The sequence below is a fragment of the Diplotaxodon limnothrissa genome, linkage group LG14 (assembly GCF_057381915.1).
Source record: "Diplotaxodon limnothrissa isolate DT_005_m linkage group LG14, D_limnothrissa_male_GT1.1, whole genome shotgun sequence".
Taxonomy (NCBI): domain Eukaryota; kingdom Metazoa; phylum Chordata; class Actinopteri; order Cichliformes; family Cichlidae; genus Diplotaxodon; species Diplotaxodon limnothrissa.
This window is the reverse complement of record NC_140609.1, coordinates 19011364-19131313: the sequence shown is the minus strand read 5'-3', so window position 1 is coordinate 19131313 and position 119950 is coordinate 19011364. Positions and strand designations below refer to the sequence as shown.

General features: G+C 39.6%; 8 protein-coding genes and 1 pseudogene across 11 annotated transcripts in view; 2 read left to right on the top strand and 7 right to left on the bottom strand.

Moving 5' to 3' along the window:
- Positions 1–18941: 18941 nt before the first annotated feature.
- LOC146618725 (CLOCK-interacting pacemaker) lies at positions 18942–26428 on the bottom strand. Its single transcript, XM_085370973.1, has 5 exons — positions 26172–26428; positions 25039–25177; positions 21700–21882; positions 20909–21090; positions 18942–20784 (listed from the first exon to the last, which is right to left on the bottom strand). Exons 3-5 carry the CDS (start codon positions 21872–21874, stop codon positions 19747–19749), a joined length of 1395 nt encoding a protein of 464 aa, XP_085227099.1. The 5' UTR covers positions 21875–21882; positions 25039–25177; positions 26172–26428; the 3' UTR covers positions 18942–19746.
- A 1168-nt stretch (positions 26429–27596) lies between these two features.
- ccnp (cyclin P) lies at positions 27597–31784 on the bottom strand. 3 transcript variants are annotated; one of them, XM_085371369.1, is made up of 9 exons: positions 31695–31784; positions 31047–31172; positions 30726–30813; positions 30393–30565; positions 30131–30229; positions 29027–29182; positions 28166–28324; positions 27899–28077; positions 27597–27756 (listed from the first exon to the last, which is right to left on the bottom strand). In XM_085371369.1, the coding sequence occupies exons 1-9, from the start codon at positions 31782–31784 to the stop codon at positions 27597–27599; spliced, it is 1230 nt and encodes a 409-aa protein (XP_085227495.1). The 3 variants fall into 3 exon arrangements, with proteins under 3 accessions (XP_085227495.1, XP_085227496.1, XP_085227497.1); XM_085371370.1 differs by having other exon boundaries at positions 30738–30813; positions 31704–31757; XM_085371371.1 differs by having other exon boundaries at positions 30393–30562; positions 30738–30813; positions 31704–31757.
- A 782-nt stretch (positions 31785–32566) lies between these two features.
- akt2 (AKT serine/threonine kinase 2) lies at positions 32567–43230 on the bottom strand. The gene is made up of 14 exons (XM_085371644.1): positions 42824–43230; positions 41078–41252; positions 40707–40838; positions 40497–40608; positions 39471–39624; positions 38519–38650; positions 38356–38421; positions 38183–38251; positions 37808–37930; positions 37390–37518; positions 36885–37099; positions 36140–36227; positions 35963–36065; positions 32567–35838 (listed from the first exon to the last, which is right to left on the bottom strand). The coding sequence occupies exons 2-14, from the start codon at positions 41121–41123 to the stop codon at positions 35759–35761; spliced, it is 1449 nt and encodes a 482-aa protein (XP_085227770.1). The 5' UTR covers positions 41124–41252; positions 42824–43230; the 3' UTR covers positions 32567–35758.
- Positions 43231–43502: 272 nt separating this feature from the next.
- On the bottom strand, positions 43503–50557 carry dhx40 (DEAH (Asp-Glu-Ala-His) box polypeptide 40). Its single transcript, XM_085370374.1, has 17 exons — positions 50218–50557; positions 49904–50049; positions 49625–49744; positions 48904–49140; positions 48704–48770; positions 48470–48601; positions 48271–48370; positions 48095–48181; positions 47832–48014; positions 47642–47722; positions 45430–45587; positions 45104–45218; positions 44873–44981; positions 44691–44785; positions 44516–44585; positions 44196–44424; positions 43503–43698 (listed from the first exon to the last, which is right to left on the bottom strand). Exons 1-17 carry the CDS (start codon positions 50387–50389, stop codon positions 43577–43579), a joined length of 2223 nt encoding a protein of 740 aa, XP_085226500.1. The 5' UTR covers positions 50390–50557; the 3' UTR covers positions 43503–43576.
- A 9586-nt stretch (positions 50558–60143) lies between these two features.
- On the bottom strand, positions 60144–73735 carry LOC146618721 (uncharacterized; annotated as a pseudogene).
- Positions 73736–74589: 854 nt separating this feature from the next.
- LOC146618720 (uncharacterized) lies at positions 74590–77962 on the bottom strand. The gene is made up of 10 exons (XM_085370603.1): positions 77890–77962; positions 76584–76913; positions 76310–76408; positions 76136–76207; positions 75487–75585; positions 75183–75368; positions 75038–75085; positions 74880–74942; positions 74740–74769; positions 74590–74648 (listed from the first exon to the last, which is right to left on the bottom strand). Exons 1-10 carry the CDS (start codon positions 77960–77962, stop codon positions 74590–74592), a joined length of 1059 nt encoding a protein of 352 aa, XP_085226729.1.
- A 2332-nt stretch (positions 77963–80294) lies between these two features.
- On the top strand, positions 80295–94694 carry LOC146618719 (uncharacterized). 2 transcript variants are annotated; one of them, XM_085370602.1, is made up of 24 exons: positions 80295–80344; positions 80456–80541; positions 80847–80920; positions 81554–81642; positions 81730–81804; positions 81928–82021; positions 82138–82297; positions 82482–82621; positions 82802–82913; positions 83439–83556; positions 83884–84024; positions 84306–84419; positions 85439–88750; positions 89099–89836; positions 90033–90242; positions 90376–90566; positions 91199–91336; positions 91715–91814; positions 92249–92444; positions 92964–93100; positions 93541–93834; positions 93976–94077; positions 94162–94479; positions 94671–94694. In XM_085370602.1, exons 1-24 carry the CDS (start codon positions 80306–80308, stop codon positions 94692–94694), a joined length of 7002 nt encoding a protein of 2333 aa, XP_085226728.1. In that variant the 5' UTR covers positions 80295–80305. The 2 variants fall into 2 exon arrangements, with proteins under 2 accessions (XP_085226728.1, XP_085226727.1); XM_085370601.1 differs by having other exon boundaries at positions 85439–89836; positions 92246–92444.
- Positions 94695–101161: 6467 nt separating this feature from the next.
- LOC146618718 (uncharacterized) lies at positions 101162–105517 on the bottom strand. Its single transcript, XM_085370604.1, has 10 exons — positions 105445–105517; positions 102880–103206; positions 102601–102705; positions 102479–102529; positions 102011–102109; positions 101703–101894; positions 101567–101614; positions 101416–101478; positions 101299–101328; positions 101162–101220 (listed from the first exon to the last, which is right to left on the bottom strand). The coding sequence occupies exons 1-10, from the start codon at positions 105515–105517 to the stop codon at positions 101162–101164; spliced, it is 1047 nt and encodes a 348-aa protein (XP_085226730.1).
- Positions 105518–110699: 5182 nt separating this feature from the next.
- The window catches only part of LOC146618717 (P2X purinoceptor 5-like), an 18319-nt gene continuing 9068 nt past the window's right edge, over positions 110700–119950 (top strand). Inside the window, exons 1-5 of the mRNA XM_085370107.1 lie at positions 110700–111005; positions 113981–114001; positions 116845–116948; positions 119277–119427; positions 119522–119593. Of these exons, the coding sequence (XP_085226233.1) occupies positions 110700–111005; positions 113981–114001; positions 116845–116948; positions 119277–119427; positions 119522–119593 (654 nt within the window). The remainder of the gene's footprint in view (positions 111006–113980; positions 114002–116844; positions 116949–119276; positions 119428–119521; positions 119594–119950) is intronic.

Below are 119950 nucleotides of genomic sequence, written 5' to 3'. Positions count from 1 at the left end.
ACAATAAACACCCTGCATCTTCACCGTGAGTCCTGCGTTTGAGTCCTTTTCTCCACATCCACTCAGCAACCCCTGACACTGTATAGCAGCTTTAATATAGGGAGGACACAACTTCCAGATTGTATGAGTAAAATTAGTTGTTGTTTTTTCTTTGCCAGTTTCTGTTTTGCCTGTTAGTATTTCCTGTCTCTTTCCTCTCTCCATCTTTGGACTGACAATCATACACAAATAGATTGTATTCAATTAGATTAAAAAAATACTATTAAGAACACTAATAAAAAAGTCCTCTTTCAGTGTACTTTCAACCAAAAGGCAAATAACTAAACCACATGTACATCTAATAAAAGATATAAATATTGAAACACTGATCCAACATTATTCGTTATTGACGGATCATTTGATTTTACACTTTTACCTGAATGTGGCTCTTGTTTTTGAAAAAACTTCCTCATATCCATTATGAGATGTGTGTGTGTCTCTCTGTACACACACACACAACAGAAGTTATAAGGTTAATGGGCATCCAGTCAGTTAGCTAGTTAGTACCTTGGGTTCAATATCGGCACATGCACATATGACAAAATAACCAGCTTCTCTCATTACATTTCAAACAGGACAGTGGTAACAACAGTAGGCTACGGACAATGTTAAGTTTTAGATTTTAAATAGGCTGTATAAATTTCAATGGGAGCAACAGGACGGTCAAATATCGCTGATTTTACTACAGAGCAGGACGGATTGTAGGGTAGCAAACATAGTTGAGAAACACGTTTTCAACACAGCCGGTTACCTGGGTGTAATGTTTTTCAGTTAAAAAGAAACATGGTCTGACTCTTACCTAACTATATAAAGAGTAACTGAAGGTTAAATGCAGCTAATATGTCCTGTTTTAAGCCAGGCACTTACACATCCTCTCCGCTGCATGTCAGCCACCATTGTTCTGGCAGCAACGGCGCTAGAGCCAGAGCAGGGGAGAGGCGAACTGGAACAAACCATTTTGGGGGGAGGGGTATCTATACTTTTGTTGTTAAAATGTTAAGTCCCAAACAAGTACTGAATGCTTTTTATATTTTTAGTAGTGTGTCACACAAACAACAAATATTCTCAAAAAAAAGTAAGAGATCTTTGAGGGGTGCTTTGATTCATTCATTTGATTCCGAAATGGGCTAAAATCACCCCTGGTTAAAGGACTGAATAATGTTGTAAAAAGGCAAAAAAAAAAAAAAAAAAACTAAAAACCCTCTTTCAATCCGGAAAGAGGAAAAAACCTAAATTGCTTTACTATCAGAAACCAATCTAAATGATTTGGAACACTCAAAATTAAAGAGAAGTTGGGTTGGCTAAGTTCTTTACTCATCTTATAATACAAAAAGTAGAGGATGGCCATCCCCATCCATCGTAATCTGCCTTTAACTATAGAAAAAGTTGTAAAAGAAAATGAAGGATGCTACATTCTTTTCTCTGGATATCTATTTGGAGAATCTATTTCTATAGGATGCATTTATGGTCCAAATTCAGAAGATATCTCTTCCCCCCCCCCAAAAAAAATCTCTTAACCCTTGTTTCAGCCATAGCCTCTCCATATATGGTATTGGGAAGTGACTTTAATTGTGTATCTGATCCAAGGGTTGATGAATGTAAAACAGAGGGTGACTTATCACTAGGGATGGGTATCGTTTAGGTTTTATCCGATACCAGTACCAAACCGGTACTTTTGAAACGGTGCCGGTGCTTAAACGGTGCTCAAACCGGTGCTTAAAGAATCAAGAACACAAACTTTGTCCAAAAACCTCTCATGTTCAGCTGTTTTTTGTAAAAAGATAACAATGTTAGCCTTTTCTGCAGCTATAGGGCATGGCATCACTCTTGGCTAGAAGCAGTGCTTAATCAATGGAAAAAAAACACCAACTTTGTCCAAAAACCTCTCATGTTTAGCTGTTTTCCACTTTTTCTTTGGTCATTTTAGCCTTTTTGGCCAGGGTGAAGGGAGTATCTGCCATCAAACAAGAAGGCAGCCGCATGTAACTACGACGGTGTTTGCTAGTTCACCTTACTTGCATTAATTTAATAACATGGTTAGCCTACTCAACGTAAATTACACACGGACAACATTAAGCTACTCACGCAGAGAAGAACGGCTGCTGCTGCATCATCCTCCGTCATCATTTCTGCTACACTGGCAGGGCTAGGGGCCAGGACTCTCCTCTTCGGGTTTTTGGGGGATGTTGCTAACTCCGGGTCCGATAACAGGCAACCCACCTGCAGTAGATGTGCACGGTGTGAGGTCTCGCAGCAAGCTATCAAATACGGCGCATTTCTCGGCTTTTAACAAAACGCTACATGCCACCATGTGTTTCATCAGATTCGAGGTGTTACCTCCTTTGCACAGTATCAGCTTAAAGCACTTGTTGCAGGCTGCTGAGTTTGCATCTTTTGCTGTGACGTACAGCCAGACTTTGACCGCTTTGCTTTGGGCATTTTTAATCTGTAGCTCTGCTCTAAAAGAACGTACGTACCTGGGCCCGCCTACTACGCTCGCAAAGGTAAAATGATTGGCTAGTATCCAAAGTGTATGACATCTCAGGGGAAAAAAGCACCGAAATAAAGCACCGAAATGTGCGCTGCTTTTCGGTCTGGTTACTACCGTTTATGTCAGAACCAGATACCGGTACCCATCCCTACTTATCACCAAAAAGCCTTAGACTGAAAGAGTTCTGCTGTGATCTAGAAATTTATGATGCCTGGAGAGTAGCTCACCCAACCGATAGGGATTTCACTGTTTGTTTGTTTTTTGCCCTCATCAGAGTTTCTCAAGAATAGATTTGCTACTGTCATCCAGGACGGTGCTGGATAGGATGGAAGAGTGCTCAATAAGTACTTGTCCATTATCCGATCATTCATTAGTAAGTATAACTATTCACCCAAATTATTTTGACCCTTATTCATGCTAATGGAGGAAGAATCCATACTTAATGAGCAGTGTTGGTCAAGTTACTTGAAAAATGTAATCAGTAACTAATTATTGATTACTTCCCCCGAAAAGTAATCCCGTTACTTTACTGATTACTTATTTTCAAAAGTAATTAATTACTTAGTTACTTAGTTACTATTTAAAAACACGATTTACAACCTGCATAGGTGATAAATCAAAAGATCTTTCAGCTCAATTCTGCTTTTTCTGCATAATGCATCATACAAAATGTAATCAAATGGAAAAAGTCTCTTTTTAAAACTTGTTTTATTAGTTTTAATCTTTTAAAAAATTTAATTATATGCAACATTCTCTGACTGGAAGAAATTTGTTTAACATTTAAACCTATTTTCTGCACATTCCAGCACATAAAATAAAATAGATTTTTGTGTTTACACTCACTCTTTCAAATAGATGCAAGTAAAACACAGCAGAAAATAAATAAAATCAAAGACTAGCGGTCCTGTTGCTCTATTTTCACCTGTATAGCAGGAGTGGGGCAGGTGGAGGTTTGCCCTGGTACAGATGTGCCGCAGCGGTCAGTTGAAGAATCCGCGAGTTTCTCTGTGAATTTCCCATTACGTGGTAGCGCACTCGGTGCTTGCTTGGAAGTTTAGGGGGGGTTTTCGCTGTAAAAAGAAGTTTTCTTCCCACGCAGTGAAGAGCGGACACTAATGTTTTTGTCACTTTTTATGGAATCAAACTCAAAGTAAGGTCAGTACTTCCACATGTTAAACGCTGCACGGTCATACTCTCTCCCGCACTCGATTTCTCTAAATCAGAAACCCATCTAAACAGTGGAATGTTTTTATGGCCACTAACAAAACAGAAGATATTAGCCCATCGTTACTGTGGGAAACTGTCAAAGCCTATTTTAGGGGTAGTATTATTTCATATATCACAGCACAGAAAAAGACATCAATGAAAGTACAACTCGATTTAGAGAACACAATACAAAAACTGGAACTACAGTTTAAAATCACTAGGTCCAAAACTATATTGAAGGACTTAGAAGCAGCCGGCTCAGCTTTAAACCAATTACTGACTAAAAAAGCAGAGTCAGCATTTTTCCTTTGCTAAGCATAGGCTATATGAATCTGGGTACAAACCTGACCTCTTTTAAAACTGGAAAAAAGGCAGAACAGAGGCAAACATAGAATAGAATAGAATAGAATAGAATAGAATAGAATAGAATAATCCTTTAATTGTCCCACAAGGGGAAATTTGGTTGTAACAGCAGCCAAAAAGACACATATACAAACAAACAGTACACAGGACACGGAACAGAAAAATACACAATTTTTCTTACATAGGCTAAGGACAGTGGTTACTATATACAGAGAGTACTGTACAGTTATTAAATTAAATAAAAATAACTTCAGATAAGAGGCAAACCTGGTTGTAGTGCAAATTGGTTAATTAACTTATTGCAGTTACAGCACAGATGTAAACATCTATGTTTGTTGGGAGCAGTTCTGATTGTACAGTCTGACAGCTGTAGGGAGGAAGGACCCGCGGAAACGCTCCTTCATGCATCTAGGATGCAGCAGTCTGTCACTGAAGGAGCTCTGCAGTTCAGCAACATTTACATGCATGGGGTGGGAGACTCTGTCCATCAGAGATGTTATTTTGGCCAGAGTCCTTCTATCTCCCACCACCTGCACTGGGTCCAGGTTGCATCCCAGAACAGAGCTGGCCTTCCTGATGAGTTTATCCAACCTCTTCCTCTCAGCTGCCGATAAACTGCTGCTCCAACATACTACACTGTAAAAAATGACAGATGCCACCACAGAGTCATAGAAGGTCTTTAAAAGCGCTCCCTGTACTCCAAATGACCTCAGCCGCCTCAGCAGGTAGAGTCTGCTCTGACCCTTCCTGTAAAGGGCGTCAGTGTTGTGGCTCCAGTCCAGTTTATTATTCAGTTTATACCATCACTGTTTGATAGTAAACAGGTTAAGCATTAAAAAAAGAACAGATATCAAACAAATTATGAAGCAGTTCTATATGAACTTGTCAGAGTGTAGTAACACAGAACGGAAGATGGGGGAACTTTTATATAACGGTACCTTTTGTATCGTTATCAGAGGGAAATTTGAAATATCCCAATGACAGAAGAGGAAGTTCGAATTGTTATCAATCTTCTTAAAGCAGTGGTGCCCAACCTTTTTTGCGCTACGGACCATTTTAAAAACCCTGAAAACCATAAATTTCACACCCGAGCCTCAACTCTCGTGGCCCGGTACCAAACCGCTGGGGACCGCTGTCTTAAAGGGGGAAAAGCATTAGGACCCGATGGTTCTGACTTTTTTTTTTTTTTTTTTTTTTTTTTTTTGTGTCCCGTTTGGATCTTTAGCCATCAGAATTGTTGTCTTAAGGCCAAGAAAGATGCCAAGCGGATTTATTTTACCAAGTGGATCATCATGGCCTTGCCATATTGGTCCATTTGATTGACCTTTATTATAATAATGAATTTATTTTATTTTCAGTTGCTACAAACGGGACAGGACAGGGATTTTTTTTTTTAAATAAGTCACCTTCTTACCGGACCATTGACCGATATGTTTTTAGATTCTTTCAAAAATTGATATCTTCCCCCAACACTTAGACAGGTTAATATTTTGTTAATTTTAAAGAAAAATAAATCACCAGATAGATGTGGATCTTACAGGCCGATCAGCCTCATCAATGTCGATTCTAAATTACTTTTTAAGCTATTAACGATGAGACTGGAGGGCACTCTCCCATTGCTTATAGACCCTGATCAAACAGACTTTATCCAAAATCGTTTCTCATTTACAAATATTTGACGATTATTAAATATTATACAATATTCAAATCAGAGAAATTCTAAAGTTTACATTATATATTTAGATGCAGAAAAGGTATTTGACAGAATAGAGTGGACATACTTATTTAAGAAGATTTGGCTTAGGAGAGGATTTTATTGCATGGATTAAAACTATCTACAAACTTCCAGAAGCCTGTGTTATAACAAATGATGTACAATCATCAGCTTTCCCACTGCAAAGAGGTACAAGGCAAGGCTGTCCTTTCCTCCCTCTCCTCCTCTGCATTAGCACTTGAACTTCTACCTGAGGCCATTTGACAGCACCTGGATTTGCATTGTATAACAGTGGGTGGAACAAATCATAAAATAGCATTGTATGCTGATAATATTTTGTTGTTTTTTTATCAAAACCAGAACTATCAACCCATATGGAAAAGATAGATATAAATCTTATAAAGTTTGTATCTGTCTTGTGTGAAACTTGTATGAAAAGCATATAAGAGTGAAAACAGATATAAGATCCCTTGAAAAATTATATAATGAAACTTGTATGTTTTGGATACTTACTAAAACAATGTATGAAAGTAATGAGAAAGTGGCCACTTTCATGAGTAAATCATGTAAGCCTTATATGATTTACTCATGAAAGTGGCCACTTTCATGAGTAATCACATATAAGTTTTTACTATTTCTTTTCCATATGGGAATGTCAGCCATTGTGTCTATTATATGTGAGTTTTGCTCATTCTCTGGTTACAGAATTAATTTTGGGAAATCACCCACATAGCCGACAGGTCTAGCCCTGATCTGGTGTCTAGCCAGCACTGCTGGCTAACTTCTGGCATGATAAGGTGTATGTCATCCAGATATGGGCCAGGCCCAGGCCTGGCATGGACGGGACTGTCTATGTGATGGCATGCCATATCTGGCGCAATTGTAGTTTGGGGTTATGTGGCCTAGGGTCATAGAAAAGAGGTATGGCCCAGATCTGGCATCAAGCTAGCACTTCTGACTGACTGGTGTCATGGCAGTGTGTATGTCAACAAGGTGTGGGCCAGATCTGGCAATGATGGCACCATTTATGTTCCTATTTTCCTATTTTAGTTAGAAGACCCAAATGCCATGTTGCAATATTATACTGCTGTGGTAGCCAACGTTTCAAATGCTGGTTTGACAGGTTTTTGAGTGTACACTTTATCCCAATCCTAGTCACCTACTCTTTTGATCACTGGGTGGCTGTAGCTCAGGAGATAGAGCAGGTCACATACTGATCAGAAGGCTAGTGGTTTGATTCCCGGTTCCTCCAGTCTGTAAGAGTGTAAATGTGTATGAATGTAGTTAGGAAGCACTCAGTTTAGACAAAGTGTGTGATTGGGTGAATGTGGCATGTTGTGTAGAGTACTTTGAGTAATCCGGGAGAGTAGAAAAGCGCTATATAAGAATCATTCAAATCACTGTCTGAACAGAGTTTTGTCATGTTACTTTTGCACTATTATGTTCCAGCACATGTTGTTATTACATGGCTTGATTCAGGTACACATTAGGCTGACATCTGGGGCCAGAGCTGAAACTGTTCTGGGTCAGCAGTGTGTCTGCAACTGGCCTTGTGCTGGTCCATGTGTGGGCGAACCAGATTTGGGCCACCAAAGGGCTGTCATTCTTTGCGGTATAAGGGCCATGTGTAAGCACACTGTGTGGGCCAGATCTGGGCCATACCAAGTTTGCAATGTGGGCAGAGGTTTTGCCGATGGGTGACCAGGTTAACTATGGAAACTGAACATTTCCCCAGTTCTAATAAAAATTTTCAAAAGATTTGGATAGATGGCAAAAATTTCCACTTTCTGTTTTGGGGCATGTGAGCCTAATTAAAATGAATATTCTGCCTCATTTACAATATCCCCTACAAATGCAACCTCTATGCCTTTCACCTTTGTAACTGAACAGATACAGATGTACTTGCCATACCATATATCAGAAAGAGAAGATACAACCACTCTTATGACCTTAGGATGTATATATGCAAGTCCCAGCTTCATTCAGTGGCCGGTCTCCACTATTTTGTTTAGTTATTCTTTTATCATGCTGTGATTGTTTTAGGGTAGCATCGTGGTAGGGAGTCTGGTCATTTTAATCATCGTTTGTTAATAAAGTGTTTTAATGAACTATTTTGCCGTCTCAACCCTGCTACCCTAGGTGCCTTCCTGATTTTATAGTTATGTTTTTAGTAGTTCCTCTTAATAAATTTTGATTTGTAAACTTCCTTTGTCTCACCTCTGCCGTTAATAACGAGTCTGTGGGCTTTGGTAGCCAGTGCAATACGTACATTGGCTAGAGAAATCTTTCCTGGGGTGTAACGCCCTCCCCCAGGTGGCGTTGTCAATATCTTAGTTGCCATCCCCGGTTATTCCTCATCGCGACATCACATAAGGAAGCAGCATAAAGTCTCCTTACAATTATTTCCCATAAAACTATTTTCAGCTGCTCTAACCATCTACAGCTTTTCACAGGGTAATGACTTGGTTAGCGATCTAATTTGCATAACTATAGTGCATTTCAGAAGCTATGTCCTAATTCATAGGCCGCATTCTTCCGAGGACCCAGGCTTTTTGGCCTATGTGGGCCGGGTCCTTTGAAGACTGAGAAGGCCGGAAGTGCGAGGCTGTGAAATGGGACGGTCTAGCCTTCAGATTTGCATCACCAACTGTCTCGATGGAGTTTAGCAAACTCGTCTGGTCTTCGCTCGCTAATATATAACAGGACATTGGAGTAAATTCTCGACCATCTCACACTTCTATTTAATCAGTTTTCTGTTTGACGTTTATTCAGCTGTGTGAAAACTTGAACTTTAATCACAGCCAAACCGATTTACTCACGAACACATAAAACACTGAAAAAAGCCACTGCTTTGAAATTCATATGAGCTGTTCGCACTAAAGTAAAAAGCACCATCACTTCATGCGGATAGCCCCTTTGGCGCCAGCTGCGGTCTCAAGGCTGGAGCTGAACAACAACACCCTGATAACGACTGTGTTTAGTCTGTTCCTTCCCATTCCATGCAAGGCCACCTGGGTTGGCTGGAAGACTGTTTACTTAGCCTAGCAGGGCGAAGGACACTGTCTCAGCTGAACTCTGGACACGTACACACTCATCCCCCCCTCCCTTTCCAAACCCCTTTCTACACTTATTCCCTTCTGATGCTGCACCCTTTACCCACCCCTGTTGCTTGTCATGTGTTTCTTTGGTGTATTAAGAGTTTTTTCATGTGCTATGTGCAGAGGTGGGGTTTTTTTGTTTTTTTTTTCTGTTCTCAAACTGATCTCCCTGTTGGAGCTCAGTCTGGGGGGAGTTATTTTTCTTTCTCCTTATCTTTCCTCATGTGATGCATTTTCCATTGTTATACCTCTCTGACCTGTCTTCCCCATGTGATGGTTTGTGAAATGTATGTATGGTCGGAGGGTAAGATGGCGCCGCCATTGCATGCAATAGGTCGACAGCCTTATGAAATTTCCCCTTGTGGGACTAATAAAGGTATATCAATTCAATTTAACCACTCATGTGTCTAATTAGCCACATTTAGCTTACCGCTGTTGAGAGGGATGCTCAGTGTTTACGTGACGCCATGGCTCAGTAAACTCCCCGTTTTCACTCCGTACTCTACAACAACCAATGCAAACCATACTTGGTGAACAATATCAATTTAAATGGTATTTCACTCGTTAGAGGTTATTTTCTCCAGCTTACCAATAAAAAAAGTTTTAGGCCGTCTGCTGTGCTCGGATGTAGAAAGCAAGAGACTGAAAATATGGGAGCAGGCACTGAGGGAGAAGAACTGCCTAGAGCTTAAACAAGAGGAGTGGAATAAAACAATAGGCTCTCATCAGAGCTCATCAACACTTGGAAAAACGTAACTCTTGTTTAGCCAAAACACACATCACATATAAATCTGTGTCCCTTTCATGTTTAAATAAATATATTTTGTTTCACTGTCATTGAAGAAGGACAGTAAGAGCAGAAACAATGAACATGACATGTTTACTTTTTTCTTTTTTTAAAGATGATTTTAGGAACTGGTTAATGGTGTTCTTGTTTTCTTCCCCCTCAATGGTGAAAACAAAATTCCATACAAATCAAATCTCAGCCTCTTGCACCATCTTGTGGACAGTCAAACATGAGTAGCAAAGTAATATTTGTTAATATAAGCAGGCACAGGTGGCTGTTCAATTTACTGCATTCCTGCTGTCATATTTATGCCATTACACACCACAAACTGTCCAAACTAAAACACAAACATTCAACACTGGCTGGCATGTTTTATATAGAAGGAGCTCAGTTTTCTGGCATCATGCTGTTGTGTTTCAGGTCCAGGCCTGGCGTTCATACCAGGATACCCTCAGGCTGTAGCCATGATGCCCCTGCCTCAACTGTGGTCCATCTGTTTCTTTGTTATGCTCATTCTCTTGCGTCTTGATTCACAAGTAAGACACACACAACTTTGAAACTTTGCATTTATGCGTTGCTATTTACTAAGTGTTTTGTCCATTTTCTGCACAGTTTGTTGCCATGGAAGTAGTGATGACGTCCTTTGTCGATATGTTTCCCAAAGTGTTGCGCAGAGCTGGCCGAAGGGAGATTTTTCTCCTTCTCTACTGCCTGATATGTTTCTTCTCTCAGCTTGTCATGGTTACTGAGGTCTCAATGTAATGTATCACTGCCAAAAAATGTTTTAGAAATGTGTGTAGGGGTCTGAAAGAAAATATTTAAAAATTATATATCCTAAGTTTCTGATTTTAGATTTTAAAACTAAACACATATGAAATATCTGTGTCATTGTGTCTAGGGAGGAATGTTTGTGTTCCAGTTGTTGGACTACTATGCTTGTAATGGAGCCTGCATCCTCTTCCTATGTGTGTTTTGAACTCTGGCACTGGGTTGGATATTTGGTAGGTGTGCTCTTCCATATCGTTCCCTAGTGATGTCGTGGTGATGACATGATCAGGGAAATTTTCTCAGATTTATCTTTTGGACACTATAGACATTATAGTGCCGTTTAACACCAAGTGTGATCAATATATGTTGTTTATCTTGTTTGTTTTCCTATTAAGGAGTAGATCGGCTGTATGACATAATAAAGGACATGACAGGAAAACACAAGCCAACTACTTCTTTAAACTCTGCTGGCTCTACCTCACACCACTGGTCTCACTAGTGAGTTGAGCTGTAAGTGTTAGGATGTCAGCACTCAATTCGCCACCAGCTAAACCATCTCCTTTTGATTTCTCAGGCTATTCTTTCACTGAGTACAAGCCTCTGACCTTTAATCGGTGGTACATCTATCCATCCTGGGCATATGTGCTGGGGTGGATACTGGCCCTCTCCTCCATCCTGCTTGTTCCAGGATGGGCCCTGTATAAGCTGGGCACTGAGACTGGGACTCTAAGTCAGGTGGGATGATTGTGGTATAAGATTAAATACAGTGTGGGAAATAATTATTTTATCCCCTTCTGAATTTGAAAGTTTGTTCACTTAGAAAGAAATGAACAGCCTTTATTTTTTATGGTTGTTTCATTTTAATAAAGACACAATATCAACCCCAAAATTAATAAAATAACACATTACGTGAAAGTTATAAATGATTTGTATGTCACTGTTTTAAATACAGTGGGGCAAAAAAGTATTTAGTCAGCCACCGATTGTGCAAGTTCCCCCACCTAAAATGATGACAGAGGTCAGTAATTTGCACCAGAGGTACACTTCAACTGTGAGAGACAGAATGTGGAAAAATAAAATAAAAAATAAAATAAAAATCCATGAATCCACATGGTAGGATTTGTAAAGAATTTATTCGTAAATCAGGGTGGAAAATAAGTATTTGGTCAATAACAAAAATACAACTCAATACTTTGTAACGTAACCTTTGTTGGCAATAACAGAGGTCAAACGTTTACTATAGGTCTTTACCAGGTTTGCACACACAGTAGCTGGTATTTTGGCCCATTCCTCCATGCAGATCTTCTCGAGAGCAGTGATGTTTTGGGGCTGTCGCCGAGCAACACGGACTTTCAACTCCCGCCACAGATTTTCTATGGGGTTGAGGTCTGGAGACTGGCTAGGCCACTCCAGGACTTTCAAATGCTTCTTACGGAGCCACTCCTTTGTTGCCCGGGCGGTGTGTTTTAGATCATTGTCATGTTGGAAGACCCAGCCTCGTTTCATCTTCAAAGTTCTGACTGATGGAAGGAGGTTTTGGCTCAAAATCTCACGATACATGGCCCCATTCATTCTGTCCTTAACACGGATCAGTCGTCCTGTCCCCTTGGCAGAAAAACAGCCCCATAGCATGATGGTTTCATCTGACCACATGACATTCTCCCAATCCTCTGCTGCATCATCCATGTGCTCTCTGGCAAACTTCAGACGGGCCTGGACATGCACTGGCTTCAGCAACGGAACACGTCTGGCACTGCGGGATTTGATTCCCTGCCGTTGTAGTGTGTTACTGATGGTGACCTTTGTTACTTTGGTCCCAGCTCTCTGCAGGTCATTCACCAGGTCCCCCCGTGTGGTTCTGGGATCTTTGCTCACCGTTCTCATGATCATTTTGACCCCACGGGATGAGATCTTGTGTGGAGCCCCAGATCGAGGGAGATTATCAGTGGTCTTGTATGTCTTCCATTTTCTGATGATTGCTCCCACAGTTGATTTTTTCACACCAAGCTGCTTGCCTATTGTAGATTCACTCTTCCCAGTCTGGTGCAGGTCTACAATACTTTTCCTGGTGTCCTTCGAAAGCTCTTTGGTCTTGGCCATGGCGGAGTTTGGAGTCTGACTGTTTGAGGCTGTGGACAGGTGTCTTTTAAACAGATGATGAGTTCAAACAGGTGCCATTCATACAGGTAACGAGTGGGGGACAGAAAAGCTTCTTACAGAAGACGTTACAGGTCTGTGAGAGCCAGAGATTTTCCTTGTTTGAGGTGACCAAATACTTATTTTCCACCCTAATTTACGAATAAATTCTTTACAAATCCTACCATGTGAATTCATGGATTTGTTTTTCACATTCTGTCTCTCACAGTTGAAGTGTACCTCTGGTGCAAATTACTGACCTCTGTCATCATTTTAAGTGGGGGAACTTGCACAATCGGTGGCTGACTAAATACTTTTTTCCCCCACTGTAAGGCTTTGATCCCAAAGCAAAAATGGGAGTATATTGTTCGTGGCAAGCAAGGTGATTGAACATTTCTTGTTGGTAGTCACCAGATTTGCACACTTGCTAGGAAGGATTTTGATCCACTCTTCTTTACAGAAACTTCCAAATTCGTTTAGATTTAAAATGTGCTTATTTAGGTGCTGCTTTCTTACCTTGGAAGTATGTTTTGAGTGACTGTCATGTTGAAAGGACCCATCTTCAGTGTTCTGACTGAACGAAGGAGGTTGCCGTCCATGATTTTATGATACATGGCTCCAGCCATTGTCCCCTCAATACTATGAAGTCATCCTGTAACCTACCTTACTGTTTATTTCTTTGTGAGCAAATTTTTAAAATTCAAATAATTATGCACCCCACTGTATATTGTTAAACAAAAATGTATAGCTTACGTGCCTACACTGTAATTTTTAATCACAATATGCAGCCATCCAGCTAACTAAATGTAGCTGCCTATGACAAGATTTTAATGACTCACATCGCAGCTTGTTATGTTGTAGCCTTTCAGAATTGTTATTAAACTTTGTCACAAACCTGTTTATGTATACTTCCTACATTTTGTAGCGTTTCCATCATCTTTGCCAGCCAAATCTTGAAAACTCAGCGAACCAAAGGATAGAAACTGGGGAGCAGAGCATCAGAGAAGAACTTCTGCTGTAGTTCAAACTCAACAGAGAGAAAAAGGTCATCAGGTCCTTTGGTTTTTGCTACAATTTGGAGCTGAATGTGATGTGGCTTTCCCTGTTTACCTTTATACAACTGATTGTATAAAAGATAAAATGTTAAAATTTAAATTGCAAATGAGATTGATTTAATGGTATCCACCAAGAAAAGTGTAAAAAATACAAAGAGCTGATTGAGTTACAACTTTAGTTTTGTCTGAAGCACTTAGAGCAAGAAATCAACAAAACATAAAGGCCCAGATGTGGACCGTATAAAGAAATTTAAGTTTTCATTTTTATATATCAGTCCTTTTTCATGTATGCCTTGTTCCAGTATAGTATCCAATTTATCTTCAATGAGAGATATTGACATGGACCTTGTTAAGCCAGGTGATGTCTGTAAATATCACACTCATGATCCTCACTCATAGGTTTGGGCAGCACGGGGGGCACAACCTGGGGACCCTTACTGGATCCATGCTCTGGCCAAAACCCCTGACCAACTGTTCGAAAGACTGTGGTGTTGCCACTACACTATCGAGCTGCTATTTTTAATTCCAAAGTGGTTGCAATGGTAAGAAGAGCATTAGGAGTTGTAACCCCAGAACTGGAAGACTGACTCCAACACATTCCAGGCACGAAATCAAAGGTCTCTGTGGACAACAAATTCCCAAGCCTCTGGTAGAGGACCCAAACTCGTGAAGATGTCTCACACATCTCACACGCACAAAATGGAGGACATGCAAATCAATTTAGGTTACTTATACTTTATCTTTTAGTAGGGTTAAGTTAACTGGTGATTCTAAATAGCTCCTACATGTCTCTCTGTGTTAGCCCAGCAACAGACTGGTGACTTGTTCAGGATGTAGCCTGCCTCTCGTCAAATGGTGGTTTCGATAGGATCCAGCCTATATTTTCTCCCCATTACAATAAAACTACCATAAAAACCATATTTAGTATGATGCCTAGCAACCACCCATTTAATATAGATAAGAACCTTAAGAAGTCTAAGCCATTCCTGTGTGCCAAGTATGATCGCTGAACTCCAGACTGTGTAGGAGCTGGCAGTCCAAAAAAAAAAAAAAAAAAATCATCACACACAGACAGACTTCATGTGTTATGATAAGATGGTAAATATCGTTTTCATATAATTTGTAAATGATTAAGTAACTAAAACATTCAGGCCACATAGAGGCCATTGTCATTGGCCTCATTCAAGATGGTGATGAGTCTGCATACTGGCAGGAAGTTGAGCGGCTGGTACTCTGGTGCAGTCAGCACAATCTGGAGCTGAACACTCTTAAGACTGTAGAGATGACAGTGGACTTCAGGAGACATCCCTCAACTCTGCTCCCCCTCACCATATCAGACAGCCCTGTGTCAACTGTGAAGACCTTCAAGTTCCTGGGTACAACCATCTCCCAGGACCTGAAGTGGGAGACCAACATCAACTCCATCCTCAAAAAGACCCAGCAGAGGATGTACTTCCTGAGACAACTGGGGAAGTACAGTCTTCCACAGGAGCTGCTGATCCAGTTCTACACTGCGGTCATTGAGTCTGTCCTGTGCTCCTCCATCACAGTCTGGTATGGAGCAGCCACTAAACAGGACAGGAGCAGACTGCAGCGGACTGTACGGGCAGCAGAAAGGATCATCGGCACCCCCCTGCCCTCCATCCAGGATCTGTACCTCTCAAGAACCAGGAAACGGGCAGGGAAAATCATCGCAGACCCCTCACACCCTGCACACAGACTTTTTGATCTGCTGCCCTCTGGCAGATGGTACAGAAGCCTGCAGACCAGGACCACCCGACACAGGAACAGTTTCTTTCCCCTCGCCATCTCCCTTCTTAACAGTTGACCTGTCACACTGCTCCCACTGCCAGACTGCAACTGCACCTTATGTACATTTTGTAGTATTCATTCCACCTCATTCATTTCTGTATTTTATGTATATACGTTTAGATTCGTTATTTATAGTTGGTTTACATAGCTTTGTATATGTATGTGTAATGTGTATATATAGACACGTGTGTGTGTGTGTGTGTGAGATTTACATTGCTGTGCTTGAGAGCCACCATCTACCGGAACCAAATTCCCTGTATGTGTCTGCACATATACTTGGCCAATAAACACGATTCTGATTCTGATTTTAAGCTTTATGAAAGCGCCATGCATATGCCTAAAATCCCATTCTGGTACAGTGCTTAGACCCTAGAGGGGGTGCCACATCTGGTCTATACTTTGATTAAATATCAAGGACCAATGGTATAAATTGCTCACTCTTTGCTCACTCTTTCCAACGGCCTCTGCACATACAGTGGGGCAAAAAAGTATTTAGTCAGCCACCGATTGTGCAAGTTCCCCCACTTAAAATGATGACAGAGGTCAGTAATTTGCACCAGAGGTACACTTCAACTGTGAGAGACAGAATGTGAAAAAAAAAAATCCATGAATCCACATGGTAGGATTTGTAAAGAATTTATTCGTAAATCAGGGTGGAAAATAAGTATTTGGTCACCTCAAACAAGGAAAATCTCTGGCTCTCACAGACCTGTAACGTCTTCTGTAAGAAGCTTTTCTGTCCCCCACTCGTTACCTGTATGAATGGCACATGTTTGAACTCATTGTTAGATTTGTATTGTTGATTGTCATTTATGCTTAGAAATATTTACTTATATATGCTTAGAGTTTTGTAATTAGTTGTAGATTGGTAGAGGTTTTGATCCTTGATAGTCTGCAAACTTTGTGTGTATTAGACAGCACTTTGGGAGCATGAGAGGTCATACCGTGTCTTATTGTTTTATGGTAGGATTAACGTAGTTGCGTCTGTTCTAGTCTAAGTGCTCTTTGTTTAGATGAACTGCAGGACTTCCTCACCGTGTTATCTAGGATGAACCATCTAGGGGGAGGGGGAGGCTACCCTCTTCCTGACCAAGGATGTTTGACCCTTTGATCAGCAGTCCACACACACACACACACACACACACACACACACACACACACAGGCAAGGTACTCTTTGTGTGTATGTAGACGTCATATGTTAATGAACTTATGCATATTCATGTAACCTCAATAAAAGAACAGTGGTACGGGAGAACGGACGAGAGCAACTGGGGTCAAGCGAAGGAACGGTGCCTGTCCGGTTCTCTCCCGTGCACGAGAAACATGAAGAAGCTTGCCTACTTGTGTCTTGCTTTGCAGTGTAATTATATTGCCTTCAACGTTCCAGCGGATGGGTTCAAGCTACAAACCTATCACTCATCATCTGTATAAAAGACACCTGTCCACAGCCTCAAACAGTCAGACTCCAAACTCCGCCATGGCCAAGACCAAAGAGCTTTCGAAGGACACCAGGAAAAGTATTGTAGACCTGCACCAGACTGGGAAGAGTGAATCTACAATAGGCAAGCAGCTTGGTGTGAAAAAATCAACTGTGGGAGCAATCATCAGAAAATGGAAGACATACAAGACCACTGATAATCTCCCTCGATCTGGGGCTCCACACAAGATCTCATCCCATGGGGTCAAAATGATCATGAGAACGGTGAGCAAAGATCCCAGAACCACACGGGGGGACCTGGTGAATGACCTGCAGAGAGCTGGGACCAAAGTAACAAAGGTCACCATCAGTAACACACTACAACGGCAGGGAATCAAATCCCGCAGTGCCAGACGTGTTCCGCTGCTGAAGCCACTGCATGTCCAGGACCGTCTGAAGTTTGCCAGAGAGCACATGGATGATACAGCAGAGGATTGGGAGAATGTCATGTGGTCAGATGAAACCAAAGTAGAACTTTTTGGTATAAACTCAACTCGTAGTGTTTGGAGGAAGAAGAATACTGAGTTGCATCCCAAGAACACCATACCTACTGTGAAGCATGGGGGTGGAAACATCATGCTATGGGGCTGTTTTTCTGCCAAGGGGACAGGACGACTGATCCGTGTTAAGGACAGAATGAATGGGGCCATGTATCGTGAGATTTTGAGCCAAAACCTCCTTCCATCAGTGAGAACTTTGAAGATGAAACGAGGCTGGGTCTTCCAACATGACAATGATCTAAAACACACCGCCCGGGCAACAAAGGAGTGGCTCCGTAAGAAGCATTTGAAAGTCCTGGAGTGGCCTAGCCAGTCTCCAGACCTCAACCCCATAGAAAATCTGTGGCGGGAGTTGAAAGTCCGTGTTGCTCGGCGACAGCCCCAAAACATCACTGCTCTCGAGAAGATCTGCATGGAGGAATGGGCCAAAATACCAGCTACTGTGTGTGCAAACCTGGTAAAGACCTATAGTAAACGTTTGACCTCTGTTATTGCCAACAAAGGTTATGTTACAAAGTATTGAGTTGTATTTTTGTTATTGACCAAATACTTATTTTCCACCCTGATTTACGAATAAATTCTTTACAAATCCTACCATGTGGATTCATGGATTTTTTTTTTTTTCACATTCTGTCTCTCACAGTTGAAGTGTACCTCTGGTGCAAATAACTGAACTCTGTCATCATTTTAGGTGGGGGAACTTGCACAATCGGTGGCTGACTAAATACTTTTTTGCCCCACTGTAGTGTACTTTTCATATGTCAGAAACTCTGGCTGATTGGGACCCACACCCAGTTTCACACCTTGGCTCAGGCGATTATAGGATCATCAGGGGGTCCTCTTGTCCCTCTTTGGGGGGGTTACTCCCACTAGGTTTATATCTGGGACTCCCCACCATTTGACCTTAGAACTGAAGAAGCTTCTCGGATGAGAGGTGAAACGTCTTCAAGTAACTTAAAGAATTCCAGATGCTTTTCTTTCCAAGCTCCTTTGACTACGATGACCTGGATGACTGAGAACCTTCACAGACATATGTCAGCATGTTATTTCATTAGGAAAAGAACACAGTGTAGACAAGAGTTACAATCCACACAATCCAGCAAATGGAAAGGAAACTATTTCCATGGCTTTCAGGAACCAGAGACAGTGCTGCACTTCTACCACATGAAGCACCCTGTCAGTTTCCATAGCAGCAGCTAGAATAACTCAAGGTTAAGTAAACATGTGGCACAAAAACACAACAATAATATGAGACTCACCTTGAAAAGCTCCACATTGAAATAAAGACCATTTTCCCATATTGTTTTATTTAAATAGCTTAATTATGAAAACTTAGCATTAAAAACCACCTTAAGTTTCACAAATGTGTTCATATGCAGAAAGAGAGAATAATCTTGCACATACCCTATGCATTAAAAAAACAAAACAAAAACAACAGCGTTTATACTCAAATTTTTACATTTATAAACCAAAGTGTGGTTTTCTACGAGCAAAAACAAATGACCATACAAAAGCAACAATTAGTGGCTTGATCAAAAAAAAAGAAAAAAAAGAAAAAAATAAAGCGGCTACATGAGAGGATGTGGTATGACTGGATACATAGAGCTTGTTGCAGAATTGCTTCCATTATCATGAGATGTGTGCTGTGTTTGTAAAAGAAAGAAAGTTGTTATAACCAACAACAACAGCATGATAGCCTGTGATGTAAATGTGCCCCTGTTTAAAAAAAAGAAAAAAAGCTTTAAGGCTTTGTGGAAAAGAGACTGGACAGAAATCCACATGTCCAGTGTAGTGTTGAACAGTTTATATTTTGAGTCTTTAGCTTCAGCTGTGCTATCAAAGGCACAGAATAATCACACCGATGTTGGTGATACAGGTATAAAAGAACTGTTTCTATTCATCTTTCCCTGAATGTGGTTGGTTTGAAACAACAGCAAAACAACCAAACTTGATAATATATACTGCAGATGTCACCACTGCATGAAGTGCCACTCCCCTTCCCTTCTCCCAGGGAAACACGTTTTTTTCCTCTTCTTTAAGTGCATCTCAAGCACACATTGTACCATCATCTGTCATCAGATGGTGAATCTGGTCTTTGATTGCACTCAAGTGCATTAAGCCATTAGTTAAGTCCGAAAACTGTGACACGCACAGTAAGGACTAAAGCTACGTCTGTGTTTGATTTCCATGGACCTACAGAGATTTTCTGCATGACTCCTGTAACGCTGGGTTTAAAATATTCATAAAACTAAATGTCCACAACTAAAACTCACCCTTCAAAAAGGCACTGCCAACTGGGCTAACCAGTAGAACTGTCAGGAGGTGTAAAGCTGGCTTTGTCTAAGGATGTCTCATTGGCCTTGAGCTTCCTGTCTTGTTTTGACTGTTGTTGTACACCACAGTGTTGCTCTGGCATGGTGCTGAGAAGGCACATTGGCAGGGCTTGTGTGGTCTCAGCAGCTTGTGGCCTGTTGGTGTCTCCTTTGGAAATCCTTTCTGATGGACCGGCAGAACCTGGCACAGTTGAGATTTGGATATTCTGCAGGATTTTAAGGTTGGGATAATTTCCTGACTCAGCCATAGCTTGATGGAGGTGCTCCCAAACAGTGATACCATTTAGATTGAGGCTGGGGTTTCTGGCAGCCTGGCACAGCAGCTCTGTGTGCTGCCGCAGCTGGGAGAGGTCCCTCTCTGTGGCGTTGCTCTGACGCATCAACTCCTTTGTGCGCAATGTAATGTCCAGCAGACCAGACTGTCTGAGGATTTTTACTGTGTTGAGAAAACGTCGGTGGCGAATACTGGTGGTGGCATCTCTGTTAAGTCCAGCCGAACTGGTTGTGAATAACGAGTAGCTGGTGTCCTGACTGGATACAGATGGGGATCTCTGGCTCATGGAAGTAGGGGTGGGACTTGAGGCAGACAGTTGATCTTGGGGTGGAGAAGAACACGGCATGCCAGTCGCTGAGAGTGCCAACTTAGGTTGTTTATGAAGGTGCTGCTCTGGCAGATTTCGGGTCACAGACGGGCCATCACCCTTTTGTTCTGAGCACACCCTCTTGCTGAGACTCTGGCATTCGTGGATTGAATATTTATCCGGTGGTTTCTTGCTGGGATGTGGCGCTATGCGTGGGTAGGAGTTCAGTATGGGTAAGTAGGAACCAGGTATTTTCCTTTCTGAGACATTAAACTTTCGGGACAAGGACTTTGATAGCTGGAAGGTAGCAGGCAACAATCCTGGCTGCTGGAGAAGGATTATTTGACGAGAACCCGAATGGTTGATGTCAGTGACGCTGTTTCCCCAGAGAAGCTGGCCTCTTTTCTGGGTCACATCTGACTGCTGGAACAAAACAGGAAGAGAAAAGTCAATATGACACACTGGTGAGGAGCTCCACCGTACATCTGATGTGAACATTATTTTTCTTTCTGAAAGACTATCCTGTGTTGGTTGTATCCTTCTTTACCTGGTTAAGCATCGTGTTCTTGATCATGTAAACAGGTGGCTGGTCATGACCATCAGGCATCACAGAATGCTTTCCAAGATTCCTTTGCATACGTTCTTGGTTTTGTGACGTTTCTGCATGTTCACTGGCTCTGAACTGACTTTTGTTTCTCTTCTGGTCCTCCAGTTGCCAGTCTGAACCATCTGCAGAAAAGTTATTACAGGAAGAAATGCTAACAGCTGAACGCCACATTCAAGAGGATAGTTGAACTTTTTGTGACACAATGCAGCAGAAAGATGTTTTTTCTTCCCCTCACTACCTTATCAGGCAGTACCAAATCAAACTAGGCAAACATTTGCTTTATTCTCACAAAAGGGAAGACAGGAGCGACATGCATGCTTTCCTACAGTCAACACTTCTTTTGTGGTATCAGTAACACAGTGTTCGTATTTCTGTTTTATTTATTTTCTTATTTGTATTTAAAATTTAAAAAAAGTGCATTAGATGCTCTTAAATGACTCAAGCCACACAAGAACGTCCAACAATACTCATTGCATTATGATTTTCTTCTAATCAACTTTCACCGTGTCCCTTAGGAATGTCGCATAGATGAAAATCTAACCCCAAAAGCTAAAACTATATATTTGTAATAACCTTTTCACTTTGAATTCAAGGAGATGCTTTAGATATTATTCCAGCAAAGTTGAAGTGAAGGTATCAATGCTTGCACTGGCTTGTATATAAATCTAAAAAGCATGGTGAATAGCTATGAAATTAAATATGAAACGTTCGTTATATCGACTTGGACTCACCAGAGAAGCCAGAGTCCTTCTCGGAGCTGCAGTGGGAGCCCCTCCTGCTTGAGTCATCTTTGTCTTTAATGTCACGTATAGCCAGTAGAGCTGTATTGTTGCTCTTATCTTTAACTTTCTTGCTGGGTGCAGCACAAAGGCTGTGCTGATCCAATGGAGGCTGTTCCTTTGGCATACTGGACCCTATCAAGAAAATCAGAGAAATTTAAATAGCTCCTCTGTGCTAAGATGTAGGAAATAGTAACCCTAAACAGGTTTACCATATATATAATCCACAAATAAACAGCAATATCCTCATACTTCATACTATAGGAGGGTAACTGTTTCAGTTTAATTTGTAAAATGGAATACTCTGTTTCAGTTGATGTGTGGTTAAAATTCCTTAGACAGCAACATTAACCACAGTGTTGAACAGATGGTCCTAACATCACTCACTAAGACACAGTTAGACAGATACTTTTTAAGTCCTAACCATAAACCAGATCTTGACATACATTTAGGACTCTATTAAGCCATGTACATGCCCATATGTTTTTTTAATTAATTAATTAATCAATTTACAAAAAAATCACAAAACTGGATTTTAAACAATCAAAGTGTGATTGAAGCACATACTCTCAACTTTAACAAAAATGTTGCACAAATTCAGATTCAGAGGCTCAGAAGCAATTGGACAAATCCCTGATGCCAGGTGCGTCCCAGCCCTGTGTTTTATTTCCTTGAGAAATTAAACAGATAAACAGATCCATGGTTAATTGCAAGAGCTGTTTTTCACAGGGTGTCCTTTCACTGGAATGAAGGTCCAAAGAGAGAGTGTTGCAAGTGAGGCTGGAAAAAATGAAATCAAATTAAAAAAAAACAAAAAACTATTAGAAGGATAGCATACAATGTTTACCAACAATTTGGTAGATTCTTGCACGGGTCAGTGTTTCCTGAAAACCCTCTCCTGTCTGATCATTTCCTGATAACATTTACATTTACAATAATTGATTACACAGCAGTGGAGAGTAGACTTTATCAAAGCAGATGTCTTTCTGAAAGCGCTGTAACTAAGTTTCTAAAGTTAGAAATATCCTGTCTCAGAGTGATGCTGAAAAACTAGTTCATGCATTTATTACTTCCAGGCTGGACTACTGTAATTCATTATTATCAGGATGTCCAAAAAACTCGCTGAAAAGCCTTCAGCTAATCCAAAATGCTGCAGCAAGAGTCCTGACAGGGACTAGAAAGAGAGAGCATATTTCTCCTGTTTTGGCTTCCCTTCATTGGCTTCCTGTTAAATCCAGAATTGAATTCAAAATCCTGCTCCTCACATACAAGGTCTTAAATAATCAGGCCCCATCTTATCTTAATGACCTTGTAGTACCATATCACCCTATTAGAGCACTTCGCTCTCGCTCTGCAGGCCTACTTGTTGTTCCTAGAGTATTTAAAAGTAGAATGGGAGGGAGAGCCTTCAGTTTTCAGGCCCCTCTTCTGTGGAACCAGCTTCCAGTTTGGATTCGGGAGACAGACACTATCTCTACTTTCAAGATTAGGCTTAAAACTTTCCTTTTTGCTAAAGCATATAGTTAGGGCTGGACCAGGTGACCCTGAATCCTCCCTTAGTTATGCTGCCGGGGATTCCCATGATGCATTGAGTTTTTCCTTTCCAGTCACCTTTCTCACTCACTATGTATTAACAGACCCCTCTGCATTGAATCATATCTGTTATTAACCTCTGTCTCTCTTCCACAGCATGTCTTTTATCCTGTCTTCCTTCTCTCACCCCAACCGGTCGCAGCAGATGGCCGCCCCTCCCTGAGCCTGGTTCTGCCGGAGGTTTCTTCCTGTTAAAAGGGAGTTTTTCCTTCCCACTGTCACCAAAGTGCTTGCTCATAGGGGGTCATATGATTGTTGGGTTTTTCTCTGTATCTATGAAGCGCCTTGAGGCGACTTTTGTTGTGATTTGGCGCTATATAAATAAAATTGAATTGAATTGAATTGAAGACGACTAAGGCTAAAAGAAGATGACTAAAGACCATGATGACATTATTTCCTTGGTTGATAGGAACTTGACAACAGCTAACCAGGTGAAGAACAGAGGAAATAGGTGAGGCAATCATTGTCAAGGTAACAATCAAAAGACACATTTAAGAATGGAAATACAGAGCTGATTACACTCAAGAACAGGAAAACCAGATAAGACTTTACAAGAATATACCAAAGTTAGTCTGCACCACAATGTTGAGAAAAGTATTCTCAAAGACAAAAACAGTCCATGAACCAAAGCATACTACATCATCTGTCAAATATGGTGGAGGGAGTATTATTCCAGTGGAACTAGGTCACTAGGATTTCTTGATGAGATGTTTGCTGATAGAAGAGGCAAGAGGAAACGTCTGTCCAGATTCTGCACCTCACAATGCAAATGGATACGTACCCAAAGCCTACTGCAAAAGCAACTCAACAGTTTCTAATGGCAAAGAAATATTTTCTTCAATAGCCAAGTCTGTCGCTTGAGCTCAGCTCAACAAAGCAATGTTCGATCATTTAACGCAATGTTCGATCATTTAATGCAAAACTAAATACAGAAAGGCCCCCAAACAAGCAGTGGCTGAAAATGGCCGCAGTAAAGGCCTGGAAGAGCATCTCAATGAAGGAAAAACAGCATTTGGTGATGTCCACGGGTTCTAGACTTCAGGTAGTCATTTAGTGTGAAGGACTTTGGTAAATAAATAACACAAATAACAATTCTTATATTTAAAATTGTTTGTTAAATTATTTGTAAGTCTCTTGTAATAGTTGTAATTCCTAAATAGTAAATGCAAATTGCATTTAATTTTTGCATGCCTTCAGCTTACTCCAACCACATATTGACAGTTTGATTTATAACAAACTTCTACAGAGGGAAAATTACAAAAAATTCTTTACCCAGTAAATTGCTGACCTAATTGTATAAAGCCCAATGCCTTTGGAGTTAGTCTACAAAAAAAGTACTGTTGTTTGCACCACAGTACTCCATGGTGCAAACAACCAAGATTTCTGCCAAAGGCCTGTGAGAAATACCATCAAACAGACATAAATGTTAGTTGATGGATCTTTGCTAAATAAATAAAAATAAGTTTGTTTGCAAGACACTTACTGACAGGGCAGTATATGTGTAAACAATAGTTCAAGATTATAGGAAAGACAACAGAATTACATACCAGCATCATCTGATCTTGTTATTCAATTAGGACTCAACTGTACCATGTATCAGCATACAAATACATATAATTATATTAGGAAGTTAAAGAAAAATGGGTTTCTGGTTTTCTAACTTTCCAACAACACATTTCACACACGTTTGCAGCTTACCTGCTTGACCCCACACCACTGTCTGCTCAGCTGTGATGTGCACTCTGCTTCATGTGCTGAAGACAGTCACTCAGCTGGGAAAAACTATCTGCCAGCACCATTTCTAAATTGCCCCAAGCATGTCACCCTGCATTATGTTCTGTAAAACAAAACGTAAAGGACGAAACAAGTAATCATATCAATTCATACTGTACAACGCAGGCACCGATATAAATAAACTGACATGATAAAGCTCGGCTTTAATGAAGATACTAAAATGACTTACAATTAGGCTGTAATACACAGAACTCCTCATGTTGCCCACAAACTGTAGCTACAATCTGATATTATCCCTCTGTGCTCTCTACTGTGATTTCTCTGTCTCAAAGATGAGTTGAGATGATAACGATTTAACTACAGCAGCATGCATGGCTGTGCAGTTGAAGGACTTTTAACTTTAATGGCTGCTCTTTAAGAATTTAAAGATATTATCCTACCAATCGGGTGGGCTTGACTGATGACATCATCACAGCATTTATGATATTATCGGGCTGGTTCCATGAAGGCACCACAGCCCGCTGTCAGCTGAACAACACCACTCTTCCCCCCACCCCCCGTGTTATGTAATACCCAACTTTAAGTCCGGCCCTCTTCTTACATACACTTCCTCTCACACAAACAAAAACATAAAAAATACATTTAGTATCCACGGTGGTGGCAATATAAACGCTGTGTGTAGATTATCTGTTGACATAAGCTAAACGTAAAACCTCTACGTAAAACAGCCAATTATACCATTCTAAGGCTTGTTTTCTAGATTCTCTGCTTTTTTTAAAAAAAAAAAAATGCTGTCCATAAACGCTCAAATGTTATAGCTGTTGTATATCCAGTATGTATATTTTATATGTGCTTTGTCAAATTTGCTGTTTTAAAAAAACTAGGGTTAAAACTGTTTGAAATTAGGCAACGTCCATCAAACTGTTTAAGTTGAACGCCATATGTGATAAATTTCAAAATAAAACGCACAGCTTAAAAAAAAAAAAAAAAAGAAAAGTAAAAAGACGCGGTTCTGTGAATAGTATCATATATTTTATACACTACTCAGTGCAATATATAGTTGTTTGTTGAGTTTAGGTTCTTCCGTCACTACTTACCTGTACTTTTATCCAACCGGACAAACTGCGACGATTTTGTTTTGAAATTACAGTGGCTAAATTTTTCCTAGCTTGACGTCGCCGATCCCAGAAACGATCCGAAAAAGTGAAAACAAAACATAACCAGTGTCCGCACGCTGTCACTCGATCCTGTAAGTATGAACAACACTGTGGGAGGACAGCCCAGCGGCGACACAATTAAACGTGTGTTCGTCCTGTTTTACCTTAACTGAACCCACAGCTGCCTGTTGTACCACCTACCACACACACACACGAAACGAGCTCTCTCCGCCAGCTAAGCTCCCATTGGTCCGTGACAGAACTCCAAGAGCCAATCATAGGAAACACGTGCGCAGGAAGGCAGCGCTTGTGCAGGAAACCAAGAGGGTCAAAAGACACATTTGCGAAAGGACAGTTTTCCAATTTCATTGTACTACTGTACTATATATATATATATATATATATATGACTGTGCAATGACAATAAAGAGTTCTCTTATATATACACACAGATGTAGTCAGGATGATTCAACAGTAAGTGTTTAATTCATGGAATAATGAACCTAGAGTACCTAGGTCAGATGAGCCCAAACACTCTGCTAATGCAGTGAAAGCATTGATAGTGTTCCATTGTGTGCGTTGGTTTTTTTTAGTCTTCCTAGAGTTTGGGGATCATCTTGACAGAACAGAACAGAACAAAAAGACAAGCAATATCCAAAGATCGCTGCATATCCGTCAATAAACCATTCCTGAAGACTCAAAGAAATTAAGAGTGTTCAAGTTGTGTTTAAGAATAAATGTGGTCAAAGCAAATATTGACAGACAAGTTCCAGTTTCCTGTACATTGGCACAATACGTCTCTGCACCCATTTCCACTTTTTCTAGCAAAATATAAAGAAATTAGAGGTGGCTTCAGACTTTTATACTTTTTTTATTAAACATTCCTGTGCCATTGAAAAGAAACACTTTCCAGGTGCCACTGGACTTAAATGTATTCCACATTTATACAAAAATGAATAAGCCGGATGTCAATACTCAGCAACAGACACTTTATTTTTTTACATTAAAACTTTCTCAAATAACTTGGCATTCAGACATCCTCTCCACAAAATGGCAAGACAAGGACACATCAATACAGTTCAAATATATATTTCTTAAATCAGCTACAAGATAAGTTCATAAAACAGGTGTGCTGCAAAGTTGGTCAGTACATATGTCTGGCAACAAATCTTACTTGTTTCTTTACCCAATTACATGTCAACACTTCATGATCCATAGTCAAGATGATACTGCTTTGGTTGGAAGTTTTTTGTCAAAGGAATGACATTCTTGAGTTATACTAGTGTAGTATAACTAGTTTAAACTAGTTTGTACAAGTTTAGCACCAAGCTCAACAATGTAATCAAGTTGTTTCAAATCAGGTATGTCAACTGCATACACCCAGTAGACTGGAGGCATTTTTCAGTCCTGGGTGTCTACTGACATGCATGGTTTCTGGAGATGAAAATTTAAGAAAAGTAGCACAGGTCTGAGCCTTGGCAGCAGCACTGGCTAGAATATGCATGATCTTCATAAGAGTAGCTTCACTGAAAAGAAAGAAAGAAAGAAAAAAAAAAAAAAAAAAAAAGCAGCACAGACATTAAACTAACCACTACGAAAGTAACAAAGCTTTGTATAGATGTAAATGTGGTAACTAATTAATTTGTGATGAATAAATGTGTTGCTGACCTGCCAACATGAATGCTGGAGACTAAACACCAGGCAGCCTCTCCCTCTGGTGTTGTAGGCTCCTGCACAACTTGGCGGGCCAAACAGAGTGCGGCTCCAGCGAGCTGAGCGGGCAGAAACACCACACACTGGCCCTCCAGGAGCGACAGCTCCAGCAGATAACGAGCCATCCACACCACCTAGTGCCACAAATAACAGGATGGGGTGACACTGGATCTTTCTGATCAATATGTACAAAACATCTTGACAAAAATGTTGTCCATCTACCATGGCACTGCAGTGAGCAACGGAGGCAAAAATAAGCAGGAAATGAAGAGGTTGAGAATAGGATAGCTCAAACTTGAGGCCGGAGAGGACTTTGCGTTCCATTCGCAGAAACTGATGCTTAGTATAGGTGAGATCCATCAGGGAGCAGAGTCCAGACACCTGGAGCAATCACCACAAGATAGAACAGCTTTAGAAAAGAAGTTTGTCGTCTTAACTTGCAAGATTAAAAATAGTAGTGAATCTCAAAAGATCATAAGGTGAATGGGTTTTTTTTGTATTAACTGAAAAGGTAAAACTTTCATATATTCATTACAAAATGTGAAATATTTCATACACTTCATTTTTATTGTTATAGCATATAGCTCGTGAAATTCCAGAAATTCAGAATTCCAGTATCTCAAAATAATATTTCTTAAGATGAATACCAAAAAAAGAATTAAAAAGTTGAGCTTCTGAAGAGTATGTTTATACACTCAGCACTTCGATAAGGATTATTTAGCACAAACTAATGCATCAGTGCTGGATGGCATGTGGGTGATCAGCTTGTGACACTCCTGAAATGTTACTGAAGCCAAGCTGCTTTGATAGCTGCTTTCAGGCCATCTATGTTTTTGGGTAGGGTATCATCTTTAGGTAGTTTGTTTTCACCTTTCTCTTAACAAAAAAAAAAAAAAAAAAAAAAATTCCATGTGAGCTTCAGGCCAGATGAATAGGCTGACCAATTAATCACAAAAAAACAAGAGGACATAAAATATATTTATGAAGGCATGCCAAATTACACTGTATTGAACATGCTCACGGCTTATTTAGAGATCCAAGGATGCTGTATCTGTTCAGACATGGAGTGCTGAGGCAGCATACCTCAGGGAGAAGACACTCTTCTTTCTTGGCAGCAATGAAGAGACAAACCATGCCAAGGAGCTGCAGATTGGCTGTGGTCACCTTGATTAGTCGCAGTGAGCGGTTGAGGAGGTGTATAGCCAGATAAAGGGTCTCATCTTGAAAGTGCATAATTTCCTGGGAAAAAACAAAACAGGACCTTCATACTCTATATCAGGGGTGTCAAACTCAAATACACAGTGGGCCAAAATTCAAAACTGGAACAAAGTCGCAGGCTAACGTTAATATTTATTGAAATATATTTATTCCTCCAGATATAAGAATGAATCTTTTCTTATGGACTCAAACACGTTTTGCTGAAAAACTGAATATGGAACAAGCAAAGCTTAATACTAAACAATATATATATTCGCTGTATAATACCAGTAGGCCAGCTCTAATAATAATAATTTGGTATGGCTTCGCGGGCCAAATGTAATTAGGCTGCGGGCCAAATTTGGCCCGCGGGCCAGAGTTTGACATCTATGCTCTATATGGAAGATGTACATACATAACCACAGTGATGCCATCCATTAATTTGTACACTACCATTTTAAAAGCATTGCTGTTTAGCTTTTCACATATTTCCATCTTGGCTTTTTTGGAGTTGAACATGAAGTGCAGGCTTATCAGCTAATACGAGCAAGCTGTATGAAGCCTGCTTCCCTTGGGGAAAATGCTAAAGATGCATCAGCACAAAGGCCCACAGACTCAAACCCCCCCCCCAAAAAAAAACAAAAAACAAACAGTTTTCTTCAACTTCTACACGCACCGATAACACAGTCCCACCCCCGCCCCCCAACTTTCCCCATTTCCCTCTATAAACCACCACTGTGCAATACCAAATTCTATGTGCAATAACCTGAACTGTATATAAATAACATCATTTACATATTTACAAACTTACAATATGTATGCTCATAGTTTTTTTTAGATAGATTAACCCAACATTATCCACTTACTTTGATGGTGTGTTTTCATGCGTGTCCTGTGTGCCCAGTACCCGTTTTACTTTTTACAAACAACCCAACAAAGGGATACAGTCTTTGATTAGCTAAAAATTAATCTACTTTAAATGGGACTTACATGAACCTGAATGAGCCAATCCACCAGAATACCTCGAGTGGCATTAGTAAAATACCTGGGGAGGTCAGCACTGGGAAGAGAGTTCTGTGTTTGGGTTCGCTAAAGGATGAAAATAGAAGACAGAAGGCACATTAAAAAAAATAAAGGATGAGAGTGCAATAATAAGTGTGTGAAGTCACATTACAAGTGACCTGTGCACACAGCCCACTTGAAAGACAAGGTTAACTCAGATAAGACATGAAGGGGTTTAATTGTGTCTCACCATCATGTCTAGAAACATCTCCCAGGCATATGTCCGGTCCCATATGACATCTAATTTCTCCAATGCCTTCTCTATTTCATGGCGCAACAAACTAGGAACCAGCACTTGTAGGCTAGGAAGACCCTGCAGGCCACAAGGATAAAGCAGCACAGGATCTTCTACACACCCTTCTGCTATACAGGACAGCAAGAGAAGCACAAGTTTATAAACGTTGAGCAGATTTAAAACGATATTCCCTCTTATGAGCACTGACAATTCAATTTTATTAACCATTCATCCTATATGTTGGCACCACGTGGTTTTATGGCTCTGATCTTTCAAAACAAAACATACCAATTAATTTACCAGGTGACCATGCCCTACTGTCCTCATGAAACCCCATGATGATGCCATCACTGGTTTGCAAGGACAGCCTCCTTTCCTGCAGAGAACACATTTGATCATTGCAAAATGATGCTCAATTTGCAACTCTTATGATCATGGCAAGGAAAAAATAAAAGCACCAATTCTAACCCAGACTTTTTTCTCCAAAGGAGAGGAACTTTACATCCACACAGAATTCCTGCAACTATTCTACACTTAGCTGGCAAAAGAATACATTAAGTCACTTTAAGTACATGAAGTCATGTTAGTGTTGGGAGACAAAAAGCATACCCATCTGCGTTCTGGTTCCATTTTAAGCAAGTTCATCCTGGACTCGTCTGCTTCTACAGGCAGCCAGCGATCTATAGGCCCAGAGGCATTAGCCCAGGTTCTTAGTGGGGCTCGCCTTTCATCCGCCTGGAGAGATCACAGATGGTAACTGACTGACACTTTCTGATTCTGACATTAAAATTGAATGGCTATGCATTTCTCCCCCCAGTACAGTTTGTGAGACAATCTGCTGACAGTATATCTCTGCAATGATTTGTTCAAAAAGCGTGCCTCACATCAAGGTCCTGTTACAGCCACATGGACTCATGGCAGGTGAACACAATCAGTCTAATAACAGAAACTTGTAGACTTTGAGAAAGGTGACTGCAGTGCAGTAAAAAAAAAGTTTCAGACTCATCTAATTATGTTGCTGTGAGATGATAACGGGGTGCAATAACAAAGGAATGTGATTAATGAGGTAAAGGTTACTTTTCCTCATTCACTTCTCCACCAGCTTGCCCAAATTCTCACCGCATTTGAGCAAGCACACCAAGGTTTAAGGCAGAAAAGAAATGAAGCATGGAAACTGAAGAAATTTCCATGCTTCATTCTAACAGTTGATTTTAGAAGTATATCACATATGTTTAAGACTGGGTCTCTGGAGCACACCGAGCAAACCTTCTTGTGTAAGTCCAGCAGAGGCTTGGTGTCGCAGAACCCAGTCCTGGCCATGGTCACAGCCGAAGACAGAGGTCTCATGCACGGCCGCTGCAGCTACTTATCCACGGGTGTCGACGGAGGCCTGGAGCAGAGTCGTGCAGCCAGAACAGCCATTAATAAAGACAGGTGAGCCCACTGATTGGGGCGGGGTCAATGGTGTGATGGACAGGTTAGAACTTCCGGTGGATAGCCAGATAGATGGCTAAATAAACAAATGGAGATTGCGCAAAAATGCATATTGTAGCGAAAACGTCAAACCGTGAGACATTCATGGGTCCTTAAAAGCTCATAAAATTCATCTGCGTAGTTCAAGGAAAAAGATGAACTTTAAGTCTTAAATGAAATGTTTTGTCCACCGCGACTTACGTTTTAGTGAGATCGAACAATGCTAACGGTTATATTATACTCTCATAATTGGGGCATTTTATGCAACCCCACGAAGGTCAACGCGAGGCCATGTTCCTTCACTAGTTTTATAATACAAACAAAGCTATCATAGTGCAATCGTCGAATTACAAAATGATGTAATAATTGAGTTGCTAGAATTGGCTTGTAGGAAATGTCCTTTCTCAAATAATTGCACAAATGGTATTTCAAAGCATCTCATGGCTTCAACTAGGTCTGGGTTGAATTTATTTCTGGCCTAATATGCATCTATATTTAAATTCTAACACTCATTGTGTAACATTAATCTAAACGTACAGTCCCTTTAGTTGACAACCTTATCCAGGAAAAGGAGTGCATGTATATGTAGCTTACACTGACCAAGTTCATGAAAGAAAAACACACACAGATTTCTTCAGTAAAAATGTTTACTGGCACATTATAGTTGCAAATGTTATAAGCTACCATACTGTAGCAGGTATCACCCGTTACATTGTAAAGTCTTGCAAAAGGGGGCTGGAAATGCCTTCCAGGACAAAGTCCTCCCCTTAGAGATTGCTTTTTTTCATTGCCCTCTGAGCCTTAACTAACAGCAACAAGCAAAAAAAAATCTATATTAAAAAAAAAAAGGGGAGGAAAAAAATCTTTTATACCGGCATCAGGTGTGACATTCCTGACTGCTGATCACATTCAAATATACAAAGAAGCAAGATAACCATAGTAAAGCTGCAAATCAAACACTACGAAGCTGCAGGCCTCCCCTTCTACTAATGCTGCATTCCCCATCTAGCTGCTTCTTTTTTTTTTTTTTTTTTGGTATTTACAAAATAATAAAGAGGCACTTGTTGTGCCCGTGTACGCCTACAGGAGAGGTCAGGGGTATTAACTTGCATGTTTAGCATTGAAGCATTGCTTAAAGCGTGGCCAGCAGCGAGGTTCAGTGTATGGCTTCACAACCAATATCAAAAGAAGTCCAGCAGCACCCCCTTATGGCCGTGATAGCAATGAAGGCAAGTCCACAGTGGAGTCCATCAGTGCAATGGTTCTGATATCTGATCCTGCTGTTTCCAAAACGCAGGACGCTAGGCTAGAGTATGATGGCTGTGCCTGAGCCAGTGAGAAGAGGTGCTGGAGTTGTGAACTGTAAATCAAAGCCATTTGATCACCACATAATCATCATCATTTGAGGAGCAGGGGCCTTTAGATTCTCGTGTCTATTTCACCACTTTCACTCACAGGCACACTCTGTCACACCACAACATTCACACAAACTTAAAATTGAAGAAATAAAGATGTGACATGACACGAGGGATGTCCCAGAGAATGCTGATTTGTTGCAGAAAATATTTATATACACAGTAAGTTCAGTCAAGTGCTGCTCTTGGCTTGCTCACAATTAACCCATTTTGGGGCAAATGTCTCTTTAAGTAAAAAGTGACAAACTTCCATTTTTCCCTCCCTTCAAAGCTATTCCAATATCAGCTTATTATTATTATTATTATTATTAATAAAACCATTAAATTCATTTTTGATGTGTCTGATGTGACAATGCAAGTCAAATTGCTACATAAGCAATCCTCACGTGGAATCCCCTTGAAATGAAGAACTTAAAAGAAAGTGGTTTAAAAAAAGTTTAATATATATCTTATATAACGTATACTCAAACAAGACAATGTGTCTTCAAAGGTTTGAGAAATAGATGGGGGGGGGGGGGAGAGAGAATGGAAAAAAAACCAAACAAAAAATGATGACATACAAAAAAAAAAAAAAAAAAAGTTTTGATGTTCCTTTAGTTAAGTTCAAAGAGCAACCAGCATCCTCTTCCAGCATTATGGAATACACGTTCATCAATTTGAGTACTCTTTCAATATCATGTTCAGGGCTTTTATTATTTCAACATCAGCGCTCGCGTTTCCATCAGTTCCTCCTCTTTCGCAGGCTGAAGGTCGGTCAAACAGCTCACGCAGCTTTTAGTCTGATTGTAAACCTGCAGACTGTTGCTCCAGATGTACAGCTACACAGATTTAAGTGCTTCAACACAGAATTTAAGAAAAAAAACCAAAAAAAAAAAAACAAACCCTAAAAACACAAAGACTAAACATCAAAGGTGGAATCATGTGAAGTGTTTAACAACTCAGTCAAATTTTGGCCTCTTACCAATGATTGAACTCTCATTCTCTAAATACAGGGGAGACACCCACGGGCTAAATTAAAAAAAACAGCACACACACAAAAAAAAAAAAAAAATTGGTAATACAGATTGAAAATAAACGACTGGTGCCAAATTCTCCAGTGAGAGCAGTAGATGTCTGTTCTCCTCTAGATTGGTCTCTGTAGACAGGTTGGGGGGGGGGGGGGGGGGGGGATTTCTTTCTATTCCTACTGCTTCAACATGGAAGTTCGGCTAGCCTGAAGGAAAACTTGCTTAGACTTTCAACTGGCTACAAGTTAGTCGCACACTTTGGATGCTAGGAGCTTGTCTGTTGCATCAAGATAAATTTAATGCAGTATTTTAAAGCAAATGTGAGCCATACACACGATCCCAGTTTATAATCCAGACTGATTCAACTTAGCAATAAGCCAGCCAATCATAAATGACATGCCTGTTCCCTTAAGAAAAAACAAACAAAAACAAAACACCCAGCGTGTTTAGTGTGCTCGGTGGCGTCCTCTCTTGTCCATATTCCAGCAAAAGTTCAGAGTTAAAAAAAAAAACCCAAAACATCGTGCATAAAAACAGACACGAATGGATGGCTGAGACTCAAAATGGTTGTTCATACATTCTCTTGCACCCTATATGCACATACACATCTGCTCGACCATTTGCATACACACGCGCGCACACACACACACACACACACACACACACACAAGCAGTGCAAACAGTAATGGCAACCCCTCCTTACCCTTCTCCTCTTCCTTATTGCCCCCCTTTAACCCAACTGTAGGGAAAAATCCCACTCTTGATTTGTAACAGCAAGTTCCAGAAAGAGCACTTGTTAAAAAAAAATGTAAAAAAAAAAATGCAGAAATATGGCTTTACATTTAAAACCGTAACAAGTGATGAAATCAAACTTTGTCTCCCCCATCATCAAATTGCTGTGATTTTCCCAATCTTGATTATACTGGTTTTGTAAAACTCTATCAAGTACATTTATGCAGTCTGTGCATGAGTTGGTAGATTTTGGTGTGTGTTTATTTGTGTGTGTGAAGCATGGAACAGCTGGTAAAGAGGTGTTACTTGCTGGCATAACCTGGTTTTCAAAGTGTCAAGGCTCTGATGTGTTGCAGCAGAGGTCCCGCAGGGAAGCCTAACGCAAGCCCTGAGAGGACTTACAGAGACAAAGCTGCCAGTCTATCCACACCAACCTGCTGAGGTCAGTCATTCAGGGTCTGTGTGTGTTCATTCCCTACTACTATGATCTGTGTCTTGTCTGATTTGCCAGTATGTGTGCGTTAAAAACAGAATGAAAATGTGTCTTGTGCCACTTTCTTTTTCCTTTATTTTTTTTGTTGTTTTTTTTTTGTTTTAAATTGTTGGTGTCGTTCAAATTTCCTCAGCAGTGCAAGTGTGTATGTGGGATTGTGATCGTGTGTCAGCCTGCCTGCTCATTCAAAAGTCTGAGGGATCATTCCCGTATGCTGGCAGAGTAGGAGAACTGAGGGAAGTGAGTACGCTGATCTGAATCCTCTACGTCTAAACTGTCATCTGGAGGGGAGAGAAGAAGATGATACAAAGATGAAACTAGACGTTAAAAAAACAACAACAACTTAGAGCTGCTTAGAAAAATAAATCCAAGCACAAAGAAAAGCAGCCACTTAAGTGCACTTACACTTGTCTGGAGGAGTTATTGTAATAGATTGTGCTGTGAACTCGTCGTCAAAGTAGCGCGTGTCCGTCTCGGATGTTACGTGTGGCTTGAAGGGTGGAATAAGCTGAGGAGAGGAAGGAAATCAGTCAGTTCGCATGCCGGTCATCCAGTTTCCCCCATCGTTTGTTTTCATCTCACCTTTTTGTCAATGACATCCTGCCAGTTAATGGAGGTGAAGAACTTGTGGCTCATCACTTCTTTGGCATCGTCTGGACCACCTCCGAGCCTGTAAACACAACAAAAACACCATCATCGTCACCACCACCCACACACTCACCAGCTACAAATAAATGTACAAAACACAGTCATTAGATGGGCACAACAAGCACTTGTTGTGTTGGTCTCCACTGACTTATATTTACCAATTTGTAGACAAATTTATTTTTCATTTCCTTACCATATGCAATGTGTTAGTAAGCCTGCAGGCAGTCCTTAATGTGCTAATATTAGCAGTTCTCCAACTATTACCAGAAACGCAGTGCTTGGTCAAAACAACAACTAATTACATTCCTGTTTATGGCCATTATCCTGAGCCAAAACAAATCAAGAAAGAACATGGGCTTAAATAACATGGTTACTCCTTTTATAGCTGAATACATGGTGCCCCTGAGCACAGTGGAAGATTCAGAAAACTAACAGAGTGCAACAAGTGCAGCTGAACTGCTGCCATGTATCCATTATGCTGCAGATAAAGTTCAAAACAATGAATAAATATTCATGTATTCAAGGATTTTAAGCTTTAATCAAAAACATATTTTAGGCGGTTTATTTTTGGTTAAGTGGCTGTAAAAATCTTTAAGGTTCAACTTAGCCATTTAATTCTCTCTCTAATTATTCTTCATAATATTCATAAAGTAGTGCTTATTGTGATGGGACAACTTGCCTCTGTTTGGGATCTTTTTTAAGCAGGCCTGCCAGCAGGGCCTTGGCCTCAGGAGCCAGGTTCTTGGGGAAGCGGATCTCCTCCATTAGGATAAGCTCAAAGAGGCGCTCATGGTCCTGGTTGTAAAAAGGCAATCGGCCACACATCATCTCATACATCACTACACCCAATCCCCACCAGTCCACTGCTCGACCATAATCGTTGTCCTCCAGCACCTGACAGGGTAGAAATGAAAAGTGTTGAGAAAGAAACCAAACAATGAAAATAGCGGTGCAGGAATATCAGTAAACATTTTTTCCATCACAAAAGAAAATTGGGAACAAGGTGGCAACAGACATCCTCTGATAAAATGGCCACTTTGAATACTGTGACTGGTCCTTTTATCAAGGTAATATTGTTTATCATCTATCCCACTTGTCTCATCCAGCTCTGTGTCACTGGTGCCTTTTTACATCATACTGTCCACAAACCACCCTCATGACAATAAAAGCAACCACTGAATTACCTCTGGTGCCAAGTACTCCGGGGTTCCACAGAAGGTTTTCATGGTGGCGCCGTCTGTGATCCCTTCTTTACACAAGCCGAAGTCTGTTATCTTTATGTGGCCGTCCTTGTCTAACATGAGGTTCTCCAGCTGTGCGGGGAGAAATTCAAATTAGAGTCAAATCAGCCCACAGCCATGCTGGGAAAATAATTTAAAATCGCATACTTATTGTACATATTAAAAGTGCTTATTTGTTGTCCTGTTGCAGTGTGACTGCAAAACTTGGATGCTTTGATGTGTTGCATCAGAGATGCTGCATGGAGTAATGATGCTATCAAGTCATTACTCCCTTACTAGCTAATCCCTATATATCCCTCCCATCCCTCCTTAATATATGTATACATTACTGTTATACAGTCAAAGCCAGAAATCCTCCTACCTTCAGGTCCCTGTAAACTACATTGCGTGAATGAAGATACTCCAGTGCTGACACTATTTCTGCACCGTAGAATCGAGCCCTGTCTTCTGTGAATACTCTGTCCCGGGATAAGTGAAAGAAGAGCTGCAAGAGAATTAAAAACAGGAAAGAGCTCAAAAAAATATTCGTAAATCCTCTCAAGACATTGGATTTCCTGAAAAGAAAAAAGCACATTGGAATACATTTCTCAAATCAAACCTATTCTTTTTTATTCATTAATGTGACCCAATACTGCAGTGTCCTCTATGTTTTTGCCCTTCTGCAACTAGCCATTTTCCAAAAGGTCACGCAAAGAAATGACACAACAGTAAGAGAAAGAGGAAGAGGAAGACTTACTTCTCCTCCATTTGCATACTCCATCACAAAGCATAGCCGGTCGTGTGTTTGAAATGCATATTTTAGTGTCTGTAAAAGAGGGAAGATGAATTACTGACTGTTTTATACTGATGAAAGTCCAGTCATTGTAGGAAAGCAGAAACTGAAACAACAATAGATGCACCGTTACCCACCGTTAGAAAAGGATGCCGTGTGTTTTGGAGAACTCGGCTTTCTGTAACTGTGTGTGCCACCTCATCCTAAATATAAACACACATTCAGTACTTGGAGTGTAAACAACACCTAACTAACTGCTCAGAATTCTGCTACTACACATATTGATGTGACAGGACTCACTTTAGCAATGATAACTTCTTTGCGCAGGATTTTCATGGCATAGTACATCCCTGTGGCCTTCTCCTTCACCAGGATCACTTTACCAAATGTCCCTTTGCCCAGAAGCTTCAGGTAGTCAAAGTCACTCATAGTCTGAGAAAACAGAGGTCAAAGATCAGCCGAGACAAATTAATGGGTCTACGAGTGCTCTTGAACGAAACTCAACTCTCAAAGATGCCACCAATGTTTCATCTTCGAACTCTGATTGGACTGAAGGATGTGTTGTTATGTATAAATACATCGGAACTACCTCTATCTAAAATGTAAAGTAACAGCTACTGGACACTGCTGATGTATCCTAGCATGTTGATTTCTCGTGTTAATGACAGGCAACATGTTATGCCATGATGTAGTTCAAAATATTGCTAATTTTTCATATTGCATGAGAAACAAAAGCAACAAGATGGACTGATATTCATTTCAAAGAATTACTTCAAAGACTTGTGCAGGCCTCTGGTGTACAGAATGTAAGGGAGGTGACAAGGAGGCAGATCACAATTTGAATTATATCGCACAAACACAAAGTAAAGCAGAACACTTCAACTGGGATAAGATGTGATAGGAACACTTTTACCCCATAAATTAAGACTTCTTTACAGAACAACAAACTTGTATTTGATCAGTACACATTAACAGCTATACATGTTATATGTTTTTAATACTCAATAACAACCTCACTGGTTGTTATTTTCAACAATCTTCAAAATCAATTGAAGTGACTTAGCAATTGATAAAATATATAATGAAATGTTACCCTGAACTCCTTTAAAGATTGCTTCATCAAAACCAAGGGGAAAAAAAAAGCTTTGAGAAAGAGGCTTAAAGTTTGAACAACTTGCTCAATAAAGATGAGCTTAGCTGGACAAACACAGCATACACTCAGCTGCCAGGCACTGCTTGTGCAAATACTGACCACTTTTGTGTGGGATTTGGACACAGCAATCTCCATGTCCTCCATGCCACTGCTGTCACTCGGGGAGCCAAATTTGATCTCCATGGGCTCCTCATCCTGCTGCTGACTCTTCAGGCTGTTTGCTACCGCCTGGATCGATCGCATCCATTCCTCCCTGATTGGAGCAACACACATGCATCAAAGTAGTCAAAATTTAAATAAATCTCAGTGGGAAAATCTGTAGTCTAGCATGCTAAGTTTAGAAGGTAGAGGATAATCCGTGTACTAGTCATCTAGGGGCTGCTGGGATTTGCTACTTGGCAGAGACGATGTAAACAAAGCCCAATGACGAATGCTTGGGTTAGAGGTGAATAATCAGGCCTAATCTGGCCCTGAATTCTCTTTAGATTATGATGGCTGCTCATACTTGGAAACTAAATGGCTTTCAGTGAGTGTGGTTAACAATGACCCATTTATCGACTCTGGATTAATTCTGGTCCATTCTGTGTCTTTCCGTTTTTATTCTTTTAAAGCTGTTTTAAGATGTGATCAAAACTACATACTAAAATCAACTTGGTTACACAAAGGATTTTGTATCATATAAATTAAAAAACATATTGCCAACATTTGGATACCATGGCAACGCTATATAAAACTCTGCTGTTGTTTTAAATCTGTAATCTCCAAGACCGCACATGTATGATCAGTTCACTTATTTAAACTTGTTATGTATCTGAAACAAAAGAAAGGGCAAAATCCACTTCAGAGCAATTAAATAATAACTGGATATAAATAATAAATAACTGGAGTCTGGTTCTAGTGAAACAGCGCTCTGCAAATGATGATAAAGAAAACAAGGTTTATTGAGCTCAAGCAGAGTTTATGTCATCTCTGAACAATATTTAAGTTCATTTTTAGGATATTTATGTAGTATGGAGAGACAAATTACAGACAAAAGCCATTTTCACAAGTAAACAGAATTTTAAGATGCACCAGCCTAAAGCCACTGTGATCGACACTTTTCCCACAGAGAGTGGGAAGTCTTACCTCTCCTCATTGCTGTCTACATGGAAAGTCCGCTCAATAACGGAGGTCCACTGCAGACACCGAATGACAAACGTGTTGGGCTTGGGGCGCTCCGTCTTCATCAGCTGGCACTCTGCAAAAGCACAGACACTTCAGCTGAAGGCACCAACAATAAAACAGAGTTTAGATATTGCACTGACTCAAGTTTGTCAGCCAGAAGGGAAAGTTGACCTGCGACAGAGAAGTTGTTGAGTGGTGGGAGGTTGTGGTCACTGGACACCTCAGGCTTCTCTTTGTAGCCAATGAAGGAGCCATTGCTCTTTAAGATGAAGTAACGAGGACGCCATGTTTTAATATATTCACCTGAAAAACAGATTATTTATTTATTAATTTTTTTTAAAGAGAGGCCAGTGATGTCTGACTTTCCTATACATGTACTCGAACATCATTACACTGGGAATCCAATAAGGCTGTCACAGCTGTTCTCTGTCAATAAAGGAACCCCTGACAAGCTCACGAGAAGTAGCTAATACTTAAAATATAAAATTATGTCATTTAATGCAGACTCAGGTGATGGATATTGAACACAAAGGTCCCCTTACCTCTCTTGTGGAGCCATCCCTCTCTCACAACACTGACTTCATTCATGCTGGGGCAGAAGACTGTCTGGGTAGGGAGGGGGCTGCAGACAGGTTGGTGGAAATTGTGCAAGCTGTTCTTATTGGTCAAGTGCCTCACTGTGGCTCAGATAACAACAACAAAAAAAGAAAGAAATACCTGGAGGAAAGAACCAAGCACGCCAGTTAAATTGAGAATAACCAAGAAGAGTATGAAAGGTAAAATACAACAAAGCCAGTTAAAAAGCCAAGTTAAATAGGTTATCTACATTCATTTAAATAAGAAACACGCAGAGCTGCACAGGATTATCGGAAAAGTGTAATGTTAGTTGTCGATAACTACTAAAAACGTTCCCTGAATGGACAATTCGGTTCCTCACTTTGAATAGGAACACATAGCCTCAAGTAATTGTTTTTAATGTTCACTAAGGTGCAGGGGAACGAAAATGAATACGAGAAGACACGATGCCTAAAGGAAGCAAAACGGTGAAGACAAACTGAAACTGACACACATGCACAAAGAAAAAAAAGTGTTGCTCTTGATGCCTATCTGACTGCTGTCATTGCAGCAATGTGCCTGAGTAAACTCTCCACCTTCTGCCACTTTGAAAAGCAACTCCACAACAAAAGAAAACTGCTGCAATTTGCACATCATTATCATGACCACTCCAGGTGCCGTCATCATTATCTCATGCAAATCTCTCTGACAAATCTTTACCACCCCCCGGTGTTTTTTTTTTTGTTTGTTTGTTTTTTTTACTGTCACGTTATAGCCAAACGTAGTAGATCCTCGTATTCGAGCAATAGCCAAGTGAAAGTGATCAGGAAATCAATGCCGCTCATCTAACAGTGAAATGGCTGAAACGCTGTGTAATGTCAAAAAGCAACAACGGCTCTTGTTAAATGTTTGTGGAGAGGCCTTGGTGATCCAGGGTCAGTCCTGAATCAACAGCTTATGTTAGATAATAGGTTTACCGGAATTTCGCAGCGTTTCGGTGAAAATGAAGGGGTTGAATATTACAGTGCGTACAGTCACAAAGACTGTTTGAACTGCCTTGTTTACAAAGATGAAACAGATAAGGCTCCCCTCGACTTCAGACTTTCTTTTTTTTTATGACTATCCTTAGTTATCACAGCTTGGCCAGAATAATAGGTAATTGCTCTCTGAGATAATAAACAAGGAGGACATTTCCTTGTAAACTTACACCCCTTTGTTTTTACAGACGTGACCTCTCCTCCCAACACTACCAGCCAAGCGTTAAGGTTGTTTTTTGCCCTAAAATGCAGCAACTCTTAAAGAAACGGAGGCAAGCCGACATATATGCTGCTACTCTGTCGGAAAATATAATTTAATTCAAATTTAAAACTAAGCACCGTACTCAGCGCGACCACAATCTGCCAAACGTAAACATTACCGTAAAGTTAACACGTCCACATCCTCCAGTGGTGTAGCTAGCTAACTGAAACAAAGTCAACAAATGCTACTCCTCCAAGTCCAAAGCGGGCTCAAAGCTTCTCTAGCTTATGAGTAGAGTAGTTACAACACTCCCAGCTAACATTATAGCCGATGTGCAGCTAGGCCAAGTGGCGCGTCAGGTAGCAGCGAGGACACTGACCGTGACCGCATTACGACCAAACAAGGCAGCTAGCCAAAATATCCTTCAAGCTAGCAGCTAGTTAGCATGTTAGTTAGCCGTTTGCGGTATTTCTCGTTACTCTGGTTGTTCTTACCTCGGCTTCAGTGACAACGAAGAAGTCCCAGCCGTCGCTTCTTTGAAAAGGCTCGGAGCTACGCTATCGCAGAGCTACCCTCAGATATCACTGGAAGCGTGTGTGTATTGAACTCTGTCAATGATCACACAGCTTAGCGGACTGCTCGCCGAGCTTGTTTTCTTCTCTGACAACAACAGCGGTAGCGGCGGCGTGCTTGCTCAAGTCGCTGCTGCAGTTCTCTGTTGAAACGTGTGTGAACAGACCAGGGAACAGATTCCACTAAGGTGCGAAGTGCCGGGCAGGTAAATGCGATGACAAGTAATTAAAAAGAACAATCCAGGAGAAAAGAAAACGCCTCTTTGGAGTTTAATAAGGTTAGCACTGAAGCCCTCCGTCCCAGCCAGACAGTACAGCGGCCCCGCAGACTCACACTAAAAGGAAGTGACGTACGAGACCAGAGAGGGGTCCACTGCACCTGAACGGTCAGTGTGAAAGTACATCAAGTGCTTTGCTGTAACCTTAGCCTGAAAGAGCTGGACTGAGTGACAGGGAGGCAGTCGTGTGAAACAAGCCAAATTAATGTTAATGGATCTCAAGTCAGTCAGCTAGGAGTTTTAAAAGCAAACAGAGTCACAGCTGCAGTGTAGCATGTAAAGTGGAGGGATTAAAGAAGACAGAGGCGATTTTATTACCACTACATATTTTATTATTTAAATGTCTTCTAAAACTGCTCCTTTGTATTATAGCGTATGAATCACTTCCTTAAAAACATCAGAGAGGTTTACTCTGCTGCCTTTGCTGCTTTCGCTGCAGGTAGCGAGCACGAGCTTCGCTCACTGTGGTTTCGTCGTTTCGCTTCTCCAGCTTCTTCATTGCATCCTCATCAGAAACCTCTGGAAGATTAAAAAAAACAAACAGAAAAGCACCGCACAGGTTAACCCTTTTAAATTCACCCTCTTTGAGCTATTTTTGATGGTATCTCTCAGTAATGTGAGTACAGACCAAGAACCACAATATTATATAACAATAAATAAATACATACATCATAAATACATATTCTGACAAGTCAGTTTTATCCTCTTCCATTTAATATAGTACCAAATCACACCAACAGTTGCCCCAAAGTGCTTTATAGTGTAAGGTAAGGACCCTACACAAATACAGAGAAAATCCCACGACCCCTTATAAGCAAGCACTTGGTCATAGTGGAAAGAAAAAACTCCCTTTTAAGAGGAATAAATCTCTTGCAGAACCAGAATGATTACATTTAGAGTGGTGTATAACACATGGTGAAAAGAGGTGAGAGAAGTCAAATCCAAACTGGGAGTTGGTTTCACAGAAGAGGGGCCTGAAAGCTGAAGGCTCTGCCTCAGATTCTACTTTTAACAACCTGATTGTCTTTTGGCGGCTTCCCTGGACTCCCATTTTGTCATTTCCTCAGCTGTAACTTCTTCTCTCGCCACACTGCTCAGTTCATAGGCGTCCACTTCATGGAGTTTGGGTAATAAATCTTTCACCCACTCATATCGAATAGGACAAACAGTCCGGATGTACACCCGTGATGTCGCCAGCACATCATGGAAGATGACCCAGTTCAGCTCTCCCTCCTGGTCAAATAGCTTGAAGCCACAAGAAAAACTCAGTAAGTTTATGTTGCAGTTTGAATACAGAGAATTATTTAAAGCAAAAACATTTTTAAAAATCATTTACAGATGAGGATGGATGAATGTGAACCATTGATCCATGGCCATCCATTGTACAAAACACCTTTCCAATAGACCTATGTGGGATGGGATAAAGCAATACATCAACAACCACCGTGAATTTATAATCTTTTATATATAATGAATCCCCAAATGAGGCCGTATAGCATCATTTCAGATACCTTCTTGCAACGTTAGTGAAGTATCCTGTGCAGAGGCATCGCCTAAAGAGTTCACTCTTGTTGCCATCAAATGTTTCTACAGGGAAATCTTTTTTCTAGAAAGCAAGCAGGCAGATCCACAAACAATGAGAAGCAATATGAACAAATTAGCAGAGCGTCGCAGTGATGTCAAAAAGCTTTACCTGCTGGAGTCGGTGGAGGATGTCTCGTAGCTGAGTCTCCACACTAAAGGCTGACTTCAGCGCCCTCCAGTGGATCCAGTTCTCTTTACACCACGCTGAAGGTCGATCACTATAGAGCAAATAAGAGGCTCACACAGCGGCTCACAGATAAAGTCATGCAATGTGAAGTTCTAGAGGAAGAAGTGGAAAATAGAAATGCATCTTGTAGTACTAATCGATTATTTTCTTCACCTGGATTTGCAGGACTGAAAGACACTGAGAAGTGTGGCAAAGTCGTTCATACTGCCAGTCTTTGCAGCCAGCGCTCGGTGCTTCTTATCTGCCTCTTTCTGCTTATCAGGGTGGCCTGAGGGGAACAAGAGATCAGCCAACACTTTGTGAGCCGAAAGCTTTATTTCATACCATGTCACCTGCCTTCCCCATTTGGTAGAATGTGAAATACATACACAAATAAACCAGCATATCAGTAAATAAATGGACTGTATTGTATGTATAGCTTATTGTCCCTGTTAGAAGACATTTCCTTTAAATTATCAACATTAAAATTTACTGCGGACCTGGCCTGATGAAGATGTTCTCCACCGACAGCATGGCCGCCACAGCAAGCAACAGGTCTTGGCAGCCGAGGGAGGCAGCCTTGAGCAGGGCCCTGGTGAGGCCTGGGTGTAGGGGGAACTCCACCATCAGCTCCCCAAGCTTTGTCACATTTCCTCTTCTACAGCCCAAACATCAAAGAGATAAGAGGATAAGAGCTCATGAAATTTACACAAGATATTGTGTAAATTTCATGCCCCTGAAAAAACAACAATACACTGGATTTAAAAAGTCTACACATCCTTGATAAAATGCCATGGTTTTGTGATGTAAAAAAAATCACAAGACCAAGATAAATGATTTCAGAATCGTTTCCACGGTTATTGTGATCTAGAATAGTGGTCTCCAAACCCCGGACGTCGGACTGGTACTGGTCCGTGAGTCGTTTGGTACCGGGCCGCGAGAGTTGAGGCTCAGGTGTGAAATGTATGGTTTTCAGGGGTTTTATCGGTTTTCAGCGTTATTTTGTTATCATTTTTATCGTTAACTCTGTTTTCCTGGGTCTTTTCACGTGTGTTATGAATAAATCTTTTTTTTGGTACCGGTACTAGTTTTATTTTGTTGTATTTATCCGCGACACCTTAAAGGCCGGTCCGTGAAAAATATTGTCGGGCATAAACCGGTCCGTGGCGCAAAAAAGGTTGGGGACCGCTGATCTAGAACACATATAATTCAACTGGTAAACAATATAAACTTAGATAAAATCAATTTTAAAGTACAATAATCTAGTTGCATAAATATGAACACTAACACTTTGTTGACATTTTTGATTTTAATACAAAATTGAGTCCTTTTTGGGTAGGAGTCAGCACAGCAATTGTTAACTTGGTAACTTGCCCACTCTTCCTTGCAAAAGCGCTCCAAAGCTGTCCGATTGCAAGAGCGTATCCTGTGCACAGCCCTCTTCGGGTCACTTCAAAGATTTTCCATTGAATTTAGGTCTGGGCTCGTGCTGGGCCATTCTAAAACTTCAATCTTCTACTGGTGAAGCCATTACTTTGATGATTTGGGTGTATACTTTGGATTGTTGTGGTGAAAGGGGAAATTCCTCTTCATCTTTCTAGCAGACACCTGAAGACTTTATGACAAAAATGACTGATATTTGGAACTGTTTGTAATTTCCTCCCACTTGACTAAAATTCCAGTCTCAGCTTAAGAAAAACAGCCTCTAAAGCATGTTCTTGCCACCACCATGGTTCACCATGGGTATGGTGCTCGTTTGGTGATGTGCAATGCTGTTTTTTCTGCCAAACAAACCTTTTGGAATTATGACCAAAACGTTCAGCCTTGGCCACATCACACTATAACATATTTTCCAACACACTTTTGGAAGACTTCATGTTTGTTCAATGTATGCAAAATTTAGCTGGGATCAGATGTTTTTCTCTATAAGAAAAGGCTTCCATCTTGCCATCCTTAACCACAGGGACTGCTGTCACATGTAGTGCACAACCAGTTCTTGCCAGAAGTTCAGGCAGCTCCTTTAATGTAGTCCTTTTCACAGTAATGTCACTATGGCTCAGGCAGTAGAGTGGGTTATCTACCAATCAGATGGTTGGTGGATTGCTCCGACTCCTCCAGTCCTGATGTCGAAGTATCCTTGGGCAAGATGCCTAACCCTCAGTTGCCCTCAGTGCATCCGTAAAGTGTATGTGAGTGTTATAAAGCACTTAAGTAATACATAAAATCACTGTATGAGTGCGTGTGACTGGATGAATAAAACCTGTGGTAGAAAGCACTTTGAGTGCTCATTGAGTGGATATTTACAGAAGTAACATTTGCACAATATTTTCTCCACTTGTTGATGATAATCTTTGCTGTGTCTTGTGGTGTATTTAATGACCTAAAGTTTTGTCCTTCCAACGATGATGCTTTGTAGGCTCTTTGTGGACCAGCTTGTAAGATGCAACTAAAGTAAATGTAAGAAAAATCCTACAAGAACAGCTGAACTTTAACTGATGGCAGATTGGTGATTGGTGTGTTTTGACCATAGTCATATCACTTATTATAAAAGAGTGTACACACTTACGCATTCATGTTTGTTTTTTAATTGGGTGGCACATCTTATAGTTAACATTAAAGTTTGGAAGTGATTTATCTTGCTGTCATTATTTTACATTGCAAAAAATTTAACTTTTATAGAGGTGTGTAGACTTTTAAATCCACTGTACTCACCTGTCGATGGCATCAAACTGGTAGAGCTGCTTTAGTGCTTCTAGTATGAATCTTTCCTCTGGACAGTCCAGATAAGGAAACCTTAAAAACAAATCAACCTTGTTAATGAATAAATCGGTGACAACAGGAAGGCAAAGTTAGTTAAACTACACTGAATAAGAAACTGAGACAGAATGAGGTAAAAATATACCTGATGACATCATGAATTCCCAGGCACTTCAGCGTGAGTATCACAGCGGTCAGACTCGTCCTCTGGATCTCTGGAATTGTGTATTCAGGCATACACTTCTCCCAGAATTCCTTGGTATAGATTCTGAAACATTTCCCAGCTGAAGTTCTTCCAGCTCGACCCGCTCTCTGCTGCGCCTCACTCCTGATTACAAAAAAGATACATCAAGTCTCTGTTAAAGCTGTACGCAGGTCTAAAATGACTTAATTTTTTCAGAAACTCACTTTGAAATAGGCACAACCTCCAAGAGATCCATGCCCACCCTCGAATTGTGGTTGAGCTGCTTCACGAAGCCACTGTCCACAATGTACCTAAATGTGGACAAGAATAGTATGACGATGTGTTTGCCAAAAGGTGTGAGAGAGACTGTTAAACCACTGGACCGACAGTCTTTACTCACTTTATGCCATTGATGGTGAGAGAGGTTGCAGCAATGTTTGTGGCCACGACACACTTTCTTATTCTTGGAGGTGGTGGCTGAAAGATCTGCCGTTGTTGATCTAAGACAGAAAAAAAAAAGAAAGAAAAGAAGATGACATCACAGTAACACCACACAAAGCTGACACTGGCTTCAATCTGACACAACTGTGTGTGTTTACCAGTAGGCATGGATCCATAAAGGGGCAAAATGAGAAGGCCATCCACTGATTGGTCTGTTACATCATAGCGATAGTCTATGCACTCGGCTTTCTCGAACAGCATGTCACAGGCGTGTTCAATCTCAGACTGACCTGTCAAAAAAAAAAAAAGGAAATAATGTGGCTGACTATCAATATTATTTTTAATGAGTATGTTGCAGTCTTGATATTTGATGAAGACTAATCATTATTTGCCTGTCAAAAACACCAGAATATCCCCAGCCATTTCACTAGTGTGAATGTCCAGAGCCACTTTCACAACCTGTGGAGCAGAAGGTGTAAAATCTGATAAACGCAAGCCAAACACATCAATCTACAACATATCTAAGCTTACCTAATCACTAATAATTATTATTGGCTAAAGCAGTGCCTGATTTCCAGATGACCCTGAGTACCTCTTTTACATAACCAGTGCTTTCCAGATCTTTAGGTCCAACAGCCGACCCAAACGTGCAGGTTACAGGAAACGTCCTCCCAGGAATAGCGAAGACGGGGCAGTTACTAAGAAAAGCTGATAGTTTGTCCGTTTCCAAAGTGGCCGACATCACCACCACCTTCAGAGGGAAGGATCGGCCCTTGGTGGCCTTGGCTGGGTCAGTGAAGACTTTCTTTATTAAACCCAAGAGAATGTCCTTGTAATAAAACACACAGAGAAACAAACTTAAAAGGGGGAGAAAAAAAAAAACTTTCACCAAAAGGTGGCAGTGTTTGAATGGATAACTTTAGTGCAGTTGTTTACCCCATTCAGTGTTTCAATCTCCTATGTTGTTTTGAAATCATTTTGTATATTTGCTATCTTGAAAGATGAGTTCTAACTAATCTAATGTTTCTATGTTGTTTTAAAGACTACACAGTGCCTGCTCCTCTAACTACCAAAACATTTGAGTACGATTGTAGCAGGAGCTACCCATGATGGGTGCATGTAAACCTTGGCCCACCACAGATATGACGTCACAGAATTTGTTTTTTTTAAAGGCTGTAATTCAGTTTTTTGTTCATTTGTTTGTTTGTGTTTGAGGGCTGGAGGTTTTGGTTTAAGGTAGTTGATAAGCTTTGTTATGTGTCAGTGTCCTAACAACATGATGTTAATTACTCTGGGTGAGGAGGGTGACTCACTGTGTTAAGGCTGCGTTCATGGACTTCATCCAAGATTATAACACTGTACTGAGAGAGTGCAGGGTCTGCCAGCACCTCCCTCAGCAAACAGCCGTCTGTCATGTACTTCACCACCGTGTCCTGGCTCAGGCACAAACAAGTGTGTGTCAAAAAAAAAAAATACTGAAAACACGTATTTTCTGCAGGGGATAAATTATTATTATTATTATTATTATTATTATTATTATTATTATTATTATAGGTAGTAGTAGTATTATAATTATTAGATTTTTTTTTTACCTGTGACGTGCAGTCATCAAAGCGGACCTGATAGCCAACTTCCTTTCCCAGAGTGCACTGCATCTCCTGGGCTACCCTCTGGGCCACAGTGATGGCAGCGACCCTGCGCGGCTGAGTGATGCCAATTTTGCCATCTTTACAAAAACCTGAAAAAAAAACAAACAGACAAAAGTTGGCCATCGTTTTCATTTAATGGTCGCCACACTAACTTCGCACTATTCAGACGGTTCAGTTCAGGTACACTGCATGTATATGGTGACTTTACGTGCAGAATTAGAGTATGTCTGTGTGTTTGACAATAAAAGTCAGCTTACCTGCTTCACGCAGGTACTGTGGGAGTTGTGTGGTTTTCCCGCTGCCAGTCTCACCGGTGACCACCAGGAAGCTGCAGTCTCTGACAGCTTGAATTAGTTTGCTTTTGTGCTGATAGATGGGCAGACGTTTTGACCCGTCTTCTTTTGGGCTCCATTTCGCTGATTTTGACATAACCGACAAAACTGAATGTGTTGAGCCGTGCGAGGATTTAAACACGTGAAACACTGACCTTAACAGTGCCGAGCACACTTAAATTAATCTTTGCGGCCAGAGTCTTTATAAAACTTTACAGAGGATCGGCTTATTTAAAAATTTGGTCCTCTCGTTTCGAAGGCGACACGCTACTTCCTCGGCTTCCGCAAACTAAACTCATTCTCCATTTTTATTGGTCCTTTTTTGGACACATGACCTAGGCACCTTCACAATAAAAGTATATGGATTTTTTTTTTCTATTTTTACTTTTATTGAAATCAAAACTTACTGAGAGGGAAAGTTGCCAATCCAACCATAAATCTATATAAAACCTTAACCCCACCATGTATTAAAATATTTTCTCTTTACATTGCTCTTTATAAAAGCAGTAACGGGATCTCTTACATACCACATTATTATAACAACCTCTTATTAAATGTAAGCAATATACATTTTTACCGCAGTGCTCTAAGGATCCATTTCTGGATATGATCACGACGTAACTAATTTCTATCTAAGACAATGATGATTTGATGAACTTCAATAAAACCAATCCCATATGTGCAGTGCATTTTACTTCCTTTGGGGAGTAAAATTTATACAGTTAGTATGCACTATGTATCACTTTAAAGAAGTCAAAAACAAACAAACAAAAATCCAGAATTATTCCGTCTCTAATATATCTACAGATCAAGTCGGGACTTCTCTTGGGCTTTTACTCTTCTCGTGACCTGTTGGAGTGGAAAACGGAATTGTTGTTTTGTGTTGTTTGTCACATAGTGATAAATAATTCTGAATATTTAGGATAAAACCTTGGCATTAGTCTGCTACCGTGCTGATTATCTTTAAGGTGGGGATACCATGACTGTGACTTTGACATGAATGTTCCAAAATGGGGTATCAGAATCAGGCACAGCAGCTTCCTTTGACAAAAGCATGACTGCAAGGACCTGATGCAGCTTGCTTTCTCTCCCTATTCATCTCCTGAACCTGAAGGTATTTCAGATGTATTATTGGCTAAACACAGATATGAGTTAGTCTTAAGGAAAAGCGTACCTCCACTGATTATCGCCGCTAGATTTTTTATTTAATATGATAATAGCCTAAAACAGTATCAGGAAGTCATTAATGGTATAAAATCAGTGTGTGATGTTCATCATGTGACAAATGATGACTAACAGCATACTGCAGCAGCAGGATTTTATGTCCGTCTGCGTTCATAAGCAGCTGAACCTTTTGCTTTAAAATGAAGCCTGTAAACTGGCTTTTGTATTATCTGCTAACATTTTACTGAGTATATAATTACATATATGCTCCTCCAATTTCCAAGCTGCAGCTGAGGTCTTTAAAACTAAAAGTGAAAAGATGACACTAGACTACAAATTTGAATAGGTCTTTTTGGGAATGAATAGTGAAGTTAATAAGGTCTGTGTATGTTTTAATTGAATGTAACATATACAGTGTCAACTATGATTGCTGTATTTTTACACACACACACACACACACACACACACACACACACACACACACACACACACTGTTAATAGGAAAATTGTACTTAGTAGTCAGTATAATCTTTTAATGATATAAGTTTGCATATGGTAGAATGCTGCATGTAATTATTTGTGTGTAGAAGTATATAGTTGGTGGCATATTGAAAGAATGTCTCATCCTAGGAGGTCTGTAACATTCTAGCGTGTTCACCCCCACATCCTAGGAGCATGGCAGAGGTCATACCTTGTCTTATTGTTTTACGGTAGGATTAACGTAGCTATGTCAGTTTTAGTTTAAGTGCTTCTTTACATATAGATGAACTGTTGGATTTTCCAGACCAGCAGGTTAAGGGAAGTCGTTTATGGGGCCACACACACACACACACACACACACACACACACACACACACACACACACACACACACACACACACACACACACACACCTCCACATTCCAATTTAAGGAACAAACGCTCACTGAAGTATAAATAAAGACCGGGGCAGTTTCTCAGTGCGAGTCTCTCAGTCTGGAGGCTGCCCTTGCTAGCAAGAAGTTCTGTGTGTTTCTCTTCTCTGAGTCTTTACTGAAGAAGTGTTTTAGAATATATTTCTTAACACACACACACACACACACACACACACACACACACACACACACACACACACACACACACACACTGTGCAAGAAAGTTGGGTCTCAATATAATATTAAAGAGTTAGAGCTATGCATAAACCACAGTTAGGTGTGAAAGCAACTATATCTCATTCCAGAGGTGAAGAGTACTAGATGTTACTTGTTACACATGTATAGAAAAAAATGACATTAAATGCTGTTCACCTTTACTTTATAATTATACAGGGAAACAGGAAGACATACAGGGAGTGCAGAATTATTAGGCAAATGAGTATTTTGTCCACATCATCCTCTTCATGCATGTTGTCTTACTCCAAGCTGTATAGGCTCGAAAGCCTACTACCAATTAAGCATATTAGGTGATGTGCATCTCTGTAATGAGAAGGGGTGTGGTCTAATGACATCAACACCCTATATCAGGTGTGCATAATTATTAGGCAACGTCCTTTCCTTTGGCAAAATGGGTCAAAAGAAGGACTTGACAGGCTCAGAAAAGTCAAAAATAGTGAGATATCTTGCAGAGGGATGCAGCAGTCTCAAAATTGCAAAGCTTCTGAAGCGTGATCATCGAACAATCAAGCGTTTCATTCAAAATAGTCAACAGGGTCGCAAGAAGCGTGTGGAAAAACCAAGGTGCAAAATAACTGCCCATGAACTGAGAAAAGTCAAGCGTGCAGCTGCCAAGATGCCACTTGCCACCAGTTTGGCCATATTTCAGAGCTGCAACATCACTGGAGTGCCCAAAAGCACAAGGTGTGCAATACTCAGAGACATGGCCAAGGTAAGAAAGGCTGAAAGACGACCACCACTGAACAAGACACACAAGCTGAAACGTCAAGACTGGGCCAAGAAATATCTCAAGACTGGTTTTTCTAAGGTTTTATGGACTGATGAAATGAGAGTGAGTCTTGATGGGCCAGATGGATGGGCCCGTGGCTGGATTGGTAAAGGGCAGAGAGCTCCAGTCCGACTCAGACGCCAGCAAGGTGGAGGTGGAGTACTGGTTTGGGCTGGTATCATCAAAGATGAGCTTGTGGGGCCTTTTCGGGTTGAGGATGGAGTCAAGCTCAACTCCCAGTCCTACTGCCAGTTTCTGGAAGACACCTTCTTCAAGCAGTGGTACAGGAAGAAGTCTGCATCCTTCAAGAAAAACATGATTTTCATGCAGGACAATGCTCCATCACACGCGTCCAAGTACTCCACAGCATGGCTGGCAAGAAAGGGTATAAAAGAAGAAAAACTAATGACATGGCCACCTTGTTCACCTGATCTGAACCCCATTGAGAACCTGTGGTCCATCATCAAATGTGAGATTTACAAGGAGGGAAAACAGTACACCTCTCTGAACAGTGTCTGGGAGGCTGTGGTTGCTGCTGCACGCAATGTTGATGGTGAACAGATCAAAACACTGACAGAATCCATGGATGGCAGGCTTTTGAGTGTCCTTGCAAAGAAAGGTGGCTATATTGGTCGCTGATTTGTTTTTGTTTTGTTTTTGAATGTCAGAAATGTATATTTGTGAATGTGGAGATGTTATATTGGTTTCACTGGTAAAAATAAATAATTGAAATGGGTATATATTTGTTTTTGTTAAGTTGCCTAATAATTATGCACAGTAATAGTCACCTGCACACACAGATATCCCCCTAAAATAGCTAAAACTAAAAACAAACTAAAAACTACTTCCAAAAACATTCAGCTTTGATATTAATGAGTTTTTTGGGTTCATTGAGAACATGGTTGTTGTTCAATAATAAAATTATTCCTCAAAAATACAACTTGCCTAATAATTCTGCACTCCCTGTATGCCTGTGCAAATTTACGCTGATTTGTTTTCTATTTCTTTTATAAACATAACGACGTTTGCTGATGACACCACCATCATAGGACTGATCGACAACAACGATGATTCAACCTACAGAGCGGAGGTTCAGCATCTGAAGCAATAGTGTGACAACAACAGTCAAGACCAAGGAAATGGTAATCGACTTCAGGAGAACAAGGCGATCTGAGCACTCTAGCCTCTACATTAATGGTGAGGAGGTAGAAAGCTTTAAGTTTCTCGGAGTCCACATCTCGGCCAACCTTACCTGGTCCACAAACATTTCCCACTAGGTAGGGAAAGCACAATAAAGGCTGTACTTTCTGAGGAAGTTTTGTCAGGCCCAATTACCCCAGAGACTGCTAGTAAACCTCTACCGCTCCACCATCGAGAGCCTTCTGACCTACTGCTGCACACTCTGGTTCAACCGCTGCACTGTAGAAGACAAGATGAAACTGCAGCAGGTGGTGAGGGCAGCAGAGCGAGCAATTAGCACTTCACTAACCCCCCTCAGAGACATTTGGCAGACTTCAGTGGAAAGCCAGTATCATCATCAAGGACCCCTTGCACCCTGGACACTCACTTTCCCCCCCCTTCTCTCAGGCAAAGGCTTCAGGTCCATCAGGTCAAAGACACCTTTGAGACTTTTTACTCTTCAAAAAACAGCAGTTTGAATCATCCACAGTGCAGGTTATAGGGATCATACAAACTCACTATTTTTGCAGTCTGAAGTATTGAAATTTGCTGATCTAGTGAAATTCCAAACAGCACAAATTCTATTCAAAGCAAAAAAGCAAAAAAAAAAAAAAAAAAAAAAAAGGAACTGCCAGGTAATATTCAGAGTATGTTTTTTTTTTTAAAAGAAGTTATAATGTAAGGGGTTTTTGTAATTTCAAAATAGGGAAGGTACGTACTACAAGAAAAAGCTTTTGTGTTTCTGTGCATGGAGTGAAACTGGAACAATTTGAATATGGAATCGAAGCAATGTTGAAACAGTTCAAAGAGAGTTAAAAAGATATGATCTTCTTGAACCTATAAAGAAAGAGAAAATGTTGAAATTAAGTAAATGTCTCTATCTAGAAAATTTCATGATGTGATATTATAGTATATATTATAACAAAAATCTGTTCGGTATTTTTATTACAGATTATATCAGTAAGGAAGCTGACTAAATATTGACTGATAACTTATGGCAAAGAGGTCAGATTATATATGTGTGTACTTCTTCCCACTTCCTTTCGACATGTAACTGAATCAGAAGCAATATTGAAATATATTAATATTATTCTGTATAGTATTTTTTTCTCTCTTGTTTTATTTGCTATGTACCTGTATATTGTTTAAATGATCGAAATAAATGAACAAACAAACGAACAGACTCAACAGAAGCTTCTACTCGCAGGCTGTCAAACATGCACCACCTCCACCCTGATTGGAGGATAACTGCACTGCCAACACTCATGGACATTACACTTTATTTATGAACTATAATCTTTAAACTGTATTTATTATAACCGTACTTATAGTAGCCCCCCCCCCCCCACACACACACACACTCAATGTGCAATCTCACTGATCATACTGCACCTGCTCCTCACATGGCATTTATGTGTAAGCATGTATGTGGAAATATATGCGTATATATATGTGCGTGTGTATATATATATATACACACACACATATATGATGTATATGTGTGTATGTATGTACGTATGCATGTGTATGTATAACTTGTATATATCTTTCTTTACTTAAATTCTAAATATATGTTAGACATGTTAGACAATGCTATGAAGCTCGTGAAAAATATAACCAAAAATATGCAATCAAAAGAATAATGTGCAATATATAGTTAAAAAGGTAATGTTGTTGTTGTTGTAGTAGTATGTTTTTTCCTTTCATTTTTGAGCAAAACTGATTTTTGTGACATGAATGTTTATTAGCATGTATTCACACTTTTTTCTTTGACAAAAGCACTTACTATTTGGAGACACACAGATGAAACACAGGGCAAAAACGAAACTCCACTCGGCAGCGTGCATCTTCATCAGCTTCTCTAACAATGTAAGCTGCTACCTGCAATGCTTTAGTAAACCCTTTAAGCTTCACAGAAGAAAACCACAAAACCAACAGTTTCATGCATTTAACAGAATGCTTTGCTCTATTAAGCTTCACACAACAGCTGCCAAATGTCTAAGTAAGTTCAGGCAGTACTTTTAAAAAAAAAGTTTTTACAACACGTACAGAGAGAAAATAAAAAATAAAATAGCTTTTGATTGGTTCTATCATTGATGTTTGGACTGTGTTTGCCTGCCAAAACCCCATTTTAATCCTTGAATAAAGAAAAACCTGAAGCCAGTCCAAAGTGACAGACTAGAAAGTAGAGTGGGATCTCAAAATGCTGTGTAACAAAAGAGGTGTGTTGTTGTTGTTGTGTATCCCGTTAACCAGCGAGTACAGGTGATATATGGAAATAATTCTGATGCATGTTTTGTTCAACAGCGTGTCCTCATTCACTTTCCTCCTGAGCTCGAGGGTGTCAAAGCTACACTGTAGGCTATATACAAATATGATTAAAGTTTAATAGATGTTGCAACTTCATTGATCATCATCCTGCAAATTTCTTCTTTGATTTATTTGATAGTACAAAACAGTTCAGTGAACATAATAATGATACAACCAGAACGTAAGGCACAATGATGGTACACAGACTGATTCAATTATTTCTTTTTGATTTTTCTTCATAAACACAGTTCACCAAGAAACTTTCAAGGACAAAACAACCACAAAAAATTAAATTAAGTTGGATTATTTACAAAACTAAAAAGTAACAGAGCAGAATTAACAATGATTTTTTTATTTTTAGATGTGAATAATTTATTTATTTGTAGAATTTATTCATTATTATTTCTTTGCTAGTTCTTTTTAGGCTTTTTTGCTCCTCTTTTACATTTTTTTAAGTTTTTGTTTGTTTCCCCCCCTCTGCTGAAGAACATGAGTGAAATTCCGTGGCACTTTACTGTTTTGTTCCTGTACACAGTCAAAGAACAGAGTTTATTTTACACTTCCCAAACAAAATCATTATCATTATGTTTCTGCCTGAGTCACACAGATTATTTAAAATACACATAAAAATATTGACAGTCACATCATTATATACAGGAAGCTTACAATGTTGCTTTATAATCAACGTTGTAGGTAACTTTGACCCACTTTGCAATTCAACCACCCAGATTCTTTTACCATGAATGAGAATGTCAGACATGTCAGGTTCTCACCTATGCATTTCTTGCAGGTGTAGCCGCCAACACACAGCAGAAGGAGAGCAACCACACAAGTAACAATAGAAATCAGTGGCTGGAAGCCTTTGCTTGAACCTGCATGATGAATTGTGGTTTAATAAAATGTCTTCAACAGGCCCCGGCTGTTGCTTCATGTTGAATAAAGTTAAAAACAAAAACAAAAAACAAACAGACACCAACTTACTTAGGCCTGTTTCTGGCAATTGCACGTGTAGAAAGTGCCGCCCACAGCGGTAACATCCTAGGTCTGATATTTCAAGCTCATCAATTCTGATGGAGTAGTTCCCGTCTGAATGCTGGTTTGGAAAGACTTTGACTCGGCCATTTCTGGGATCCAGGAACTTAACATGCCCTTCAGATGAAAACTGGACCATCTCTGCCTGCCCTGTGGTTGCGTGGCTCCATGTCACCCAATTGGAGCCAGTTGGTTGAAGATGACACAGTAGGAGCACAGACGAGCCAAGTGAAACGCTCAAACTGAGCTTCTCACAGAAGTCTTCTGTATCCCCACAACATTTTTCATCTTAAAGAGAAAAATGAAATACAGTCAAGTTTTGGTCATTTCATATTAAAATGACCAAAAAGCCATGACTAGATCCTCTTTTTCATCCCCACAGCAGGTATTCACAACTCTTATGTTTTCAAATAAACTTTAAAAGAGTACATTTTTAAAATGTAATTTAATTATTATGACTGAAAAGAATTCAACAGGTGAGCTAAAATAAAATGTTTCAATGATAAAGCTGATTTAGGTCATTTATATGACCTGCCTACATAACAACAAAAAAAAGCCCTGTGATACTATATTAAAAAAAATGCATTTTTTGTTTGTTAATTTTTTTTATTGAGGAAAAATGTTGAAATATGTATACAGTTTAAAATATTTTCTAATAATTTCTGCACACCTCAGAGCTCACACTAATAAAGACAGCCGTTGCACCGAATAAAGAATTTTTAATCACTTATTTACACAAATGACTTTAAGTTTAATTTCAGACTAATTGTAAATGCTGGTCTCGCTACATATTTATTCTTCCTATAAAGTTTAGACAATTTTGAAATTATATCAACTGGGAATACAAGATGAAGGTGAAGATCAGATTAAAAACCAGACAAAGCAGATGCGGTTCTCTTTTTTGCTATTGCTTTGAACTACAATTTGAACGGATTTTGTTTGTCTTCAGGAATTTTGACAACATATATTCAAATTCTAAATATATGTTAGACATGTTAGACAATGCTATGAAGCTCGTGAAACATATAACCAAAAATGTGCAATCAAAAGAATAATGTACAATATATATTTTTTAAAAAGCTGATGTTTTTGTTGTTGCTGGTGTTGTAGTATTTTTTTTCCTTTTCATTTTTTAGCAAAACTGATTTTTGTGACATGAATTTTTATTAGCATGTATTCACACTTTTTAAAGGCTTGAAAAAAGCACTTACTATTTGGAGACACACAGATGAAACACAGGGCAAAAACGAAACTCCACTCGGCAGCGTGCATCTTCATCAGCTTCTCTAACAATGTAAGCTGCTACCTGCAATGCTTTAGTAAACCCTTTAAGCTTCACAGAAGAAAACCACAAAACCAACAGTTTCATGCATTTAACAGAATGCTTTGCTCTATTAAGCTTCACACAACAGCTGCCAAATGTCTAAGTAAGTTCAGGCAGTACTTTAAAAAAAAAGTTTTTACAACACGTACAGAGAGAAAATAAAAAATAAAATAGCTTTTGATTGGTTCTATCATTGATGTTTGGACTGTGTTTGCCTGCCAAAACCCCATTTTAATCCTTGAATAAAGAAAAACCTGAAGCCAGTCCAAAGTGACAGACTAGAAAGTAGAGTGGGATCTCAAAATGCTGTGTAACAAAAGAGGTGTGTTGTTGTTGTTGTGTATCCCGTTAACCAGCGAGTACAGGTGATATATGGAAATAATTCTGATGCATGTTTTGTTCAACAGCGTGTCCTCATTCACTTTCCTCCTGAGCTCGAGGGTGTCAAAGCTACACTGTAGGCTATATACAAATATGATTAAAGTTTAATAGATGTTGCAACTTCATTGATCATCATCCTGCAAATTTCTTCTTTGATTTATTTGATAGTACAAAACAGTTCAGAGAACATAATAATGATACAACCAGAACGTAAGGCACAATGATGGTACACAGACTGATTCAATTATTTCTTTTTGATTTTTCTTCATAAACACAGTTCACCAAGAAACTTTCAAGGACAAAACAACCACAAAAAATTAAATTAAGTTGGATTATTTACAAAACTAAAAGTAACAGAGCAGAATTAACAATTTTTTTTAGATGTGAATAATTTATTTATTTGTAGAATTTATTCATTATTATTTCTTTGCTAGTTCTTTTTAGGCTTTTTTGCTCCTCTTTTACATTTTTTTAAGTTTTTGTTTGTTTGTTTCCCCTCTGCTGAAGATGAACATGACGAAGAGGAAAATTCTGTGGTCCATTACCTTTTAGTTCCTGTAGTGTACACAAACAAAGAACAGATTTTATTTTACACTTCCCAAGAAAAATCATTATCATTATGTTTCTGCCTGACACACAGATTATTTAAAATACACATAAAAATATTGACAGTCACATCATTATATCCAGGAAGCTTACAATATTGCTTTATAATCAATGTTGTAAGGTAACTTTGACCCACTTAGCAATTCAACCACCCAGATTCTTTTACCATCTCTACTGAATGAGAATGTCAGACATGTCAGGTTCTCACCTATGCATTTCTTGCAGGTGTAGCCGCCAACACACAGCAGAAGGAGAGCAACCACACTAACACAGATGTAAATCATCTGCATGTCCCTCCTTGTACCTGCACGTGATTCCACAACATATTAATAATAGGAAACAGTAGCTTATTCATTTGTCTTTTTGTGTATGTTGAGCCTGAGGTTTGTGACCATAAAAAGGAAGAAACTGCAGGGTGCTGCTCAACTTAACTTAAACAAATAAAAATCCACTTACCTACTTCAACCATCACCACTTGAAAACAGTGGTGATGGATGTTATCCTGTATACAGGAGTAACATCCAAGGTCTGTTAACTCAAGATCATCAATTCTGATGGAGTAGTTTCCCTCCAAGCCCTGAAATGGAAAGGTTTTAACTCTGCCATTTCTGGGGTCCTGGTACTTAACATGTCCTAAAGGTGACAGGTTGACCACCTCCCCTTTGGGAATGTGGCTCCATGTCACCCAGTTGGAACTGGCTGGCCGAGCAGTGCACGGTAGGAACACAGATGAGCCAAGTGAAATGCTCAGTCTGCTCATGCTGCAAAATTCTCCTAAATCTTCACATGATTCTTCATCTGAAAGGGAAAATTAAATATGAGAATAAGTTCAGGTTACCCGTTTCATATTCAAATGAATAAAGAGCAAGCAGAAGAACCTATTTCTCCTCCTTACAGTAGATCTCCAGACTTTATTTCTTCAAGTAAGCATTAAAGGATGTGAATCTATTAAATATAAATCTTATTTCTCTGTATTGCTCAATATTAAAAAAAAATCTTGAAAGATAGTACGGATATATAGTTAAAAATGCAGAGAAAATATTTGTATTATTATTAGTTTGGTATGAGCAGTGATAAAAGTTTCTCCTGTATTTTCTTCAAGCTTCGTGACTAATCTGTAAGATTTCGGTTTGATTCTCCAGGATATCATGACTATAGTCACGATTTTGAGTTCGCTTTCTAAATGCTTCTTCATACTTCAGAGTGCAAACTTCCTCCTACAATAAACAAGATCACACAACATTGGACAAAAAAGTTTCTATTTATTTTGTCTGTTCACATTCTATTCACGTTTAGACATGTTTGAAAGCAAAACTGCGGAAGACGCAAGATAAACAGGTTGCAAAAATCCTGGAAATTCATCCGCTTCGAATGTTATCAGTGACAACATCTGAAGCGGGTGGAAAATTCTCACTGAGTTTATGTTATGTGCTTTATTTCAATGAAAGCTATGGTCTGAGAGTTCTGCTCTGAGGTTTTTTTTTAATCAAATGGTAGAGAATTTAATGCGTTATGAAATGTCTCATGAATGTTAGTTGATAGTTTAACGATGTAAATACATTAAGAGTAACTTTCATCAACAGATTTCTGAATTTAGTCAATCAAAAGAACTTTAAAAAGCGTGTTTTGATCAAAAACGTTTACTGATTAGACCTTTCTTTTTTTTTTTTTTTTTTTTTTTTTTACACTTTTCACAGAAGCACTTACCATTTGAAGACACACAGACGACCCACAGGGCGAAAAGAAAGATCCACCTTCCAGCGTGCATCTTCATCTGCGTCTCGTTATATAAAATCATCCCGCTGGTGATGGTACGTCTTTAGACAACAAAGCTACGAAGTTTGGGTTTGGACCGCCTCCTTACTTCAGATTTCTTCTTAAGGCCCTTTCACGTGGGACGCGGCATGCGCAGCGCTGCGCTCCGAAACCCATTCTTTTTTAATGCTTGCGCCGCGCAATAGCGACCCAAGTGACCAATAGAAACGAAGCTTTGAACCGCGCTAAGTTCAACCACACAACGAACAAAAACATTCTGTGCGTACCCGAGGCTTAGAGTGGCATGGGAAACAGATGGGGTGGCAAAATCAGAGGCATTTCTTTACAAATCCAGGTGTTAAGTGTTATGTGATATGTATGGTTAAAATACAATAAATGCAGCAAGTAGGCTATACACGTTTCATATATGGAAAGTTTGTAACTTTCTTATTGACTTTAGCTCAAATAATTAAACACTTCAGTTAAAAAATGTGAATGTTGATTCTGTGTACTATATATGTAATAAACAAGCATGTAGCCCAATAAGTATAAAATTCAGAAGGCTACACAACATGAGGTGGATCTGTCAAAAAGTTTCTCTTCTTATGTCATTGTTCTGGGTCAGCTGACCCGGCATTTTGAGTTTATGCTGTTTTGTGATTTCTTTGTGTTAATGTTTTAGTTTTCTGTCATTTAGTATTGAGTTTAGTCCTAGTTTTGCTTCTATGTTTAATTATATTTCTGTTTCCATGTTTTTTTGCATATATGTCACTCCCTGTTTCCTATTTGAGTCTGTCATGTCGCATCATGTCCATATCGTGTCTCCCATTTCTGTTCCCGTGTTCCCCACGTGATGTGTGTTCTCCCCAACCCATCATGCTGCTCGCTCTCCCTAATTTTTTATTTTTTGACACCTTAACCTTCATTACAAAGAGTATAACAATCAACACCTTTTGAAAAGCTCTTTTCAAAATTATAAGAGCGATATAGATACCCTTTGTCCCTTTGGTAAAATCGTCCCAGAGACTTGCTAGTTTTTGTTTTCATCCTGTACCTTTACACAGACTTTATGTAAATCTGTGTAGGAATTTTTTTTTAAAGATGTGCCGATTGCCAAATTGGCCAGCAGGTGTCACTGTGAAGATGTGTTTTACACTGTTTCAAAATCTCTATACAACAGGTGTTGTGCCAGAAAGTGAATTCCAGTATTTAAACTGCTGTAAATGATTTGTTGGCCCATAATATGCGAAACATATGTCAAATGCATGAATGATAACGAGTCATCATGAGCCACAAACAACATTCCTGTGACAAGATGGAAGCTGCAATCAGTTTTTGCCAGAGTGACTTTTGTATAAACTTTATCTATCAAGTTAAAAAGTGTCCCTGACAAATGTGCATTTGAAACTCAAATGCACAGTAATAAAGAGATATTGCGCAAAATAGGAAAGTGGCTATTTGATGTCAAAAACCAGTACAAAGCCTATGATAATCATGATAGTGATAACAATGGATGTTATGATAATAAGGTTGCCAACTATAAATGCGGGTAATGATGATGTTGGACCAAATGACAGCATTTCCATAGTTGTTGTTAAAACATGTTTGTCAGCTTGTCGTTACAGTCTTGGGTTTTCATAAGCATGCCTTTGCCTATACAGCCAAATGTTGATCAAAGCAATTTTAATGAATGAAATGAATGAACATCATGAAAATGAATAAGACTGAAACACAGTTTCAAAATGGTCTGAACAGCAGGAAGGGCCAGTCTCCTCAAAACTTAATTCAGACAATGGCAACCATCAATCCATCTTCTTCCGCTTTATCCGGGGCCGGGTCGCGTGGGCAGCAGCCTAAGCAGAGAAGCCCAGGTGAGGGTAGGGACGTAGATCAACCGGTAAATTGAGAGCTACGCTTTTACACTCAACTCCCTCTTCACCACGACGGAGCGGTGCAGCACCAATCCGTCTGTCGATCTCCGGCTCCCTTCTCCAATGACAACCTTCTCCCAGAAATCACAACCACATCAGCTCACCACTGGATGTCTTTTAAATTCCCAATCCGGCACACAGGGAGAAACTGGTTTTACTCATAAACCTTCTACTTCACAACTTCTATGGAAGCGATGACCCTTAGTGACTGCTGTTAGGGTAATGATCCCACGTATTCACTGCTGCTTCCTTATAAAGCTGCCCGACGAGATCATCAATGTAAGAAGATTTTTTACATAATACAATATAATCAAGTGTGCCTTATATTCAAGTGTTCATATATTTCAACATAACCAAGCTTATTGTTAAAGAGAACATGATGTATTCCTTACTTCAGTGTGTGAGATGTCAGATAAGCATGATATACTTCTGTATTCGTTATTTCAGAGTGTGTGTGTGTGGGTGTGAGGTCAGATAAGCGCTGAGCTAACGTCTAACCTCTCCCCGACTCCTCACAGAAGAGGAAGTACTATGTAACCTGCTTTGCCCTATAAATAAAGCAAGCAAGCCTGCAATCGGTGTGTGTGTCTTCTCAGGGACATTCACCCGTGCGCACGTTCTTAAAACTCTCTGAGTTGGTCTGCAGTGTCTTATTTCTCTTACTTGTGATAGAACAAATGTCTACCCCTGACAATCAATGTAGGTGTCTGATTTCCATCAGGTGTTTGCATCAGAAGGCATGAAACTCCTTTGCTACTTCTGTGGCTATTGTTAATTCTAGAGCTGCAACTCAAATAAAAACAAAGTGAAATCTGCCTGAGAAGCAAATTAAAGTATCTTCTATACTGTGTGAAGACAATTATAAATTGGAGGCCACCCCCCACTTAACAGCAACACTTATAAGGAATTGTCTGAACTGTAGGATGCCAGTGACTCATGATAACATCCCACGACAGGAAGAATTACATTCTTGGCCACACTTAAACTCTGTGGAAATTCTGACGCTAATGTGGAGCTGATAATTAGAGCAAATGATTCAAAGGTAATGGAACCAAAGAGGTGGCACGTAACAAGGGTGAGGGTCCTTATGGTATTAAAACCTTTTTGGGCTGAGTTGTTCATGGACCACTAATAGAAGGCTATGAATGGGGGGAGCAGTGACCCCACCGTTAGTTAACTGAATCTCCATTGATCACAGAGGGGAACTGCTGGTGAAGCAACACAATCATGACTTCAATGAGAAATCGACAGAGAAAAAACCTGAAATGTCCACTGAAGATCTTGATTTATGAAAATCAAAATCAAGAAAACTAAGAACAAAAAAACAACTCAAAACTCTCCTTTTTAAAATTGCTTTTGGTTAATTTTTGCCTGTATTATATTGTCTGTTTTACCTTTTATGAATTGTTATCTTATGTGCTGCACTTGATTCTGTCTAGAAAGGTGCTACATAAATAAAATTTTATTTACTATTTACTTAAAACTTTACACCCATGGCTGGAGTGGTAATCTGGCATACTGTCACGGTCCCCGTGTCTCTCTGGTTGGCCCACGCTGGCTACAGGTTTTGTTGTTGTTAGTTTTAGTTTTTTGTCTCTCCTCCTCCTCTCTGCCTGGGTGGAGCTCATTACGGGCTCTCACTCTTGGCCCACGCACCCCTGTGGATGGTGTCCACCTGCGGCTGATCTGGCTGATTTCCCCAGCTGCTATTTAAGGCAGTGGCACAGAGCAGCTCACTGCTGGAACGTCGAACCACCTGAGTTCGTGCTCGCGGCATATTCAAAGAAGAATCGCTTACACGTGTTTTATGTTGTGGAACTAACCTTGACCTTCTGTCTGTAGATTCTGGACCGAATCACCGGACCTGTCCAAGTGGGGCAGTGTGTGGAGTGTTGGGGCGAGTGCGGCTGAAGAGGAGTGCGTGTGTGCGGAGGAGCGGTGGCGGTGACTGAGTGGAAGAGGAAGCGTGTGTGTGGATTCCCCCCCCCCTTCTCTCCCTGGAGCCCTGGACCCCCTCCCAACTCACTGTACATATATTTTGCACTAAGGTGATCCCTATTGTAAATAAATCCCCTTTTTGTTTCCTTGAAAGAACTGTCTGCGCGTGGGTCCGTTCAGTAGCCATGACACATACCATCTAGTATAAGTCAATATACTTATACGGGCTACAAGTCAGCTTCTGGGCCACTGCCCACTGGCCCTACAAGCACTATTGGTTCATTTTCATTACTGACAATGGATTGCCCAATCTAATCTCTTAAAACAATCAGCACTTCCCCTTCCCTGCATGTCTGTGCACACTGGGAAGGTAGTGGTTGATAAAAATGGACCAACAAAAGCAAAACAAGAGAGACCTAAAAAGCTGACAGAGAAAAAGAAATAGTAAATAGTAATCAAGGCAAAATGTGTCAAATTAAGTCACATGTTAGCAGCTCCACCTTTAACAGAGAGTTTTTTTTACAGCAACAGCTAGTAAGAAGCCCTCTCGGTCGCAGACGGTGGTTGTTGCTAGCACTAATGCCTCAGGGCCAAGAGAATGGAAACCACTGTCCTCATTATGGTAAAAAACAGTGTATAAATAAAAACTGGTGGTTTGCACGAAGCTGCTGAAACTCACACACAGAAACATCACCTGTAACTTTAACGTACCCAGCTGACTTATACAGTTCTCACTTTTTTCTAAATATTTCATAGTAATAGAGCAATGAGAAAAAGGAGCGAGAAATATGGTAATTCAACACGGTTAAAAGCAGCAGCTAAGGAATGTCTCAGATTAAACTCTTCTGGTATATGTCAGCTTCCCCTACAAAACTGATAGATGGTTTGCAAATATGTGTGTACAAAACTTATTTTTCCTTTTTTGAAGGATCTTGACAGAACCCAGTAAACTTTGTTCTGGATAATCTGTTGTAAAAAAACAAACAAAAAAAAAAACATGCATATTGAGTGTATAATCATGTGTCAAATAAAGTTAATATGTTTGAAATATATATAACTTGCATATTTCTTTTCTTTGCTTGCTTTATTTGGTGGTTGCTGTCACTTTCTATATTTTAGTAAACAACAGATAAGCAAACCTTCTCTTTTAGAAGCCAATGCAATTTACACGTGGATGCACACACTGCATAAATGTCAGGTTTCTGTAAGAGTTAAAATTAGAACCATAAGCCACAGTGGGTTGTGTCAAAAATAAAATAAAATAAAAAATAAATCAGCATATATACATCCAGTGCTGTGAAGAAGTGTTTTTCCCTCTTCTTGATTTCTTTTTCTTTTTGAATGTTTGTCAAACTGTTTCAGATCAAACACTTCAATATCACACAAAGGTAGCCTGAGTAAGTATAAAATGTAGTCGTTAAATGATGATTTCATTTATTAAAGGAAAAAAATGATCCAAACCTAACTGGCCCTGTGTGAAAAAAATAATTGCTTCCTAAACCTAATAACTGGTTGTGCGGCAGCAGCAAAACTTTCAAACAGTTGTGATAAGGAGCAAAATCTCTTATTATTGAATCATGACCTCTGACATTAACTGAGACAAGTGAGGCCTGCAGTTCATGAGATGATGTTCTGTTTTCTTTTTCACTTCCTAGATGAGGTCAATGTGATCTTGGAGTCTTCTTGTTAGGTGGTCACTCCTGGGAAGGCTCACCACTTTTCCAAGTTTTCTCCGTCTGTGGATAATGGCTTTCACTGTGGTTCTCTGAAATCCTGAAGCTTTAGAAATGGCTTTGCAACCTTAGATGTCGTTAATTGCAGTTAGTTCATGAATAATTTTATTTATAGAATTTTGTAATTTAGTAACTTTTCAGTATTTTCATTTTTGCTCTTCTTTTTCTCTTTTCCCTCTTCTGAGGATTAATTATAGAAGGAAGATTCTGTGGCCTCTCACCTGTTTTCTCCTGTACGAAAACAAACAATACATTTTATTTTAGATTTCACATTTGTTATTCCAGTAGTCTGACATTTATTGTTTTATTTGTTTGTGTTAAAAGTGCTCTTAGCATTATGCTGTCCGACAACAGATTATTTATTTTGGAATCCTTAGCTAATTTATTACGGTTTGAAACAACTTTTTTTTTTTTTAACTAAAAATAGGTTAATTTAAAAAAAAAAATTTTTTTCTCTGTGATACAAATTCTACAGGACTATAAACATGGGATATCTTGCAGTTTGGCAGTTTAATTATTTTTTGTCTGGTACAATGGTTCTGTGACCAATCCACCCTCCAAAACAATCACTTGACAATCCAGTCAGACACAGCAAGTTCTCACCTTTGCATTTTTGGTAGCCATAGTGGCCACCAACACCCACCACAAATAGAGCAGTCACACCAGCGGAGATGTAAATCACCAGCCACGGGATTCTTTGTGTACCTGCATGAAGAGCAGCTGTTTTACTAGATATGTATCAGAGTACATCATTGTAATAGATTATTGATTTGTCCTTTTGCCTGTCAGGCTTTGAGATTTGTTATTCAAAATGAAGAAACTCTACAGCTCAAAATTAAATTAATTTAAAATCTACAAATAAAAATCCACTTACCTATTTCATCCAGCACCACTCGAACACATTTTCCCTCCTGTATACAGTGGTAAAATCCTATGTCAGCCTTTTCAAGATCATCAATTCTGATAGAGTAGTTCCCCTCTGAGCCCTGGTTTGGAAAGGCTTTCACTCGGCCATTTCTGGGGTCAAAAAATGTAACGTGCCCTTCAGATGAGAGATTGAGCAATTGCCCTGAGCCACTGTAGTTCCACGTCACCCATTTGAACTTGCTTGTTTGAATGTTGCATGGTAGAAGCACAGATGAACCAAATGGAGCCTTCAGTCTGTGCTCTTCACCGATTTCTCCTAAATGTTCACAGGATTCTTCATCATAAAGGGAAAAATGAAACAAAATAGAAAGTTTAGTTTACTCATCTCGTGGTCAGATGATCAAAGAGCCAACAGAACAACCTCTTACCCCTCCATACTGCAGGTATTCAGAGCTCATGATGTGTTCATTTCTTCAATAAAAGTGAATAATTATGACAGGGAAGAAGAAGCAGAAGTGTTTGGTTCATGTTCTGTTTTCCGGCCTCAATAAAAGGCGCAACTTTTGTTATAATCCAATTTCATTTCCACGTTTTGTTAATCTGCATTTGGGTCCATTACTTTCCACTCATCATGGTCTGCCTGCACAGACCTTGACACTAACAATCTTTACAACCCAGCTACACAGTGATAAAAATAAAGTTTTAAACATATTTAAACAGTATAACAATCATATCTAGGTAATTAAAGACCTAAAGTGCAATTAAACATATGTCTGTTTCAGTGCATTAAACAAGAAAGTGTCAAAGGAAGTAGTAGGTATTTTAAAGGTATTTTAAAGATACAAACATTGTATTTTACAAGAAAGATCTCTGGTTACGTTTCAGTAAAACATATCACAGAAGTTTCCTTTGTATTTCCTTTAGGTTTCGTGACTGTTGGATTTAGGTTTGATTGCCTTTTATCAGTTGGATGGTAAACTGTGAGTTAGACTTGCTTTCTAAATACTTTTGCATATGAAATTCACATTTCCTTTAATAAATGCAATTATAAATAATAAATGCAAAAAAAATCAACCTCATGAATTTTAGTTGATTAGTTTAATTAATATATCTTAAATCTGATTAAAAATATTTTTCTGAAACCATCCACTGGGTCAGAAGTCCAAATATTCAGCCAAAATATTTCAATCCGCATTTTGTTTTTATTTTTTTTTAATTGATTAGAGTAGTTTCATACTTTTTAGACTTCCACCGAGTCACTTACCAATTGAAGACGCACAGTTGAAGCACAGACACAAAACAAAAGTCCACCCAGCTGCGTGCATCTTCCTCAGCATGTAGTACAATGTGAGCAGCACCCTGGTGATGGTGTATTAACCTGTTTGAGCATCAGGGTACACGCAAGACCACAGGTTCTATTTAAAGGGTCCATCCGGAAGTATATTTGGCACTGACAAAAAAAAAACGGGTGGGTGGGCCTAATTCAAACACAACTTTCAAAATAAAGGTATTTTTTCATTGGTGCAGTGTGTACAGAGAAAACAGCCAAACAGAGACGTACTTGTTGTGCAGTGTAGCCTTTAGTGGACGATTTTAACTTCTTTTTTTAACTTAACTTTGTCTTGTGTATCCTGTTATGATCTCATTATGCATCATATCCAAGCTTGCTTTTGCAAAACAAAAAGCAGAAGAAACACATTAATCAGTAAATTACTTTTTGCTAGCAGGACAGAAAAGACCATCAGTTTGTCATTTTGTTCAGTGTGCGATGTGTGGTGTTAAATTTAAGGTGAGGGAGCTCTTAACAATTAGTGTTATCATAATAATCTACACCAGTGTCTGCATTATGGACGGGCTCCAGGGGTCCAGGCTGTCCAAAAAGGTCACTTTTCCCCATCAGCTGAATTCTACTGACCTACTTTGACAGTTATAAGTAAAATTGAGTAGATTTGGTAATAAAATGTGTTTTTATTTATGCATTTTTTAGGTGTGCTGAATCTAATTTCCCCTGTTCAAGCAAGTTACCCATCCAGTCCATCTGCTCTGGCGCTGACCATGCACAATACAATTAAAACTATTGTTTAAAATAACACATCATCATTCTGCATGATATGGCTGATTAATGAGTCTGTATCAATGGTGTCAAACCAACATAACTTTTTAAAGTTTTTTCGAAGTTGTTTTTTTTCCCCGTTTTTTTTTTTTTTTTTTATGTTGGTTTTGCGCTTCATTTTTTTTTTTTTTTTTTTTTTTTTTTGTGCTATGCGAGGTATGTAGTTTGGACTCTTGCTTTATTTGTGTTCTGGTTACCATTTGTTGTTTAGGGATTTTGAATGCTTGTGAATACGATTAAGTGTCTCATCTTAAACCCTTAAATTCTAAATTTGAAGCTCTTGAGTGGGATCCATGTTTATGATTTTTGAGGTCGATTCCTGTTGTACTTTGAAAGATGTTATCTCTGGTATCTTGCTGTGACTTTTACTTCCTGCCCACCTCCCTCACTCACTCTCTCTCCATGAGCAGCACTTGATCCATTATAAAAAAAAAACATGCTTGTTTGTTTAAACCCATGCACAAATGTGAAGATTTGCAATTTTAATTGAATTTGAATGGATATTTTCAAATTGTACTTTTTCATTTGCTTCCACATGACGTCAGCTGTTAGCGAATGTAGTTCATTAGAGATCGATTCTAGTACAATTTGAATGAGTCAAACAGATTTACAGAACAAAAGCTGACACTGTTTTGTAGTTGCATAAACAGCCATTTGTTTGCAGTAGATCTATATTTATATCAGATCTATATCCGACACTGAAAAATGTTAATGTGCTAGCTGACATAGGGCGACATCTACTGGTCTTTTATCATAACTACTCGTAACAACAACACTGCTGTTCACACAACATCTGCATCTGCTCCTTGCGTGCATCTGAACAGACAACCTGTTGACCACAGCTGGACTGACCATCGGGCATACAGGGCATATATCGGTTTGGATATCTGGTGAGAGGGAAATATGAAGATGAAAACGGGAGATGTCCTTACTGAATGAGAGCTGAACAGGTGATGGAGAAACAGGTTTACCTTTTAGGTGACGAATGAGTTGAAGGGAAGTTACGAACCGTTTCTGACAGTTGCTGACAGCTGGTAACTGTACTGGGACGGGTCTAAAGGTTTGCCTTGGGTCAGGTAGGGCATTAACAGGGAAAGGGGGGCACAAAGAAATAGTTCTTTCTTATTCTCATTTAGAATGTCTAGCTTTTAATAAATAATTATCAGAATCTTACAATCAAAGTGGTCATCTGATGCAAAATATATAGAAATCATACATATATACCAACAGGACAGTGTACACCACTGTCACAAAAGCGTTTTTGTTCATTTAAAGGCTTTATGGCTTTTCCTATATTACCTAGTACGCTGGTTTTTAGTCAAAATGCCCAGGCTGATTTTTTGTCGCAGTCCAGCCCTGCTGCTGACACAAACAACCCAAAGTGACAATAAAGCTGTGCAGTGACTGGAGGATTATAGAATTAAATATGTGATCAAATATTATAAGGAAAACGTCTTTTGGGAGCCAAGGTACAATTTAATATCCATTACAAATTGTACAGTTCTTGGTTGATTTGATTGTCATATAGTGATCCAGGAGGTCTTCCTGATTTATGCACTCCCCCAAAACAAAGAAAAACAATCTTTTGTTCACAGTGTTACATGTTAATGTGTGGGATCAGTGTTATTTTTAGATTTATAAGACAAAAGATGAACAGTTTAAAAGTCGATTTCCCACTACTGCAAGGCTGCAGGCTCCCTGGCCCCTTAGAGATCTCTACATTTCAGTAGAAATGCACCTGTAGGAGAAAAGGTACTGTAGCAAAGCTCAGCGATAAAATGATACAAATTCTCTACAAATTCTCTTTAACATACCAGGTTTTCAGCTGTTGGGGATTTCACAAAAGAGAAAAGTCTAACCACAAACCACTTGTGAATGGAGGATTATCCTAGTTCTGTATTGGAAACTTGCAGCATAACTGTTTTGTGGCTGTCACTAGCAGCAGTTTCCATCTTTGTTGGCCATCTGAGTCCTCAGTCGGTGTAGCCCAGCTGTCCTCCGGCAAGTCCCTGTCCTCACGTTTGACTACAAACAGCTCCACATACACGGGCTGGCCACGCTCAGCTACTATTGGATGGTAAAAATGGGAATAGAAAGACCTATATGAGAAATCTGCAGATAAACATGTCTGAGTAAGACCCACCACATTTTAATCATATTAACAAATACAAAAAATATTTTTTAAAACAAAAATAGGAATGAAACTTTGACTTTTGGCAATTCTCAGTTCAGTTCTTGTTCCTTTGCTCCTCAGTTTAAGTGGGCGCTCTGACTTTTTTTTTGCTGAACCCTGATGCCTAGTTGAGTCATTTGAGTTAGTGCAAAGCTGCACTGCACAGTGAGACAAAAGGAAAAGGAAACTAGAATGAGTGACAACTATCTTTAAAAAAAAGTGTGAAGTGTGTCATCGTCCACTGTGCAGTACTTAATTTACATGCAATAACTCACACTGTAAATATATAACATTATTTATATTCTAAAGGCTGATGGTTACCATAGACCGAGTGCCACAGTCACTGAACAGAAAGATGAAAGTGATGGCATCAGCTCATCTTTTCTTGGGTTTACAGTTGGGATTTTGGCCAGAATGAATCCAGACTGTATCCAGATTCAGAGGGAGCATTCTTGCATGCTTGTGTATGGTAATGTTGAAGCCATCTTTGCTGCAGAGAAACTGCTTTGATGACACTTCTGTGGAAAACATGCTTGAATTATTTGATAAACAGAAACTAAAATATATTGTGATATTTCTGTGCATTACCTTTCATCTTCCTTTCACAGATTAGAGGCAAAGACTCAACACTTTTCTGACTCAACTCTGCCACTGCTGGCACGTGCTTCAATGAAAATGGTTATATTTGTGTTATATTTGTGTTGAGTTAAAGAAAAGTTTTGAAAATAAAAGTCCTTTTAGAAGAATACACAATGGGTTTATCTTACTTTTCTTTCTCACAAAACATCCCCAGGATGCAACTGTTAAGATAACCAAGCTGTTACTTTCTTGCAGGAAGTAGTGGCGCTGCTTTGCTATAGCAGTGACTTGGTAATATCCGCTGTGGTCATCTGAGTGTGAATCAATAGAAATAGAAGCACAGACACAACAAACATTTCAAAGCTCCACGCACTTTGAAAGCTACATACCTGTACATATATTGACAGCGCATGACTTACCGTAAACGTAAATGGCCATTAAAAAGATCTGTGAATTTAATCTTTGATATATAGAGAGACATGAACTCCTCACAGCAAATCAAAGTGGCCTTTTTGATTTTTGCAGTGTTTCTAAATAGTTTGAAACAGCCAGGGTTTCACATTTCAGAATAGGCAGTGAAAAGAAAGTAAATGTCACCAGAATAAACTTGGTCTTCACTCGTGGTTGCTGAGTCTGAGTGCGAGGGCGCCGCTGGTTGTTGTTAGCTTTAATTGCCACCTCTCCCACCAGGAGGGTAAAAGCAACCCAGCAGATCAGAAAGTGATCTGCAAACTGATGCAGCCAGTAGACAGTGAGGTGTCTGCCCACACAACATGAGCATCGTGTGGTCACCCTCTGGTGTTATCAGTTTTTCAAGATGGGTTTCCCCCCAACTTGTTAAAGTTACAGTCACTGCGTGCGTGTGTGTGGGGGGGCGGGGGATTTTGTTTCTAAGAAAAAACATCTTGAATTTTTCTCTTTAAAATAATAGAAAGGCAATAAAACTGTTTTTATTTTTTAGAAAGTCTTATTTCAATGTCATACACACAGGCTCAATACAACAATCTGTAAGTTTAAACAGCACACATCTCTACAGTCACACAACTCTGTACATAGTGGTAAACATATCAATAGAAGACATTTTTAGTATATTCATCATGCAATCAGTTTATATGTGAAGACACTGATGAACTTTATTCTAACAGCATTCAAGAGAATAGTGGAATGCAGCGCACTTACAGTACAAACAAATACAAAAGACATGGATCACCTTAAAGGAGTAAAATAGAAAAGAATTCGTAGCCCTCATTCTCAAATGAGATTTAAACTCCTTCATTCGTGCCCTTCATTCTCTACAGCTGGCTGAGCTGTTCGGTGCTCATGTTGTAAATCGGGTTTTTGTATTCACAGTCTGAGAGGGAAAGAGTGGAAAATTGGGAGAGCAGTTCAGTGCACAGTATTATTCCATCTCTAACATGCCCACAGATGAAGTCAGCACTCACTGTCTTTGTTTTTCTTCTTCTCGCGGCCTGCTGGTAAAGAAACAGGTGAGGAAAGAACAGAAGTCAGTGTTTTGTGCTTATTCTCCAACAGTGACAAATAATTCTGATCATTTGGAGAAAACTCAGCGAACACTAACTACCTCTCTTTTGATTCTCCACCTGCTTCGACTTGACGTGTTGCTTGCGGAGATCATGTTGGTTTACTGTGAAATAAAATGGATGAGTCAAAATCAGACAGAACTGAAATGATGATAGCATCATTATAAAAATAAAAGATGACTAGAATTGCTCATTCTACCGTAATAATGCTGACTGAAACTTGGTGGCCGTAATCTGCTGAAAAGCTCTAATGGGGTAAGAGAAGATGGTTACTTCACACTATTACAATTTAGAAGTCACCAACAATGCAAACTGCAGTAAGCATATTGACTTTTTCTAAGCACCTAAATGAAATCTATGTTTGGTTCTCTGACTTTCCACCCTTTCAAAGCGAAACTGATCCAAATTTGGATAAATTCCACCGCTGCTTTGACCAGACTGTTGAGGCTGGGTCCTGTCCAGATACTGCACAGCTCCGTGTGGATTACTTCTGGTGGGGTCAGCACTGGTTGGGAACTGGTCATCATTTTCTATTGTTTGAGAACATTATATACTGAACTTTTTTTTTTCATTTTTCAGTTGATATACAATGACTTCAAAATGTTTGTTTAATAGTGAGGAAGAGAAGAAAAAGATGAGTAAACTCACCATAAACAAGATCATGAGTGTAGGGTCTTACTGCCTGTGGTACATGTACATGCACACCTACTGGTATGTTGATTGTTGTCACGGGTGGGGCACTGGGACCTGCAGTGAAACATTAGCAGAGTAACTGAAAGAGCTCTTCTGTTTGGTTCTGCTAAACATGAAGACAGCTTCACAAACAAAAAAGGGATGAATTAAATATGCAATTAACTGTCAAAGAGTGAATAAATGGTTGAAATAGCACCTTTAAAGTACGTTGGTTAACAATTGACCTAACAGTTACTTAATGATATTGATTAAAAACATCAAATTATTTTGTAAAACTATAAATGAACAGCTGAAAGGTAGTACACAGTCTATGATTTGATAGATAAAGACATGTTTTGTAGTTTTACCTCTGTATAGTGTGTTATGTATATTGTTGATATTATAATGCAAATTCACATGAACATTAAACATAATGGATAGCCATGAAAGTGATACTTGTATATGTATTTTATGCATCTGTCATACAATTTTAAACAGTAAGAAAGTAGTTAAATGATTTTAAAGCAAACGTTATTCTCTGTGAATACAAATTTCAAATGTCTTCTAGTTTACATCGAACAAATGAACATTACTGGAGTGACACAGAGTTGAAATTGTTGCTTACCCGGAGCAGCTGCACTACTGGGAATGACCGTACTCTTCTCTACTTTGCTGTTGCTTTTGTTGTTACGGATATCTACATCAGAATCAAAAAGTGAGTTCAATATACAATGAGCCTCCTAAACAATCACTAAAACACTCAGCTTTGACTTTAAATTTCAGACAGAACAATTCTCACCTTTGCATTTTTTGTAAGTGTAGTAGCCACCAGTACCCAGCAGAAATAGAGCAGTCACACCAGCACAGATGTATATCACCAGCCATGGGATTTTTGTACCTGCATGAAGAGTTGCGGTTTAACAAGATCTATATCACAGGAAACAGAAACTTATTTATTTGTCCTTTTCGTGTGTGCTGGGTCTTGACATTTGTCATCCAAGGACAGAAGAAACAGTACAGGCCGCTGCTTAATATTGAATAAACTTAAAATCTACAAGTAAAAATCCACTTACCTATTTCATCCAGCACCACTAGAACACATTTTCCCTCCTCCTGTATACAGTGGTAAAATCCTATGTCAGCCTTTTCAAGATCATCAATTCTGATAGAGTAGTTCCCCTCTGAGCCCTGGTTTGGAAAGACTTTCACTCGGCCATTTCTGGGGTCCAGGAATGTAACGTGCCCTTTTGATGAGAGATTGAGCAATTGCCCTGAGCCACTGTAGTTCCACGTCACCCATTTGAACTTGCTTGTTTGAATGTTGCATGGTAGAAGCACAGATGAACCAAGTGGAACCTTCAGTCTGTGCTCTTCACCGATTTCTCCTAAATGTTCACAGGAGTCTTCATCATAAAGGGAAAAATGAAACAAAATAGAAAGTTTAGGTCACTCCCTTAAAGGATGTGGATTGTGACAAAGACTAATAATGTATAAGTGATAACCTTAATCATCATTTTTAAAACCATTAACAATCTTATATGGCCCACCCACAAACAGGTAAAAAATGACCCTGTGTTACTATATCAAGGAGAAAAAGATCTTTTATGCAAATGTTAAAATAAAGTTAAAAATCAAGCAGATATACTCTTTAAAATGCAGATAAACAACAGTTTAGTTAAGTTTAAGCCAAAGTTGAACATTTCCTTTGTGTTTTCTTCAGGTGTTATGAGTGATCTTAAGATCACTTCATCTTTAGAAAAGAGGTTGCTGGTAGACTTTAGATCGCTGAAAGTTTACCTTGTTTCGTTTTCAGAATAGTTTTAATAATATTTAATAATATTATTATTTTGTGAATTTGCTCTGCAAATACCTTTGCATGACATAGAGTTCACCTTTTCTGCAATAAACACAAGTTGCCATGTGTCACTGTCAGAAAAAAACACATTGTCCCACCTCCGCACTGAGGTCTGGTTGGAATCCCTCACTGGTCATTCAGACCAAGTTTATTATTTAATTTAACTCTGTAGATGTCTCTTTTTAAAAAAAATCCAATGTCATGTCCCAGTTTTGCAACTGGTTTTAACCAGCTTGCTCTAAGATAGTTTATAGAAGATTTTACCCTAACATGATAGTTAAGTGATAGTTTAACGGTCTAAATACATTAAGTGTACTTTTCATTGGCCAGATTCTGAGCTCTTCACTCAGTAGAGTCAAATATTTACAAAAAGAAAAGAAAAAGAAAAAAAAGAGAGAATTGGAAGAAAACCTGACAGACTTATGTAGACATATATTTTCTAAACATTACATTAAAACTGGTTATTATTTTTTTACATTTTTAACATTATATTTTAAGATTTCTTAAAAAAACAAAAAACTTACCATTTGAAGAAACACAAGTGAAGCACAGGGCAAAAAGGAGAGTCCACCTGGCAACGTGCATCTTCATCACCATCTTGTACAGTGTGAGCAGCACCCTGACGATGATATATTAACCTGTTCAAGCATCACGGAACAAAACCACAAGACCACCAGTTTCACTTCTTTGAAGAAATTCTTTATATTAACTGCAGCCAGATTAACGCAATCATTATTTTAACTGAGCAGCAGTCATGAAAAAAACCCCAAATGAAACCAAATGACTACAAAAAATATCTTTCAAACAGTGATAATGTACTTTTGACAGACAGCAGAAAGGACCTGATGCAAAAGTCTGCTTCAGACCACTTCCTGTGGAAATGATGTTGATGTTTCCGGAGTACGAGACACAAAGAAAGATAAATATATGAAGTGATCATTGTCATGTGCAATGTCACATGCAGGTTTTCTTTTAATCAACATAAGATCCAAGTGTTGTGTTTTAAGTGAATTGGTTAATCAAAATTTCAGTTACTCAGCAATAGACAAAGACTCTGAGATGGGCCATGCTGTACATCAGATTTAAAATTTCATATAAAAGTTCTAATAGAATTGTTTAAATGTACATTAATACTTGGTGTGGTTTGGTAAACTGTAAGTAAATAAAGGTCACTGCCTCTGTCACTCAAATCCACGCCTCTGCAGTGTTTTGTCATGGTTTAAGGTTTCACAAGGTTGGGAAAGTTTCCAAGTCAGTCAAGGTTCAGTGCCACCTCAATTCTAATTTTGCTGATTCTGTTTTGAGAATTCATGGGTTAGGATTATATTTAAATATGTCTAAGGTGTTTTTCTGTCACTGTGTGGTATGAAATATCAGTCTATATGAATTTAAAGAGCTGGCAAACAACAGATTCACAATTCCAAAATAAAGGGACTTCATCTATCAGGTCATAGGTTAACCAGCTGAAGCCATGTGTGTTTCCTTTAGCTGTCACTGGCAGCTGTCCTTAGTTTTTGACTGAAATAAGTCCCACAGGAGTCCGACCTTAACATAAAAACAGTCACTTTCATCACAGGAAAAGTTGGATTTCAGGCCCTTTTATCAAACATTTGAACTTCTTTGGTACCTCTGGACATCATACCAAAAGATATAAAAATATATAATAGCTAATAGATTAAAAAATAAAATAAAATGTCAAACGGTGTAGTTTAAAACCATAAGTAACTAAATAGTATAGTATATAGCTATAGTGCTGAGAAATGTGTTTTTTCACCTCCCACTGGCTGTTTACTGTAAAAGCTTGTGCCGAATCTCTCATTTAAAGAAAATGTCATGTGAACATTGTCATCATAGTTTAGCCTGCCACCTGCAGGCTCTCAGCTATTCTACAAGTCATAATTTGTCTACAAAATGGAGAATGTAATTAATTCAAGACATAAAAGTTGGGCCAGTACTCCAGTATCTAATTAAATTTCTGCCAGGTAGCATTTAAGTATTTCTGTAGTTCCACCCAGAACTAGCAAAGTGTACCCAATAAAGTGTCCACTGAGTGTATATATTTATTTTCTATTCCATCCATTGTAAGGATCTATGTTTCACTGGGTTTTCCACGTTTAAACAATAGTGACCCAAAACAAAAGTCATCAATTCGTTTTGACAGCTGCGCTTGTAGTCCTTCCTCGGAAGATTGTAGTTTCACCTTGGCAAACGTCATCAACATGAGACGCCGAACGAACGCCGCAGTTCTCTTACGCCCTTACAAATTCTCCTTCGCCGTTTTCCGTAACTCATATCACTTGACATGGAGGTCAAATAAAGTGTTTAAAAATGAGATAGGATGTAATTTATTTATTTAACTTTTCCGCAGTGCCTGTGTTGCCCGGACATGATCGAGCACAACTTCCGCTTTGTAAACCAATCAACTTTGCCTATTTTTCAGACGCGAGTATACGTGTAAACGGATTGGCTGGTTCAATTTTCTTCGTCTCTTTTTGAATTTGGTGGTAGTTCACATGGGACTGTTTATTTTCTACCAGTAACTCTATGTTCTGTAGACAGGCAGGCGTATCTTCAGACACTAATAAGTTACACTATAGACTACTGCTGTACAAGTGGCAAGAATTGCTAACCTTTAAGGTGAGTCACGATTTTTACTACCGTTCGACTTAATAGACGTTACTGAACCCTTTGGCAGCTCTATTTCGGCGCAACAGTAGGTCGGCAGCTGGTGTTTTAAAACATTATGGTCAAAATAACTTTGCTGAAACATAGTGTAGATATTATTGTCAGGTACTTGTTAAGTAGTAGTAGTAGTTAAAAAAAATGTCGTGCAACAATGTTAATCGGTGCTAATTGGATAGCTTGCAAGTATTTAACATAGCTTTTTGTTTTATAGTTTCCTGAGTGCAAATCCCTTTTTTGAATAAAGGGTCAGCCAAGATGGAGATGAACTTGGCTGTAAAGTCTTTACTTTCCTGGGTAAGTTGAGTTATGTTAGTGGACATTACGGTGAAATGATTGCACTAATGTTTAAAGTTTTAATCACCCTTTTTTGTTTTGTTTTTTTCTCTCCAAACTATAATTTTATAGGTGAACAGTTTAAAACTCTGTGACTCAGAGCTGACCATCGATGACTTGCAGGACGGAGTGATCTTACTTAGACTTGTTTATATGCTGTAAGTATGCTGGCAATGCGGTGTAATGTTTAGCCTGTGTAAACAGGGAGTGTCAGCGACTGACAGGGTGTTAAACGTGTTGGTTGTTTGCTTTTTGGAAAATATAGAGCTCCTACTTCCTTGCACCTCTCATCCGAGAAGCTTCTCGGAAGCTTCTCGGATGAGAGGTGAAACGTCTTCAAGTAACTTAAGAAGTCCAGACGCTTTTCTTTGCAAGCTCCTTTGACTACGATGACCTGGATGACTGAGAACCTTCACAGACATTTATTTTATTATATTTTTCTTCTTTTTCTTTGTCATTTTAGGAAAAAGCAGCCCATCCCCTGTCTAAATGATGCAAATGAGGATCGGTTCAGAGTCATTGCAGAGTTTCTAGAAAGTGAGTTTCTTTCTGGAGAGACTTCTTAAAAGAGTGTCTTTTTGTACGAGTGTGATATTAATACAAGATATATGTAATAAAGGCTCCAGCTGGTGAATCACAGCACTTTAGCTTATTGAGGCTTATGTTGTTCCAAACCAATGACTGAAGTACATATGATCAAAGGGGATTTCATGGTCTGATTGGGCTTAAACGGCTTTGTATTTCAGAAAGTGTTAATGTAGGAACTTGGAGCTCATCCTTACTTTAAACACATTGTTTTCTCTCCCTTAAATAACAGATATTTTGCACCTTTGGACACACCCTGCATTCCTGGGTGGGATCCAGATTGTGTCCTGGTAGATGGACTGCTACTTATTTAACACTTTTCTACTGTTACAGGGCGTGTTTTAGCCTACAAGCCAAATTCACTCATTCATATAACACACATTAACTCTAGTGGATAAGTGTTAGTTTGGGGTTTAGTGTCTTGCACAAGGACGCTTCAGTATGTGAGCAACTGACCTTCATGTTTAAAGATCATTGGCTTTTCTTCCTGAGCCTCACTGTAAAACTTCCTCACTGGTACCATTTTTATTATAATGGGAGATAAATATATTACTGACCTGAGCATGTGTGTGTTTTGTTGTTTAGGGGACTGCAGATTTAATGCAAGCAAGAGCTCTTCTCTGCGTTGGGACCACATTAGAGATGGCATCAGCCTAACAGCTGAAATTTCAAAGGTAAAAAACTTCCTCTTTGTTTTTCATTTTTCTTTTCAAAGGCCCAAAGAAAACACTTATCATACTTTTTTATTGCAACATCACTAGGTGCTTTTGTTGCTTGTATACCATGATATGATGAATGACCACTGCACTCTGAACATGTTGGACTGCGATGTGGAGGTAAGCTGGGAGCTGCTGGTGTATTGTGGTCACACTTATACATCTCATCTCATTTCTCATGAGTTGCTTGGTGCTATTATTTTAATTCTGTGTGTATTTATTTATTTATTCCCACTCTGCTAGCGGGAACTAGCACACCTAACTAGTTCCTTTGTGATGGAGAGTGAGGGTTGTGTTTATTTGAGCGAGGAACTTGACGCTCATCTGAGAGGAAAACGTAAGTCGCAAATATGTCACTTTTGTTTTTCCCCTCCGAGGTAGACTGTAATAAGAAGTTTTTATCAAAACAAACTAACTAATTGGCTTGACTCTATTGTGCAATATTTGTCTCAGATTTGACTTTCTCTCAAGAAATATTTGAGCAATCAGCAGCCACCTCTGGTACCAACATGTCAAGCATCTCTTCCTTCTTGGGTGATGAGTCTCCTTTCTTCCACCGAACCAGTAGAATTAAATTTGTGGACATAGAAACTGTGGCTTCTTCTTCAGTCAGGTACCAGATATGACTTAAATATTTTCAGGTTATGTTGCAATATTCATTTTTATTCAGTTTTATGGATTATGTTAATCCAATCTTCCTTGTATTACATTATCTTATAATATACATGATGAAAATCCACAGGTTGTCATCATTTCGTTGAAAATCTTTACCTTTCTGATCTGCTTAATTCACACAGCAGTTCTCCTCTGGAGGATGTAATGAACACACCGAAATTTCAGCTGAGGAAAATGCAGCGACAGATGATCAAGGAGCGAGACTACCGAGATAGTTTGGAGAGGGAGCTGGCCAGCAAGATTGCGCTCATTGAACAAAGAGGTACTATCTGTTGAATGTATGGTTTGCATTTTGTTAGACTTGAGAAATGGCAAAATTCTTGTTAAAGCACCACTCATATTTGTCTAAGATTGTCTGCATTTTCATTTAAGCTTTTTATACTTGTCATGTTTTCAGTAGACTTTGCTTCGTGCTTTGGTTTTCTTTCTCTCTCTTTCCCAGAGTCTCGCATTAACCAGTTGCAGTACCGCCTGGATAAACTAAAGGAAGAACAAGGTGATCAGGAGCATGTTACCAAAGAACAAATTAATGAGCTTGAGATCAAGAACGATGAGTAAGTACCCAAGAACAGTGATTTATGAACCTATAACTAGGGATGGGAATTGATGAGATTTTCACGATTCCGATTCCTTTTTCGATTCTGTTTAACAACTTGATTCTTTATCGATTCTTGTTTTTAAAAAAGAAGAACACACAGGTCGATTAGCTTATAACTTTGTTTTATATCTTCTCTTTGAACAAGATAGAAATTTAGGAGTAACATGGCCTTACAAACCCAACAGTGAGATCTTAAGAGATTCACAGCCTAGGCTTCCAGTTAATTGAAACAGTGGGAACTGGTTCTCAACAAGAACCGGGTTTTGATTCCCATCCCTACCTATAAAATCATCATTTTAATATCACAACTATAACATCTAATTTCTATCCACAAAAGTTACACAATATTTTGTCATCATGTTGCCTAGCAACCCCCTAACAACAGACTAAATTCTGTACAACAGACTAATAGTCTGTACTTCAAGACCTTTGTACAGAAGTGTTTTAAAGTAAATTTTTTATTTATTTATTTATTTTCCAGCTTACAAAAGCGTCTTAATGAGATGCTGAAGCAAAATAAAGACCTCAAGACAAACACTTCACTCATGGAGCGCAAAGTGGATGAGCTTGCAGATGAAAACGGTGTGCTTTCTTCTCAGGTAATAACATGCAAAATATTCTGGGGGTTTTTTTGTTTGTTTGTTTTTAAGTTGTTGTTTGTTTTGTTTTTTTTCTTGAGGGTCTCTTAATTACACTAAAGATCTAATGAACGTGTCTGCTGTTACGGCTTCCAAACCTTTTGAGGCAAATCTGTGATAGTGAATTCTCACTCATGACAGGATTCAGTAAAGGTCATGTGCATTTCATGTTTCTGGAGAGTGTTTCACTAGTAGAAACCTTTTAAAGTATTGAGGAGTTTTTTGTGTCAGTTTTGAGATCAAAACATGGATTTGAAAAACCTTTTTAATTTTTAAAAATTTTCTCAGGTGAGAGCTGTGTGCTCACAGCTTGCCGCCTTTGAGACAGAAGTTGGTAGACTGACGGAAAGTCAAGCGTCCGCTCAGGAGGAGTGGAGAAACAAAAGAAACAATCTACAGTCTGAGCTCAACCAAGCAACTGCTCAAAAGGTATAGATTCACAAGAGATATTGTTTAACATGCATTCCTGTGTCATTCAGAGAAATCTGAATGCAAAAAGGACAATGAATAGGAAACATCATGTCTGTTGAAGACTCAGAAGAAAAGCACATTTAAATGCTCATGTCTGCCTATTTTATTATAAATAAAGAAGAGTAGTTATATTAGTTTTGTGTTGACTGTAAGTAATCTTATTTCTCCATTGCTCTCATTAAATGTTGGGTTTTATACAAATTAATTTACTGTAAGCTGCTCCCTTTCTCATTTCTCAGGAACTCCTTACAGAACAAATTCAAATCCTTCAAGGAAAGATTTCCTGTTTGGAGGATGAAATAAGCAAGGCCAGTAAGGATGAAGTTGGGGAAAATATGGGACCCATAGTAGAGGTAATTATATGTAAAAGCTAACAATTTTAAAAGCAAACTTAATTGAAAATATAAAAAATTTATAAAATATTATGGTAAGCGATAATCATCTTGAATTGTTTATTTTCAGTTAGGGCTGCTCGATTATGGCAAAAATGATAATCACGATTATTTTCACTGAAATTGAGATCTCGATTATTTGACGATATTTATTTAACAATAACAATGTGTTGAATAATGACTTTAAAGATTGTCAAAAAATAATATAAAATAGTGTGAAAATACTGATAACAGTGCAAATGTTTGCAATATAAAAAATAAATGAAAAATGTAAACATCTATGTTTAGTGAACTTTGCAGTGTTGCTCTGTGGTGCAGCTACGACACTGTAGCAAAGTTTACACACTGTGTCTACTTGATCCACGTCTGACTCCGCCAATCCATAATGTTTCCACACCACTGAAGTTTTTTACCTCTCTTTTCAACCAACGGCAGTCACTCTCCTCTCCAAATAACTTCTGCTGAGCTTTCCGAGCATCCCTCGGGTCCTCTTAATCAGCGGTCCCCGAACCGGTACCGGTCCGAGTCGTTTGGTACCGGGCCGCGAGAGTTGAGGCTCAGGTGTGAAATGTATAGTTTTCAGGGTTTTTATCGTTTTTCAGCATTATTTTGTTATCATTTTTATCATTTACTCAGTTTTCCTTGGTCTTTTCACGTGTGGTATGAATAAATTTTCTTTTTTTCGGTACTGGTACTAGTTTTATTTTGTTGTATTTATACGCGACACCTTAAAGGCCGGTCCATGAAAATATTGTCGGGCATAAACTGGTCCGTGGCGCAAAAAAGGTTGTGGACCGCTGCTCTGACACGTGTTCGAAATGCAGAGAGGTGTGCTCAGTCATTTTTAATGATCGTTGAAAGCCCAGATCGTAATCGTGATTAAAATTCGATTAATTGAGCAGCCCTATTTTCAGTTTAAGTTTGGAAATTTTATTTTCTACTTCATTGATTATAATTGTTGGTTCTTCTTAAATTGCCAGAGAGAAATGTTGGAGACTGAAATCAGGGGTTTGAAGAATGAGCTAGAGACTACACATTTCTCCCTGAAAAAGGCTGAGCTGGAGATTCATGCTAAAACTCAGCAACTGGAGGAATGCCACCAAGAAATTAAGGAGATACATGAGCAGAGGGGAGTTCTTCAAGAAGAGATCAGAGTCCTTAAGCTTCAGCTTGAGCAGGTTGAGGAGCAAAAAAATGAGCAGACAGACAGGCTACAACAGCATATTGCTGCTTGTGAACAAGAAATTAAAAAACTACAGGAAATTAAGCAAGCAAAGGAAGATCTTCTTCATCAGACTGAAGAAAAGGTGAACGATCTTGAGACAAAGTTAGCTGCTGCTACTTCTCTGTTGGCTGTTAAAGAGCAACAAATTAACAGTCTCAAAGATGAAGTTGACATTCTTACACATGAAACTAACAAAAACAAAGATGAAATTCAAGCCAAAGAAGAAGAGCTTGCCAAGTTACTTCTTGAGAAGTCTAATGTGCAAGAAACTCTCAGTGACAAAATCCAGATCTTAACAGCTCAAGTGGAAGACCTTAGTTCATCTCTCAAACAGGCGGAGCAGGAAATTCACATGAAGCAAGACTTACTAGATAAAACCACACAAGAGAATGTCCAACAAATAGAGCTACTTCAAGAACAAAGTGCTGAACATATGGAAGCACTCGAGAAGCAGAAGACAGCATCTCGAGAAGAAATCAAGAGGCTAAATGCAGATATTCATGCTAAGGAAGAACAGATGGCTCGGCTAGAGACTGAGGCCTCTACATGCTCTGAATTGTTGCAGCAAGAGCTTGATGATCTGAACAACCAAATAAAGAGCATGACCCATTCTCTTGAGATGGCCAAGGAGCACGCTCAAGCCAGAGAAGCTGTAATGGCCAAACAGCAAGAGGAAAGCACTTTGCAGATTGAAGAGCTTAGGAAGCAAATTTCAGTTCTTGAAGCAGAAGTGAATCGACTGAAGCAGGAAATCCAGACTAAAGAGGCTGAGGTAGATGAGATGAAGACCAACAACTACATGGAGTCAGAGGCTCTACAGAATGAGATCCAAAGTCTTCAGGGTCAAGTGCAGTGTTTGAATGAATCACTGAAGACTGCAACAGAGCAGGCTCAGGTTAAAGAAAACCTGCTGAAACAGAAGGAATTTGAGTTTTCTCAGGAAAAGGACTCTCTACAAAACATGATGATGACCTCAGAAGATGAGGTAAAGCGGCTGAGAGAGCAGGTCGAGGCCAAAGAAGAACAACTGGTCACACTTAGAAAAGAGGGCTCAATCCACTCTGACATGCTAGAACAAGAGATCAAAACTCTGAAAAACCAAGTATGTGACACGAGAGAGTCTCTCACAAAGGCAGAGGAGAAGTTTCAAGAGCAGCTAGTTGTGCTTGAAAAACAGGAGCAGGAGAGCGTCGTCCAGAAAGAGCTGTTGCAGCGACAACTGTTTGCCTCTGAGGAAGAGATGAAGCGAATGAAAAATGAGGTCCAGGCAAAAGAGGAACAGATGGCTCTGCTAGAGACTGAGGCCTCTACACGCTCTGAATTGTTGCAGCAAGAGCTTGATGATCTGAACAACCAAATAAAGAGCATGACCCATTCTCTTGAGATGGCCAAGGAGCACGCTCAAGCCAGAGAAGCTGTAATGGCCAAACAGCAAGAGGAAAGCACTTTGCAGAGTGAAGAGCTTGGGAAACACATTTCAGTTCTTGAGGCAGAAGTAAATAGAATGAAGCAGGAAATCCAGACTAAAGAGGCTGAGGTAGATGAGATGAAGACCAACAACTACATGGAGTCAGAGGCTCTACAGAATGAGATCCAAAGTCTTCAGGGTCAAGTGCAGTGTTTGAATGAATCACTGAAGACTGCAACAGAGCAGGCTCAGGTTAAAGAAAACCTGCTGAAACAGAAGGAATTTGAGTTTTCTCAGGAAAAGGACTCTCTACAAAATATGGTGATGACCTCAGAAGAAGAGGTAAAGCGGCTGAGAGAGCAGGTTGAGGCCAAAGAAGAACAACTGGTCACACTTAGAAAAGAGGGCTCAATCCACTCTGACATGCTAGAACAAGAGATCGAAACTCTAAAATCCAACGTGAATACTATGAGAGAGTCTCTCACAAAGGCAGAGGACGAGTTTCAAAAGCAGCTAGTTGCACTTGAAAAACAGGAGCAGGAGAGCGTCGTCCAGAAAGAGCTGTTGCAGCGACAACTGTTTGCCTCTGAGGAAGAGATGAAGCGAATGAAAAATGAGGTCCAGGCAAAAGAGGAACAGATGGCTCTGCTAGAGACTGAGGCCTCTACACGCTCTGAATTGTTGCAGCAAGAGCTTGATGATCTGAACAACCAAATAAAGAGCATGACCCATTCTCTTGAGATGGCCAAGGAGCACGCTCAAGCCAGAGAAGCTGTAATGGCCAAACAGCAAGAGGAAAGCACTTTGCAGAGTGAAGAGCTTGGGAAACACATTTCAGTTCTTGAGGCAGAAGTAAATAGAATGAAGCAGGAAATCCAGACTAAAGAGGCTGAGGTAGATGAGATGAAGACCAACAACTACATGGAGTCAGAGGCTCTACAGAATGAGATCCAAAGTCTTCAGGGTCAAGTGCAGTGTTTGAATGAATCACTGAAGACTGCAACAGAGCAGGCTCAGGTTAAAGAAAACCTGCTGAAACAGAAGGAATTTGAGTTTTCTCAGGAAAAGGACTCTCTACAAAATATGGTGATGACCTCAGAAGATGAGGTAAAGCGGCTGAGAGAGCAGGTCGAGGCCAAAGAAGAACAACTGGTCACACTTAGAAAAGAGGGCTCAATCCACTCTGACATGCTAGAACAAGAGATCGAAACTCTGAAAAACCAAGTATGTGACACGAGAGAGTCTCTCACAAAGGCAGAGGAGAAGTTTCAAGAGCAGCTAGTTGTGCTTGAAAAACAGGAGCAGGAGAGCGTCGTCCAGAAAGAGCTGTTGCAGCGACAACTGTTTGCCTCTGAGGAAGAGATGAAGCGAATGAAAAATGAGGTCCAGGCAAAAGAGGAACAGATGGCTCTGCTAGAGACTGAGGCCTCTACACGCTCTGAATTGTTACAGCAAGAGCTTGATGATCTGAACAACCAAATAAAGAGCATGACCCATTCTCTTGAGATGGCCAAGGAGCACGCTCAAGCCAGAGAAGCTGTAATGGCCAAACAGCAAGAGGAAAGCACTTTGCAGATTGAAGAGCTTAGGAAGCAAATTTCAGTTCTTGAAGCAGAAGTGAATCGACTGAAGCAGGAAATCCAGACTAAAGAGGCTGAGGTAGATGAGATGAAGACCAACAACTACATGGAGTCAGAGGCTCTACAGAATGAGATCCAAAGTCTTCAGGGTCAAGTGCAGTGTTTGAATGAATCACTGAAGACTGCAACAGAGCAGGCTCAGGTTAAAGAAAACCTGCTGAAACAGAAGGAATTTGAGTTTTCTCAGGAAAAGGACTCTCTACAAAATATGGTGATGACCTCAGAAGATGAGGTAAAGCGGCTGAGAGAGCAGGTCGAGGCCAAAGAAGAACAACTGGTCACACTTAGAAAAGAGGGCTCAATCCACTCTGACATGCTAGAACAAGAGATCAAAACTCTGAAAAACCAAGTATGTGACATGAGAGAGTCTCTCACAAAGGCAGAGGAGAAGGTTAAAGTCCTTCAGGCAGAGTTGTCAGTTGTCAAGACACTTGGAGCTGATAAAGACCAAAGTATAAACACACTCAGAGAGGAGGTCACTGCTCAAGCTAACGTGATACAAAAAACAAAAGCTGAAGCTGAAGCTAGTGAGAAACTTGTGGCTGAGATACAACAGGAGAGCTCCAAACAGACCTATGTTCTCCAAAATGAGATCCAGGATTTGAAGGAGGAGGTGGAAAGGCTTCTGGCCAAAGAGCAGAAATTAGTTGAAACTCAGCAAGAGTCTGCTCAGCAAATAAACCTCCTTCAGCAACAGCTTGCATCCGCAGCTGCAGAGTTGACACAACATGAAGCAACACAAGTTACTAACATCAGGTTGAAAGAGACTGTGCAGGAGATGCAGGTTACCACACTCAAAGAGAAGGATACTCTTGTCCAAGAAAAACAGGTGCTTTTGGTTAGAATACTCCAGGCAGAAAAAGATCACGAAGCCATAGTTTTTGAGAAGGAAAGACTTCTCCAAGCCAACCTGGCCCTAAAGAGGGAGAATGTAGCCTCACGGAAGCTTGAGTCTGTACTGCAGCAAGAGCTGGAAATACTGAAAATGGAGAATGAGAAATTGCTGAAAGAGCAAGAGAAAGCAGAAGAAATTGAGCTAATCAAGAGAGATCTGCAGGAACAGCTTGCCACTAAATCAGAGGCTGCTGAACACTACAAGGCTCAGGTTGGTGTGACCAGAAACTGTTACAAAATATATTTTACTGCTTGTGACTGAACATCTGTTTGGATTTGTTTGAGAATGTAATAATTTTTATTTCTGCTTATCTCTTAATATAATTGTTTTGTTCATGAGAATTTTTTTGTGTGTGAGATAAATGATCTGGACTAGAAAATTAAGATACGTGTTTTGAATACCACAGATGGAGAAGGCTGCAAATCATTACAACAGCAAGAAGCAGCTTCTCCAGAAAAGCCAAGAAGAAGTGGATGCTCTCAAGCTTTCTCTTGAAGCTAAAGAGCATGAAATGCACACTATGATAATGGAAAAGAAAGTACTTCAGCTTGATTTGGACAAGGCTCAAGCCAATGAGAAGACACTTTCACACAGGGTGGCCAGCTTGGAGGCACAGGTTAGTATTGCAGTTTAAAGCATGACGATTGAACACAATAAGCAGAAACATAGAAGAAATTAAAACCACACCTGAATTTTATTTTATTTTTTTAGCATTTTAACCTGTTCTGTCACAATTTCTTTACTTTCAGCTTGCCCGTGCTGACCAGAATTTAAGAGTACAGAATAAGATTCATGCCAATGGAGGCAGTGCAACAAGCTCGTGTTTCTTTGAGGTGCCTTACTCAAACTCGGGGGTTTGCACTAGAGCACAGGTGAAGAGAGCTATGAGCTCAGATAGCCTGGACCAGAGCAGTATGGAAGACTCTCTAAACTCCACAAGGTAAGTGTTGGGTTAAGGTTTCTCAGAATCTTTTTATAGGACTTGTTCACCAAACAGATGGGAAAATAAATTAAACGCACAGAACAAAGTTAAAAGATTGGTGTTCTAAAGAAGAGGAGATGCAAAATCTTTTAAAAGCTGTGACTTGAGTAACAGATAACTGAAGCCCACCTTGTACAGGATGGCTCCAGCTGAAGTCAGTGTGTTCTTGGACTAAAATGCATTACATGACTCACACGATGATGCAGTAATGCATTACAAATGGAAAACAATCCAAATGGGATGACAAATTGATATTCATGTTTCAGGGGCTGTGGCCCATAAATTCTGACATGCCTCCACTCTGTGTTCCTACACACATCCTCAAACTTCATTTCAATCCCAACGACACACCTGTGATGTTTCATGACTACTGTAGTACTGACAAAACACAATATGTCCCACTAGACACACAAACACCTGCCAGAATTCTGAATATCACCTTTGTGGTAGTTCTCCCAAAAACAACTGTATACATGCAGACACTCACTGTGTGGAAGGTGAAAGTGTTATATTGGATTTGGAAAGATTTAGTGGGGGTAGTGATTAATGCACACTGTTTTCTTTCTTTTTTTTAAAACAAACTTTTTCAGAAAACTCTCAGCGCCCGATGAATCCAGCACACCACTTGTTCGCAGTTCAGAACGCTTGGCAGCCAAACGCCGGGGTCTAAAGGCCGAGTCACTGGAAACTTTGTACTTTACTCCTATAAACACCAGACAAGTCAAGAGGTGCTTTTGTGGTCATACTCCTTACGCATTTTTAGCTCTAGATTGGTTGTGATCTTACCAAGACGTGTTTTATTATCAAGACAAAATTTAAGAATTAGCAGTGATTATATCTTGTCCCCTAATATTGTGCGATTACGAAACACTTTGCAACTCTTTACTCCTTTAAGGAGTGAGTACTTTATTTCCTGGTTACTGTAGTAAAATAATTTATTATTCAGACCCTTTAACATTTGTTCTTAAATGTAATTTTAATGTATAAAACTGAATAGGACACAATTGTACAGATAATTGTGTCTAAATTGTATTTCATGTATTAGAAACAATACTGATTTAATTGCTTTCAAAATCTTTCATTTTCAAATTCCTTTTCTTTCTCAGGACCGGTGCAGAGGAAATTATGGATTCAACCCAAAAAAATCCAACTTCATCAGTCAAACGCCGCAGAACCACACAGGTTATAAACATCACTATGACCAAGGTGGAGGAAACTCACACACGCTTACTGCATGTTCACAATAATACACACTGATAAAATTGGTTCATTTTTAATATTCTCTGTATTTTTTTTAAATTACAGGTGTTTCAACTTCACTATTTATGTAATTTAGTCACTATGCTGATGAAGGTTTACTAGTATTATTGTTATTGTTTCATTTAACCAGTTTCTAAAATTTCTCTGATGATGCCTTTCTCTAACAAGGAATCACTGTCTCAAGTTTTAACTATCATACTAAAAGATTAGTTGACTAATAGATCTTTGTGTACATCACTTGCTTGTTGGCAGCACATAATAATTCACCGCAGCACCTTAACAATACATTTAAGTGGTCCAACGTTTCCCCTTCTAAATATCCCAAAACTTCCATCCGAGTATTACTGTAGTTGTGACTGTTGATTTCTGATCTGTAGAAGACCCCGGGCTGCGGTGAAGCTGATGAGACCTTCTACAGCCTGGCTTCAGCTCGCTCCCAGCCAAACCTCGCTAATGCAAACTCTGCCCGGCCCGTGTCTATGGAGCTGTTTGACACTCCCGCCAGAAGGACCAGCTCTGCCAGCGACCAACTCATTGGGCTTCCAGGGTACAGACGGAGCACCATCCATGTACAGCGTGAGTAAAAGGATCAGTTTTCCCTCCTGAAAGGAAAGAGTTGCAGAATCGTGATGGAACTTCATTTAAGTTTTAAATCGTAATTCTAATAAGCCTTCAGAGAGAAACAGCATTATTTATAATGCAGTTATAACATTATTAAATTACTGTATAGTTGGAGCAACTCAGGCTGCTTGATTATGGAAGAAATATAATTGCAGTTATTACAATTGTAAAGATTATTTAATTAAAATTATTTCAACTAACCACCTCCCTTTACTAGTTATAATTCACTTTTTATATAACTAAATTTATATAAGTATGTAACTTGTATTTGTGAGTGATTTCAAGCTAAATTTCTGTTACTGATGTGGCCCACCTGCAGTACCTTTGTGGCCCATAAGGGGACGCTGGCCCACACTTTGGGAATCACTGTTTTTGATGGAAGCTGAAATTGGAGCTGCACGTTCATAGTAACAACTGTAAAACCTGAGATTTGTGTGTATGTGTAACTGTTTTGCGTCATCTGTTTCTTTTCAGCCACCAGTACCTTCTGCGTTGGAGCAGAAAACGAGCCTGATGGTGGACCTGAAGACTGGCTGAGGATTGCGGAGCTCCAGTCCAGGAACAAGGCCTGTCTGCCTCACCTAAAAAGCAGCTACCCTGTTGAGTCTGAGGTGATAAGAAAAGAACTTGGATGCCAAATTTCTCAAATAGTGTGTTGGGTGGCTGTAGCTCAGGTGGCAGAGCAGGTCAGCTACTAATCAGAGGGTCGGTGGTTCGATCCCAGGTTGCCTCCTGGCTGCATGGCTGCATCCAAATATCCTTGGGCAAGATACTAACTCCATGTTTGCCTACTGGTGGTGGTCAGAGGGCCCGGTGGCGCCAGTGTCTGGCAGCCTCGCCTCTGTCAGTGCGTCCCAGGGCAGCTGTGGCTACAACGTAGCTTGCCATCGCCAGTGTGTGAATGTGTGTGTGGGTGAATGACTGAATGTAGTGTAAAGCGCTTTGGGGTCCTTAGGGACTGAGTAAAGCACTATACAAATGCAGGCCATTTACCATTTGTTCCTAATTAAACGTCTGTATACTGAATGCACTAAAATCTTTCTTCTTCTAGACTGGAAGGAGCGGTCCATTGGTTTTTACAGACGAAGAGCTGCGTACAGGTGACCCGTCAGACACAATCCACCGAGCATCCATGGTTCCAAGCCAGCTGCGGGATTCCCTCATCTCACATCGACAGTCACTCATGTTGGGGCAGGTGGGTGCTGCTGCCGGCACTCGCTCCGACCGTCTGTCCTTGATGCCAGGCCAGCTACCCTCAAGGACCGCCAGCTCCTATCAGCTGAGGAGCCCAAAAGGCACAAAGCAGCCTTCATCCACATTGTCCCTACACCAAACTTCACCTGAGGTTGGTTGAACCATGAACAGGAAACTGTGGTATACTATTACTGGTGGATAGTATATTGTATAGTTATTGAATAGTCATCCAAAATAAGTAGAAAAATGTTTAAAATGTAACTTTATGTTTGCTTTTTATCTCAACCTGAAGAAAAAGATGAAAGCCAGCTGCTTCCCTCGTCCACTCACCCCGAAAAACAGGAGCGTGAGCAGTGGTCCTTCGAGCTCTACTCTTCGTGCTGCCCTCAGCCCAGTGAGTGTAATTTTAGCTCACACAAAATTGTGACAAAACTTTGTTTTTGAGCGCTTTGCTAAGTTTCACTTGCATTACTCTCAGGCTGAGCGGAGGCAGTCAATGATGTTTACCATCGAAAACACCCCTAAAAGCAATAACTACCTGAAGAAACATCTGAACAAGCTGCGCAGCTCTGCACGTAAATCCCCAGGCGACAGCTTGAAGAAGTCGCCTGCTCAGACGAGCGCACGCAAGCACCAGGAAAAAATGCCATCGGGGAGTTCACGTGGTGGTGTGAGACAAGCTGGGAGAACTGGAAACTTTAAATCACCTCAAGTGGTAACGAAAGGATCGAGGAAATCTCCCCAAGCTGCCAGCAGATCTGCAAAGTCTCCTGGATTGACAGCCAGCGCTCGCAAGGTAAACATCTGACACTTCAGTGGTTTATGAAAGGACAACAGCACAGGGTGTGGTTTTTATTTCTGACATGTGCAACAACATTTTATTGTATTCAGATGTTATTAAATCTTGTTTTGTAGCAGTGTTGCTGAAATGCATTTTCCTGAGTTTTGGTTTAATCTTTGTCTTTTTCTTTTCTTTCAAACTTACAGATGATGCGAAGGATGAAAGTCTGATGACTGGTCAAGCCCCCCACATCCGTTCACCCACAAATAGTTCATCGGGACTTTGTTTTTAACAGTTCATCATTCTTTTTCCATGTTTGTTTTGCTTCTTAATCTTTGTATTATATGTACATGTTTCTCAGTTAATCGATTTTAAATGGTATTTCAGGAAATGGATTTTTTTTTTTTTTTTTTTTTACCTGCAATTGTATTTTGATTTTTTGTAAATAAATTTCTGAATGATTTGGGAGTTCAGGCTCTTCATTTCACTGGTGGTGCCATAAATGGCCAGAACAGAAGCCTAAATTGTTTTGTTTTTTTACTGATTATGGGATTTTACTGAGCCATGTAATGAAAGTAACTTTTCTTTCTACAGATCATATTTTACATGTGAGGGCCGTGATGCCGACAACAGGTTTAGTTTGTTAACCCCAAACACAGGAAGCGTTTCTGCTCCAGAAACAGAGCAAACTTTAACAGTTACTCCGGCAAATAAATCAAATATCACATTTAAATTTAAATGTGGGTTTAAAATCAAAACTATGCTCTCTGTTGACTGTTTGCCTAACTGCAACACAAGTGTACAAACTCAGTAAAAACCAAGCAGAGTATTACTAAAGGAGGGAAGCATTTGTACATAAAAAAGAAACGTTAAGTGCAGATCCATATATGTCTCAACTGATGTTTTAACAAAACCTTTTTAGTACAAATAGCACACAGATTACTGCTGCTGGATCCTAAGAGTCACAGCAACAACAGACTGTAATGTCTGCTGAGGTCTCAGCAACAAGAACTAAACAGCCCTGACTCATGTCTGCACTTTAAGACAAAAACACAGTCTGCAGGTTAGAAATGAATCACAAATCAAACAATTTGGCCCAAGTTCAGACCAAGAAGACACCTTTTGGTACACGACTGTTCATGTTGCACAGCAGCGATCAGAGCTCTGTTGTTGTAAAGGAACCACTTGTGATATTGTAAAAGGCACCGTATGTATATGATGTACTGACTTTATTAAACAGATCAGAGGACAAATCATGGCTTGGCAAACAGTTTTTCATCAAAGATGCTGTGGACAGCACCCTGCAGCACGTCTGTCCTCTGACTTATACTTGCTCTGACTCTGGAGGAGCTGATCAGCACTAACTCATCAGGAAGCTGTATGGATATCCATGGTACTTGGCTCTGAAGATCGACAGCAACCAACTGAAGAACAGCATAACTAGACCGATACCTGCAACACACATAACTTTTTTTTTTTTCTGGAGACATAAATGGTGTTTATTGTGTTTTGTTTTTATAAGGGACAGACATGACTGGGGGATAGGACAGGGAGAAAGAATGAAAGAAAGAGGGAGAGAGAAAACCAAAGGGGAGAAGAGACGGTGAGAAGGGGGAGAAGAAAGAAAAAAACAAACAAACAAAAAAACAAAACACCTGGGTCACCTGTATGGAGAAAAAAAACAGAAGAGAAAGCAAACAACAAAGAGCAACATAATAAAAAAAAAAAACCAGCACCATCACAATAAACTAGCTAGCAGTAGATATCAGTAGATACTAAATAATAAACGATATTGTGCATCACGCAAGATAGACAGCGCACAATGTGCTTTGAGGCAGCAGCCAAGAAAGCTGTAGTCCGCGTCTGTGAATACCCATGTGTGCACCTGTGTGCATACCTGTGTGGATCAGCATGCTTGCATTCCAAAGGTTTCTCCATGTAACGATCTGCTAGGGAGTGTGGGGGGGGCCACAGCCCCGTCCTCCAGGGTATGAAGCAGGTATGGAGGAGATCAAAACTCCAGACATCCAGAGGCCCCCAGAACACAAGAGACCAAGGAAGACCAACAGAGGGGCAGCCGCGCCACTGTCCCAGTAAGAGCTGAGGAGAGTCCCAGATGAGGGCTCACTCAGCAGCCGCGGAGCAGAAGCCAGGGGGAGTTGCAGTGACGCACCCGTGAGCTCCGCCGGCAGCCAGCTGTGCCTGAGTGACCGAGCCCCAGGCCGAGAGGCCGGGGGCAACCCACCTCCGAAGTGGCCCGAGCGAGCCCCAGGCTCCAGGCCCCGATAAGCGGCCGCCAAGGAGTGAGCCGGTGTGTACCTGGACGCCCACCCCCAGACACAAAGAACCACCAACGCACCGACACCTGAGGGAGTCCGCCACTGGCAGGGAAAGTGGTGGTGGGTGGAGATAGGCCTCCAAACCTTGGAGGGCCTGAGATGTCCCCAGAGAGGTGGCGTCTGATACCCAACCTGACATATAGACACAGACATACAGGCACACACAGATACAAACATCCATTCCCACCCTCATGCTCTCATATGCACTTACTCCACACTCAACCAACGTGGAGACAGACATAAAGAGACGCTGTACACACGATCACACTCCCCAAGCGTACTCTACGAACCGGGTCTAGGTACCCTTGCCCCTGGAGGGGGGAACTGCACCCAGACCCAGGTGGTGTTACCCTTTTCCCTGCGGTGGGGAGAGGCAGACCGCCCCGACTCCGCAGCAGCAGGGAGGCCCCACACTCTAGACCGCAGTCGGACGGCCAACTCCTCCTAGCCCCCCCGCTCCAGCAGGCCGCAGAGAACGGGGGTGAGAGAAGCCTAAATTGTTGAGGCATGTCAGTGTCATTGACTTATTGCATTACTTATATGCACCCAATGCTTATATAATAATAATAATAATAATAATAATAATAATAATAATAATAATAAAACTGCTTAATTCACCAAAGATTGTAAGGTTTCTTACATAAAAAGTTATTATTTATGTTTTGAGATTAGCGTCCAGTGACTGCATTCTCTCTTTGATCCTGGAGTAAATGTTGGGAATTAAGATGACTTACTTTAGTACTATTACTGTTTTTAAATGTCATTGAGATCTAATATATTAAAATTTCCTACAGACATTTTATTACTGTTGTTTGTCATAAAATCCAGTATTAGATGTCCAGTAATGGACATCTCTTCATAGGCTGCAAATACTAAAACAGTGCACACTGAATAGTCAAAACAGTTCAGGTACTTAATTTCCATCAGTGTCGCTGGCTGATTGAGTGACACCAGAAACACTTCATTGTAAATGAGCTGCAGAAAGATGGCGCTGATGTCCCTGTAAACTTCATCATGGGACCCTTTTTTTTTCTTTTAAAAGCTGCCTCTAGCAGAATGTTGAACGTTGATGTCAATATATCACATATTATATGACAGTCTAAATCCAATAAATAGATTTTAAAGTGTTTACATGTGCAACTTATGTCTTTTTTTTTTGTCTTATAAGAGTTTTCATTACATTTACTTCTGTAGATGGAAACACCACTGACGGGGTGCACAAAAATGATTTTAACATAAATATAAATACATTGCATAATCATTGTTAAATTTAGCATTTCAGTTAAAGAGGATAATTAAAGACAAGTCTTACAAAGATGAGGAGGTAATGCAAATGTTAATACTTGCATTTCCATCTTCCTCCAGTGATATCTTGATCCAAAAGACAGTGTATTCTATTGACACTACATAAGAAACATTTAGAGTAGCTAGGACTACTTGGCACTCTGTAACTCTATTTTGGTGTTTTCTGAGCTTACTGGATGATCATGCATGAGCATGAGGTACACCTTGGCCCAGTGAGCTGGTATATCACAGCTCCACCTTTCCTGTAGACTCCCTTCATCTCTCTTTCTGATTGTAACACCAACACTAAAACTCAAAACAAAATTAACACTCATGTTTGAAGGATGCCTGTCCAGCTCTTCTTTATAAAATGCTTACAATTTCATTTATCAGCCACTGCAAATGCAGGTACCGATATATTAGCAGATCATCGGTTGGGCTCTAGTTCTGAGGTAACTGAAGCAGCTGTAGTGAAGAACAGAATGTGATTTGTTCTGCTGCATGTTTGCTCAGTAAGCTCTCTTCTGCGGGGGTTTTTCCTGGTTTTGAGCTAAGGCTTGTACTTGGTTTGTAGAAAATTGCTGTTAGGTGTGAGAGGGAATTCCCTTTTGACTTCATTGCGAGGTCTTGATAGTGTAATGTTAAAAGTGGTTTGAAGGGTTGCCTTGGAGACACATTCAAGGATGCAACAGTTTTTTGCCATTTATATTTTACCAGTTTTGTGGTTTTAAATGCATAAGTACCCAACTTAAGTAGCACCTGAAAACTAAGCGTGAGGGTCAGTTAGATTAGGGTTAGGCAGAGGAACAGGGCTGTGCTGTGGGGAGTTGTTGTTGTATGGGTTATTGAGCTCTGGCTGTTTTGGGCCTGTTTTGTTTTTTGTCATTTTGGGGTTAGTGCTTTTGTTTGCTGGTTATGGCTGCTATTGTTGCATCTGCATCTAGTGAAATTAGGTTAACTTTTGAGCAGTAGAAGGAACTACTGTTGTTGTGGTTGGAAATAAAATTCAACTTGAGATGAGAACGTTAAGTAAGAGCAACACAGATGCTGATGGTCACGTCTCTGTTTCTCCTGGGCCTTTACTTTCTTCTGATTAAGGAGAAATCTTCATCCCAGTTTTGTCATCAGAATCCTTATATGTGAAGCATGAAACAAAAATTAAAGATTGGTTCAGGTGGTTGCACCCACTAAAGTGCTGAGGATGTCCGTTGATCAATCATGGCTCTGTAAGAGTTGCAGCTATATTTAGAAGTATTTTTGACCTCACTTAATTTTAGAACCTCTCATATGTGTCAGGTGTCCGCAAAACCAAACTGGAACATTAAATCATAAGTTACAGAAAGTGCTGAGACCATTTCACAAACTAAGTTCTGCCGTGTTGGGTTGCAAAAACCTTTTTCACACCAAGGCAGATCTGTGAAACTGAGAGCAAGTGTGATCACCCATTCGATCTGTGCTGTTGGTACAAACTATGTGAAATGTATTACCTGCTGGTTTTGTGATCTGGCTTTACTTAATAACATTGTGTTGGGTCATGTAAGGACGCTGCCACTGAATATCCATTACCCCCCAACTAAGAAAGTGCTTACGTGCTTCCTGGGTTTGGAAGAGAAATTCTCTCATGGGCTTTGTAAAAATGTTTTGTCTATGGTTTCTCTAACAGAAATAAAGAAGGTGTGATCAGCTGCCATTCGGTTTTTTCGGCATTCCCCTCTTCTTTTAAGCAGCAGCTAGCTTCATCACATCAACTGTTTTGCGTTGCTCAGATTGTGATGTGTTGGCTTTTGTTTTTGCCATCAAGTCACGTGGATGATGCTTTGCCAAGACCAACTTGCTCATGAATTCATACGCATGGTTTTCTACAATGCTTTTCTTGCTCTCTTGTTTTTGCTCCTGCTCCTCTTAAAGCATTTCTCTATCTGCCGGCATATGAGTGTGGTACGCAGCCTTAATACTGCATATGGCTGCAAACTGAAGTATGTATCTGGGAATAATAATTTACATTTGAAATCAAATGTTTTAGGTTACTGTTGTTTTGATTTGGTGCCATAAGAATAAAATTGAATTGAGCTCGTATATTAACCAGGTGTCAACTATATTAATTCGTTTTTCAACTTAGATGAGTTGTGGCTGTAGGTGTTGTTGTTCAGCTGTGTTACGCTGTATATTATAGCTCTGTTACCTATGGAAATAAGAGTGGGATTTATTCAGTACTAAAGCATGTCATGTTAATGGCATGCTATTTGACATATGACGTTCTAAAGTGTCTTTGCACTGAGCCTGTAAGTTTAACAGGCTGACATCATGGAAAAATGTGGTCCTGGTGACAAAAACTAGCACAAACCTAGTTTTCAGTTTGTGATTGTAATAGCACCGTAACCAGATAAGAGACCTACATCAAACTTCACAAGTGTGCTGTTAAAATTGAAACAAAGGGCATGTCCGGTCACTTGGATGAGAGACATAGAGTAGTACTGTTTCTACTGCTGCGTAATGCTACGTCCTGATGAACAGAATCGGTTTTTGGGAAGATTTAGAGGATCAGGCATTTGGTTGGCACTCAGCAGTAACATTTGTGTGATTGTGTGTGTGTTTGCAAAGAACACTACGATCTGCCACTCTTTTATTTAGTTAGCAATAGTTTTCACAATGATGCAGCAATCCTTGGTGACATAATGAAAAGTTGGGATTCAGATGCAATCTCATTGTTACTATGACAGAAGGTACAAGCGCTGACAGTGAAAGCACCGTAGAACTGCTTTAACATGCAGTGATAAAAGTCAAACCAAATTTAGTACATACAGGTTCTTTTATTAAGTTTAAGTAACACACATCTCTGAATGTGTGTACATTTAGATTGCAAATATATTATATGTGAAGATCCATAAATGATGAACTTTAGTAAAAGAGCATACAAACATCAACAGTTCAGAAACAAGAATAGTACAGGGAGTGAAGTAAGTGCAGTGATACTACAAACAAATACAATAAGACACGAATCACTTCAAAGAAATAAAATAAACAAATCAGTAATCCTCACTGTGGAAGGAGTTTAAATCTCTGTCCTTCATTCTCTACAGCCGGTTGAGCTGGTCTGAGCTTGTGTTGTAAATCGGGTTATTGTATTCACAATCTAAAAAGGAAGAAACAGCAGTTCAGTGTACAGTATTATTTGATTAGTAACATGCCCACAGATGAAGTCAACACTCACTGTCTTTGTTTTTCTTCCTCTCGCGGCCAACTGGAAAAGAAATGTGAGTTAATAAAGGAATCTGTGTTTTGTGTTTATTGTCAGACATTCTCCTCATTTATCATCAACTCAAACTACCTCTCTTTTGATTCACCGCCTGCTTTGATGTGGCGTGTTGCTTGCGGAGATCGCGTTGGTTAACTGTGAAATAAAACGGATGAATCAAAATCGGACAGAACTGAACTCATAATAATGAAATAATTTAAATGTAAATATAATTAAAGATTACCGTAATAATGCCGGCTGAGACTTGCTTGCCGTAACCTGCTGAAAAGCTCTAATGGGGTAAGAGAAGACAGTTACTTCACACTGTTATTTAGAAGTCACCAGTAATGCCGTAAGTAAAGTGACTTTTTTCCAAGCACCTAAATGAAATCTCTGTCTGGTTCTCTGACTTTCCACCCTTTCAAAGTGAAACTGATCCACGTTTGGATAAATCCCACCGCTGCTGTGACCGGGCTGTTGAGGCTGAATGCTGTCCAGATACTGCACAGCTCCACGTGAGTCATAGTGATTTCTGGGGGGTTCTGCACTTGCTGGGCGCAGGTTATCATTTTCTGTTGTTCAAAAAAAGATTTGTTTAAAACGTACTCATCATTATTTCTCAGGTGGAAGACAGTTACTTGATTGTATTTTAGCAAGTAAGGAGGGAAGAAAAGATGAGTAAACTCACCGTAGACGAGATTATTACCGTAGGCTCCTGCTGCCTGTTGTACACGCACATGTACACCCACTGGTACATTGATTGTTGGCATAGGTGGAGCACTGGGATCTGCAGTGGCACATTTGTCAGAGCAAATTAAGGGTCTATTCAGAGATTTTTGGGAAGACAGCTATTCCATGTCTTGGCAAATTTTTACAAATTTTGTCTGCTAAATATGAAGCCAGCAGGTAGTTACTGCAGGTTAGCATGTTAAACACTGAGCTGCATGTAGGAAACAACAAACCGGCCTGCGTCTGTTACCTTTTTCCAGTGAAACAGCAATGATATTTTAGTATATATATTATATATACATATCTTTGTAATCCCAGTTTAAATTCCCTTTTAGTTTTTTAGTGTTCGTAAAATATGGTAACAAGTGAAAAAAATTACAAACAAAGGATGTAACACAGATATGAATATATGGCATAGACTCTGTACCTGCAATGGTGGGAATCTCGGCACTGTCCTGTGTTTTGTTTTTACTGCAAACTGAAACAGAAGCAAACTGTATTACTAAACCACCCAGTTTCAGCTTTGTGTCTGACATGTCAGGTTCTCACCTATGCATTTCCAGTAGATGTAGAAGCTGACAACAACCATCAGAAGGAGTGCAGCCACACCAATACAGATGTAAATGACTGGCCACATGTCGGCGGTACTTGCACCTGCATGAAAACTTGTGGTTTTACAAAATATGTGTCACAGGAAACAGTCGCTTAATCATTTGTCCCTTCTCGTGTAATGGGTCTTGAGGTTTGTGACCCTGGAAAGGAAGAAACTCTACAGGCTGCTGTTTAGTATTGAATATTTAACATAGCTTAAAATAAAACTCCACTTACGACTTTCCATGACTTGAACACACTGCCGTCGACAGCGGTAACACCCTAGGTCAGATTTTTCAAGCTCATCAATTCTAATAGAGTAGTTCCCGTCGATTTGCTCGTTTGAAAAGACTTTGACTCGGCCATTTCTGGGGTCCAGGAACTTAACATGCCCTTGAGATGAAAGCTGCACCATCTCTGCCTGCCTTGTGGCAGCGTGGCTCCATGTCACCCAATTGGAGCTGTTTGGTCGAAGGTTACATGGTAGGAGCACAGACGAGCCAAGTGAAACGGTCTTACTGATCTTCTCACAGAAGTTAACTGAATCCTCACAAGATTTTTCATCTTCAAGGAAAAAATGAAATATAATCAAGTTTAGTTATTTCATATTCAAATGACCAAAAAGTCATCACAATAAATACAACTATATTATACAACCCTTACACATTGATTAAAACTGGCCTGTGGTACTACGTTAGTGTAAAAATTTATGATCTATAGTAAAAATGTTAAAATGATTTAAGCAATTTTAAATGTTTCAACAGAGTAACCATATCTTATGCCAATGTACAGTTACACCAAAAGTAGTTAAAAACTGAAGCGGCAAAGGATCTGTTGCTACAAAAACCACAAAGCGTGAAACAAAGTAACATCAAATCAATTATCATCATAATTTTGTGTGCTTGCTGTCTTCTCTGAAAGACAGTTATTTGAAAAAAGCTTATATAGGGAATGAGAACAGACATTTTTTAATAGGTCTTACCACAGCAAAATAAAAATTTCAGTTAAAAGCGAACAATGTTTACGATGACGATAAGATTAGCTGAAGAGAGCTGACGACAAAAAAAAAATCTAAAAGCTTATAAATATTAAAGAAGATAATATTATATTATAAATATTGTAGAATATTATAGAAGATATGTTATACTTGTACAACAATAAACAAACACATAAAAATAATATAGTGCATGAAGGGGAGGTTTTTCTTATCTGATGGGTCATATGTTATATATTGGATAAAGATACTAGAAATGAAAAAAACCGAGTATCAAAATAGGGTAGAAAGGTGATGTAAGTGACTTTGAATGTGACATTGTTGTTGGTGTCAGAGGAGCTGTTCTGAGTATTTCAGAACAAAATGCTGATATATTGTGATTTTTCCACACAACCATTTCCTGTGGGCCACACCCCACTGTGGGACACTTTGTCAGCTAAGAATGGGAAACTGAGGCCAAAAGTCACACAGGGTCACCAAAATTGGCCGAAAGCAATTTGGAAAAACGTTTCATAAATCTTGATATCAGCCACAACATTTGGGTGCTAGGGTCAGAATATGGCATAAATGCCTACCTGAGTATTGTTGCTGACCATGTCCACAGTGTGCCTTTATGACCACTATGTACCATCATTTGATGGCTACTTCCAACAGAATCACTGTAGTCAAGTAGTCACCGGATCTTATTCTAGAGCATTTTTGGGATATGGTCGAACAGGAGATTCACATCATGGATGTGATGAATCTGCAGCAACTGTGTGATGCTATCATATCAATATGGATTGAAATATCTGGGAAACTCTTACAGCAACGAGTTGAATCTGTGACACAAAATCATTACAGCGGCTCTGAAGGCAAATCCCGGATTCAACGCAATATAAAAATAATATATCTAAAGAGGTGACCGGTGAGTGAATATGCATTTCTCTGGATTAGACACCAAAACGTGAAAGTATACAGTATTGATTTGAAAAGTGAGACATTAGGTGAGAAAATATTCTATCAAAAGGTAGCTCTCACACCATGGATCATGATCCTGCTGAGAGAATAATTATTCTGTCTTTTAAGCAGTTTATCAGTCTTTTTATTTATCTGATTATTTTTCAATTTCCCTCTGCCTACTTCAGAGCTCACACCTCCATCAATTAGTACAGATTCATTTAGATCACTGTCACCAAAAACGAGGCATAGATGGTTCCCCTCTGTGCTCTTTTGTGCAGCCTGGCTGGAGTTCATCATACAAACATTTTAATCACTGCACGCCTGTAGGCTGAATTCACACCTTCACTCTTCCTAAATAAAGCGCATATAACACGCTTTGAGTGCTCCAAGAGAGTAGCAAAGTGCTACATAAGAATGAGTCCATTTACCATTTAAATCACTTGATTATTATATTTAATTAGAAACATCTTATTCTTACTTACTCTCATTGTGTACATTCATGTCACACAAGTTTAGACTTTTTTGAAAGTATACTGACTGTGAAGACCAGATTAAGATGAAGATAAAAACCAAATGAAGACCACAAAAAAGTGCATGAAGACTGACAGTGCTTCACTTTTTCACTGAACTTGTGTGATCTGTATATGGCATTCAACTAACCTTTCTCGCATCATTTACAGTTTATGTTTCCTTAATATTGACAAAATTATTTTATTAGAAAATATATTCAGTGATATGCCTTTTTCTATCAATATGAGTAAAATCGGAATGTTACAAAATCACTGTCTAAATACATGAAATTTTTCATTAACTTTTCATTAGCCGACTTCTATCTATCTATAGATATATATATTTTTAAAACTTACCATTTGAACACACACACGTGAGGCACAAGGTAAAAAGGAGCGGCCACCTGGCAGCGTGCATCTTCCTCAGCATCTCGTACAATGTGAGCAGCACGATGCTATATTAATCTATTCATTATCACAGAAAGAAACCACAAGACCACGAGTTTCAGTTGTTTAAAGCAATGGTTTGCCATATTTACCTTTATATGGGAGTTATATGTTTAGCACAAAAATCAGTGATCTTAACTGAATGCTAGTAATGCTACATTTTTAACTGAAATGTGTAGATAATTACACTTCAAAGAGTGATATTGTATTTCTGACTGAAAGCAGAAAGCACCTGCTGCGACATTCTGCTTTAGACCACTTCCTGTGGAAGCTTGCTGATATTTCCTGGGCAAGAGGCCCCCTTATGAAAGCCACGCATGAATACATAAAGTGATCATTAGCTACTGTAATCAAAAGACAAGTAGTACATTTTACCCACATCAGTCACAATGGCTGTGTTGCTAGGCAAACTGCTGAAGTTTATTGTGGGTGTTGTAGCAAGTTGTTTAATAAAAATCAAAAGGCTTCAATACTTCAATACTATCCAGATTTCACCCATTTATTGAAACTAAATGTTAGTTTTCATCAAAAAAAATATATTTCAAGAGTAAACTGAGCATCAAAATGTAAGTCTTAATGTGACAGTGTAATAACGTGACAGTATAATAGTTTGTTTGTTTACACTGTATCAAATGTGGTGATACTTTGTGTGGTTTTGTTACCTTGCAACTTGCAAATATATTAAAGGTCACATACTTCCACCACTCAAAACCATACCTCTGCAGTACTCAGTGATAGCGCATGGTTACTGTTGGGAAATTCTTTATACGGGTCAAGGTGTCACATCCTTTATTTAAGTTGATTGTACAAGTACCCCATAAAAATCTCTACAACGCATGCTTGTAGGAAATGTTTACTGCTGTTTTTAAGACTCCGTGTTTCAGTTAATTTTGAGTATGTTCTATTTTTCTGTCAGCATGTGGTATCAACGATCAATCTCAGTGTTTACTATGATTATATCACTGTTCTTTGCATGTTTTGCTGTTCCTGGCAGCTGTGTTATTATGTTTGCACTGAAATAAATAGTCGATGTGCAAAAGAGCAAAGCTTATGGTTATGGTAGTATGAAAAGTATCTTCCTTGGAAAGTTGGCTTACTGTCACGTTTAGAGTCTTTGATACCTCAGTGGTCCATGTGATTGCATTGATATTACATTTTTTAATATTGGAGCAAAATGATTTGTTATTTAGGTAACACCTTCATTAATAAAAACAGGGATTGAATACTGAAAGACTTTAATAACTATATGTTGAGACCTGTGTGATTGCAGGGTCTTTACCATACATCATTTAACGTTCCTTGAGGTGACTATTACTTAAAAACTATTACAATTAAAAAGGGAATTATGAAAACAACAAAAAAGTCAATGTGTACTTTGTATGAAAAACACATGAGTGAAAAAATTGGACAAAGTCCATCAGTTTAAAAACAGAAATGAGTAATGTAAAAATATTAAAACAAGCAAAGATTTTAATGAGACATTTGATTACAGCTTCTTTCCTGATTGTGCTTCCTTGCTGCTTCATCTTCAGTTTTTGTGTTTGGTTAGTCTTTTATCTTTTATCTGAGACAGTGCTGAGCAGCATCTCAGAGATATAGTTCAATTAAATTCAAATCAATTTTATTTATATAGCGCCAAATCACAACAACAGTCGCCTCAAGGTGCTTTATATTGTAAGGAGGACCGTACAATAATAGTAATATTTAATATAATATAGTGTGCAGTGGGTTGTTGTTTTGCCTCCTGCTGGCTGTTTACTGTAAAAGCTCAAATTCAAGCTTTTCATAAACAAGGTTCCTCTATGAATGCTGACATCTCTGAAGGGCTGCATGATGGAGAGCTCATTATGACTACAAAATGGAAAAATGGCGAAAATACAGTGGACATACAAACAAGCTGCAAATGAGTAGCAGTAATTAAAAAACATATGATATGTCAATTAAACAGGTGATGTGTAGGATAACCATGTTAAACTGTGCTATAGACTCTAGCAGCTGCAATGACCTGTGGTAGCGCTCTTTCCTACACTGTGGGTGTAAAAGTCTCCTGCTGAACGAGCTGCTCAGTGCTCGTGCAGTCTTATAGAAGGGGTGGGAGGTGTTGTGCATGATGGATGTTAGCTTAGACAACATCCTGTCCTCCCAAACCTGCTTGATGTCTTGACCTGCTGCCCGTCTTGACCAGTTTTTTAAGTTTCCCCCTGTCCCTCTCTGCCATTCCACCACTCTAGCAGATCACAGCATTAGAGATAGCAGATGCCACCACAGTGTCGTAGAACATCCTTAAGATGTAGTGATAGTGATATTTCTGTTAGTATTCCTTTGGTGTTCTCTATTACAAAATGTAGAGATGTTACACAGGTTCTGTCATAGTCATGGGAAAGGCGCTACTGACTATCTAGGAGCTCAGTGACAGGGGGACCCTTATATTAGTGTTTTTTGTTTTTGTTTTTTGTTTTTGTTTTTTAACTCCCAGAGCAGTTGAGGTCTGTATGGCTTGAAATAATTGGGCTGAGTGACTAAACTTTGATTCCAAAAAAACCTGAAAAAGTGGAGATTCTCTGATTCCACTTTCAGCTCTTACAAATTATACCAAATTGTTTAGTTCAACCCACCTCAGACTCACCTTTACACCACAACTAATTTATTAGGGGACTGTTAATGTACACTGAGTCCAATCTTTCCCCAGGAAAGTAAAATTGGGGTATCAAATAGAAAAGAAAGAGAAAGCAAACTGAAGGATGTTGACCGTTAGCAGATGACTTCCTTTAGTTTGCTTTCTCTTCCTCTCTTTTAAGTTTTTTCAAAAATAAAATCGTTATTGTACGTTGGACCAGTGTTACTCAACTCATGTCTTTTGAGGCCCAGAAGGCAGTCTGTGGAAGTCAGTGCATTTCAGGCTGATGAAATGGCTTTCAAAAAAAAAAACACAATAAACAACAACAACAACAACAACAAAAAAGCAACAACAATGAAGGTCTAGGAATGCCATAAGCAGAAGCAACTAGCATTTCTGCCCCAGTGGGTGGAATATAACTAGGTTGGATTTGATGATTTGAGGAGAGAAGTAACAAGTTTGGCCACTTTCAACACTTCCTCTGCTTCCTTTAACCTTCCTGTTGTGCATGACAACTGCTGTCAGGGTGCTTAATTAAGGCCTTTAGTGCCTCTACCTGCATTTGATGAGCTTCTCTCTCTTGGGTTTGAATTTGCTGATAATCCTAATCCGCCTGCATCCGCCTACTGCAAATCAGTAGCCACTGTTAAGTCAAGTCAAGTCAACTTTATTTGTCAATTCTGCCACATGTACAGGACATACAGAGAATAGAAATTCCGTTACTCTCAAACCCTAGTGATTAAAAAATGCAAATAAAATAATTAAAAAGTAAAAATTTAAATAAATACAATACAATTTTACGTATAACAAAAAAAAAAAGCTATGCAATATACAATATACAATATTCAAGTAAGGAGGCATAGTAGTGCAAATAGGCAAATAGTGCAAATGGAGATGGTTAGTAAGCACTCTTGATTCTCCCAGAAACATGGATGTGTAGTTTACATATTACTCATTAAAAAATGACAACAAAAATGCAAATAGAACTGGTAATTGTTAACAATTAATAACACATTTAGACAGGCTCATCTGGTAACACAAGAACATTTAAATAGATTGCCTAGACTAGCATATGGATGATAAATGTCCAGTGCATTTAAGGCTTGGAATCACTAGTTAAATTGTCTCCTGTGCACCTCCAGACTCACAGATTCTTCTCCTGGGCCATTCACACTGTTAATAAAAACTTGATTAAGGCAGCAGCACCCAGGACAGAGGAGGTGAAGCCTAGACAAAACACAAGGCATTATTTCACAAAGAAAAAAACTAATATGGTAAATGGCCTGTATTTGTATAGCGCTTTTACTAGTCCCTAAGGACCCCAAAGCGCTTTACACATCCAGTCATCCACCCATTCACACACTGGCTACATTGTAGCCACAGGCACCCTGGGGTGCACTGACAGAGGCGAGGCTGCTGGACACTGGCGTCACCGGGCTCTCTGACCACTACCAGTAGGCAACGGGTGAAGTGTCTTGCCCAAGGACACAACGACCACGACTGTCCAAGCCGGGGCTAGAACCGGCAACCTTCTGATTACAAGGCGAACTCACAACTCTTGAGCCACAATCGCCCCATTAATATCCTCGTTAGGGGTGGAGCAGGTATTAACAAGGTTTAACTAATTAAGTGGTTGGTTAATGTAAAAGAAAGTAGACGATTTACAATGCAGCTCTCTTTATCTCTCTTAAAAAAGAGATAAGATAAATTCACATGAAATCACATTCAAACACATGCTTATTGTATTTCTACTCACATCCATAAGCTAGAAAGTTTAGCATTGTCCCCACAGTCATCAATATTGGTTCTGGGATGGCTTTGATTGGAGCTGTGAGTGTCATTAATAAGTATAAATGTTCTTAAAAGACTGGAACAAGATTGTTTAAATGTCACAGCACTGAATTAAATTCTGTTTACAGGAAACCTTCGTCTGTGACATTATCCTTCTCCATTTTACAAAGAAAAAGAAATCTTAGAGACAATAGAAGCACAAAAAATCTCAAAATTTGAGAAGCAACACACAAGTACATATACAGAGATATGTCTTTTTTGTTATATGAAAAAACACCATGGTGCTTAACTACACTATTTATGTAGAGAGAGACGAATGTGCAAGTATCATGCTTGTTGACATGAAGTGGAAGGGGTTACATGAATAGGATGTGGGACCTATGGAATCTGATGGGAAAACAACTAGTATAAGGAACTGCTCTCACAGTTAGAGATTGCTGAGGTACAACACGTATACTACGGCAAGAGGGAGCCAGGAAAAGGTCGGGGGAGATATCATCATCACCCCAACCCAAGATTGCGCACCAAGCCCCAAATACAATAGTAGAAGGGGTGTTAAGTGTGAGAGGAACTAACCTGAAAGATAGGATCATGGCGACACTTGAAACCTGGACCCTCCATAGCTAGTTAACATGTTGGCACGAAGTGCCCTCTAAAGGTCTACTTAATGATGTGAATACAACACTGAACAATTCCTACTGCAACCATCACCAAGACTTATCAGCTGATCAACACTGCGGCAGCAGTGATTAATGAGATGCTTGGCTACAAAAAGGGAAGCCACAAAGAGCAGCACCCTCCATGGAGAAGGAGACTAGAGGAAGTTAGCCAACTAATGGAGTTACAGAAAGGTGTAATGAAGAAGGTGCCTAAGAAGTATGGCGATCTGTCCATACCTGAAGCTTTGGAAACTGCCAAGCAAAGACTCACAGCTTTGGCCAGATTGAAGAGGTATACCAGAGAAATAGAAGGCAGGACAATACTCCACAGAACCATCCAAGGTGTACTCTCAGTAGCAGGGGAACAATATGAGAACAGCGCCAGCAAGCCTGTAGATGGAGCAGTACTGGAAGAGCATATGGGAGAAGGACGCAACCCATAACCACAATGCTCAGTGGCTAGTGGCTCTAAGTGTAGACCATAGCAACTTCCCAGAACAGGGTCCAGTAACCATCACGGTGGCAGACATCCAAGAAAGGGTTTCCAGTAAGAAGAACACCAGAGATCTCTGTCCAGAAGAGCGCCAAGTATGACATTATATCATAAAAGCGACTCTAACATCAGTGTTAAAGTTCCATAAAAACAAACATGTTTGGACATTCAATTAATTTTTCACATGCTGAAAATTGCACTATTTACAATCATTACAGTATGTCTTGATGATCTGTTTTCATTTCTGATGTGCCTTAGCTCCTTGATTGTGTCTCTATACTCCACTGAAGTCTTACACCGAGACGTTCAGCTGCATGACCCACTCTTTTAGCATTGAATCAGCTCATATTAAAGTGCACTGGATCATAGATGGGTTAATTTCCCACTCAGCAATTCAATCACAATCCCTCTATATCTGCTATGGGAAAGTTTGATTTCTTGATTTGTTTTAATCATTTCTTATACATTCATTCTCAAGAAAGTATATTTACTTTTTGTTTGGACAGAATGTTAATGCTCAATAATGCTAAAAGCTACATCATCTACATCAAGAATTGTATCCAAAATTCCTAAATTCTGTCTGCAGGAAGGTTAATCAGGAGGGAAGAGACATTAGCCCAACCTATGACAACAAGGACAAATATAAGGACAAATAGAGTAGCTATAATAGAGTAGGGGGTTGGTAAATTATATTAAACATTTGTCTTTAAAAAAAAAGAAACAAGGAATGACTGTTTTGGGGTTTTTTTGGTTTACAAATCTGATTGAGGGAAATAATTGTTAGTAACATGGTTTTCAAATGTAAGATCAGTAGTTTAGACAAGTGTTTAAAATCCACATTTGCTAAGCTAATTGGATGATAAGAACAACAACTCAGAGGATCCTTGTTCTTCTTCATCATTAAAGAAATGAACACTTAGTACAGTGTTGGAGGCAGTTTGAGAGACTGAGATGCAAAATCAAAACCAAGACAGATGTGAACAGGTTATAAGGAATAACAGACTCTGAAAACACACACACAAAGTAATCCATGTGAACACACAGAATAGTCACTTTACTTTTAGGAGAAAGCGATGCTCATGTTCCCTGGCAATTTCTCAAAAAACATTTGTGGTGAACCTAAAAAATGCCCATGTTGCACTTAAAAGTTGTGCACAGGCAATCATGTTGGGTGCATTATCAGTGATTAAACATGTGATCTTGTTCTGTATCCTCCATGAATGCAGAAGGACTCTCTTGATCTACTTCAGGTGCTAAGCTGTGTGGGTCACAGGTAATTTAGAGACGCCCCTGCTAATAACGAAGGATGCACCCAAACTGAATACTGAGGTGTGTTTTTATCAAGTAAGACATCAAGTAAGGCTGATACCAGAAGACAAGCCACTACTCTGGTTTTGTGGTGTGAGATGCAGGGCAAAGAGACTCCAGCTGTTTATGAATGGCAAGGTTTTGGGTGGTTATAGACCATCAGCTGCTGATTTAGCTGTGGCCAAACCAAAGAAGAACAGAGCCCAGAGAGGGTGCACTAGAACTGTGTTGGTACTGTGTTTCTGTCACCTTGGGCGATATACAGACCCTACCAAACCATAACAACTAGAAATGTGAACAAAGTTTTGCCATCTTAATATTAACCACTAGGTTACATTATGCCATTCACCATGAGAGCTACAATCCTTGCTCCAGCAGGTTTGGGCTAACAATAAGGATTGAGATCTGGTCCTACTGTGGGAGTTTGGGCTTGGTGGGCTGTGAAGGTACTGCAGGTGGCCTTTTTTATGGAAACGCATTGTAAAAAACAGGACCTCTTCTGACCACGGGGAAGGTCTTTATTTGTAGCCAAAGCTCTAAAACGTAGGGAAATGTAGTAAATAGTCCAACATTTATCCTCTCCTTCATATTTTTCAAAACTATCCGTCTTGATGCTTGACACCCCTGATCTCGATGATTGAATCCCAAAGTGTGGTCGGAGCCTTTTGCTAATGCTTTCCAGGTGGGCAGCAGTAATAACCAACCCCAAATCAGGGAAAAATGTGTAATAAGGATGTTGGTCATCTCCATTTGAGGACAGGCATGCAGAAGTTGCAGTGTGTTGCAGTACACTGGAGTAACAGTAGAGGGAGATATTTTATTTCAAGCCAACGTGAAAATAATCAAAGCATTTAAACATACATTATTAACACATTCAAATGCAAATACATATCAGCCGCCTAGCTTAATAGTTGTGATTCCTCTCCTTGATGTGTTGAAGCTTTGTCCTCCTTGGTGCCTATGCATTTGACCTAGAAACAAAAGATGCCACACTCAGTACAGTCCTATCTACCAGCCAACAAAAACACTTAAACCATTCCACAAGAGATAACAGAAATCATAATCATATACGCTCGACAACTAACTGTGTTCCTAATGTAACTATCCCACACCAACTGCCGCTCCACTGCTCTCTTAAGTAGGGCTCCTTGATAGGCAGATCGGCAACAGGTGAGGGATTAATCCCAGGTGTGGCTGGCTCAAAGGCAGGAGGCTCTCCAGGCACACACACAAACACACAAACTCACTCCAACTCGTGCACAGGGAAGCAAGGGACCAGGAGCAGATCACACCAACAAACAACCATAAGCATTCGAGAAGACAAATGAAAGTAATAAATATTCATCAAACCCAAAAATAACGCATGATCCCTAGGTCACAGTCCCAGCCCCATGACGATGTTGTGGGTGCAACAATATTATTTCATGAATGACTTTTTCACAGTATGCCTACTAGTCATCCATACATGCAGTGATATGATTTGATTTGATTTTTTTTTTTTTTTTTAGAAAATGTGTTTCTTTTCTCATTTTATTGATTATTATTAAGACAGGGATTTGTTAAAATACATCTGAACAGTATTGCAGAGGCAGATTTGTCATGATGAAAACAAATCGCAGGTTTTGTTAAATGCAATTTTAATTTTTGAACTTTACCTGTGAGTAATTTCCAACCAAATATCTGTAGTTACAATCTAGTATCACGGCAAATTAACTGTTTACAATCCAAAGCATTTCAATTTTATATCTTAATGGGTAATTAAGGCGGGATTATAAGTGATTACATTACAAATTAAATAAACAGAAAAGCAGTTAGGGGGGGGGGGGGGGGCTTAAAAACAACACAACGTCAGTGCCTATATGGACACTGTGGCTCCATTAAAAACCAGACTGCCTAAAACTAAATCTGAGCCCTGGCTGAACGACATGACCCGAGCTGTCGGACTCGACTGCCGTCGAGCTGAGCGCAAGTGAAAAAGGACAAACTACAAGTGTCATTCCAGATGCTGAAGGACTGTTGGCGTCAATATCAAAGAACTGCAAAAGATGCCAAAAGAAAACACTTATATGACATTATTTTTGTCAAACTGCCGTGTTTTATTTAAAACTATTAACTCTGTTCTTAATGCACCATATACTGACTGTATCGAGCCCTCATCAGAAGCCTGTGAAATTTTTTACACTTTTTTATTGACAAGGTCTCCTCCACAAGGGCTCAAATCTCTCCTCATGCTCACGACCTCTCAGTCTCTGTTTCCTGCTCTGCTGCCTTTGACAGGTTTGAGCCTGTGACTCTGTCCTTTTTAAAGGAGACTGTTGGTCATCTTAAGCCTGCAGGGTCTCCAAATGATGCTGTCCCTCCTCGACTTTTAAAAGGGGTGTTACCTACAGTTGGTCCTTTGGTTCTTGAGCTGGTAAACCATAGTCTGATGTCAGGTGTTGTCCCTAAAGATTTTAAACATGCAGTAGTCAAACCCCTGATTAAAAAACCTGCTCTTGATCCTACGGTTCTTGCAAATTACAGTCCTATCTCCAAACTACCTTTTCTTTCCAAAATTCTTGAAAAGGTAGTTTACAGCCAAATAATGGCCTTCCTGGAAAAGCAAAATGTGTTAGAAGTTTTCCAATCTGGTTTAAAACCCTTTCATAGCACTGAATCAGCCCTTTTAAAAGTTTTTAATGACATATTTTTAGCGACTGATGCTGGGGACTGTGTTGTTCTTGTGCTTTTTTTGACAGCTGCGTTTGATACCGTGGATCATGCCATTTTATTCTCTCGTTTGGAGCACTGGGTGGGCATTAGGGGCCCAGCACTGGAGTGGTTCAGGTCCTACTTGGCGGGGCGAATTTTTTGTGTCAGCCTCGGTGACTATGTGTCGTCCTCCGCTCCCCTCTTGTGTGGTGTCCCACAGAGCTCAGTTCTAGGCCCCCTCCTCTTCTCTTTATATCTGCTTCCTCTTGGTTCTGTACTGAGAAAGCACGGCATTGCTTTCCACTTTTATGCTGATGACTGTCAGATCTATGTCCCTCTAAAGAAAAAAGGCAGATACCTTACACAGCCATTACTTCAGTGTCTCGATGACATTAAGGTTTGGATGTCTGTTAACTTTTTAAAATTCAATGATAAAAAGACAGAGGTGATGGTTTTTGGTAGCCCCACTGAGACCCCAATGTGTATGTAGATTCCCTGGCCCAGTATGTTAAGCCAACTGTCACAAACCTAGGGGTCAAAGTGGACTGTGATCTGAAGTTTAACAATCAAATTAAGGCAGTGGTAAAATCTAGCTTCTTTCACCTCAGGCAGCTGGCAAAAATAAAGCCAATTCTTTGAGCACTTTGAGACAGTGATCCACACCATTGTTAGCACTCGGCTGGATTACTGTAATGCACTTTATATTGGGGTCAGCGCATCATATATTAGTCATCTACAGAGGGTGCAAAATGCCGCAGCTCGTCTTTTAACTGGCACTCGAAAGTTTGAGCACATTTCCCCTGTTTTAGCTTCACTTCACTGGCTGCCCATTTCTTGTAGGATTCATTTTAAAATTCTTTTATTTACTTTGAAAGCTCTCCATGGCCTAGCCCCATCTTATCTCTCTGAGCTGCTACAGCCTTATACACCCACCTGCTCTCTCAGGTCAGATGATCAGCTGCTCCTGAAGATACCCAGGACTGGCCGTAAACTTAGAGGAGATCGTGCTTTTGCTGTAGAAGCACCAAAACTGTGGAACGAGCTTCCTTTAGAGATTAGACAGGCCAGTTCTTTATCTGTCACTCTTGGAAACCCACCTCTTTACCGACACCACGTGAGATGTTGGTTTTTATTTTTATTTCAGTTGTTTTTAGGTGATTCGATGCTGTTTTATCTTGTTTTTGTTTTAATGTAGGGCTGTTTTAATTTTATGTTTTATTTATTTATTTTGCTGTTTTCTGTTTTTCTATTGTTTTAACTTATTTTCTGTACAGCACTTTGTTCCTGTGCTGGGTATTTTAAAGTGCTTTATGAATAAAATTGGATTGGAATTGGATTAAAATAAATAAGTAAATTTTAAAAAATAACAAATCATGCAGTTTAAAAACAAGTAACTGGATTAACAAACGTAACAATGAATACAGATTTTAATCAGGCATTTTATAGGAGACCCTTTCCTGTTTTTCCTTGCTTAATTTGTTTTTACAGTTAATTGTTGCGTGTTGATGTTCTTTTACCTTTTCCATTCTGCCTTGCCTTTGATACTAGGGAAGTCCAACAGTAATACCTAAATACATATTGTGGCTAATGTACGCTTGGCGGTGGTTGTGCAATGAGGTGTGTTTTCGCCTCCCACGCGGTGTTTGCTGTAAGAGCTCGCATCGAATCTTTCCATTACAATCAAGTTTCGTTTTAACACTGACATCAAACTGCAGACTAAGAGCTGCGTGATGGCCACGGCCGCGATCAACTCCTTACTGAACTACAAAACAGAAAAATACATTGATACAAAAAATAAGGCAGTCGGAGTGTTGCACAGACTTTTTCAGTTATCTGTCATTGGTTACATAATAGGGTAAGTGCATTATTGCCACGTATAATTTCCTGCACTGTACATGTTATTACTTAACGGGTTAACTTAAAATAAGTCACTGAACAAATATAATAACATTTGGGCTTTGTCTGTAGCATATCGTTTGGTAAACAGAATAAAACAAACAAACAAAAAATATTAATTTTTGAATGAGCGGTTCATTTATTGTATTGAATAGTAGACTATTCGCACGTTACACGCTTATTTTATACTTTAAAGAAGTAAGCAAAATTAAAAATAAAATGCTTAAAATGTCAGAATTTTGACCTGTGCGTTTGAGCAAATACCGCATGAACGTTTCTCTTTCGCTGTTTTGTTTTTTGTTTTTGCCCGAACCTATGCGCACTTGTGGCATGCGGTTCAGCGTCTCGCTTTACCCGACACAATTCAAAAGTGTTACCTGGGACACAACAGGCGGAAACGGAACACAAGGGGTCTATTCCTGGCTTACCGATAACAGCCGAAAACCGCATACAGTAATCTTTAGGTGTCATGTGGGTAGAATGTAGAGAACTGTGCATATAAGTCTGCACAAAACAATTTTTACACAACACTTATCTTTATAACTGAGTTTAAATGTTTTGGTGTGTGAAAATGCGTCAGATTATATTAGGTTTATGACGTGCAGTGTTTGAACCACGATCTGTTAGGATTCCTTTAATGTTATCAGCACAAAGATCAGAGAGTCCCTGTTATAGTGGGAGGAAAAGGGGGGCTACCCACTCATTCATGGGGGGGGGCTTTAATCCAAACTTTGTTTATATTAATAGTGGAGGCTTTGATGTTGCTTTTATCCCTTAGCAAAATTAGAAAAATGGGTTAGACCAATTTCACAGCTAAGATATTAGGTTACTGCTAATGCACACTGTTACTGTGGTCTTACCTCAAATAAAGAAGAATATGAAAAGCACACAAATGTGACTAAGAAATCATTTGGCTATGAGCTGCTGTTAATATCAGATGTGACACAGTGTTAATGAGGACAGCTGAACACAATGAAACAGCAGGTCCTTCTCCAAATGATGTGACACAAGGTGAGATCGTTTAGTGGCAACTAAAAAGTATTATTAGGAATCATTTTTGAGGATTGCAAATGTGGGGAGGTTTCAAACTGTGCAGACTTTGTGGAAAACCTTTATCATTGATTTTCATTGAACATGGCATATGAACTGCTCATTACTGGCCACCCCAACAATACCCACTGATTGTCATGTACAGCCGCTGGCTAACTTATTCCTTTAAAACATTCGTCAGAGATGTGGGTCAACATGGAAGAGGGTCGCTGAGACTGCTTGTATATTGTCACAGTTTGCTGATTTGGGAGACTGTTTTGAGTGTGATGTAAATACAGAACACAGGCAGGGGTTTAGCAACAAAACAATCTGCTTTATTTGGCTGTTGTAAAAAGTCCAAAAGGCAAAACAGAACCCTAAGAGAAGAAACTAAACTGAGGCATGGGAACAAACTGGGACCAGGAGACTGATGGGACAGATGACACAGGAAGATGGCATTTTCTAGAAACACAGAAGGGCAATCGGGGAAGTAGATATAGTTGAACTAAATCACGGAGGATGTGAGAAGGCGAAGCAAAACTAAATGAAAAGCACAAGGGACAATTAACTATCAAAATAAAGCAGAAAGTGAGAAGCGATAATTAAACTACACCAAGTTCATTGCCCTGGAGAACAGCTACAATCTCAGAGCCAGTAGCTGGCCGTGGTTTAAAGTGCCCCTTGCAAACACAGAGTCAGGAAACATTCGGAAAGTCCTCCGAACGTTCTCATTGTCTCACAGCACGTCCTCTGAGAACCACTGGTCCCTCATTCAATAAGCCCAAATTTTACTTGAGGTTAGTATTTGTAAGCTTTCAGTATAACCTCCAATCTGCTAAATATGCTAAAGTATTTTATTCTGCCTATGCGAACAATGTAAATCGCAGTGTGGACTAAACCATTTTGGTTCTTTTTAAGAGATGAAAGGACCCCTGAGCCTCCACAATATGTTGAAATCAAAGTTCAGTCACACAGCCAGTTCATTTGGGCAATTTACTTATGGAACTAATTAATTAATAATAATAACAATGTAAACAAAAAAACAAACTCTTCATTCCAGGCCTTGCAAGGTTAGAGAGTCCCACTAAGCCAACCACTTTGATACACCTGACTAGCAGTATCACCCCTCAATGCATACTGTATGTCACAAAAGACAGTTGAAAAAGGCAAAAACATATAAAATATCTGCATAAGGTTTGCACCAAAGCTTTTACCAAAGACCTGCGAGAACACTGGGTAGTTCTGCTTTGATTTAAAGGTGGGTTTTCATAGTCAAGCAAGGCTACCAGGAGATAGATGATGCCATCCAGAGTTCTGTCATAACTAAAGTGAAGGGAACTGCGGTGACCAACACCAGTGAATCTGGTCTGCTTGTGTGGGGACCTGAGGAGTATGTCATCCCCCCACAGGTGAGAACACTTTTATTATTTCAGACTAGATTAAAGCCATGCACTGCTGATGAGACTTTGACATTTTGTCTGTTATTTTCTTTTTGTCATTCAGGGTGAAGATGTTCTGTTTGTTGTAACCAGCTTCTTAGAGACACCAAACCAGAAGATGGGTTACTGTGCTGAGGTGAGAACATTTTGTTTTCACTTTAAATCACTGACTGGACATAATAGACCACAGTGATGGTATTTCTAACTTTAACTAAGAGGTGTTTTCATTGTTTTTAGATTTGATGAATGGCAGCGGTGATGATCAGGTCGTTGTCTCAGTTTTAATTGCTGGTCATTCTACAGACTCATTTGCCATCAAATAAAACAATTCTTCTAACATTCCCTTGTTTTACTGACAACGGAAATATTGCCTCTCCTGTTGATTTCACTTTCACTTTAACCTTTCACCTGCCAGCCCAATTTTTCTAGCATGCACCACACCACAGACAGTTTCCTCTTGCAAGTACAGGTTAGATAGAGTGTGTCATACTGT

Coding starts and splice junctions, on each gene's coding strand:
- LOC146618720 (XM_085370603.1), bottom strand. CDS start 77,962: ATGGTGATGAAGATGCACGTTGCCAGGTGGACTCTCCTTTTTGCCCTG. Junction 75,586..76,135: donor CAGTAGTGCAGCTGCTCCGG/GTAAGCAACAAT, acceptor GTTTCACTGCAG/GTCCCAGTGCCCCACCCGTG. Junction 75,086..75,182: donor CAAACATAGATTTCATTTAG/GTGCTTAGAAAA, acceptor TTACCCCATTAG/AGCTTTTCAGCAGATTACGG.
- LOC146618725 (XM_085370973.1), bottom strand. CDS start 21,874: ATGCCAAAGGAACAGCCTCCATTGGATCAGCACAGCCTTTGTGCTGCA. Junction 21,091..21,699: donor GAAGGACTCTGGCTTCTCTG/GTGAGTCCAAGT, acceptor ACTTTTCTGCAG/ATGGTTCAGACTGGCAACTG. Junction 20,785..20,908: donor AGAACACGATGCTTAACCAG/GTAAAGAAGGAT, acceptor GTTTTGTTCCAG/CAGTCAGATGTGACCCAGAA.
- LOC146618718 (XM_085370604.1), bottom strand. CDS start 105,517: ATGCTGAGGAAGATGCACGCTGCCAGGTGGCCGCTCCTTTTTACCTTG. Junction 102,706..102,879: donor TGTTCAAGTCATGGAAAGTC/GTAAGTGGAGTT, acceptor GTTTTCATGCAG/GTGCAAGTACCGCCGACATG. Junction 101,895..102,010: donor CGGTAATAATCTCGTCTACG/GTGAGTTTACTC, acceptor TTTGAACAACAG/AAAATGATAACCTGCGCCCA.
- dhx40 (XM_085370374.1), bottom strand. CDS start 50,389: ATGTCAAAATCAGCGAAATGGAGCCCAAAAGAAGACGGGTCAAAACGT. Junction 50,050..50,217: donor ACAGTACCTGCGTGAAGCAG/GTAAGCTGACTT, acceptor TTTTTTTTTCAG/GTTTTTGTAAAGATGGCAAA. Junction 49,745..49,903: donor TTGATGACTGCACGTCACAG/GTAAAAAAAAAA, acceptor TGCCTGAGCCAG/GACACGGTGGTGAAGTACAT.
- LOC146618719 (XM_085370601.1), top strand. CDS start 80,306: ATGGAGATGAACTTGGCTGTAAAGTCTTTACTTTCCTGG. Junction 80,345..80,455: donor TAAAGTCTTTACTTTCCTGG/GTAAGTTGAGTT, acceptor ATAATTTTATAG/GTGAACAGTTTAAAACTCTG. Junction 94,078..94,161: donor TTCGTGCTGCCCTCAGCCCA/GTGAGTGTAATT, acceptor CATTACTCTCAG/GCTGAGCGGAGGCAGTCAAT.
- ccnp (XM_085371369.1), bottom strand. CDS start 31,784: ATGAGACCTCTGTCTTCGGCTGTGACCATGGCCAGGACTGGGTTCTGC. Junction 30,566..30,725: donor GTCACCTGGTAAATTAATTG/GTATGTTTTGTT, acceptor TGTCCTGTATAG/CAGAAGGGTGTGTAGAAGAT. Junction 30,230..30,392: donor AGATGTTTCTAGACATGATG/GTGAGACACAAT, acceptor TTCATCCTTTAG/CGAACCCAAACACAGAACTC.
- akt2 (XM_085371644.1), bottom strand. CDS start 41,123: ATGAATGAAGTCAGTGTTGTGAGAGAGGGATGGCTCCACAAGAGAG. Junction 39,625..40,496: donor GTAGACAGCAATGAGGAGAG/GTAAGACTTCCC, acceptor TGCTCCAATCAG/GGAGGAATGGATGCGATCGA. Junction 38,422..38,518: donor AAGAAGTTATCATTGCTAAA/GTGAGTCCTGTC, acceptor GTTTATATTTAG/GATGAGGTGGCACACACAGT.